Here is a 104,508-nt window from a genome sequence, read left to right on the forward strand (position 1 = left end):
TGCTTCTTGATGTAAAATAATTTCTATGATGGGATCAGATTAGATGAGACTGAAAAAGTGTCCAGATGAGAACTCCTTAGATGCAAAACCAGGCTGTGCTCAGTTTTCATATCTCGAATCTCCTAGTTTTTCCTTCTATGCAAGTTAAACACACAGCTGCTAGGGCTAAGAAATCACCAGATAGAATCATGAGGGGGCAAAGGAGAAAGGACTTTCCATCTAATCGGAGGCATGTGGAAAGACCCTGAAGCTCAAAGGAATTTGGTGCATTCTAGGAACTGAGAGTCCCTTGGACTGCAAGGAGATCCAACCAGTCCATCCTAAAGAAAATCAGTCCTGAATATTCATTGGAAGGACCGATGCTGAAGATGAAATTCCCAATACTTTAGCTACCTGATGTGAAGAGCTGACTCATTTGAAAAGACCCTGATGCTGGGAAAGATTGAAGGCAGGAGGAGAAGGGGACGACAGAGGATAAGATGGTTGGATGGCATCACCGACTCAATGGAGATGAATTTGAGTAAACTCCAGGAGCTGGTGATGGACAGGGAGGCCTGGTGTGCTATAGTGCATGGGGTCGCAAAGAGTTGGACACAACTGAGCAACTGAAATGAACTGAACTGAATTGAGGAATTGAAATAAGAAGGAAGCTTAGAGATTAAGGAGAACCATGGGGCAAGAAGAAACTGCAGGGAGGGGAAGAGGGCAAATCATGATGGGGGTGGGAGCCTTTGAGTCCCTGCTAAGTTTTGGAACTTTATTCTACAAGGAACTGGAATCCATCCTGATAATTCAATTTTAAGAATAGACATGAGATGGTCGAACTTGTCTCCTAAGCAATAACTCTGATCATGAAAGATGAACCACTGGAGGGCAGCAGGAGTGGTTGTAGGAGATCCACGCAGCGGCCCCAGTTCAGGCAACAGATCATAGTGAGTGGAACATGGGCATTGGTGGAAAGTAGGTAAAAGCAAACAGTTTTGAGAAAGCTGAGAAATTGAAATCAACATTCGATGCACGATACTGGATGCTTGGGGCTGGTGCACTGGGATGATCCAGAGGGATGGTATGGGGAGGGAGGAGGGAGGAGGGTTCAGGATGGGGAACACATGTATACCTGTGGCGGATTCATTTTGATATTTGGCAAAACTAATACAATTATGTAAAGTTTAAAAATAAAATAAAATTTAAAAAATAAAAAGAAATTGAAATCAACAGGACTTGGTGATGGACTGACCAAGGCGTGAGAGGAGAAAAGTGCCGAGGATGACTCCCGGGTTTCCAGCATGAGACACTGGAGAGTATGAGTGCCATGTCCTGAGCTGTGGAACCCTGGGAAGTGGGTTCAGAGAGTGAGATCCTGAGATCAGTTTTGGATGCATTGGATTTAAAGTGCCCATGTGTCTTCCAGGTTGAGTTGGCACTTATTAATAGATACATATCCTCTGGCACATGACTGAGGGGAAGTAGCATGGAAGACCCAGTTGGGGCTCACACCAACAATTTTTAGTGGTGTGCTACTAAGTCTGCCTGGCTGAATGATTTTTCTGCAGTAACACTTTGTTTCTCAGGTTCTGATGCAGAGATGGTTAATGGTTAGGTTAATGTAGTTGTTGTTCAGTCACTCAGTCATGTCTGACTCTTTGCAACCCCATGGCCTGCAGCATGCCAGGCTTCCTTCTCCTTCACTATCTCCCAGAGCTTGCTCAAACTCATGTCCATTGAGTCGGTGATGCCATCCAACCATCTCATCCTCTGTTGTCTCCTTCTCCTCCTGCCTTCAATCTTTCGCAGAATCAGGGTCTTTTCTAATGAGTCAGTTCTTTGAATCAGGTGGCCAAAGTATTGGAGTTTCAGCTTCAGCACCAGTCCTTCCAATGAATATTCAGGATTGATTTCCTTTAGGATTGACTGGTTTGATCTTGCAATCCAAGGGACTTCCAGGAGTCTTCTCCAGCACCACAGTTCAAAAGCATCAAATCTTTGGTGCTCAGCTTTCTTTATGGTCCAACTTTCATATCCATACATGAAGGAAGTGAAAGTGTTAGCCACTCAGTCGTGTCCAACTCTTTGCAACCTCATGGACTATAGCCTGTCAGGCTCCTCTGTCCATGGAATTCTCCAGGCAAGAATACTGGACTGGATTGCCATGCCCTTCTCCAGGGGGTCTTCCCAACTCAAGAATTGAACTCTGGTCTCCTGCATTGCAGGAAGCCACTAGGGAAGTCCATAGGAAAAACCATAGCTTTGACTAGACAGACCTTGGCAAAGTAATGTTTCTGATTTTTAATGTGCTGTCTAGGTTTATCATAGCTTTTCTTCCAAGGAGCAAGTGTCTTTTAATTTCATGGCTGCAGTCACCATGTACAGTGATTTTGGAGCCCAAGAAAATAAAGTCTGTCAACTGTTTCCATTGTTTTCCTATCTACTTGCCATGAAGTGATGGGACTGGATGCCATGATCTTTTTTTTTTTTTTTTTGAATGTTGAGTTTTAAGCCAGTTTTTCACTCTCCTCTTTCACTTTCATCAAGAGGCTCTTTAGTTCCTCTTCACTTTCTGCCATAATGGTGATATCATCTGCATATCTGATGTTATTGATATTTCTCTCCCAGCAATCTTGATTCCAGGTTGTGCTTCATCCATAATTTAGGGTGAAGAGTAAGTCAGCTGTCTCTGGACAGAGAGAAAAGCAAGGGGATTTTGGGTATGTGCAATATCATACTGATGGAAAATGGAATTTAGAGTGGATAGGGAAGGACGAGAAGACAAAAAGGAAAGTGGAGAGGGAACAGGGAAAGCCAGTGAGCTGAGAATCTGGTGGTCCCATAAGACTAATGTAGCATCAGGTGACAAATAGTGGTAACAAACATAATAAGATGATGTTTACAGGTTCCAGGGCTTAGAACCTGTTACCTTTGGGGGCATTATTCAGCCTACTAGAGTACTTCCACAAGGAATTAGGAAGAATGGGAAGCTGTGGTCACAGAGTTGGTTATTTACATATTTTCATGACTTCATCTCCAGAATTACAGAGTTGTCATTTTTGGAAGCAATACAGGTTCAGGTGATGTGAAAGGCAAGAACAGGACCATGAAGGTGGTGGCTAAGCTAGAGAAAAGGAGGAGTTTATAGGAGATGAGGTTGAGGAGATTGGAGCCTGGATACCAGGTGGATGTTCATACAGACCTTGAAGTCACTTTGGACGATGGCTGGAAAAGCAGTGGTCAGTTTCCAGGTCCACAGAGAATTAGGAAATGCAATTGTAAGTCAGAAAAGTATAGAACAAGAAGAGATATTGGAGTGTGGAATAAAACTCAAAGAGCACAAGAGAAATTGTCTGGAAGCTATTTCCAACATATATCATTCTCTTCAATCCCCTATTTCACACTTATTCTCTTGTGATTTTGCAAATGATCACATTTTGGGCAGAAACATTAGAAGCCACATAATTAGTATGCCTTGACATTTATTTGCCACAGTTAATCTTTGTATAAACTTTGTTTTTTAGCACATACTTTTGATATTGGTTTATTTTGTCTTTCTTTGAATGATCTCATAAATCGGTTGGTATCAACATGGATTGCTTTTATAGAAGTATTCTTTTGAAAAGATTTTTTGTTTTCCCCATTGCAAATGACACCAGCCATGAAATCTTGGGCACAAAGAAGCATTGCTTAGTTCCCTTTGCTTGAATCATGTGCTTTTCATCAGGCATATTTCTCTTCTGGGGGCAGTTATGGGAGGGTTCAAATTTAATGTGGAAAACAGTCGACTCAGTTTGTACCTCAAGCCCAGTTCTGTCAGTTTCCCTCTCCACCCACCCACACGCGACCACCATCTCTTTCTCCTTTGGGCTAATCTGGGCTCACAGTACCTGCCAAGGACACTAAATCAGCACATCCCTTTCCATACATCAGATCAGATCAGATCAGTCGCTCAGTCGTGTCTGACTCTTTGCGACCCCATGAATCGCAGGCCTGGTTAATAGGAGGCTTGGGAGCTGCTGGAACCAATGGAATCTGGTCTCCAAGTCCTGGTCTGAGAGATGAGGGTGTTCGCATGGTTACAGTGGGTGGCCAGCATCCAGGAACTCAGGTCGCTGTGTGTGTGTTAGTTGCTCTGTCGTGTCTGACTTTTTGTGATCCCATGGCCTGTCTATGGAATTCTCCAGGCAAGAATACTGGAGTGGGTTGCCATTGCCTTCTCCAGGGGATCTTCCCAACCCAGGGATCGAATCTGGGTCTCCTGCATTGCAGGCAGATTCTTTACCATCTGAGCTACCAGGGAAGCCCTGGCTTGCTGCAAATCACTGCCTTATTTCCAAGCCACCGTGGATGGGACCCTCCTCTTTCTCATTTCCCTCTCTACAGTGTCTCTCAGGAAAGTCATTGTTTCAGGCCGATGACTCTCACATCTGTCCTTTAGCTCAGAGCTCCGTCTTGTGGTCTGGATGCATAGGCCAAACATCCCACCAGGAGGTCACACAGCACACCTTGACTCAGCTTTCCTTCCCCAGCCAGTTTTCCAGGCGAGCACGGGTTACCATGCTGTCTATGTAGCTGCAGGCCACTTCTCAGGCACCCCCTGCAGGCTGAGCCCAGGCATTCCTGAAGTTCTTGAGAATCAAAGTAGCTTCTCTTCTGGGTAGCAGCTCTAGAGCTTCCTAGCATCACTGTTAGCCATTCTTGAGACTTCATAAGCCTCTAGTTCCTTGTATTCAGGGCTTCCCTGGTGGCTCAATGGTAAAGAATTCGCTTGCCAATACCGGAGATGCAAGACTCCAGTTCTATCCCTGGGCCAGAAAGATCCCCTGCAAGAGGAAATGGCAACTCCCTCTAGTATTCTTGCCTCAGAAATCTCATGAACAGAGGAGCCTGGCGGACTACAGTCCATGGGGCTGCAAAGAGTTGGACACGAGTTAGCGACTAAACAACAACAACAACTATAGATTAGGGAGGACCTGGGGAGACTGTTAGGAGCCTATTAAAAGAGGACAAAGACAGCGATGCATGGAAATGGAACAGTGGGAGTTTCGAGAGACACTGAAGAAGTAGAAGGGATAGGGGTTGGTCCATAGGGTTTGGGGAGGATGTGAGGGTGGGAGGAGTAAGGGAGGAGCTACAGGCTGCTGGTCTGCTTTGCCAATAAAGGTTGATGCTACACAGGCAGCCCCGTGAAGAGCAAGAACCGCTTTTGTGAAGAAGACGTGTTTGCGCTGGACATGTGAAGCTCAAGTTTGAAAAAGAAACAGATACACATGGAGAAACCTATTTGAGCATCGTCAGTGTAAGGCAGTAAAAATCAGAATCAGAAAAAAAATTTTTTTAATTAAAAATAAATAAATGAATAAAATCCAAAAAATAAGAATCATCTATCTAGTGCCCAGAGCAGCTCTATCTAGTAGGAATATAGTGTAGGTCACATATGTAATTAAGATTTTTCTAGTAGCTGCAATGAAAAGTAAAAATAAATGGGCCACATTAATTTCAATAATGCTTTATTTAACTCATTATCCAAAATATCATCATTTCAATGTGCGCTCAATAGAAAAATTATTAACGAGTTTCTTCACTTGCTTTTCTTTTTACCTGCATGTGAGTGCTTAGTCGCTCAGTCGTGTTCAATTCTTTGTGACCTTTTGGACTATAGCCCGCCAAGCTCCTCTGTCACGGGATTTTTAAGGCAAGAATACCCGAGTGGGTTGCCATTTCCTTCTCCAGAGGATCTTTCAGACTCAAGGGTCCAACGCACATCTCTTGTGTCTCCTGGATCTCCTGCATTGCAGGTGGATTCTTAACCCGCTGAGCCATCAGGGAATCCACTTTATACCTATAGTACATCCCATTTTGGACTCATCATGTTTTAAGTGCTTAGCAGTCCTTTGTGGCAGATGACCACTGTATTGGACAGGGCAGGTGGAGAGCATGACTCCATTTTGGCTACATAATATAATCACTTGACAGACTTTTAAATATCCTGATGCCCAGATGCACCCAATCCAATTACATCAGGATATTTGAAGTGGGATCCAGTCATTAGTACATTTTTAAAAGCTACCTATTAATTCCAATATGAAGAGGGTCAAAGACATAACCCTGGAGGATGGTACAGAGAGTAAGGGAGTAGTGGAAAGGTGAAAGGGAAAAGAAACTGTAGAGAGGCCAGAAAAGAGGAGGGAATCAGTGAAGAGTGTTATTTTAGAAAGCAAAGTGGGGGAGTTCAAGGAGGAAGTCATGAGTAATGTTCAGTGGATTAGCACCAGCTCAGATTGCATCACTGATGTCCTTGTCAAGAACAACTTTAATTTACTTTTTCAACAGATTTGTATTGAGTGCCTGCAATGTGCCAGGCCATGTGGTTCCTGACTCAGTGGAGCGTACAGTGTAATGATGACAGTAGAAGATATTTTTAAGCACTTATTTAGAAACTTGGCACTGCTTAAGAACTTCCTGTGAATTTACCCACTCACGTGATTCCAATAGCAACCTGCATGAGGTGGGTGCTGCTATTCTTCCCTTGTACAGATGGGTTAGGGTTAGTTGGCCAGATATTATGAGCAAATGTATGATTGCTGCCTCATCTGTGTCAACTCATTGGGCTATTGAAGGATTAAAGGCATAATCCATTAAGTAGTCTGCTCAGTGCCTGATATGTCTTAAGAACAAAATGTTAGTTGTTACCAGTAATTAGGATAATATTAGCTTCTCAGGAGCCACAGGAGACCCGTGTTTGATCCCTGGGTCAGGAAAATCCCTGGAGAAGGAAATGGCCACCCACTCCAGTATTCTTGCCTGGAGAATTCCATGGAGAGAGGAGCCTGGTGGGCTATGGTCCATGGGCTCATGAAGAGTCGGACATGACTTAGCAATTAAACAACAGAGACAGCTTCTACCACCAGCATGATACATAACAACTGCTGCTACTGCTGAGTCACTTCAGTCGTGTCTGACTCTGTGCAACCCCATAGACGGCAGCCCACCAGGCTCCCCCGCCCCTGGGATTCTCCAGGCAAAAATACTGGAGTGGGTTGCCATTTCCTTCCCCAATGTGTGAAAGTGAAAAGTGAAAGTGAAGTCGCTCAGTTGTATCTGACTCTTAGCGACCCCATGGACTGCCACCTACCAGGCTCCTCCATCCACAGGATTTTCCAGGCAAGAGTACTGCAGTGGGGTGCCATCTCCTTCTCCGACATAACAACTAGTAGTCATTATTTTTTCCTCATGTCATTATGAAATGTAGCATGCTGTGTACATTCTGGACACTCACTGAGATTTGACTATGTAAGTTACGTGAAAAACATGTAAAATGACTGAAGAGTAGAATATAGGAACCTTGATGTGCACACTTTTTCTTTTGTTAGTTCCTTCAATCATGAATGATGACAAAGACAGAGACTAAAACCTGTAGACTCTTGACTGTAAAATTAGAAGAGGCAAATTAAAACTGAACTAATATGTTCTAAGGGTTTGAATAAAAATAGTCAATATAGCAGAAATATGCAAACTCCATCTGCTGTTCAAAAGCATGCTGTCCTTGGTATGGGAGGAGACATAACAACTGAGAAGAGACTCTTTTATAGCTTAGATCAAAAGTCCTGCACATGTTAAATTGTTCGTGGGAGGTTGAAAGACCATGAGATCCAATCTTAGAATGCCAAGTAAGGTTTTTTATTTTTAAACTTTTGATTTTGAAATAACTTTTTAAATTTTTGGCTTCACTGGGTCTTCATTGCTGTACCAGGGCTTGCTTTAGTTGCGGTGAGTGGTGGCTACTCTTCCTTGTGGTTCTTGGGCGTCTCATTTTGGTGGTGTCTCTTGTTGTGGAGCACAGGCTCTAGGCCCTTGGGCTTCGGTAAGTTGTGGCACACGGGCCCAATTATTCTCTGATGTGCGGGATCTTGCTGGGCCAGGGATCGAACATATGTCCCCTGTATTGGCAGGTGGATTATCAACTACTGGACCAGCGAGGAAGTCCTTTGAAATAACTTTAGATTTGTATAAAAGTTGCAAAAAAGAGTAGAAAGACTTCTGGAGTGGCTTACCCTTATGTGATTATCTTATATAGCCATAGGAGAATGATCAAAACTAGGGAATTTACATTGATACAATATTAACAAATCTAGAGACCTTATGTGAAATTTACCAGTATTCCCTCTACTGACTGATCCCACAGGACATTTAGTTGTCTTGTCTCTTTAGTCTCATCTGTGACAATCCTCAGTCTGTCTTTGTCCTTCATGATTTTGAAATTTTGGAAGAATGTTTATTTTCCAGATAAAGAATCCAAGACTCAGAGAGCACCATAAAGTAAGGTAATAGTAAAAACTCTCAATGTGTATCTGTCTTATTTTCTTTTTTATAAAGAGATTAAAGTTAGGTAAGAATTTTTGGCAAGAGTACCATCTGAGTAATCCTATAGCCTTCTCAGTGCATGATATCAGGAGGTTCAAGACATTGGTATGTTTTATTCTTATCACTGGTGAAGCTATTTAATGAATTTGATCACTTAATTAATTCAGTAGCTTATGTGTATCTCAAGTTTGTTTTCTCCTTTACAATAAATAAATACCTTCTAGGAAGCTACTTTGAGTTTATGCAAATATACTACCTTTCATCACGCAACAACTGCTATCAGTTCAGTTCAGTTCAGTCATTCAGTCGTGTCCGACTCCTTGTGACCCCATGAACTGAAGCACGCCAGGCCTCCCTGTCCATCACCAACTCCCGGAGTCCACCCAAACCCATGTCCATTGAGTCAGTGATGCCATCCAACCATCTCATCCTCTGTCGTCCCCTTCTCCTCCTGCCATCAATCTTTCCCAGCATCAGGGTCTTTTCCCATGAGTCAGCTCTTCGTATCAGGTGGCCAAAGTATTGGAGTTTCAGCTTCAACATCAGTCCTTCCAATGAACACCCAGGACTGATCTCCTTTAGGATGGACTGTTTGGATCTCCTTGCAGTCCAAGGGACTCTCAAGAGTCTTCTCCAACACCATAGTTCAAAAGCATCAATGCTTTGGCGCTCAGCTTTCCTCACAGTCCAACTCTCACATCCATACTTGACCAGTGGAAAAACTATAGCCTTGACTAGACGGGACTTTGTTGGCAAAGTAATGTCTCTGCTTTTGAATATGCTATCTAGGTTGGTCATAACTTTCCTTCCAAGGAGTAAGCGTCTTTTAATTTCATGGCTGCAATCACTATCTGCAGTGATTTTGGAGCCCAGAAATATAAAGTCTGCCACTGTTTCCACTGTTTCCCCATTTATTTGCCATGAAGTGATGGGACCAGATGCCATGATCTTAGTTTGATGAATGTTGAGCTTTAAGCCAACTTTTTCACTCTCGTTTTTCACTTTCATCAAGAGGCTCTTTAGTTCTTCTTCACTTTCTGCCATAAGGGTGGTGTCATCTGCATATCTGAGGTTATTGATATTTCTCCCAGCAATCTTGATTCCAGCTTGTGCTTCTTCCAGCCCAGCGTTTCTCATGATGTACTCCTCATATAAGTTAAATAAGCAGGGTGACAATATACAGCCTTGACGTACTCCTTTTCCTATTTGGAACCAGTTGTTGTTCCATGTCCAGTTCTAACTGTTGCTTCCTGATCTGCATATAGGTCTCTAGAGGCTTGTCAGGTGGTCTGGTGTTCCCATCTCTTTCAGAATTTTCCACAGTTTATTGTGATCTGCACAATCAAAGGCTTTGGCATAGTCAATAAAGCAGAAACAGATGTTTTTCTGGAACTCTCTTGCTTTTTTGATGATCCAGCGGATGTTGGCAATTTGATCTTTGGTTCCTCTGCGTTTTCTAAAACCATCTTGAACATCTGGAAGTCCACAGTTCACATATTGCTGAAGCCTGACTTGGAGAATGTTAAGCCTCACTTTACTAGCGTGTGAGATGAGTGCAATTGTGAGATAGTGTGAGCATTCTTTGACATTGCCTTTCTTTGGGATTGGAATGAAAACTGACCTTTTCCAGTCCTGTGGCCACTGCTGAGTTTTCCAAATTTGCTGGCATACTTAGTGCAGCATTTTCACAGCATCATCTTTCAGGATTTGAAATAGCTCAACTGGAATTTCATCACCTCCCCTAGCTTTGTTCGTAGTGATGCTTCCTAAGGCTCACTTGACTTCACATTCCAGGATGTCTGGCTCTAGGTCAGTGATCCCACCATCGTGATTATCTGGGTCATGAAGACCTTTTTTGTACAGTTCTATGTATTCTTGCCACCTATTCTTAATATCTTCTGCTTCTGTTAGGTCCCTACCATTTCTGTCCTTTATCGAGCCCATCTTTGCATGAAACGTTCCCTTGGTATCTCTAATTTTCTTGAAGAGATCTCTAGTCTTTCCCATTCTATTGTTTTTCTCTATTTCTTTGCATTGATCACTGAGGAAGGCTTTCTTATCTCTTTGCTATTCTTTGGAACTCTGCATTCAGATGCTATGGAATTTGTCTAATAGTTACTTTCTATTTACAACATTCTTTGTACATTTATGAATCAAACTCTATGGTCTCTCTCATGCTATTTATTTATTTGGACTCATGAATATTTATTTACTCTGTGGGTTATAGTGATAGTGAAGTCGCTCAGTCGTGTCTGACTCTTTGTGACCCCATGGACTGTAGCCTACCAGGCTTCTCCGTCCATGGGATTTTCCAGGCAAGAGTACTGGAGTGGGTTGCCATTTCCTTCTCCAGAGGATCTTCCCGACCCAGGGATTGAACCCGGGTCTCCTGCATTCTAGGCAGATGCTTTACCGTCTGAGCCACTAGGGAAGTCCTGTGGGTTATAATGCATTACTATTATAATGTCTTGTGTTACTTAACTTGTTCTGATTTTGACCCCTAGGGGCTTCTTTTATCTGTTTCTTATGTCCTTTTGACATACCACGTCATTTTTTGAGCACTTTCTCACTTTCTGGCACCACAAAATGTTTCAGGCTCTGCTTTTGTTTTTTTTTTTCCTGCCCCAACCCTGGAATCCACTATTTTCCTAAGAACCCTAGTTGGGTGCCTACCTGCAGTAAAGCTTCTAAGCTCACTCTGAGAAGTGAACAGAAATAGAATAGTGCTTTCCAAACAGTCTGAAGCATTGACAATAGAGTGTGAAACTAGAACAGATGATTTTGGCTGACCATTACATTAGCCAAACACAAGTGTCATTTTCTATGAAAGTAGCAAAGATCACACCATTTTACAGTAGCATCTTTTGATTCTGCAGCTTGTAAATTGGGCTTGGATTAGGATAGCCTAATGTTTTATTTTTCACTTTCACTCTGATAAATGAGCTCATCAATAAAGACCACACAAACAAGATGGAAAGAAAATATTTATGTCACTTATGCATAATCAACAGCACTCATTTTACAGATAAGAGACAAATGTGTAGTTCATCACTCTAGTGGTTATGAAAACCAGGGTCACCAATCTACAATTGTGCAAACAATTAAAAAAAAGAGAAAACATGGATATGTACCTGTATTTGTTTCTTAGGGCTGCCGTAACAAATGATCACAAACTGGGTGGCTTGTAGCAACAGAAATCTATTTTCTTATAGTTGTGGAGGCTAACAGTCTGAAATCAAAGCGTAGGCAGACTGCAGTCCTTCTAGAGGCTTCAGGGGCGAGTCCCTCCTCATCTCCTTCAGCTTCTGGTAGCTGCAGCTTCGTCATCACAAACTGTTTCCTTCTGGAGCTAAGTGCATCAGCTGCCTTCTGACAGTTTGTCTCAGAGCTTTTATAATGCTGTTGGGAATGCTTGGGCTTCTCTGGTGGCTTAGATGGTAAAGAATCCACCTGCAATGCAGGAGACCCAAGTTCAATCCCTGGGTTGGGGAGATCCCCTGGAGAAGGGAATGGCCACCCCACCCAGTATTCTTGCATGGAAAATCTCATGTGGTGGGCTACAGTCCATGGGGTCTCAGAGCCAGACACGACTAAGTGACAGAGCGACTGACACTTTCGCTTTTCGCTTCCCTATGGTTGGCACACTCTTCTTCCCTCTTTACCCTCCTCTTTGGTTGGTTTATAGCCCCCAGTCTTGCCTTTTCTCTGTCTCAATGTGCGCATGTGCGGTGAGCACAGGCGCTGTGACTCTTCTCTTGCTCATTACTGTGATGCTCTGCCGCCAGTACCCTGTGCAGTGCCTGGCACTTAGCTGGTGCTTAGCAAACAAGTTTTTCAATGAATAAATCAATAAGGAAGGAAAGAAGCAAGGAAGGGCAGATGGAAGGTAGGAAGGTCAACTAGGTGTGCTAACTTATTTAATTTTTCCAACAACCCCATCAGCTAGGTCTTATGAACAGCATCTCCCTTCTATAGATGGTGAAAATAGAGGTTCAGAGAGATGTATGTGCTCAACTACTTTAAAATCTTTCTGGAACAATTACTTAGAAAGAAAGAAGCTAAAAATACCTTGTGTGAGGATGGCTGCGGTAGAAAAGTTGGGAAAGATAGCCACCGCATGTTACTGGGGTTATTTATGAGTGGTGGATTGTGCTCTTCTGTTTTGTTCTTCTTGTTTATCTGAATGGCTTTTAAAACAAAAATATATTAAAAAAGTGAAGACTGGCTGTGTTTTGGACTGGGGCACAGAAGGGTCTAATCATCCCCTATGGAAAGAGTGAGCGTCTGAAACACAGGATGGGTCAGAGTCATAGGGGAGATTAGTTTAATATTCTGCGTGTCTTGGAGCTGGGAGTTAGATCCCAGAATCAAATGATTTCTAACTTCATTTTTTGTTTACAGTGTAAAATTGAAATGGTGTTTAGCCACTGATGATACATTTTGCTTATTTATCCAAGAAGAATCAGAGATGTTCTGTTAGGCACTCTGATTCATGCAGCCAATTTTGCTTTGGAACATCCTGAAGAGAACAGTATTCTCTCTCTTATATTGCCATCAACAGCCGATGTTTTGTACTTCAGAGGGAAAAAAAATCCTTTCTCAATCCTCTTATTTGCTTCTGGAATAAGAACAAATGTCTTTAGGCTTTTAGTGTTCTTTATGCTAAATTTTATTGTGAAGAATAAAGGTACAGCCCTCAAAGCTTTTTCTGTTCGGCTCTGATTTCTTTATTTGTGTCTCTTTGTGTTTCACTGTCTGAAGGAAGCAGCATTTGCCTCAAGTTTCTGCAGGGAAGCCAAGTCACAGTCTCACAAAATTGAAGGAAGTGAAGACACAGAAGCTGGTCCTCAGTCCCAGGGTTAAATATTTTCCTGGGATAGCCCAAAGATTGCTTGTGAGTATATGCTTAGTCGCTCAGTCATGTCCAAGTCTTTGCAACCCCATGGACTGCAGCCTGCCAGTCTCCTCTGTCCATGGGGGATTCTCCAGGCAAGAATACTGGAGTGGGTTGCCATGACTCTTCCAGGGGATCTTCCTGACCCAGGGATCAAATCCAGGTCTCCCACATTTCAGGTGAGTTCTTTACCAGCTGAGCTACTTAGGGAAGCCCCTCTCTCACTATGGATAATCTCAGTATCATAAAATCAGAGACTAAAAATGCCACCTCAGCCTGCTCTGAGAAAACAGTGTGTCTGTAATAACTGAATGCCTAATGTATGGGGGAGATAAATGTATCCCGGGAAAGAGATATACATTGTTTATTGAGGGCTAGATGCATCACAAGACTGGGAGATTATCCGCAAAACTACTGGTGTATTATCTGATCTTATTAGAAATATGCCACGCAATGTGCAACAAAAGCTAAGTCCATAGTCTTTTGCCGAAGAACACATTGTACTTCATAAGGGTAGAGCTCAATGGATTCCACCAACTGGGCTTGGAAAGGCAAACTACAGGCATAGCTCAGAGATACTACTGCAGGTTTGGTTCCAGACCATGGCAATACAGTGAATGCAGTAAAGCCAGTCACACGAATTTTTTGGTTTCCCAGGACATGGAAAACTTTTTCTACATAGCATTATGTCTCTAAAAACCATGTAACATCTTAATTAAAATACTTTATTGCCTTTGCACAGCACAGGAAACCACTGACAAAATGAAAAGAATGGGAGAAAATGTTTGCAAATGACATGACCTGTAAGGGGTTAATATCCAAAATCTATAAACAGTTCAAACAACTCAGTATCAAGAAAACAACAATAATTGAAAAAGAAAACAAAAAAGTTTTTTAAAAAATGGGCAGAAGACATGAATAGATATTTTGCCAAAGAGAATATACAGATGGCCAGCAGGCTCCTGAAAATATGCTGAACATTGATAATCATCAGAAAAATGCAAATCAAAACCGCAACGAGGTATCACCTTACACCTGTCAGAATGGCTATTGTCAAAAGACCACAAATAAGAAATGTTGAGGATTCAGAGAAAAGGGAAACTTCGTACACTATCGGTGGGAATGTAAATTGATTAAGCCACTGTAGAAAACAGTATGAAGCTTCTTCAGAAAACAGAAAATAGAGTTACTATGAAAAATTAAAGTGCTAGTCGCTCAGTCATATCTGACTCTTTGTGACCCCATGGATTGTAGCTCACCAGGCTCCTCTGTCCTTGGAATTTTCCAGGCAAGAACTGGAATAAGTAGCCATTCCCTTCTCTAGGGGATCTTCCAGACCTAGGGATCAAACCTGGATCTCCTGAATTGCAGATAGATTCTTTATCATCTGAGCCACCAGGGAAGCCCATAGAGCTACCATATGATCCAGTAATTCCTGGATATATATATATATTTTTTTTCTTCAGAAGAAAACAACAACACTAATTTGAAATGATACACGCACCCAATATTCATGACAAAGCACTGTATGTTTTCACTTATATATGAAATCTAAAAATTAAAACAAATGAATATAGCAATCAGAAGCAGACTTATAAGGACAAGCTAGTGGTTACCAATGGGAAGAGGGAAGAGGTGAGGGGCAAGACAGGAATAGGGGATTAAGAGGACCAAACTACTCTGTGTATAGTAAATAAGCTACAGGGATATACTATACAGCTAATGAATATAGCTAACAGTTTTTTAATAAAAACACTTTATTGCTAAAAAATGTCACCCATCATCTGACAAGCAGGGTTGCCACAAACCTTCACTTTGTAGAACACAATACTTGTGAAATGCACTAAAACAAAGTGTGCCTGGGAAGAACCTTGTACATGGTGGTTTAATTCTAAAGTTAGCCTAAGATGTCTGCTTGCCATGGGGGTAAATAAGCATTTCCCCCTGAATTTTCCTGATTCAGTATTCATTTCTGACTGGCTGTTTCAAGCGAAACGTAATGGCACTAATCGGAGGTAGAGATGGATGGGGGTTGGGGGGAAATAGCAAAACATGGGGGGTTGTTCCCTCTTCCCTTGGGCTCCCATAGCCCTCCCCAGGTCCTTCAACTTTAGGATCTTGCTGTCTCACTTTGTACCGTCACGTGCTTTTCTCTCTCATCAGACCCATCATGGTACCTGGCACATACCAAACTCTCTGTATGTGTTAGCTGACAGAATGAGTGAAGAGCTAAAAATAAAGTGTGACCAAGATATAGGATGAAGTTCTGTTGGTCTTTAAGAAAGGAGATAGGTATTCCTTGCCTTTCTCTGGCTTATGCATTTAGGTTGTTTTGATGTCCTGTGACAGGCTGTAATGAACTTCAGCTTTAGTTATGTTTGGATCTGCCATTTCTCTTCACACATCACCAAGGGAGAAGAGGGGTATAGAAAGGAGAAAATTACTTAGGAAGCATTTTGTTAGAAGGGTATTCAGAAGGAAACATGTGACTGAAAGAAAAATGCAGGCAATGTGAAAGCCCAGTTGGTTCCTTTCTTGAGATCTTTCTCATGCAGGATGATTTTCCGGGGGGGCTGGCCTATCTTTGGTTTTTTTCTTCTTTCTTAATCAGATCTTCTAACACCTATGCAAGTTGGAATTCTTCCCAGGCAGCTTGGGAATTTTTATTTGTAAAATTTGGGAATCCAGCCCTGACTATAATCTGAAGGGTCCACCTGAGTTTTGGCAAAACAGCATGCCAACATTTGGCACGGGGGTTTTGAAGTCTGGCTGGCTGTCCCAGGACTCTCGGTATCATGGTGATCTGGGATTGTTGGGAAACCATCCTGAGATGGTTTGGCTGGTGTACAGTCAGTCATTCCACTGAATTGATGACCTTTGGCACCCCACTCCAGTACTCTGAGCAACTTCACTTTCACTTTTCACTTTTCACTTTTATGCACTGGAGAAGGAAATGGCAACCCACTCCAGTGTTCTTGCCTGGAGAATCCCAGGGACAGGGGAGTCTGGTGGGCTGCCATCTATGGGGTCGCACAGAGCCGGACACAACTGAAGCGACTTAGCAGCAGCAGCAGCAGCAGAAATCTCTTAGCAATCATAGGGAGCAGTAGGTCTTTGGTTCTGTTTGGATTTCACACAGTATTTAATCTTAGTGCTTTGGCAGGTAAAAGGGATGCTCAGCATACCAAGTCCAAAACATAACACACATAAATATCTTCTCTCCTTCACTTCTATGCCTTAGCGCATCCCAGTCCTGTACCTTTAGACCAGTCCATACTTGAAGAAGATCGACAAGGTCTGTACCTGCCATTGTAAGATCTCTGAGATGGGTGGGAATGTTGAGGACATGCCAGAATCCGTTCCAAAGACAACTTGTATAGAACACACCTCTTAAGCTCCAAGTTGATTCATCTGGATTGCACTTAAGGGAGTTCAGAAGAAGATCAAAAGATAGAGTTGGGAAACAGCAACATGTCATTGAAGATAAAGTGAATGCTGAAACGGAGTGAATAGGGGATGATAGAGGCATGGAGACACGTCAGTTGGCAGTGCTCTGAAGCGTGCAGTATACTGTTCCTATCTGAGAAGAGCTGGTTATCTAACTTCTTTTCTACAATAGATTCTCTTTGCCTTGCAGAGTAATCATTGCATGAATTTTGAAGAGATGCCATAGTAAATTATGTATTCATGCTAAGTCCATTCAGTCATGTCCAACTCTTTGCGATCCCATGGATTGCAGCCCACCAGGCTCCTCTGTCCATAGGATTCTCCAGTCAAGAATACTTGAGTGAGCTGCCATGCCATCCTCCAGGGGATCTTCCTGATCCAGGGATTGAATCCACCTCTCTTACCTTACGTCCCCTGCATTGGCAGGCAGGTTCTTTACCACTGGCGCCACCCGAGAAGCCCAAATTATGTATAACCAGATTTAAAAGAAATTTCTCATAATTGAAATGTGGAATCAAACATGATTAAATCAAATAAAACTTCTTATTACTCTGGAAAGGTTTATACAGTTAAACCATGTTTCCCTCTCCTCTGAGATACTTTTATATTCTCTCTCCTTTACAACTGTGGTGTGATTAATATAATTATTTTAATTACAATAGCTAACAATGAACGTTTAACAGAAATCTTACGATATTAGTGTTATGAGATATTTCATGACATAAAATATCTCATGTGATATTCTTATTTTTGCTTCAAACTTTTGCATCTTGCATCCTGACATGCAATTTCCAGCCCACTAAGATTTAAATTCTGATGATAATGTGTAATACATTTTTTTCTTTAAGTTTTGGCCTTCATGATGAGTTTATTTCTTGGACACTTTGCATGCTATGCTTTTTGGAAGTGCAAAAGAGTCTCCACTCTCTCTGGTCCACACATGAATGGTTTTTCCAATCAGATGCACGAACATTCCAAGCACAGTGCCCTTCCCCCGCCCCCTCCCTAACCATCGCTCTCTATGACTGCTGTGTTTTTAGTATGACTGATGTGGTTTTGATGGAGTGAAGCTTTCAGCTTTCCTTTCAGCTCTCTGTTTTGACAGTTGCAAATTACGGAAAAGTGTTTTTCAGCATATAATGAAATGTAGGATAGAAGTAGATTATAAAAATGTGTATTCTATAATTCCAGTTTAAGAAAAGACTGTTGAAGGAATGAATAATTACATTCATCTGGAATGATAAACAGCAAAAGAACAATCAGAATCATTTCTGGATGGTGAAATTATGAGTCATTTTAATTTTCTTCTCTGTACTTTTCTGTGTTTGTCAAATTTTCTGGAGTGAATGTGTATATTGTTATCAGAAATAGTGTAAAAAAATTTATATTAAACCCCCAACTGGAGTTTTGATTTGCAAGAAATTGCCAAGTTATTTGGAATAACTTCCTACCCCCAGCTAACTAGAACACTAAGGCAACAATAGTCACCGTTCATCATTCATTATTCAATCATTCACTTAGTCCTTCAGCAACACTTACTATTCAGTTGTTACCTGTTAGGCTCTATGTTAGATGCTGGATACAAAGATGAACACAATACCAGTCCCCCTCCCTTGGAAAGATTTGTCTTCAGCCCATCAGTTATTCAGGTTAGTTTACTGATTTGAAGAAGTCATTCAAGGTGAGGGGCAAGGCTGGGTGGTGGTAGTAGTTAAGAATTCAACTAGGAAGCTGGTTTTGATAGTAAAGGAGAAGCGTACTGCTCTTGGTACCCAAGAGTATGGAATCCATTCTAGTGACAAATGTCATTCAACATGATTGTATTGGTGACTCCATCAGTGAACTGGAAGGGTCATTAAGTACTTGAAGGCAGTAGCAACTATGCTTCAACCAATGTGTTTGCTGATTCCATTATTCTAGAGATTTTTGACAGTTAACTTCTTATTTTGCAATGATTTTATTCATTTGAAATTTTTAAATTTGTATTTTATTGGAGGATAATTGCTTTACAATGTTGTATTGATTTCTGCCATGCAGCAACATGAATCAGCCACAGGTATACATATATCCCCTCCCTCTTTGCAGTGATTTGATTTGATTATTGTTATTTTTTTTTTTGCAGCGATTTTAGATTCATATGCAGTAGCAAGAAATAGCAGAGAGGTTCCATGTGCCCTTTACACAATTTTCCCCAATGGTAACATCCTGCAAAACTATAGTATAATATCGTACATTCTAGAGATATTAATACCTAGGAAAATGAAGAAGAGGGAAGTACAGCCTCACAACTTTGTATGTAGCAGGTTTGTTGTTGTTTAGTTGCTAAGTTGTGTCTGACTTTTTTGGGACCTCATGGGATGGCAGCCTGCCAGGCTCCTCTGTCCATGTGATTTCCCAGTCAAGAATACTGGAGTGGGTTGCCATTTTCTTCTCCAGGGGCTCTTCTGGACCCAGGAATTGAACCTGCACCTTCTGCATTGGTAGGCAGATTCTTCACCACTGAGCCACTAACGAAGCCCGTATAGCATTTACTCCTAACTTTCTTGGTGGGATTCTGCAACATTGACTTTTTCTCTCACATTTTAATAAAGGCCTCCCTTATGGTAGATTTTTCTTTATATCTTAAAAATATTCGTTCCTTTAAGGGTTACCTGGCAATCACCTTAAATTCAGATTATTTTCTTGACTGAAGTTAGTATACAAATGTGAAGGGACCAGCTTCTAGTCATCAGGTTTTGGGAACTCTGTGAGCAAAAAACTTAGCCTATGATCATTAAGGATGTTTGTAGTGGTGGGAGGAAGACTGATGGAAGGATTATTCCCGAAGAAGACTGCTGAGCAGTGTGCAGTCTCACAGAGGCCTCGACAGGGGCATCTGGAAGTGAATGTAACCTTGGAGCCATGGAGCCATATACAGAGAAGCTTCTATTTCTTCTACAACAAGACAAACAGCCATATTTGATCTACAGACTTAAAATCAAGGGAAAAATCTGAGAGGGGAAGAGATGGAGAGTTTTCCCAGAAGGAGCCCAACCTACCTCCCAACTCAGAAGGAAGAAAAGGAGCTTCTTGGATCTTTCCTTAGAGATGGAGAGGTCGGTAAGTCAAGAGACCACCTGGGTATTCAGCTGATTTATCCTTAAAGGCACAGTGCTTCCCTGTTCTCATTCATAGACTCATTTAATAAATATTATCAGACACTATTTATCTGTCCATCCCTAACTGTTGAGTTGGCAGAAAGATGAGAATTAAAAGTTACTTTTAGGGACTTCCCTGGTGGTCCAGGGGCTAAGACTTCATACTTTCAGTGCAGGGGGCCCAGGTTTGGTCCCTGGTTAGGGAACTAGATCCTACTTGCCTCAACTAAGACCCAGGGCAGCCAAATAAATAAATAAATGAACAAACAAGCAGGTTTTTTTTTTGTTTTTTTTTTTTTTGTAAAGAGTGACTTTTAAATATAAGACACTTGAGACAAAGATAAGAGGGAAAAAAGTATCCATATCAGGAAAAAGATATCTCATATTTTACTCACCCTGGTTGCCTAGCGTCAGAAAAAAGCACTTTAACTGTAAGTCACGAGACGAGACTCTGTTGTGAACTAGCTCTGTGGTCTTGGGCAAGTTATTTTTGACTCTGGGTGAGCATTGTGTCTGACTCAGTCTTGTCTGACTCTTTGGGACCCCACGAACTGTAGCCCACAGGGCTCCTCTGCTATGGAATTTTCCAGGCAAGAATACTGGCATGGGTTGCTATTTTCTCCTCCAGGGGATCTTCCTGACCTAGGGATCAAACCCACGTCTCTTGCATTGCCTACACTGGCAGGCAGATTTTTTTTGACCACTAGTGCCACCTGGGAAGCCCGTGGGCAGGCATGGTTTTCTCAAATGACGGATCCAAATAACTTTTGAAATTCTCATCAGATGAATAATTTATGAGATAATGTGGCTCAAAGAGGCCATGTGTAGGACTAATTGTAGAATAATAGGAGCTCCTGGTACTGCCTGAAAATGCAAAGCTTTGCAGAAGTAGGCTGCCTTCACCCAATTTGGAATTCCCCATGAGAGGAGACAGAATTGTTCATGTCTGTAGAAAGCAGCTAAATCCTATGGTGTGTCTCCTCAACACCTCCTCAGTGTCTCTCCCCCAACCACATGACCCACACCGATGGTCCTCCTAAAACCAAAAGTTTGAGGATGTGTTGAGGGTGACCTGCTTGTGAAAAGAGATTGAATTTATGAGTTTTGATGTCTAGTTTCACCATTTACCATCTGTTTTGAGTTGAAGTGTGTTTCCCAACAAAACATACATGTTGAAGTGCTAATCCTAGTACTTCTGAATGTAAGCCTATTTGGAAATAGGATTGTTGCAAATTTAATCAAATGTAAGATGAGCTCATGGACTTCCCTGGTAGCTCAGATGGTAAAAGAGTCCTTCTGCAATCCAGGAGACCTAGGTTCAATCCCTGGGTCAGGAAGATTTCCTGGAGAAGGAAAGGGCTACCCACTCCAGTATTCTTGCTGGAGAATACCATGGACAGAGGAGCCTGGTGGGTTACAGTCCATGGGGTCGCAAAGAGTCGGTCATGACTGAATAACTAACACTTCACTGGAAAGATGAGGTCATGCTGGAGTAGGGTAGACCCCTAGCCCAATATACCTGTGACCTTATAGAAAGGGACATTTGCACACAGAGGCACACAGACACGGAAGTAAGTAATTAGAGCCATGTGAGGACTGGAGTTAGGTTGCCACAAGTCAAGGAACATGCCGAAGCTGGGAGAGAGTCTGAAAAATGTCCTTCCCTCTTGCTTACAGAGGGAGCATGGCCCTGCTGACACCCTGATCGTCACTTCAAGAACTGTGAGACAATACATTTCTGCCTCTCAGTTTGTGGTACTTCATGTGAAAGTACCAAACAAGGAGGCCATTGGTCTGAAGTGGTCTAATGCTTTGGTCATCTGTGTAAGCAAATCAGAACCCATGCCAGGGTGAATTCCTGTAAAAGCCTCAAGGTTAAGGAACAACCAATCACAAAACAGCCAACTAGGCTTCCCCCCCACCGCCAAACAAAACCACTTAAGCTCTAACCAATCAAATAATTTCCTTGCTTTGCTTCCACAACGTCTCTATAAAAACCTTGCTCCCAGCTCCTATTCGTGGAGTACTCCTAATCACTTTTGGTTTGGGACTACTCAATTCAAATTAATTTTTGCTTAAATAAACTTTTAAAAGTGTAATATGCTGGGACTTCCCTGCCTGTCCAGTGGTTAAGACTCAGCGCTTTCAATGCAGGAGGTGCAGTTTCGATCCCTGGTTGGAGAATAAGATCTCACACATGGCGTGGCCAAAAAAGGAAAAAAATTATTGTGCTTTAGTTTATCTTTTAACAGTTTCTTATGATAACAATAGCAAGCTAATATACCATTTGTGTGATGTTGAGCAACTCAGACAAATTCTATGAGCTCAAATTTCCACAGTGGAAATTGAAGGCATAGAGGGTGGTGTATTTTTTTTTAATGTAGATATATATTTGTAAAGTGTGTTTTACTCCCTAACGCTTCACCTTCTCTAGTTCCCAGGCCCTATGTCACTATGACTTTGCGTGTTCACTTACAGTTTTGTATTTCTTCACGTCTTCGGTGAGGACAAACACATTTCCACCGAGAAAATCATTCACTCCTCTATCATTTCTGCATCTTCTGCTGAGTTCTGACTTGGGCTTCAACTCATCCTACTCAAGATGAAATTCATTTCTGTGACATAAATAGACAGTTGGTGTTCATAAATTTCAGTTTATATTTGTTAGTATAAAAATATTATGCTATCATAAGCACCTCTTATAATTGAAGTAAACCAAAATCTCCAAGAAATGATCTTGTTTTGCATAGTTTTCAGTCTGTTCATCTTATGCCAGAATACTTTTAAGAAATGAAGAATTCACACCAGCAAAATTTACATTTAGTAGGTAGCTGTCTGCCATGATTTGTAAGAACATATTTCTTTTTTATAGCTTATAAAATGAATTGGAAGCTTAGAGTTATTCTTTGGGGCTATGTGTGTGTCTGCACACACTTGGCCTATTAAAAGTAACTGAATTAATTTAGATGAGATTAAACGAGAAGGAATCATTTCCAAAGACAGTGTTAGGTATCATGGTTAGATGCTTTTTGACAGCGGTGATAAAATAATGAGCTTGGTATAAAGCATCAGATTCAGGTCAATTATTTTTTTTGAAGAAGATTTACTTTTTATTTTATGTTTCTTATTTTTAATGATAGAATTCATCTTTGTCAGCTCTTGAAATTAATGAGTTGCCTCAAATCTGGTTTACCCACAGTCTCTCGGGCTTATTTAACTTTTTGTCCACAATTCTCTTATAATTAAGGATGGAGATTCCTAAGTTCTAAGGCTAAGAGAGAATAGCGTACCTGAAAATACCATATCATCATTTAATTAATTCAACAGAATCCAGATAAGAACAGTTAACCTCCATTTCTGGGTAGTAATGTTACATAAAGGTTAAAAATATTTTCCATATACTGAAGTTAGAAGTACTGATTTGGTTTCCAGAAAGAAAACTATTTTGAAAAGTACTTCTAATTAGATTGTTGGATTAGAAGTGTGTATGCGTGTGTGAAAAGGATACCACATTGTTCAAGGCTATTGAACTAGTAAGTAGCAGGACCAAGATCAAGAAAATAAATTTGAGTTGTGCCAAAATCATATTCTTTTTAGTACTTATAGGAAGTTTCTTTATATAATGTCAGTCTCATAAGTACCCATCATTCTGAGTTTTTAACTTAAATTTTTAAGTTTATGAATAAAAATAAATATGTTCTTGGCTCATTGTTCAAGATGTGCAAAAATATAGAATAAAATAGATCTTCTTTTTTCTCTAGTTCCCCAGATCTTTATGCCCCCTTCCCAGAGCAGCCACTCCACCAGTTTCCTGTAAATATTCTATATGTTTACACATCCAGACAGGCAGGTGTGCACACGTGTGCACACACTCCTTCACTATGTTAGCACAGGGAATTCACTGTAATGTATCTTATGTTTTTCTCTTGACATTATATTTTGGTGATCTTTCTAGACCCCAATGGAGAAGGCAATGGCACCCCACTCCAGTACTCTTGCCTGGAAAATCCCATGGACAGATGAGCCTGGTAGGCTGCAGTCCATGTGGTCGCTAAGAGTCGGACACGACTGAGCGACTTCACTTTCACTTTTCACTTTCATGCATTGGAGAAGGAAATGGCAACCCACTCCAGTGTTCTTGCCTGGAGAATCCCAGGGATGGAGGAGCCTGGTGGGCTTCCGTCTATGGGGTTGCACAGAGTCGGACACGACTGAAGCAACTTAGCAGCAGCAGCAGCTAGACCCCAAACTTCCTTAAGTTTATAAATTGCACATTTATAAACTCTGGTGGATCTCTGTTAGCATAGTGAATTCAGTTATGTATCTTGTTTTTCTCCTGACATTGTATTTTGGTGATCTTTCTAGGTTCGAAATTTTCTTTTGTACTTATTTATTTTTTAAAATATTTATTTATTTTTTATTTTTGGCTGTGCCGGGTCTTTGTTGCTGGGAGGGCTTTTCTCTAGTTGTGACAAGCAGAGGCTACTCTCGAATTGCAGTTCACGGGCTTCTCATTGTGGTGGCTTCTCTTGTTGCGGAGCACAGGCTCTAGGTACACGGGCTTCGGTGGTTGTGGCTTGCAGGCTCTGGAGCGCAGGCTCAGAAATTGTGGCACACGGGCTGTCACTCTGTCGCACGTGGGATCTTCCTGGATCAGGGATCAAACCTGTGTCTCCTGCATTGGCAGGTGGACTCTTTACCATTGAGCCACCAGGGAAGCCCCCAAACTTTCTTAATTGCACAATTTATAAACTCCAGTGGACTAAAATAGTCTAAAAATTACATTTTCAGGCCACGCAATCTCTTTGTAAATGTATAGGTGGTATTTGCTAGGCTTGATCAGAAGTGGGTGGAGAGGGGAGTGAATTCCCCTCTTCCACAGATCTGTATTTTGACGTAGGAGTAATTATATTGTTTATCCAAGTCAGTCATTAAATTAGAGGGGTATGTATAAAAATTTCAAATTGAATACTCATGATCAGGATGAAGGATAAAAGCCAAAATGATAAAAATAAGAATTAGAAGGCTCAGGTGTGCATAACAAGGAATGGAGTTGGATATAAAGCTCGGTGATGAAAAATCTGAACTTAAAATGGCTGTTTGATGTATAAACAAGCCTTAAGAATAGACTATCAAAAAACGCATGCAAGATGGAAAAAAATGCATCCAATTGAAATACGAGAAACCACACAACCCGTTCCTAACCCTTGATTCCTCTGAAGAACAATTCACAGCAACAAGAAGAGTAAAGCTCTTAGATGGAGAAAGCAAAACCCTTATCAGGACACATGCCCAGCATTTAGGAAACAATTTGGACACAAGGAAAAAGAATACTCTCTTTTCCCTATGATGTGACTGCAGAGAATAGATCAAAAAGCATTGGACAGAGGAGTCCAGCAGGGCTAGAAACCAGGAGGGTTTTCACATTCAGAGGGATAGAGAAAAGAGCAGGAATTTGCTGAAAAGCAGAAGCAAGATGCAGATGATTGATTTCTTTATATTACTTTTAGCAAGGGCTTTAAAATATTTACCACATCACTGGATTGCTTACCAGGCTCTGAGCCATCGTTTCCTCCTATGAATGTAGGGTAGGCACGGCTGGCATCCTGCCTCCAAAGTTTTCCACGTCCACCCAGCATGGTCCCCTCACAGATTCTCCAAAGAATTGCACACTGAATCCTTCTTGAAAGCAAGATGGTACAAGATGCTGAGATGCAAAATCAAACTATACAGAACATCTCTTTTCATTCAGAATCTTTCCTTAAAGGTAAAAGGACAGGGTAAGATATATTGTTTTCTGATAAGACACTTTTCTACTCCAGATCATTCTGCTCTGTAATACACAGGTGCCTCTCTTTACTGGCTTTCAGAACATTCCTTAGAATAATAATCTTTGATCTTATGACTTCCATTGACAATGGTGGGCTTCCCTGGTGGCTCAGTGGTAAAGAACCCGCATGCTAAAGAAGGAGACTCAAGAGACACAGGCTCGATCCCCTGGGTTGAGAAGATCCACTGGAGGAGGAAATGGCAACACACTCCAGTATTCTTGCCTGGAAAATTCCATGAACAGAGAAGCCTGGTTGGATATAGTACAGGGGGTCTCAAAGAGTCAGACATGATGGAGCACGCACGTGCACACATACACCCACATCCACACACACACACTGACAACAAATGGTATTTCCTCCTGGATTCTGCTATTGGGTTTTTAGCAAAGATTTTCCCTTTCATAAACAAGCCAGTGTTTAATTATAGCCATACTCATGATCTGAGGTCCTCTAGGCTTATGTCTTTAGATTTCTGATTACATACATCAGCTTCTCAGAAATTCTTTTTGAATTCTTCTCTAAGCCCCAGCTTGCTTACAAACAATTTGGCTAGGAGTTTATTACTGCTGTACTTATGCAGAAATATATGTGAGCATGTATATATCTCTTTGCCTCCTTTTTCAAAGAATTTGAGATACATAAATACATAAATTCACAAAAGGATAAACTAAGAATTCCCATATATAGGAACATGTGCTTAGATGCTCAGTCATGCCTGATTCTTTGTGACCCTATGGACAGTAACCAGCCAGGCTCCTCTGTCCATGGATTCTCCAGGCAAGAATACTGGAGTGGGTTCCTGTTTCCTCCTCCAGGGAATCTTCCTGAACCAGGGACTGAACCTGTTTCTACTACGTTGGCAGGCAAATTCTTTACCGCTAGCGCCACCTGGGAAGCCCATCTAGGAACATATGTAAGGCAAATATCAAACAAAACAATGTGTGAATCAGTTGCTGAACATGGGGCTGTGAATTTGGTTCCAAATGTCATAAACGGCCAAGGCCAAGAAAGAAATGCTATCCCAAGATTCATAAGATCTAGATGCTACGGGGGAGCACAGCTTTAATGGATATTGAACTCTGAAAGAAATCTCTCCCCTGATTCCTCATAAAAATGACATTGTGATATATATTAGATGATATAAAAATGTCTAACAAGTTTCACATGATATTTCTCCATGACATGCCTTAATGGAGGCTGATGGCTTGATACTAAAAGATAATTCCGTTAGTGTAAGGGGAGGAGGGACCCCAAATTATTACTTTAGCCAGCCTCCTATATCAAGATGGGGATTTCTTAACTCTATTCTGACCTGCTTAGGGCTTCTAGGGTAGCAGTGTTAAAGCACAGAGAGAAGGCGGCCACACACTGTGGCAGAGATTGGAATGATGTGGGCTCAAAGAGAGGAAGCTGAGAAATGGCTGCAGCCACTGGAAGCTAGAAGAGGCAAGAAGGTTCTCCCCTAGAACCCTCAGAGGGGGCCCGGCCCTACGGATGACACACCGAGCTTGGACTTCTGGCCTTCAGAATACTGAGAGAATACAAACCGCCCAGTTAGCAGAAATTTGTTAAGGCAGCCTGAGGAAAGTGTTAAGTCTCTTTAGCCACGTCACACTCTTTGAGACCTTATGGACTGTAGCCCACTGGACTCCTCTGTCCATGGGATTCTTCAAGCAAGAGTACTGCAGTGGGTTGCCATGCCCTCCTCCAGGGGATCTTCCCAACCCAGGGACTGAACCCTCGTCTCTTGTGTCTCTGCCTTGGCCAGGTGGGTTCTTTACCACTAGCTGTACCTGGGAAGCCTAAGGAAATGAATACATGTGGATTATTTCAGTTGACTTGATGCCAACATTTCCTCTGGATCCATGCTTTATCCTGACCCAGTGATTCTCACCTCAGACTGCCCATTAGAATGGCTTAGAGAGCTTAGAAAAAAGGCTGAAATCTGGGTCACATCCACAGAGATTCCACTTCAAAAGGCTTGGGCTGTAGGCTGGCAACGGTGTATAGTCAGAGTTAAGTGTTGCCATTTACTTAGTCACAGCAATTTAATGTCATGAGGGTGACACAGAAGTACATGGGGCTGGAACAGCGGTATAAAGAAATTTTTAACTTAGGAATTTGCTTTGGAGCATAACATTCTATACCTTTATGCTGAAATAGAAAGCATTCTTAGACACTGCCTGAAGCATTTATGCATAAGCTATCTGCACTTACCTTCTGACACCAAGAGAATCCTGTTTCCATCATGAGAAAATATGGATGCTCTGACAGGTGAACCACTGTTGCTCATCTGGATGTTTCCCAGAAGGACTGGGGAGGCATTGCCCTCTAGATTGAAGCTGGACAATGCTTAACTTTAACATAAATCAAAAGATGTCATGTGTGGGCCCTCACTCCAAATTGTCCACTGCCTCTTGACAATTAGATATTTACAACTTTGAATTCCTGGTGGCATGGTTTGTTGTTGTTGTTCAGTCACTAAGTCGTGTCCAACTCTTTGTGACCTCATGAACTGTAGCATGCCAGGCTCCTCTGTCCTCCACTGTTTCTTGGAGTTTGCTCAAATTCATGTCCATTGAGTTGGTGGTGCTCTCTAACCATCTAATCCTCTACTTTCCCCTTCTCCTTTTGACTTCAATATTTCCCAACATCAGGGTCTTTTCCAATGTGTTGGCCCTTCGCATCAGGAGGCCAAAGTATCGGAGCTTCAGCTTTAGCATCAGGCCTTCCAATGAATTGGGAAAGGAATATATCAAAGTTCCAAATTGGGAAAGGAGTATGTCAAGGCTGTATGTTGTCACCCTGCTTACTTAACTTATATGCAGAGTACATCATGCAAAATGCCTGGCTGGATGAAGCACAAGCTGAAATCAAAATTGCTGGGAGAAATATCAATAACCTCGGACAGGCAGATGACACCACCCTTATGGTAGAAAGTGAAGAACAACTAAAGAGCCTATTGATGAAAGTGAAAGAGGTAAGAGAAAAAGCTGGCTTAAAACTCAACATTCAGAAAATGAAGATCATGGCATCTGGTCCCATCACTTCATGGCAAATATATGGGGAAACAGTGGAAACAGTGACAGACTTTATTTTTGGTGGCTCCAGAATCACTGCAGATGGTGACTGCAGCCATGAAATTAAAAGACACTTGCTCCTTGGAAGAAAAGCTGAGACAAACCTAGACAGGGTATTAAAAAGCAGAGACATCACTTTGCTGACAAAGGTCCATCTAGTCACAGCTATGGCTTTTCCAGTAGTCATGTATGGATGTGAGAGTTGGACCATAAAGAAAGCTGAGCACCAAAGAACTGATGCTTTTGAACTGTGGTGTTGGAGAAGACTCTTGAGAGTCACTTGGACTGCAAGGATATCAAACCAGTCAATCCTAAAGAAAATCAACATTGAATATTCATTGGAAGAAATGATGCTGAAGCTGAAGCTCCTATACTTTGGCCACTTGATATGAAGAACTGACTCATGGGAAGAGACCCTGATGCTGTGAAAAGTTGAGGGCAGGAGGAGAAGGGGATAACAGAGGACGAGATGGTTAGATGGCATCACCGACTCAATGGACATGAGTTTGAGCAGGCTCTGGGAGTTGGTAATGGATAAGGAAGCCTGGTGTGCTGCAGTCCATGGAGTTGCAAAGAGTCATACATGACTGAGAGACTGAACTGAACTTCCAGTGAATATTCAGGGTGGATTTCCTTTAGGATTGACTGGTTTTGTATCTATTTGCAGTCCAAGGGACTCTCAGAAGTCTTCTCCAGTATCTTAATTGGAAAGCATCAATTCTTTGGCACTCAACCTTCCTTATATATAGTCTATCTCACATCCTCTGAACACTACTGATGGAAAAACCATAGCTTTGATTATATGGACCTTTGTTGGCAAAGTAATGTCTCTGCTTTTTAGTACGCTGTCTAGGTTTGTCATAGCTTTCTTTCCAAGAAGCATGCGTGACATGGTACTTTATGTATTTAAGAAGAAAAACCTGCTGCAGAGATGTGCTGAATAGAATGGGTGCTAAGTCATTTCAGTTGTGTCCAACTCTTTGTGACCCCATGGACTGTAGCCCACGAGTCTCTTCTGTCCACGGGGTTCTCTAGGCAAGAATACTGAAGTGGGTTGCCAATTCCTTCTCCAGGGGATCTTCCCAACCCAGGAATAGAGCCCACTTAAGTCTCCTGCATTACTGGGTGGTTCTTTACCACCAGCACCACCTTGGAAGCCCTGAATAGAATAGGACTTATTATTTGGAGAGAAGAGGATCCCTCATTGTGAATTGTGAAACAAAGCAATTCCTTGTATGTCAGCCCTCAATAAGTGTTTCTTTATTTGTGAAGTTGTGTGACAGCCTGTAGTGGTCTTTGGAAGCATGTCAGGGAGCAGTCAGGAGTGAACGGCTGTTAGCAGTGGGGTTGATCTCTGAAGGGCTTTTGACAACAAGCTCACTGCATCTATTGACTCCTTAGGAAGTCTGAGGTCACAAGCTTGGCCAGAACACATGAGCCCAGATAATGAAGATGGTTTTGCCCTCTTGAAACAAAGCCAGAAATTTTATCTACTTCATTGTGCACTCTGGGTCATGTGCTAACGATGGGGATTTGTCTAATACTAATCCCGCTAATGACAGTTTCTCCCAGCCCTTACACAAACCCCACCAGGCCCCGTGATTTGGCAAGCCAGACAGAATAAAGGCAGCACGGCATTTGGCTTTTGAACTGAGTTCAAGGCAATTAAAGTCATGGACTAAGGAGGGAAGGAGGGGGTTCAGAAATACCAGTATAATAAGTAGTATGACTGGAGCGCTCCGTCAATTAACTCAATTAGACAAAGCCTGTTTTAACCGGGGAAGGCGGTGAGAAGCGCTCCCCTCATTAATCTGGCTGTTAGAGGAGCTTCTGATGCAATGAAATTTGTTTTAGCGGTTTGCATCACATAAAGTCGTCTGTGTGTGTGCATGTACACACGAGCACACATGTGGGTTCTGTAATTTTTGTGGGTCTTTTTTTCGAGAGGAATAGAAGGCAGATCCAAAATATACCCCCTAAAACGTAAATTTCCCCCAAATCAAAAAGCGGGTGAATGCTCAAGAGTCCAAGAGTGGAAGGAAGAACAGGAGAAAGCTGGAGAGAAGCAAGGAGTGGAAGGCGAGAGAGTTCTCCCGGTTCTAAAGCCATGAGCCCCCTTGGGTGGGGGCTTCTGCTCGGCTGTCTGGGCTGTGCGCTCCCGTCGGGGGCCCGGGCGCAGTTCCCCAGGGTCTGCATGACGGTGGGCAGCCTGCAGGCCAAGGAATGCTGCCCGCCGCTGGGCGCCGACCCCGCCAACATCTGCGGCTCCCGGGAGGGTCGGGGCCAGTGCGCGGAGGTGCAGACCGACACCAGGCCCTGGAGCGGTCCCTACGTCCTGCGCAACCAGGACGACCGAGAGCGATGGCCCCGGAAGTTCTTCGACCGGACCTGCAGGTGCACAGGTGAGCAGGCAGGCGGATGTGCGCATGCGCCCAGCTGGGTGGGGCTGAGGGAGGAACCCCTTCCAAGGCAGAGATGCTCGGCCTAGGCTTTGAAAGGCAAACCAAGTTGGTCCATTGGCATTGAGTAAGGCTGATGTCTGGGTATATTCTGCACACCCTTTAGTAGATCTAGTTATGAGAACTAAATAAATATTCTGTGGGCCACGCTGGTTCTATGAACAAGTGCCAGCACACCATGGGCTTGTCTGTTGGGGAGGGAAGCTAAAGAGCCCCAGAGTCAGCTTTGAAACTCAGAGCAAGTCCTTTCAAGATGGATTCAGTGCCCTCTCCTTCTGAGATGGGTTTGCACTTGTTGCAGAGGGAGGGTGGGTGATTCTTGGCATCGGTAAGACAGACGTCGGGGGAGGGTAGGTGTTCTGAAGTTCGAGTCTCAGCATTTCTGACGATCTGAACAGGTCTTAAGCAGGATATATCTTGCTCCTGAAGGTTATGACTGGCTTGTAACTTTGCCATCCTTGGGGAGACAGACGGACAGAGCTGAAGAAGGGAGGGTGGTTTTTAGATAACAATGGTTTTTTTCACTCCTGTCTGGGTGTGATGTGAGCATTTCAGAATTTATGCAGTATCCCTCTTTCAGACCTTGGTCTCTCTTATTACCTGTTTTTTTGAAATCTCTGTGCACTTCTTACTTCTCCTGCTCTTCTGAGCCTTCTCAAATCCTCTTTAGTGGGGGTCCCCTCCAGTGTTCAGCAAACATGCACAGCAGTGATAAACACTCAAAGGCTGGCAGGGTGTGTGAAACACACACACAAAAACATAAGCAGCAACTTTAGCAAAGCCCTTGGAAACTGTTCCACAGTGTCCAGCTGCCTAAGAGGTTTTCCTTTTTAATTATGTTTTTATTGATATTTTATGATGCTAAAACATAGTAGAATATAGATAATTGAGCTATGTAAGGACGTAAAAAGGTAAACTAAGAGAATGTACAAAAGGCTGTGATGTTGATGTAAGAATGAGATCAGATTTCTAACTGAAAATTCTGAAGCTATTTTATATAGAATGGATAAGCAAGGCCCTTTGTATAGCACAGGGAACTATATTCAATATTGTATAATAAACCATAATGGAAAAGGAAAAATTCTGGCTTTATAATCATTATATTGTAGTCATATTGTTAATTCTGTAATTCAAAGGATTTGTTAGTTTTGTCTTGGGGTATTAATTGTGACAATGTTTGTAATAGCATGTTGAATGTATACTATTCATTTTTTTCTAATCTAATTGACCACTTGCTTCTGTAGACATTATCTCATAGATTCTCATGGTTTTTCAATCTAATGAGATGCAGCAGGTTTCATATTACTTGTGGGATTGGAAACCACACTACACAGTGACTTCTTTGTTGGTGACTCAAAAATTCTTCTAGAAAGCTTATTTCCAGGTCAGTCAATGATAGAGTGCTACAAATTAGAAGCTTTGGGAATCTCCGTTTCATGGAATCCAGGCAGCAGAAGACATTAGGAACTCAGGTATAATTGTTAACTCTCCTTATTGCTACCCATACCTGGGCTTCCCAGGTGGTGCAGTGGTGAAGAATCCACCTGCCAATGCAGGAGGCCCAGGTTTAATTCCTGGGTCAGGAAGATCCCCTGGGGAAGGAAATGGCAACCCACTCCAGTATTCTTGCCTGAGAAAACCATAGACAGAGGAGCCTGGTAGGCTACAGTCCATGGGGTCCCAAAGGGTCGGTCAGAACTGAGCAACTGAGCACATGCACCCACTTCACTATCTATTCTATCTTTATGATCTGACAAGGAAGTTTTTTTTTTTTTTTTTTTTTTTTTTTTTTTTAATTAAGTGAGATGGAAGCAATCAGGGATGGCAGAGTAGAAGAGATAATTGCAGTCTCCCTGTCCTGAGGGAGTACTTACAAATATTCCCTCTAGAACTGGCAGTAACTTAGGGTCACAGTGACCTACTTTCAAAATGTTCTCAGGAGGATATGTGTGCTCAAGCGCTCATTTGTGTCCAACACTTTGCTACCCCATGGACTGTAGGAGCCACCAGGCTCCTCTGTCCATGGAATTTTCCAGGCAAGAATACTAGAGTGGGTTGCCATTTCCTACTTCAGGGGATCTTCTTGACTCAGGGATTGAACCCGTGTCTCCTGTGTCTCCTGCATTGACAGGCAGATTCTTTACCACTGCGCAACCTGAGCTTCTTAGGTAAACATACCTAAGAAGGCAGTGGGCCAGAAACAGGGCCTGACTTGTAAGTCCAGAAGGACATCGCATATCTGTAGACCAATCAAAGGAAGCAGGGTGTATGGTCTCCATCTCCAGCCATTGTCAAGACCAGGACTGTCTCTTAGAACCCCTTGTCTCCCTCCTCCAGGATTTGATCTGTCTAGATGTCTGCCATCTATGGGGTCACACAGAGTCGGACATGACTGAAGCGACTTAGCAGCCGCGGCAGCAGCAGCAGCAGACTCATTCAGGACCATAGCTCTTTCCATCCCAGCTTTGGATTGACTCCACTTATGTTGGCTTGATGGTCTTTTTCTTTGAGCCTCAGGAAACCAGACTAAGTCCTTAGTGATTGGGCTGGACAGGTATTTCGTATATCCAATAATCACTGTGATGTGTCATATGCCCCAAAGCAAGACACATGTTTTTCAGTTTATTCTCCCTAAAGAGTGAATTGCTTGCTTTCTCAGGCTAATTTCTTCATGATTTAGGAGGCAGTCTTCAGAAGTTAAAACCTGATCTTCAGTGCCCAAAGTACCACCCCCCCTACCGCTGTAACCTCAAAATTCTTTGGCAAGTAGATTCTTCTAGTGTCATCTCAAATTTATTAATGAAATGTAGATTAGCAACAAGACTGTTGGTGACCTTAGAATTTTGTTAATTCCGTGGAAAGATAAACACACCATTCATCTTTAATGGACATTGAGATTGTTTCTTCATCTTGGTCATTGGGAATAACGCTGAAATGAACATGGGAATCTCAATATCTTTGTGAGAACCTAATTTATGTTCTTTTGGATAAATACTTAGAAATTGGATTGCTGGATTGTATGGTAGTTTTATTTTTAATTTTTTGAAGAACCTTCATACTATTTTCCACAGCAGCTGCATCATTTTGCATTTCCATCAATTTCTTTGCATCCTAGTCAGATGGTATGTATTTGCAATTTAATGCTATTCAGCCCTAGAAAAGAAGGAAATTCAGCAGTATGCAACAACATGAATGAACCTTGAGGACATTGTGCTAAGAAGATAAGTCAGCCACAGAAAGACAAATACTGGATAATTCTATGTACGTGAGGCATCTGAAATAGTCAAATTCATATAATCAAAGAACAGAATGGTAGTTACCAGGAGCTGGGAGGGAGGGGAAATAAAGATTTAGTAATCAGAGGCCATAAAGTTTCAGTTAATCAAGACAAATAAGATCTAGAGTTCTGTACCACGCTGTACCTAGAGTCAACAGTAATGTTTTAAACAATTAAATGTGAGTTAAGAGGGTAGATCTCATGTAAAGTATTCTTAGCTAAAAAAAATAAAAATTAAAAAAAAAAACCCACCCAAAGTCTCCACGATCTTGAAGTTGGTAAAGGATTTTAGCTCAATAAAAATAAATAAATGCAAGCTCTGATGGGGAAAAAACCCCTAAATTATGTACTCAAATTCTCTAGAGAGAACTTTTGTATTCTCTGTGGGGATAATTTCAAACTGAAAAATTATTGAACTTAATTTTCAAGAAGAGCTTAATTTCAGGAGATCTTGGCATCAGCGATTCACCTTCCAAATCTCACCTGCCAATTGGCATTCCTGAGAAAAGACCAGTTGCAGCTGTGTCTTTGGACTTTTGAAAAGCTATGAACAATTGTCTGAGAACTTCTTGTCGTACAACTAAGTGCCTCCATCTTCCAATCTCTAAAATGGGGATAATGATGAAACCACATTTCTAAAATCCTTTTGAGCTCTGTAGATGAAAGGCCTCATGTGAGTGTAAAGTATTGTTATTAATATAATAGAATCTCTAATTAAAAGGAATAGGCTATTTAGAGCTCCTTGTAAATTCACTAATCGGTGGTCTTTAAACTTATTTAGTCTAATAGCCTTTGGAGGTTGAGCTGATGTGGTTCATGTGGGAACATGCACTGTTTCGTTGTTCTCATTCTCTTTCCATTTTTATCCTGGTCCTAAGTAGGTATAAGACTTTGTCTTTTTAAATTTCATTTTTGCTCAAGGACATACTAAATAACAGATAGACTGATATCTAGGGACCTTTTACTTTTTCTCTCTCCATTCCCCAGTGAGATAATGCAATCCTTCCTAAAGGGTCTCCTTTTTTTTTTTTTTTTTTTTTTTTTTAAACTGTTGCTATTGGTGGATTAGTGGAGAAACTCAACTCATTAAATTAATGTAAGGGACTGCTAGGAAATCTAAGTTAAAGAAATAAACATTTTGTGTGGTAAGGTTTTATGTTACCGCATTTTTCAGTTGTCTTCAATATTTTAACAAATTCTTTAGACCAGGTTTAGAAGCACAAATATGAAAGGCAGCTGACTGCAGAGCTGTGGGGCGTGTTTTCTCTGAGACATGCTGGGAAAGGGATTTTTAAAAAGTCAAATACATTTCTAGGTAATAGGTGAGCTCAAATCCACACAACACTTTCTTATTAGCATTTCTGCACTGCTTTTCGGGGGCAACTTTGGCTTTGTGAGAAGAGATGGCTTTGTTCAACACAGTTGTGAACCATCTCTGATCTTCTGAGTCAGAATGAGTCATTTCATCTTCTGTCATCCATGGAGCTCAGTTAATTCTTGTTTTCACTTTTCCCATAGTGAGGCTGGTGTTGATATTTCATCGCACTCATGTTCCTCATACCACTAGATGAAGGCACCGAGCCTGATTTATATTTATATCCTCTAGCACTTAATGCCTTTTATTCAGTTATTCATGACTCCTTCATCAACCACCTAACCAATGTTTATTTAGCACCAATTATGTTAGGTCCTTCAGATACTAAGGGGAAAACCCCAACGCAATTTTTGATATGTCCAAATGTGCTAGTTGAATAAGACAGGTATGAAAACAAATATTTAAAGACTATGAGATTTGATCAGTGGTAACTTGTAAAACCAGTAATGGTAACGCTTCATATAGAACATACTATGTACCAGAACTGCTCTATGTTACATGACTGCTTCCTGTAAGAACCCTTTATTCCAATAGGACAGGTTTTGAGAGGTCAAGTCCATAGTAATTAAGTGTGGCAGTTATATGGATGTACATAAATATGTGGGTGTGCAGAGAAGGGCATGTTTAATTTTGACCTTTCTTTAGGTAATAAGTGCTAAAAACTTATTTGTTGAGTCAATGAATGAGGGAGATGGTTATTGGTAATTTTGTTTCTAGCAACCAAAAAGAATATTAGTAGAGAAAATGTAGAGATCTTAAAACTCATGGCCTAGGTCATGAATTACTCAGTTTTAATAATGAGACACCAAAATTCAAAGACAAATTTCATTCCAAATCTAAAAGTGTATTGAATTTATTATTTCAAAATTTGTGCATGCTATTTCTTAGCATTTAGAAGGAAGCAGGAGAAGGCAATGGCACCCCACTCCAGTACTCTTGCCTGGAAAATCCCATGGATGGAGGAGCCTGGAGGGCTGCAGTCCATGGGGTCGCTGAGGGTCGGACACGACTGAGCGACTTCACTTTCACTTTTTACTTTCATGCATTGGAGAAGGAAATGGCAACCCACTCCAGTGTTCTTGCCTGGAGAATCCCAGGGATGGGGGAGCCTGGTGAGCTGCTGTCTATGGGGTCGCACAGAGTCAGACACAACTGAAGCGACTTAGCAGCAGCAGCAGCAGCAGCAAGGGTAGGTAAGGGGCTTCCCAGGTGGCGCCAGTGTTAAAGGACCTGCCTGCCAATGCAGGAGACATAAGAACTGTGGGTTCTATACCTGGGTTGGGAAGATCCCCTGGAGGAGGGCATGGCAACCCACTCCAGTATTCTTGCCTGAAGAATCCCATGGACAGAGGAGCCTGGTGGGCTACAGTCCATAGGGTCGCAAAGAGTTGAACACAACTGAAGCGACTTAGCACGCGCGCACACACAGGTAGGTAAAATATTTTGTATATTACAAACAGCATAGGACTGCCCCCTCTCAAATTCTTCCTACTTACGATATTTTTAAGGACATTTCTTTTAATCATCAAAAAATAGCAGACTGTATTTTCTTTATACAGGACACATGCTCATTTTGTTTTCATGCTGTTGGAAAATTTTCTTTTCCTTTAGAGATCCAAATAACCCTCTTTTTTATATTTTTATTTATTTATTTGGCTGTGTTGGGTCTTAGTTGTGACTCTTCACAGTGTCATATGGGATCTTTCTTTGTGGTAGCATGGACTCTCTAGTTACGCTACACAGGCTTAGTTGCTCCTCAGCATGTGGGATCCTAGTTCCCCAAATAGGGATTGGACCTGTGTCCCCTGCATAGCAAGGAGGGTTCTGGGCCACCAGGGAAGTCCCTAACCCTTTCTTTAGGGTCATAGTATATTTTACTTACATCTATTTTGGTACTTGCTGATTATCAAAATTACTTGCAGGGCCTGCTTTTCCTTCTGATTCACAAGGACAGGGAGAGGAAGGAAGGAAAAAATTGAGAATTATTGAATCCTTCTGCTACATGCTTTTTATATCCCTTTTTTAACTTAAAAATTTTAAATTTCAACTTTATTGATGTATAAATGGCAAATAAAATTGTAAGATATTTAAAGCATCCATTGTGATGATTTGGCTTTATGCTCCTTTCATTCATTAAGTGAAGGTTCATTCATACAAGGCCCAGCACAGACCTAGGCAGCAGGATAATTGCCTTCTAGGTGCCTGTAGCTGAGCCAGTAGATGTATACAATTGCCACAATTAATTCAATGAAAAAAGAAATAGGAGGTGTCCTGGGAACACAGCTTGGGGGTCATCTGACCCTAATGTGTGGGATCAGGAATGACCTTGTAGAGAGCCCATGGTGCAGCTTAAAGGAGGAATAGGCAAACCAGGTGAAGAGGAAGGTAGGAAGACTGTGAGGGAAAAGTGTTCAAAACAGAAGGAAGAGCAAGTGAAAAGATCTGGGAGGAAGAGGAGGAGAAGACAGGGAGCTGATATATTAAATGTTTCCTACAACCCCTAGGAGATAAGTTATTGCCCTTTTTTGTTTCAACACACAAATAATATTTAAGTGTCTACTCTCTAACTTTTCACTACCTAAGGAATGAGGTGCTGGTCATACCAAATGCAATGAAAGTGAAAGTCAAAGTATAGTCACTTAGTCATGTCTGACTCTGTGGCCTCATGGACTGTAGCCCACCATGCTCCTTTGTCCACGGGGGATTCTCCAGGCAAGAATACTGGAGTGGGTAGCCATTCCCTTCTCCAGGGGATCTTCCCGACCCAGGGATTGAACTGTGGTCTCCGGCATTGCAGGCAGATTCTTTCCTGTCTGAGCCACCACAGAAGCCCAAAGACAAATAAAATAATCAAGGCTAAACGGGGAAAAGTCAACCTAAAATAATTTCAATTTTAGACGCTAAACAGAAAAAGGCCCGGAGCTTGGTATGGCTAGTACTCGGTCCCTGAGATGATAAAATGGAAGAGCAGTTTGTGCAGAGATGGGCAACCCTGCAGTGATTTGCACTTTCTGACACTAGGGCCACTAATTCACCTTTATGACCTGCCAGCCTCCATTGATTTTGTCTTAACTCTGTCTCCTTTGTAACATAAACCAGCTTTTTGAACGTTGGATTTCACCTAAATTCTTGGAAATCAGTTTATTTATTTTTGCTCCCCCTTTAGCTTGGTGTATATTCTCTTCCTTCTGTAGATCAATAACCTTCTGCATGTGCTTCAGGGCAGAGGGACCCAGCAGTGATGACATTTGAGGCTGCAGCTCCGCCCCAGGAAGGGACACCTGACATGATCCATGAGTGGAACGGATGGCAGCACTTGTCTTAGTTTCCCAGGGCTTCCATAACAAAGGACCACAGACTGCGCGGCTCACACAGAAACTCATTCTCTCACAGTTCTGGAGGCCTGACATCCCAGATCAAGGTGTCAGCAGGGTGTGCGTCTTGAGGTCTCTCTTGTTGGCTTGTTGTGTCCTGACACCCCTCTCTGTGTCCAAATTTCCTTTTCTTATGAGGACACCAGTCATGTTGGATCAACCACAACCCCCTCCCTGCCCCACCACAGTGCCTTCATTCTAATTTACTTTTTAAAAAGACCCTATCTCCAAAAATAGCCACCAAAATGCTAGGAGTTAGGACTTCAGCATATGAATTTGGTGGGGATTCAATTCAGTTCGTAACACCATGGAATTCATTTCATGTCCTGTTTCTTTGCTGGGAATATTTCTAGAAACTCTCTGGTGTTCAGTCCCCTTGGAGAGACAAACATTTCAAGCAGAGTGCAAGGAAAGGCAACTGACCTTCTCTTCCATTCTACTCCAGAAATTCCTTCCAAGCTACATAAGCTGACTTCTTCCATCTTTCCCTTAATTTCTCAAACGCACTAGGAAACTTCGCCGGCTATAACTGTGGAGACTGCAGGTTTGGCTGGACCGGCCCCACATGCGATCAGAAGAAACCATTGGTTGTCCGGCGAGATGTCCATTCCTTGACCCCTCAAGAGAGGGAGCAATTCTTGGACGCCTTAGACCTCGCAAAGTACACTCCGCACCCCGACTACGTGATCACCACGCAACACTGGCTGGGCCTCCTGGGGCCCAATGGGACCCAACCACAGATCGCCAACTGCAGCATTTATGATTTCTTTGTGTGGCTCCATTATTATTCCGTCAGAGATACATTATTAGGTGAGCTTTTCCCCCTTTACCTTAAGGTATCCTAGGGGCGTCCTAGGTGGTTCGGTGGTAAAGAATCTGCCTGCCAGTGCAGGAGCCTCAGGAGACTCAGGCGTTCTGAAATCATGCTCTATTTGCAATTATCCTCACTTTTGAGGCTCCTCGTTGGGGTTAGGGTGAGTGAAGACAGCTCACTTTGAATAGTAAGATTCTCATTTGGAATCTGTCCTTGTGTTTGGGCTTCCCTGGTGGCTCAGCAGTAAAGAATCCGCCTGCAATGCAGGGGTCCATCCCTGGGTTGGGAAGATCCCCTGGGGAAAGGATAGCAACCCACTCTACAGAAGGAAAAGAATCCCATGGACAAAGGAGCCTGGCGGCTTACAGTCCATAGCGTCACAAAGAGTCAGATGCGACTGAGCACAGCACAGCCCTTGTGTTTACTGCTCCTTCCCCCTCCTCATTTCGTTTTGAGAACTTTAAACTTTGTTCTGCATTAAAACATTTACAAAGGGCTGCCTAGCCAACAGCAGCGACAGCAGTTTTCCCCCCTCAGTGTGGGTCTTTTTAAAACTTGCCTCACAGGTAAGCATCTGTCTTTCTGTATCGATAAATACGGAGGCTCTTCTGGCTATAAACCTTTATAGTTTTCTTGTCATCACTCTGAAGAATTTCTGCTTTATGAGAGGGTAGTCTCTCAAGAGGAAAAGAAAACTATAGTTTCTGGTCGCATCTAGGAATTAAATTTATATTCATGTCTGTTCATCTCTCTGAAGTTATTATGGGGACTTTGAAAAAGAACTAAAGTTAGCTCAAGTTTCTACATAACCATCAAAAGCTGTTATGAGACGGAGAAGAAGGATTGGAAAGGCAGTAAGGAGGTCATTAAATCGCCCAGAGCTTTTCACTAAAATTGGCAGTTCCAGAGGCCAGCCAAATTGGTTTGAATGTATTTTTCCTCTCTTCTGGTCTCGGCAACCATGCTTGTCAGCTAATAGTTGTAACTGATTGATGGCTGAGGCAAAACCCGTGAAAGTCCCTTTTGGTTCCAAATGCTGAATTCAGACTAAGTGTAGTTGAAGTTGCTTTGTTATTCATTAATCCCTCCCTATAAATGCAGGCATTTGTAAGGAATAGGTTAGAAAAAGTCTTTAAAAATATATTTCATTTAGATCTTAATGATCTGTTCTTTGGGATACTCTTATTTTATCTTCCTGAAGCACTGCTTCTAAATTAAATTTATAACAGGAGCTCTTAAGATGACCTGAGTTTCTCCAAATCTCTGCTGACCATCAGACTTTTGAAAGATGAAGGAGAATTTATCCTGAAAGTGCTATTTGCCTCTGAGATTGTTTTGTTGTGGTTGTTGTTTTCAGAGGAATAAATGACAAAAACAGCTGTTTTCCCTTAGGGTTGAAGAGGAAAGGTGGATGGGGAGATAAATTAGGAATTTGGAATTAACAGACGCACACTGCTGTATATAAAATATTAATAGATAAACAATAAGATCCTATTGTATAGCCCAGGGAACTATATTCAATATCTTATAATAAACCACAATGAAAAATAAGAAAAAAATATATATGTGCTTCCCAGGCGGTGCAGTGGTAAAGAATCTGCCAGTGTAAGAGACGTAGGTGCATTCCCTGAGTCAGGAAGATCCCCTGGAGAAGGTGATTCTTGCTTCTGCTTGCCTGGAGAATCTCATGAACAGAGGAGCCTGGAGGGCTGCAGTCCATGGGGTCCCAAAGAGTTGATGATTGAACGTGTGCATGCGTGTGCACATGTGCACACACACACACACACACACACACACACACATGCGTTCAGCAAACTGAATCACTTTGCTTTCCCTGAAACATAAATCAACTATTGCTTTAATAAAAATTTATTAATTAAAAAAAATCCAGTTGTTTTCCGACTAAAACATCATGGACTTACTGGCTCTCCAGCACATCCCAGGTAAGGTTCACGTTAAAAAATTATATTCTGTGACCTCCAACATGTTTCCCAATTGTTTTAGGACCAGGGCGCCCATACAAGGCTATAGATTTCTCACACCAAGGACCTGCCTTTGTTACCTGGCACCGGTACCACTTGTTATGGCTGGAAAGGGATCTCCAGGTTGGTCAAAAGTTTCTTTTAATTTTGCTTTGTATTTGGGCAAGACCCGTCTAAGTCTTTGCTTCCTTCATTTTCTTGTTGTTTCTGATGACATGAATTGAATGTCTGGTCATGCCCTTTGCTTTTAGCGCCTTACTGGCAACGAGTCCTTCGCTTTGCCCTACTGGAACTTTGCCACCGGCAGGAACGAGTGTGATGTGTGCACAGACCAGCTGCTCGGGGCAGCAAGGCAAGATGATCCGACTCTGATTAGTCAGAACTCCCGATTCTCCAGCTGGGAGATTGTCTGTGATAGGTAATAACACGGGTACCTGCTGTGGAAATCCAAGAGACCATATCTCCTCATGTCTGAGAGATGGACAGTCACTTCACAATTCTGTTTCTAATGCGTGTTGAATTCTGTTTGCATGTTTCTGAAAGTTATTTTCCTGCAGAAGGTAGGATTTTTTAAAATCCTGAGTCCTTTAGTAAAAAAAAAAAAAATAGAGGTATGGAAATCACACTTATAACACTGAGTATGCTTGGCCATCACTTTGAGATCCACTGTTTTAAAATGAGAAGTAGTTCCTGTATTCAGCCATGTCTTAAGCTCCGATCATATTCTAAGCAGTTTAATAGTGCTGGGAATACATGGATGGATAAAATACAGCCTTCCTTTGGAATATCGTTTTATACTTACAAAGGTAGATGGCTGGTAAACAAATTACAGTAAAACGTGAGAAGTTATTTTAATAGGTGTGTCTGCAAAGCCAAGAAGAACATCAGGGAAAGTCTTTAAGAGGTGGAGATGATTATCCTGAGACTTCAAGGAGGCACAAACCTCTCAACCGCAAGTTGGGGGAGGGTGGAGTGTTCTTGGTGGGGGGAACACTATGTATGAAGCTAGAAAAGCCTCTAGAAGCTGTCTGGTATGGCTGGACCACAGGGTTCTGGGGAATTGAGGAGAACAGAAAATGGGGTAGGGAGACAGATCTCTAAAGTACTAAAATTGGGTCATGTGCAGCTGGTGTAGGAACTTTTTTCTACCTTAAGTTATACCAACAAATGTTGGTTATTAAAAAAATACAGTACTCAAATACACACAAGTAGCCAGTAGCTCATGAAGAATTCTGTCCTCAGTGATTCCTTGAATATGTCTCTGAGCACACATCTCAGGAACAGATTCCCCAAGCAGCTCTTCTGTCTCTCTGTATTTGTTTGTTTTCTCCACAACCCTCATGTGTTGAACCCTGCTGTGCTCACGCCATTGTCCTGTGTCTTTGGACTGCTCCATGGCACAGAGCATTGTGTCCACACCCCAGGCTGGGCATGCGTGTGTTTTCGGGGGTCCAGCTCACAGGGACCCCATCTTCTCCAACCTGAGCTTTTCCTACAGCCTTCCAGACAGTGCCCATGGGGATGTAGTAAGTACTGTGTATGTGACTCTGAGTCATTCCAGAAGGCTCCATTTCTCATAGTGTCCTGGGCTATTAGTCGGTGGTATGTGAAAAGAGACTTTTCTGATCAGATAAATTTAGAGAATTCTGAACTTAAAAAGTCTTTAGAAGTTTTAGAATGTCTCAGAGCCTTTAAGTAACCAAATTCTTATTTTTCAAGAGGGGCTTAAACTTAGCTGACCCTGACACCCTTAATTTCACAGGCCGTCTCACTGGAATGCTCTGGGAAAGGCAGCTTTTAGAGGCTGTTTCTGCCTAGTTTTTAGGCACCAGCCTATTTCATCTTCCTGTGTGTCCTGATTCTATTCTCACACACTCAGTAAGATCCCTTCATCCATTAAAATCCACACAGAAACGTCTTTAAAAATTAATCTCTACTGAATGAAATACTGCTCTGATGGTGGAATTCCAGGCCACAGCAGGCACGTGAGATATAATATTATGGGCAGGGGTCCCCAGCTTCTGGGATCTAATGCCTGATGGTCTGAGGTGGAGTTGATGTAATAATAATAGGAATAAAGTGCACAAAAATATAATGTGCTTGAATCATTCTGAAACCATCCCCCCACCCCCACCCCCCACCCCAGTCTGTGGAAACATTGTCTTCCCCGAAATCGGTCCCTGGTGCCAGAAAGGTTGGGGCCCACCTTCTCAGCCTCCATGTTTGCCAAGTAACCATCCCGACCTTAGAACATTTTCTAACACGGCATTTCTCCTAATTCCTCTCCTCCATATAGTATCATCTGTTTTGACTCTGACCACCTCCATTTGTCTTCAGTTTGCCTGGAATGCTTTCCTAGCTTCATTTCTGCCAAACTGGCTTAGTCAAAGTCTCTCAGTCTTGTCTAACTCTTTGCGACCCCAAGGACTATACAGACCATGGAATTCTCCAGGCCAGAATACTGGAGTGGGTAGCCTTTCCTTTCTCCAGGGAATCTTTCCAACCCAGGGACCGAACCCAGGTCTCCCACATTGCAGGCAGATTCTTTACCAGCTGAGCCACCAGGGAAGCGCATGTGTGCTGGATGCTTGAATTTATCAGATCAAACTGGCTTAGCTCAGCGTTAATACAGTCTACCCTGGTCTCTCTTCAGTTACTCCAGATTCAAATGCACGTACGATAGGAGTCACCATCTTGCTTAGTAAGCCATCTTACTGTCTTTCCAATGGAATGGTAATTTTCCTCGTTATTTATGTGTTGATTCATATTTCATGCATCTATGTTTTCAAAATTCCTTCATCCATAATTGCTTTTGGAAGCAGTTCTTTTACCACATATGTTTGACCCTTGTAAGGTAACTATAGTAAAGTTTTACCCCAACTATGACCTTGATTGGTTTGTTGGGCTCAAAGTTATGATACTATCCATGAACTAACAGGTAATATTTCTAACCTCCTTACACATTTTAGCTTGAATGACTACAACCGCCGAGTCACCTTGTGTAATGGAACCTATGAAGGTTTGTTGAAAAGAAATCAAGTGGGAAGAAACAGTGAGAAATTGCCAACTTTAAAAGACATACAAAATTGCCTGTCTCTCAAGAAGTTTGACAGTCCTCCTTTCTTCCAGAACTCTACCCTCAGCTTCAGGTTGGTGCTCTGATGTCTATATTTTACTGTCCTTTTTAGATTTCCATGCTTGTAGTTGTAATGAATGGGAAAGAAAGCTAGATGTTGGGAGACATCAAAGCTCAGTAATAGGGAAGCACTTTGTAAGAGGGTAGCAAGGCATAGTGTTACCTATCATTAATTGTTATTTAGTGGCTTAGTTGTGTCTGACTCTTTTTGACCCCATGAACTGCAGCATGCCAGGCTCCCCTGTCCCTCACTATCATTAAGAGCTTAGTTTTTATATCTTCTAGCTCAGCTATTCAAAACCACCTTTTTGCATTTCTAATTTCTATACACATATAAGTACAGTCTTCAGAACCACAGTACCTCACCAATTACATAGAGTATTTTAAAAATATTTTCTTGTGTTCTTTCTTATTCTTTTCTGCGTTAATGAAATATCAGCCATAGACCTTAATGTTTGGTTCTGAGATCTTAGAGGAGTAAAGAATCTGCCTGCCAATCCACGAGACAAGAGATTCAGGTTTGGTACCTGAGTTGGGGAGATCCCCTGGAGAAGGAAATGGCAATCCACTCCAGTATTCTTGCCTGGGGAGTCCCCACGGACAGAGGAGCCTGGTAGATGATAGTCCGTGGGGTCACAAAGAGTTGGACACGACTGAATGAATGAGCACATGCATACAGACCAAATGCTACTCAGATTTCAGCACAGCAACGACATTAGGATACTTGAAATTTAAAGGCCAACTAATAATTTTCTCCCTCTAAAAAGATTGTAAGAATTATGAGAAATAATTATGTAAGAATAAATAATTATGTAAAAATTGTGAGAAATGGCTATGGGCTTCCCTTATAGCTCAGTTGGTAAAGAATCTGCCTTCACGGCAGGAGACCAGGTTTGATTCCTGGGCTGGGAAGATACCCTGGAAACAGAAATGGCAACCCACTCCAGTATTCTTGCCTGGAGAATCCCATGGACAGAGGAGCCTGGCAGGTTACAGCCTATGGGATCGCAAGAATCAGACACGATTTAGTGACTAAACCACTATGTGTGGCTGTAAGTAAGATTTTTAAAAAATTTTGTTTATGGTTTATTTGGTTGCACTGGGTCTTAGTTTCAGCATGTGGGATCTAGCTCCATGATCAGGAATTGAACCCAGGCCCCCCTGCATTGGGAGCATGAAGTCTTAGCCATTGGACCATCAGGAAAGTCCCTATAAATAAGATTTTAACAAGCATCTTTGAAGATCCAGAAAGGAATGCAGATAGATTCAGGGTTTTCATGACTAAACCTTACAGTAACTGTTCAACTCTGAGCCCCTTGTGTTGCTCAGTTGTGTCCAACTCTTTGTCACCCCATGGACTGTAGCCCGCCAGGCTCCTCTGTCCATGGAATTTCCCAGGCAAGTAATACTAGAGTGGGTTGCAATTTCCTTCTCCAGGGGATCTTCCTGACCCAGAAATCAAACCCCTGTCTCAGTGTCTCCTGCATTGGTCCCATTTCCCTACACAATCTGAAATTAAAAGACTATTACCTAGGCTGGAAACAAAAAGAGAGCTTTCTTTGTCAGATCATGACTCTAGTTGCTGAAATACTGATTTCTCTTAGGAATGCCCTGGAAGGGTTTGGCAAAGCAGATGGGACCCTGGACTCTCAAGTGATAAGTTTTCATAATCTGGTTCATTCCTTCCTGAATGGGACAAGCGCTTTGCCACATTCTGCTGCCAATGATCCTGTTTTTGTGGTATGTTCAAAGACTCAGATCGGATGAAAAATTTTCTAGATAATGGATTGGATTTATTTGCTTTTCAACAAGATTAAGGTTTGGTGTGTGTTTTATTTTCTGTGTGAACAATAGGATGTATGCATATGTCAATTAATTTTAGTCTATACCATACGGGTGGTTAGAAAGTGTTTGAAGTCCCCTCAGCTGTGCTTTAGAGATGGTTGGTTAGCTTTGGGATGACCCTGGATGGGAGTATGGGTGGCTGCGACCGGCACACGAAGCGCAGGTGGCCGAGAGGAGCTACCCCACGTCCGAGGTCAGGGGCAGAAGCCGGGAGGACCCCATGCCCGAAGGGCAGTGGCCAAGAGGAGTTACCCCATGTCTGAGGTCAGGGGCAGCGGCCGAGAGTGCCAGACTGCGATGGCGCAGGAACGGCTGAGAGGAGCTACCCTGTGTCTGAGGTCAGGGGCTGCAGCAGGGAGGAACTACCCCACGCCCGGGGCGGCAGGCAGGAGGAGCTACCCCACACCCCCACGCCAGAGGCCAGGGGCGGTGGCTGGGAGGACCAACCCCATGTCCAAGGAGCCGTGGCTGCACTGGTGCAGGAGGGCCTAGAGGAGCTATCCCACATTGAAGGTCAGGAAGGGTGGCGGTGAGGAGATACCCCTCGTCCAAGGTAAGGATCAGTGGCTGCCCTTTGCTGGAGCAGCCATGAAGAGATACCCCACGCCCAAGGTAAGAGAAACCCAAGTAAGACTAGGTGTTGCAAGAGGGCATCAGAGGGCAGACACACTGAAACCATACTCACAGAAAACTAGTCAATCTAATCACACTAGGACCACAGCCTTGTCTAACTCAATGAAACTAAGCCATGCCTGTGGGGCAACCCATGATGGGTGGGTCATGGTGGAGAGATCTGACAGAATGTGGTCCACTGGAGAAGGGAATGGCAAACCACTTCAGTATTCTTGCCTTGAGAACCCTATGAATAGTATGAAAAGGCAAAATGATAGGATACTGAAAGAGGAATTCCCCAGGTCAGTAGGTGCCCAATATGCTACTGGAGATCAGTGGAGAAATAACTCCAGAAGGAATGAAGGGGCGGAGCCAAAGCAAAAAGAGTACCCAGCTATGGATATGACTGGTGATAGAAGCAAGGTCTGATGCTCTAAAGAGCAATATTGCATAGGAACCTGGAATGTCAGGTCCATGAATCAAGGCAAATTGGAAGTGGTCAAACAAGAGATGGCAAGAGTGAATGTCGACATTCTAGGAATCAGCGAACTCAAATGGACTGGAATGGGTGAATTTAACTCAGATGTCCATTATATCTACTACTGCGGGCAGGAATCCCTCAGAAGAAATGGAGTAGCCATCATGGTCAACAAAAGTCGGAAATGTAGCACTTGGATGCAGTCTCAAAAACGACAGAATGATCTTTGTTCATTTCCAAGGCAAACCATTCAATATCACAGTAATCCAAGCCTATGCCCCAACCAGTAAGGCTGAAGAAGCTGAAGTTGAATGGTTCTATGAAGACCTACAAGACCTTTTAGAACTAACACCCAAAAAAGATGTCCTTTTCATTATAGGGGACTGGAATGCAAAAGTAGGAAGTCAAGAAACACCTGGAGTAACAGGCAAATTTGGCCTTGGAATACGGAATGAAGCAGCACAAAGACTTAATAGAGTTTTGCCAAGGAAATGCACTGGTTATAACAAACACCCTCTTCCAACAACACAAGAGAAGACGCTACACATGAACATCACCAGATGGTCAACACCAAAATCAGATTGATTATATTCTTTGCAGCCAAAGATGGAGAAGCTCTATACAGTCAGCAAAAACAAGACCAGGAGCTGACTGTGGCTCAGATCATGAACTCCTTATTGCCAAATTAAGACTTAAATTGAAGAAAGTAGGGAAAACCACTAGACCATTCAGGTATGACCTAAATCAAATTCCTTATGATCATACAGTGGGAGTGAGAAATAGATTTAAGGGCCTAGATCTGATAGATAGAGTGCCTGATGAACTATGGAATGAGGTTCGTGACATTGTATAGGAGACAGGGATCAAGACCATCCCCATGGAAAAGAAATGCAAAAAAGCAAAATGGCTGTGTGGGGAGGCCTTACAAATAGCTGTGAAAAGAAGAGAAGCAAAAAGCAAAGGAGAAATGGAAAGATATAAGCATCTGAATGCAGAGTTCCAAAGAATAGCAAGAAGAGATAAGAAAGCCTTCCTCAGCAATCAATGCAAAGAAATAGAGGAAAACAACAGAATGAGAAAGACTAGAGATCTCTTCAAGAAAATTAGAGATACCAAGGGAACATTTCATGCAAAGATGGGCTCGATAAAGGACAGAAATGGTAGGGACCTAACAGAAGCAGAAGATATTAAGAAGAGGTGGCAAGAATACATAGAACTGAACAAAAAAGGTCTTCATGACCCAGAAAATCACGATGGTGTGATCACTGACCTAGAGCCAGACATCCTGGAATGTGAAGTCAAGTGGGCCTTAGAAAGCATCACTATAAACAAAGCTAGTGGAGGTGATGGAATTCCAGGTGAGCTATTTCCAATCCTGAAAGATGATGCTGTGAAAGTGCTGCACTCAATATGCCAGCAAATTTGGAAAACTCAGCAGTGGCCACAGGACTGGAAAAGGTCAGTTTTCATTCCAATCCCAAAGAAAGGCAATGCCAAAGAATGCTCAAACTACCACACAATTGCACTCATCTCACACGCTAGTTAAGTAATGCTCAAAATTCTCCAAGCCAGGCTTCAGCAAGATGTGAACCGTGAACTTCCTGATGTTCAAGCTGGTTTTAGAAAAGGCAGAGGAACCAGAGATCAAATTGCCAACATCCGCTGGATCATAGAAAAAGCAAGAGAGTTCCAGAAAAACATCTATTTCTGCTTTATTGAGTATGCCAAAGCCTTTGATTGTGTGGATCACAATAAACTGTGGAAAATTCTGAAAGAGATGGGAATACCAGACCACCTGATCTGCCTCTTGAGAAATCTGTACGCAGGCCAGGAAGCAACAGTTAGAACTGGACATGGAACAACATACTGGTTCCAAATAGGAAAAGGAGTACATCAAGGCTGTATATTGTCACCCTGTTTATTTAACTTCTATGCAGAGTACATCATGAGAAACGCTGGACTGGAAGAAACACAAGCTGGAATCAAAATTGCCGGGAGAAATATCAATAACCTCAGATATGCAGATGACACCACCCTTATGGCAGAAAGTGAAGAGGAACTCAAAAGCCTCTTGTTGAAAGTGAAAGTGGAGAGTGAAAAAGTTGGCTTAAAATTCAACATTCAGAAAACGAAGATCATGGCATCTGGTCCCATCACTTCATGGGAAATAGATGGGGAAACAGTGGGAACAGTGTCAGACTTTATTTTGGGGGGCTCCAAAATCACTGCAGATGGTGACTGCAGCCATGAAATTAAAAGACGCTTACTCCTTGGAAGGAAAGTTATGACCAACCTAGATAGCACATTCAAAAGCAGAAACATTACTTTGCCAAAAAACGTTCGTCTAGTCAAGGCTATGGATTTTCCTGTGGTCATGTATGGATGTGAGAGTTGGACTGTGAAGAAGGCTGAGCGCCGAAGAATTGATGCTTTTGAACTGCGGTATTGGAGAAGACTCTTGAGAGTCCCTTGGACTGCAAGGAGATCCAACCAGTCCATTCTGAAGGAGATCAGCCCTGGGATTTCTTTGGAAGGAATGATGCTAAAGCTGAAACTCCAGTACTTTGGCCACCTCATGTGAAGAGTTGACTCATTGGAAAAGACTGTGATGCTGGGAGGGATTGGGGGCAGGAGGAGAAGGGGGTGACAGAGGATGAGATGGCTGAATGGCATCACTGACTCGATGGACGTGAGTCTGGGTGAACTCCGGGAGTTGGTGATGGACACGGAGGCCTGGCGTGCTCCGATTCATGGGGTCGCAAAGAGTCGGATACGACTGAGCGACTGAACTGAACTGAACTGTATGGGAGTTTACAGTTCAGAGGTGGATTCATAAATTAACATAATAAGATTATTTGTGCACGTGTGCTAAGCCACTTTAGTCGTGTCCAACTCTTTGCAACCCAGTGGACTATAGCCTGCTGGTTTCCTCTGTCCATGGGATTCTCCAGGCAAGATTACTGGAGTGGTTTGCCAGGCCCTCCTCCAGGGGATTTTCCCAATCCAGAGATCAAACCCACATCTCTTACATCTCCTGCATTGACAGGTTGGTTCTTTACCATAGTGCCACCTGGGAAACCCTAATAAGGTTATAAATTATATCATAACTTAACATGAGCATGAAGAGGAAGGATTTTTCATTGGTAGAATGAGCAGTGTTGAAGGTACGTGATGGACTAGAAGGACTGTGCATATGCCATGACCCTGGCATGATGCCTACCTACCTGACGTCCAAAATTCTGTTTAGTGTTTGGTCCTGGCCCCCTTCACTTCGCAAAGGACTGACTGAAAATGAGCTGCTGTTCTTGCCATCAGAGGATCAGAAATGTGGACTATTGGTCCCCACTTCTAATAAGGTGAGGGGTTATCTGTAAATCCTCCATTGTCATCTTTGCTCTTCTGTAAGATGCCCGCCTTGTTCATTGGTTCTAATTTGATATCTCACATCACTTTCAGGCTATCATTTCAGCCATCAGCAATGCCAAATATTTCCATGTCTACCTTCTTTGCTATCTAGCTATTTATCAATACAATACATCTCTAAATTTTTATTAAAACATACATTTTTAATTTGTACATAACAACCCTTATTAATAAGGGAGAATATTACAGTACTCTTTACACAGTACTCCAAAATATTATGTGAATAGCAGTCCTTTGACAAATTGAAGGTTAAACCCAAACCTTTCACTCCTACCAAAGGTAAGAGTGGTGATGGCTAGTAATTTGATTTTTGGTCCTAAGTTTCAAGGATTGCCAAATCTTATCTCCTTATTTTGAGGAAACCCACTAAGTGGGCTTCTCTGGTGGCTCAGTCAGTAAAGAATCCATCTGTAATGCAGGAGACATGGATTTGATCCCTGGATTGGAAAGATCCCCTAGGGGAGGAAATGGCAACCAATTCCAATATTCTTGCCTGGAGAATCCCATGGTCAGAGGAGCCTGATGGGCCACAGTCCCGCCTCAGCGGGGTCTCAGACAGTGGGACATGACTCAGCAGCAGTATTTTGAGGAAACCCTACTAAATCTGCAGGGCTTGACAACATTTTTCTGTCAATGACCAGATAGCACATGTTTTAGGCTTTGCAGACAAGATGGTCTCTGTTGTAGGTGTGCAGCCTTGCCGCTGTAGCAGGAAAGGAGCCATAGACGATCATGAACAAGTGAGTGTGTTACCCAAAACTGGGATCATCTCTTGGTGGATGTTTAGCCAGAAAACACAGCCAAGCCAAAGATCAATTGGGAGAAGGAAGGATTTATTACTTATAGCAAGTAAGGAGAACATTTTGGGGTCTTTCCCAAAGCAGCGTCTCCTGGAGGAATAGCAAAACTGGGGACGTTTTAAGCTAAGGGTACATGAATATTCATGAAGGGACTTGTGCATAGGAGAATTCAGCATAAAGTGAACTGAAGTGAAAGTCGCTCAGTCGAGTCTGACTCTTTGCGACCCCATGGACTATACAAGCCAGAATACTGGAGTGGGTAGCCTTTACCTTCTCCAGGGGATCTTCCCAACCAACCTAGGGATCAAACCCAGGTTTCCCACATTGCAGGCAGATTCTTTACCAGCTGAACCACCCGGGATTCAGCATAGAATTGGAGCAAAGATTGACAGAGTCCAAGCTTTAGTTGGACTTGGCTTTAGTCCCAGCTTAAGTTTCAAGTGAGAAAAGGTTAACATCATCATCTCCTAGGCTCCACTCATCTAGTGGATGAGGGCTTTCAGAAGAGGGTTTAGATTCTTCAGAACAGCTCAAGAAAGTGCTTGAGGCTAATCTTTAATATTAAAACAGAACGGAGAGTCTTTACAACTGATTTGTTACCTTTGCTATTGTTACTTATCTTGTCTGGTAACAGTCAATTTGGTTTTTTGTTCATTTAAAATCCTCATTACTGAGGCTTGTTCAAGGGCAAACACTGTGGCCAGGCCTAGATGGCAAAATGGCATAGGCTTAAAATGGTGTTTTTTATGTCAAAAAGCTATATTTGGTTCTTTCCTTTCAGACCATCTGTCTCCTATCTGCCTACAAGTGTGGTGTTCTAATAAAACTTTATTTACAAGAATAGTGAGCCCTGTTTACCCAGCAGGTTTTAGTTTGTCAACCCTGGCTGGAAGGGATCAGCGTCTTCTGTGTAGTACAGATATCTCTTTAGTCATCTTTCTCTTCCTGCTCTAGCTGGAAGCCCACATTATGATTTTGTGGATGTGGGATTCCGTGACTTACATTAGTTGAAAGACACAAGCTGTTTTATCATCCTTGTCTTCATTACTTTTAATACCTTTAATATTTAAAAATTTGTTTTCCTTGGTATAAGTTGTGTGCATATAAATAGACAAAAAGCCACAGCCTTTCTTTGAAGGCACAGAAGGAGTAATGTTTTGGCACCAGTTCCAGAACTCACAATTACTTTAGGCTATTGACAAAGAGTTTCATGTTGAAGCCAATTCAGCTTCAACAATATTGAGAGCCAGGTGAAAGCATTTAAGTTTACAGAGTTATGGCTTCTGGAATTCAAATTTATGCAAACATATTGCATATGACATTTATTAAATTTGTTTTTTGTGAAATCTCTTCAAGCAAGAGAAACACACATTTGTATTTGATCGAAATGAGTATGAGAAGGTGTGATGTTAAAATGCAGGAAATACTCTGAACCAATCTCTGAAATTCTAATTTTAAGGTAATTGAAGGAAATGCACACATTTATCATGGAAAGTAAGATTAGGTCACAAGAATGCTAAATAGTTCTGTTTTCAATATCAAATTTGGGTATAACCTAGAAAAGAAAAAAAGGAGGGAAACCAATAGACTGCAAAGTTAAATAGTTAACTGCCATGAAAGAAACTATGTTAGAGGATTAGTGACTTTGTGCCCAATTCCTAAAGAAAATATTCTTAATGATGTATTTGGATGTTATCCTCTTAGAAAAGGTACATTTGGCAAGTTTTAATTCTTGGTGGGGAGATTAATAGGTTGCACAGTTAATAATTGGAGAAGGCAATGGCAACCCACTCCAGTACTCTTGCCTGGAAAATCCCATGGATGGAGGAGCCTGGTAGGCTGCAGTCCATGGGGTCGCAAAGAGTTGGACACGACTGAGCGACTTCCCTTTCACTTTTCACTTTCATGCATTGGAGAAGGAAATGGCAACCCACTCGAGTGTTCTTGCCTGGAGAATCCCAGGGACGGGGGAGCCTGGTGGGCTACCGTCTATGGGGTTGCACAGAGTCAGACACGACTGAGGTGACTTAGCAGCAGCACAGTTAATAATTACTGAATAGCTCATGTGTCTGTTCTTCACCTTTTATGTTAAAATTCTAAATGGAATTAAGACATACCAGCAGCCTTATTACCATTCATATTTATTTCTTTTTTTATTGAGCTGCTGTTGCTGCTGCTAAGTCGCCTCAGTCGTGTTGATTTATTTACATATATTATTGTATATATTACTTGTGGTTCAGCTGGTAAAGAATTCACCTGCAATGCGGGAGACCTGGGTTCAATCTATGGGCTGGGAAGATCTCCTGGAGAAGGGAAAGGCTGCCCACTTCAGTATTCTTGCCTGGAAAATTCCATGGACTGTATAGTCCACGGGGTCGCAAAGAGTCAGACACGACTGAGAGACTTTCATTTTCACTTTGTGTATATTATATATGTAACTGAATCACTTTACACCTGAAACTAATACAATATGTGTGTATATGTATATATATATATTCTTTTTAAGATTCTTTCCATTATAGGTTATTAGATTATTACAAGATGTTGAAAATAGTTCCCTATGCTATACAGTAAATCCTTACTATTTATTTATATTTCTTAATAATGACAATCATTTGGATAAGAGACAAATTTAAGAATATAAAGCAAGAAAAGAGAAAATGAGTTTTTTCTGTTGTATTTCGGCCATGCTGTGCATCTTGCAGGATCTTAGTTCCCCAGCCAGAGATCCAACTTGTGCCCCCTGCAGTGGAATTTCAGAGTCCTACCCACTGGACCACCAGGGAATTCCCAAAAATGAGTTTCTAAAAACGAAGATCTAATGGACTACACCAAGTTAAGCCTGTAAGATCTTGTCTGACTCTATTTTCCTAAACTGCAATAAAATTAATAGGTCACAATAGCGAGTATAAATATTTCTGAATTATTATGAGTTAGTTGAAAATTTTTTAAAAAGTATATAGGGCCTTGCTTTTCTCCCCTCAAGAACACTTAAAAATGGATCTACTTTATTTATCTTTTTTAAAAAGAAAAGTTGTAATTAGACAAATACCTTGAGCATTGAAAATAATGTTGTATTATGTCAATTACTATGGAGAACAGTGTGGAGATTCCTTAAAAAACTGGAAATAGAACTGCCTTATGATCCAGCAATCCCACTGCTGGGCATACACACTGAGGAAACCAGAAGGGAAAGAGACACATGTACCCCAATGTTCATCACAGCACTGTTTATAATAGCCAGGACATGGAAGCAACCTAGATGTCCATCAGCAGATGAATGGATAAGAAAGCAGTGGTACATATACACAATGGAGTATTACTCCGCCATTAAAAAGAATACATTTGAATCAGTTCTAATGAGGTGGATGAAACTGGAGCCTATTATACAGAGTGAAGTAAGCCAGAAAGAAAAACACCAATACACTATACTAATGCATATATATGGAATTTAGAAAGATGGTAACAATAACCCTGTGTACGAGACAGCAAAAGAGACACTGATGTATAAAACAGTCTTATGGACTCTGTGAGAGAGGGAGAGGGTGGGAAGATTTGGGAGAATGGCATTGAAACATGTAAAATATCATGTATGAAACGAGTTGCCAGTCCAGGTTCGATGCACGATACTGGATGCTTGGGGCTGGTGCAATGGGACGACCCAGAGGGATGGAATGGGGAGGGAGGAGGGAGGAGGGTTCAGGATGGGGAACACATGTATACCTGTGGCGGATTCATTTTGATATTTGGCAAAACTAATACAATTATGTAAAGTTAAAAAATAAAATTAAATTAAAAAAAATAAAATTTTTTAACCATTTAATGATTTTTAATAATTTATAATTGCAGATATATTGGCAAAAATATTTTAAAGTGCCTATAATTCCATTTTAATATTCTTGCTTATTTCCTTTCATATTCATATATATATTTGACAGTGGCCAATATAATGCACATATTTTCTGAATGTTATGTAGTTTCCTAAATTTTTTAATTTAAAAACTTTATAACATATAATGCACATAACAGGTTCAAATGAAAAAGGCATAAAATGAAATCCCTTTATCAATACCAGCTCCCAGCTATCCATTCTCATTTTTCTTTATTCTTCCAGATATAATTTATAAATATACAAGAACATTATATATTTCTTTATATATTTCTTTATCCAAATGAAGGCATACTATAGACACTTCTGTGACTTTTACTCTTTATTTGTTTTACTTATTTTAAACACTTTTCTTTTAAAAGGTTGCATGGTATTCTGTGGGCTTTCCAAGTGGCTCAGTGATAAAGAATTTGCCTGTAATGCAGGAGACAGGGGTTCCATTCTTAGGTCGGGAAGATCCCCTGGAGGAGGAAAAGGCAACCCATTCTAGTATTCTTGCCAAGAAAATTCCATGGACAGTGGAGCCTGGCAAACTACAGTCCATAGGTTCACAAATAACTTGGGCATGACTGAGCACACACGTATGGTATTCTCTAGCATGAAGTGAAAGTGAAAGTGAAGTCGCTCAGTCGCGTCCGACTCTTTGCGACACAGTGGACTGTAGCCTACCAGGCTCCTCCGTCCATGGGATTCTCCAGGCAAGAATACTGGAGTGGGTTGCCATTTCCTTCTCCATCTCTAGCATGAACTCACTGCCAAATTGGTCTCCTACTGATGGATGTTTAGGTGGTTTCTCATCTTTTGGTTTATGAACAATTCAGCAATAAATGAACATATAGGATAAGCGAGAGAATTACTGGCTGAAAAGTGAAATAAATGCATTTGAAATTTGGTAGATATTGCCAAATTGCCCTGTGGAAGGTTGAATGATTTTTTCCCTCTACCCAGCTATGTAGCAGAGGGACAGCTCCTCCACTCTCTCTCATTAGTCTGGTATATTATCACCTTTTCCATTTTTGCCAATTGATAGGTGAAAATATTTCAGTGAGTTTCATTTTCATTTCTTTTCTTCTAAATGAAGTTCAGCATCTTTTCACATATTTAAGGAATCTTTTGCATTTTCTTTTCTGTGGTCTGTCTATTCACATAGGATAATGAGTTCTGGGAAGAGAAAAAAAAATGAAAGGTTCTTAAGAGAATTAGGACTTCCCTGGTGGCTCAGGTGGTAAAGAATCCACCTGTAGTATGGGAGACCTGGGTTCTATCCCTGAGTTGGGAAGATCGCTTGGAGAAGGGAACAGCTACCCACTCCAGTATTCTGGCCTGGAGAATTCCATGGACAGAGGAGCCTGGCAAGCTGCAGTCCATGGGGTTGCAAAGAGTCAGACACAACTGAGCGACTTTCACTTTCACTTTCAAGAGAAATAGTGAAATGCTTTGTTCTCTATGTAGTGAAGTGAAAGTGGCTCAGCCGTGTCTAACTCTTTGCAAACCCATGGACTATACAGTCCATGGAATTCTCCAGGCCAGAATACTGGAGTGGGTAGCCTTTCCCCTCTCCAAGGGATCTTCCCAACCCAGGGATCACACCCAGATTTCCCACATTGCAGGAGGCTTCTTTACCAGCTGAGCCACAAGGGAAGCCCAAGAATACTGGAGTGGGTAGCCTATCCCTTCTCCAGGGGCTCTTCCTGACCCAGGAATCGAACTGGGGTCTCCTGCATTGCAGGCGGATTCTTTACCAACTGACCTATGAGGGAAGCCCCCAAAGTTAGCAACAAATAAAACATCCTCTTTAAATATTTTATTTTTCTTGGAAACCTAATACTCTGTTCATATAAAAATGTGTTCTTAGGGGACTTCCCTGGCAGTCCAGTGGTTAAGACTTGGCCTTCCAATGCAGGGGGTATGGGTTCCATCCCTGTTGGGGAGCTAAGATCTCACATGCCTCAGGCCCAAAAATCCAGAACATAAAACAGAATATTGTAACAAACTCAATGAAGATTTTAAAAATGGTCGATATAAAAAGAATCTTAAAATTTTACTGTGTTTTCTAGGGTTCACTAGCTTAAGGGAAGCTCACATTATAACTAATACCACATCCAACCTCTGCATCAGTGGTTAGGTATGTAGGTTAGTTAGTGGTTAGTACTCGGTTGATATGCAGTAAACTCTTGTGAGGAGAATATCAGATTATTGAGCACTTATTACTGTGTCACTAGATGCCATGTAAACATAATTTTTTAACTTCACAAAACTGTGTGTGGTAAATATGGGGACAATAAAGTTCAGAGAGGCTAAGGGGAGTACAACACCCTATGTAAGTGGCTGAGAAGAGATTATAAGAAAAGTTTTCTACTCAAAAATTTCCCCATGTTGAGTATTCCAGCTGCAATTTTGCCTTTTGTCTGTTTAGACAGTTCTTCCCTTGATCCCTTCACAATTGCTTTCATGACCACTGAGGACATTTTGTCCTGTCAGATCATGTTGATGGGAAAGAAAGTGAAAGTGAAGTCGCTCAGTCGTGTCCAACTCTTTGTGACCCCATGGACTGTAGCCTACCGGGCTCCTCCGCCCATGGGATTTTCTGGGCAAAGGTACTGGAGTGGGGTGCCATTTCCTTCTCCAGAGGATCTTCCCGACCCAGGGATGGAACCCAGGTCTACCTGCATTGCAGGCAGACGCTTTACCCTCTGAGCCACCAGGGAATTAACACTAATTGGTGAAGAGGCAGGTCTAAATGATTTTGCTTGACTTTTGGAAAGATAGGGCATTGGTTTTATCATGAGTAAGGATTCATGTTTTTAAAATGTCACATTTATTTTATTGAATCTATGTGTTTTTAAATACCTGAAATAGACAGCTGCTAATTCCTACCATCTTGGTGAATTTTGCAAGAGCTGAGGTACCAGCAAGGGTGGCTGGCCACCTCCTTGGGGCAGGATCTTCCAGGATGTCAGGGTTTCCATAGGCTCAGTTCTGAGCAGGGGGTGATTTTATTTTTCTTAACAATTGAAAAGCTATAATAATATTTAATTAAGTACAAGAAATACTCTTGACTGAAGTGTATATCACACATTCTATCATGATATATTCTTATTTATTTTCTTTATTGAAGTATACTTGATGTACAATATTGTATGTTACAAGTATACAATTTGGTGATTCCTAATTAAATTTTTAAAAATTATACAGAAGTGGGTTTCTTTTTAATATCATTTTACTTTATTTTAATAATTATTTATTTATTTTGGGGGGGCTGCACCATGTGGCTTGTAGGATCTTAGTTCCCTGACCAGGGATCAAACCTGTGCCCCCTGCATTGGAAGCTCAGAGTTGTAACCACTGTACCATCAGGGAAGCCCTGATTCACAATTTTTAAGGATTATACTACACTTAGAGTTATTTAAAAACATTAGGTATAGTCCCTGTGTTTTACAGTATATCCTTGTAGCTTATTTTATAAATAATAGTTTGTAGGGATGTTTTGATCTTTAACTTGCACATGCTAAATGGTTAAATGAAGCTGAAAGGGTTCTTTTCAAGTCTAAATTTTATAAGGATAAACACATAGTCTATGCAGAAGAATTAAACCTAAGAGATGAACTGTATACACTTCATTATTGATGAATTGTGAAGAAGGAAATGGCAACCCACTCCAATATTCTTGCCTGGAGAATCCCATGGATGGAGGAGGCTGGTGGGCTATAGTCCATGGGGTTGCAAAGAGTTGGACATAACTGAGCAACTCAGCACATTGATGAATTAAGTAATATAATGGCAAACCATAATATATGTACATATCTAAGATGGTTCTAGCATTGATTGGAGTTCCTCTCTTAGAGCTTTGGAGGCTCCTTAACCTCAAATGGCCTGGGAGTATCTCAGTTCCTATCTAGAATCTCTTCTAACATCACCCTGGTCTTCTCTTTTCAATCCGTATTGTTTGCCTATGATGTATCCTGAACTGGTCACATCTTTTAAAGCTGACATATTAACAGCAGAACTCTCCTGTAGTCCTCTGTTTGCATCTGTTCAAAATTTAATGTTTAAACTACAAGCCTTCTTTCTCAGGGATATCGCAGTTGAATTCCTAATGCTCTTGCTATTTCTTTTATATGCATATTATTATATCTTGTATACAATGTATATGGTATAATTATATGTATACATATGTGTATTTTGTATACAATGCTATCATACAAAGCTATGCAGAAAGGGTGCTTTCCTTCGGTAACTCTTCCAAACTGCCTGAAAAAATACCTTCCATTCTGTCTGCTCAGGATGCAATGAGAGAGCGGGTAGAAAAGGAGAGGGAAAGAAAATTATAGTAAAAGGAGAAACACCATCTGGGCTTAGCACTGCCCGGGAGACTCTATTGTTATTCAAATGCCCATTTTCTCTGGTGGTTTCTTGTCTCTCACTAAATGTGCTGCCTATGGAGTACTCATCTCCCTGTGGGAGAGCTTAAGCTAAGCTAAGTCACTTCAGTTGTGTCCGACTCTGTGCGACCCCATAGATGGCAGCCCACCAGGCTCCCCCATCCCTGGGATTCTCCAGGCAAGAACACTCGAGTGGGTTGCCATTTCCTTCTCCAATGCATGAAAGTGAAAAGTGAAAGGGAAGTCACTCAGCCGTGTCTGACTCTTAGCGACCCCATGGACTGCAGTCTACCAGGCTCCTCCGCCCATGGGATTTTCCAGGCAAGAGTACTGGAGTGGGGTGCCATTGCCTTCTCCAGTGGGAGAGCTTAGTAGTCAGCTAAGTAGAAATTGAGTGTTATGTAACTATTTCAAGCCTATTACATATGGCTTCTTTAGGTATATAAAACCAACATCTTGGCTATACCATGCTTCAAATCCTTGATAGAAGAAAGCAAGAATAAATAAATATTCCATAGCAATCTTGCTGTAGGCACAAATACTCTTCTTATGTCAGAGATTCCACGTGGCAACAATCTGAATTTTCAGTCCCCTAAGTGAAGGTTGGATTCCTAGGTGGCTCAGTGGTAAAGAATCTGCCTGCCAATACAGGAAACACAAGTTCGATCCCTGAGTTGGCAAGATCTCCTGGAGAAATGGCAACCCTCTCCAGTATTCTTGCCTGTGGAATCCCACGGACAGAGGAGGCTGATAGGGTACAACCTATGGAGTCGCAAAAGAGTTGGACACAACTTAGCGACTAAATGACAACAATGACAAGAGAAGGTTGTTAGTAACTTTATCCTCCAGTGATCTTGAGAAAGATATGCATGTTTTCCCAGTACTTTATTAAGTTTCTTTATGCCTCTAAGCACAGTATTTGTTGATCAATTGCTTTCTTCTGCAAGGTTGCATTAAAATTTTTTTACCTTGAAAGCCCATGTAATCACATTTTCTTCAATACTGCTTTGCAAGTTGAAATTTAGCATTATTTTTTCCTTCCTATACCTATGTTTACTTTGTTGGAATAAGATAGGCTAAGTTTGTGTACCAAAATTTGTAACCTCATTTCTGAGGCACTCAATTATTAATGCTAAAATATAAGTATAAATCTCTATAGCAGATATAAGGCAACAGCAGTTTACTTTTACTTTGCTTTTGCTTTTATTTATGCCCTCGAATTATGTTTACAGAGATAGTAGCTTATTTTCAACCTGTGTTCAACAAAGATGGGGCTTCCCTGTTGGCTCAGATGGTAAAGAATCCACCTGCAGTGTAGAAGACCTGGGTTCGATCCCTGGGTTGGAAAGATCCCCTAGAAAAGGGAATGGCTGGGAAATCCCACAGACAGAGGACCCTGGCAGTCTGTAGCTCTTTGGGTCACAAGAGTCAGAGATGACTGAGCGACCAACACTTTTCAACAAAAATACCACTGGTTTATCAAAAGCAATTCAGGTTATTTCATTTAGGAACAGTGTTCACAACTTTATCAAAAATACCTAGTCTCCCTGTTGCCCTGCTTCTCTTTCTAGCCTCTGGATACATTGTTGCTCACAGCACTTTGTCTCTTGCCTATTTTGCATCTCCTTGGCATATGCTGGCCTTTTTTTTTTTTAACTACATTCTATAAATTGGTTCATCTGTATGTAGTTCCTATTAGAGCTTTTATTGGATAATGTTTAACGGCTCATCTGAGACCTATAATCTTCTCCTTATTACTCTTCCCCTGTTCTTTCCCTCCAAATTATGAATTTCTTTAGAGTCTCATCCCGTCCCTAATGGTTTACCCTTCCACACCTGGTGAATTCTGGTGTTTTCACCCAGTTATTTGCCTCTTAGAGCATTGACTATACATCTTTCTCTGCCCTGAGATTCTCTTATCTCTTTTTTTTTAAAAATCACAGTTTGATCTCTGACTTCAACTCAGATGGTTTCTAAAAGTTTAAGAGATATTGTGCGGCCTTTCTTAGAAAGTACATTCTGATACATGCCTTTTTCTGTGTATCAGTTAGCACTTGGTTCAACTGCTTAAAATAGAAAACCAAAATTACAGAAGTCTAAGCAACAAATAGAGAGGTTTATTTTTCTCTTTATGTAAAAGAACTCCGGTGGCAGGTGGTTCAGCCTTGGTATAGTATCTCCATAGTCATCATCAACTCCTTCTGTCTTTCTGCTTAACCATCCTTGGTGCGTGGCTTCTTTTCTTAGCTTTGCTTGCGGGCTGCTAAGATAGCTGCTGCAGCTTCAGCCATCACACCCATGTTCCAGGAAGCAGTGAGGAGGAATGGAGAGGGGAAAGGGGCCCCTTTTAAGCTGAGACAACCATCTTTAACAAGATTTTCTAGAAGTCCTATCCAGTGATTTCCAGCTAAATCTCATGGATAACTTGGCACATTGCTTCACCACAAACACCAAAGAAGTTACCGAGAAAGAAGAGGAGAAACGCTATTGGGCAAGCAATCAATAGTGCTTGCTACTCATAGACATTGAACATCTATTGCTCAGGCTCCACACTTGAGGCAGGCTCCTGAGGCCAGACCTGGAACATGGAGCTCTCTCTGGGAAACTTCTAACCTTATGTGGAGCTCCCAGGATTTTACCACACGTGATATTGTTTTCAGAGACCTACACCAACAGCTAATGCTCAGCTCCTTTTCCAGGGTTAATGCCCCTTCTCAAAGAGGAACTTCTCTTGAACTACTTGTGAGAGACATGATCTCTCGAATTATCATGTGTTCCTTCAAAGCTGTTGCTCATTTGATAAGCTTGATGCCTTTTATTCCCTCGGGGCTTAAATTCTGTGACTCAAAGACAAGATTTCAGAACTCAAAAAATATTTTCTCTCTGTGAAAGCCCAGGTCTTACAATTTGATGTTTTGGTTTTTAACATGTATCTTGCATTGACCAAAAAATACAGTCACAACCTAAAAGTAGAGAGTTACTTTATTTGGCGGGAATGTTTAGGACTCCGAGTCCGGGAGACAGCATCTCAGTGGCTTGAGAAAACCGCTCTAAGAAGGCAGGAGGGGAAGTCCTGCTATATACAAGTTTGCAACAAAGGGAACAGGCAGTCTTAACATCAAAGATCAGGTATCAAGTTAAGGAATTTAGCATTCTGTGCATGGGAAGGTGTAAGCCTCTGGGCTCATTGAATTCATTCCTTTCATATGTGCCTCAACTATCTGGGGCCAATCTTGTTTCCTTGTTCATATTGCTTCCTGGATTCTCCCAGCTCCTCAGCAATCACCACGGGGCTGGTGTGTGGCAGCAGTTTCAGGAGCCCTCATGCCCATTCGGAGGCCAGAAATCGCTGATGGTTGTGACATGTCTTGTTTATTAATATGGCAGGAGATATTTTCATTTCATACTTGCCATGAACTTTAAAAATCCATTCAGGAAAAAAAATCCTTTCAGTAAATCACTTGATTCTTTTCACTATCGTGAATGTAGACACGTGAGACAATTCAGGTAGAAAGCTACAAGGAACCTCGGGTAAAATCTGAAACTATTATCTACTAAAAAGCAGCAGTAGTACAAACCAGAAAGTGAAATTGTTAACTGCTCAGTCGTGCCCGACTCTGTGTGAGCCCATGGACTCTAGCACGCCAGGCTTCCCTCTCCTTCACTCTCTCCTGGAGTTTGCTCAAACTCGTGTCCATTGAGTCGACGATGCCATCCAACCATCTCACCCTCTGTCACCCTCTTCTCCTCCTGCCCTCAATCTTTTCCAACTTCAGAGTCTTTTCCAGTGAGTCGGCTCTTCACACCAGGTGGCTGAAGGATTGGAGCTTCAGCTTCAGCATCAGTCGTTTCAGTGAATATTCAGGGTTGGTTTCCTTAAGATTGATTGGTTTGACCTCTTGTTGTCCAAGAGACTCTCAAAAGGCTTCTCCAGCACCACCATTTGAAAGCATCAGTTCTTCAATGATCAGACTTCTTTATGGCAAGAATACTGGAGTGGGTTGCCAAGCCCTGCTCCAGGGGATCTTCCCAACCCAGGGATTGAACCCCGGTCTCCTGCGTTGCAGATGGATTTGTTGCCATCTGAGTCACTAGGGAAGCCCTTGGACGAGTTGTACAAAATAAAAAAGTACTTTGCATGGCACTGTCGTCAGCCAACAGAAACTTATTAAACATCAACTCTGTCCAAGTTTTAGACTAAGCCTAAAACTCCAAAGGTGAAAAGACCTTATCTCTGACTTTTAGGGGTTAGGAGTCTCATTATGGAAAATTGATGAACAAATAAGTGGTAGTATAACTTTACCAGTACTATACTGGTGGGCGGATAAATGAATTCATTTAACCTGCGTTTACTGAAGTAAGTATCTCCTTTCCCCTGTGTGACAAGCCCTGGAGTGACTGACAGACACTGCAGACAAAGAGGGAAGGAAAATCAGACGGAGTCCCTGGGCTCCCTGAACTTCTAGGAGTGAAAGAGGACCTCTAACGGCCTGGGCTGAACGCTCATGTTTGTGTCCTATTGCAAAATCAGGACTATAAATGTGAAATTTTGCTGTTAATATTTTAAAACACGTAATAACCGCTGTCTTTGAAAAGGACTGTGACAGCTTTCTTGAGAAAATAAAACAGCACTATGCACAACGTTTTTAGACTTTTCTTTTGCTGGCCTAACACTGAGAATTCAAATAAGACGCTTATATAGTGAGCACATAGAAGGGTGGGAGAAATTTCAAGACCCGTTTTGGATGTTTTCTTTCTTTTAATTATCCATTTGTATTATACTCTTGGTAAACACAATGTCTCCTTTCTTCCTTGTTAAAAGCAAAGCATCTGAATATTGGCTGCACTATATCATACTTGCCTTTTTTTCTGAATGTAATAATTAACATGAATTTGTTGAAGGCCTCAAATATTCTTAAACCACTGCTGCATCTGCAACATGAACCTTACTTTGTTCACTTAACAAAGGGGTTTATGGAGTGATATGCCATACAGCCTTGAAAGTGAAAAGCAAAGTGTTAGTCCTGAGTCATGTCCAACTCTGCCCCCATGGACTATAGTCTGCCAGGCTCCTCTGTCCATGGAATTTTCCAGACAAGAATACTGGAGTGGGTTGCCATTCCCTTCTCCAGGGGAACTTGCCAGTGGGTATGTCACCAAGAAGTTCCTGATGTCAAGAAAAACCAACTTCATTTCATTTTAGAGAAAGTTCCAATTAGATTGGTCTGATTAGAACAGACCCATCAATATTGACAGGGCTTCCCAAGTGACTCAGTGGTGAAAAATACGTCTGCTATGGCAGGAGACACTGGTTGTATTCCTGGGTCAGGAAGATCCCCTGGAGAAGGAAATGGCAACCCACTCCAGTATTGTTGCCTGGGAAATCCCATGGACAGAGGAGCCTGGCAGGCTACAGGCCATGGGGTCACAAAAGAGTCAGACATGACTTAGTGACTGAACACACATCCATCAGTGTTAACACTGTGTTCAACTGTCTTGCAGGTCCTTCATTCCTTCACTGATGCCATTTTTGACGAGTGGATGAAAAGATTCAATCCGCCTGTGGATGCCTGGCCTCGGGAGCTGGCACCTATTGGTCACAATCGGATGTATAACATGGTTCCTTTCTTCCCTCCGGTGACTAATGAGGAACTCTTTTTAACCGCAGACCAACTTGGCTACAGTTATGCCATTGATCTGCCAGGTAACTAATGCAACTTCTAAATGACTGATTCATTAATCTTCTAAAGAGGCTTTCTTTTCTTTTTTTCCTTTCTTTTTCTTCTAAATCAAGACCTTAAATTGAAGTGCTCAGATCTAGATAAGTTTATTGGCAATTTTTTAGAGTATGTATAGTTACAAAATGAGCCTTTAAACTACCAATTAAACATCAGAAAAGGGACTGTTGGATGACTCTTGTTTTAGAAAATTGAAAGTTGTTAAGAGAACTTGTTTTAGGGCAAGTATCTACAACTGCACCTGATCTGACAATTGAAAACCAGCCATGGTTTGAAATGCCTAACCAATAAAATCAAAATGCAGTAGCCACAGATGGATGGCGACTAGCAGGACCTCTTAGAGATCTTTACTTAAAGACAAAGCTGGGTTTAAGGTGAGGCAAATGCAGCACTTGCCTCAGGCACAAAGTTCAAAGGGAAGCCAAAAATTCAGTAATTGAGCTAAGTAATTATATAATGCAATATTATCAAAAACCCAAATTAATGCCAAAAAAAAAATCCATGTTGAATACAGTATCAAAATTTTAAAGCCAGGCTGTTGTTTGTTTTATACCTCTGTGTTAGTTTGTAAGTAGGCCATGTATTTTTTTTCCCAGTTAACCCACACCACCCCTGCCTGGTGGGTTTCTAAAGATGACAATGACCTGCCAGTAGACTGGGCTGTGTGGGACTTCATGGGTACACTTTTTTAAATGAATTTTTTGAAATCATGTTTTTATTCTTTAAAAAAAATAATTTTACTGATTTATTTTTGGCTGTGCTGGGTCTTTGTTGCTGTGTGAAGGCTTCTCTAGTTGCAGTGAGCGATGACCGCTCTTGGATGCGGTGTTCAGGCTTCTCACTGCGGTGGCTTCTCTTGTTGTAGAGCACAGTCTCTCGGTACGTGAGCTTTGGTAGTTGTAGCACTCTGGAGATATGGCATGTTGCGTCCAGAGTACGGGCTCAGTAATCGTGGTGCATGGGCGTAGTTGCACAGGCATGTGGAATCTTCCCAGACCAGGTATCGAACCCATGTCCCCTGCGTTAGCAGGTGGATTCCTAATCACTGTACCACCAGGGAAGTCCTGAAGTCTTGTTTTTAAGTTGTAGATTTTTTATTAGCTTTTCTACTTGGTTCAAAATACAGAAAGATATTTTGATAAATGTAGGGGCATACTTTTTTTTTTTTCAAATTTGTCCAGACCCCAGTATAGCTCCATGTGCCATTTAAAGAACCTTCGGACAGGTTGATAAAGGAAAGGTAAAACAGTCAAAAAAAATATCTCTTAATTTGTCAAGAAGCTGAAAAACACACAGCCTATGTGCTGGTGGCATTTTCCCATTAATGGCTATTTCATCTTCTCTAAATCTCAGCCTGCAAAGTAATCAAGACCATTTCTGAGGTCACATCTCTCTCTCTCCCTCTGTGTCTTACTCCCTCCCCGCCCCCTTCTCTCTCAACTTTCAAAACCTTTCAGACCCTGGACTCTGCCCTCTGTTTTCCCTTCCAGTTCTACATCTACTGCAGCTTGTTCTCTTTACTGATTTGAAGTTTCTCTTCTTTAGGCAGCTGAGGTAAGAAGGTCTCTTTGAAACTTTTCTCATTTCTCTGGGATTGAACATAATAATAGTCAGAAAGTTTGGCATGTGCTTCTGACCATGCTTCCACGGCCTCTGACATCAGTCAATTAACAGATATAACCCGAGAGTCTAAATATGCCCAGAATGCACTAACTCATTAGAAGATACAAATCACATTCTTTTATTGGTTTGACAAAAATTTACATCCTCTCTGAGGCGACATAACTATAACCCAAGATTGAAGAAGGGAGAGAGGGATTTGGGAAAGGAGCTGGGTCCTGAACTGGATTAAAGAGATGGAGGGACTTCCCTGGGTGTCCAGTGGTTGAGTCCACGTCTTCCAATGCAGGGGACTCAGATTCAATCTCTGGACGGGGAACTAAGATCCCACATGCTGTGCTATGTGGTCAAAAAAAGAAAAAAGGTTTTTTAAAAAAGAGATGGTAGTTTTAGGTAGGTTGGGGGAAAGAAAGGGGCATTTTAGATTGAAGACAGGCAGGGAACAGGACTATGACAGACACATGTAGTCCATATAGAGGACCATGAGAAGAAAACCTGGCTGCAGTGAAAGGCTTGAGTAATTAACTGTGAATTAAGGCTGGATCTGAGAGAATGCCTGGTTATCAGGAACTGTAAAAGTTGGGCAGAAACCATAATAAGATCCCACTTTATACCCATTAGGATGGCTGCTACCAAGAAAGCAGAAAATAACAAGTGTTGATGGGAATGTGGAGAAAATGGAATCCTCATGCATTGCTGGTGGGAATGTTAGCATAGGCTCTGTGAAAAACAATACGGTAGCTCCTCAAAAAATTAAACACAGAATTACCATGCAATCTAACAATTCTGCTTCTGGGCATAGCCCCAGAGAATTGTAAGCAAGTACTCCAGCAGATATTTGTACACCTCTATTCATAGCAGCATTATTCACAAAAGGCAAAAGGTGGAAGCAATAAGAGGGAGATATAAGAGGGAGGGGACATATGTGTGCCTATGGCTTATTCATATTGATGTGTGGCAGAAATCAACACACTATTGTAAAGCAGTTATCCTCCAATTAAAAATAAATACTTTTTTTTAAAAGATGGGAGCAACCCAAGTACCTACTGATAGATAAGCAAAATAACAACAGATAAAATATGGTCCATACACACAATGGAATATTATTCAGCCTTAAAAAGGAAGGAAGTCCTGACACATGCTGTAACATGGGTGAATCTTGAAGACATGCTAAGTTAAATAAACCAATCACAAAAGGATAAAACCTATATGATTCCACTATATGGGGCACCTATAGTAGTCAGATTCATAGAGACAGAAAGAGTGGTTGCTTGTTGCTAGAGAGTGGGAAGGGATGGAAGACTAGAGAATTATTTATTTCAGTTTTGCAGGGAAAAAAGTTCTATGGATGAATAGTGGTGATGAATGTCAACAATGTGAATGTATTTAATGTCACAGAACTTAAAAATGGTTAAGGTGATAAAATATATGTCATATATGTTTTCCCGCAATTTAAAAAAAAAGAAGTAATTTTTTAAAAAAGCTAGGCAGAAGAGTTTGGACAATAACAAAAGGCAATCATTTTTGGCTCCTGAACAAAGAAATGACGGAATAAAAACCTGTGTTTTAAGAAGATGAGGATGGCAATTGTTGCAGGAAAAGACAAATTAAAATCCTTTTGGAGAAACCCCATCAGGATGAGTCAGGGTCCTCTGTGGGACTGGAGAGAAAGGACTAGAAGGACAGACTTACATTTAGAGAAGTGTAGAGTACAGAACAAGAACCCACTTCAGAAAAACTGATTTTAAGAACAACTGCCCAAGGATAATTTTTAAGAAAATGACAAATAGGCATAAATACATTGGAAGTGAAATCCATTAATATTTTGGAAAAGTGCTTATAAAAATATGTTTGAATAGAGGATTGCATTTATCATGTAATGATCCTGATTTTATTCACAACTATTTAAATGGGTCCAAATTTCTTCTACTCTCTCTCTTGAATGACCCCTGTTATAATCTCCAGTCTCATCCGTCTTACTCACTGATCACTCCATAAAAAAGGTAGAAACAACAGCAGAATTTCTAGACCTGGCTGTTGTATATTTTGCAGTTCTCCAGATACCATTTTAGCATGCACTTTTACAAATGAGTTTCTAACTCACAAAAGTAGTTATATACTTCCTTGGAGGTTTTATTCTGTATAAGTATTTATCGTAAGGAATTTTTAAAATACAATAAGCTATATTCAAACAATGGAATGTCATTTTCCACTTCCACAAAAAAAAAGTTATGGATATGATAAATAGTTCGTAAGGAAGGAGAAAAATTTTATTCCAGTCAGTGTAGTTTTGCTTTATCAACAAAAGCACACGTAAAAGACACACTGGTTTATTCTTCCCTTTTCTAAGAGTGTTCAGCTGATGAAAACCCCAGTTGTAAGACTCTTTTCTTCTGCTTTAATTTCAGTTGAAGAAACTCCAGATTGGACCACAGTGCTCTCAGTGGTTACGGGGATGCTCGTGGTTTTGGTTGTCCTTTTTGCATTGCTTCTTTTCCTTCAATATAGACGACTTCGAAAAGGGTATACACCCTTAGTGGAGACACAGCTAAGCAACAGAAGATACACCGAAGAAGCCTAGATGCTCACACCTTGCTCTAGAGAAGAGGCTGCCTGAGCCGTAGGTCTGACTGACAACCTGCAAATGAATCCTCACTGTTCTTCCTTTCGTTGAAGGGCTTTGGTATAGCCCCTCCTGTTACAGTGATGATCCCAAGTATGGAAGATGTGTAGAAACTCTAGTTTCTGGTTTGCTTGTTTGTTTAACAAACAAGCTAAAGTGCTTGAGGGTATCTCTACCATCAAACAAAGGTACAGCTGAGGACAACTGGTGGTATCTGATAATAATTCCCCATACTGATTGATTAAGCCTCCTCGTGTTCTGATCCCCCCCCCCCAAATCAATACAGTGGACTCACTGAAATATGCAGGTCAGTGTAATTTGAGAACTGGACCAGGTCATGGTTACATCTTTCTTAACTCACGTTTCTTCCTTTGTAAAGGAGGGCAGGAATGTGGCAGGTGCTGCATGAGTCTCCAAGGTCTCTTTTAGGCATAAACATCTATGCTTTTAGGTGGATTCCTGATCATCTTCCCGAGGCTTCATTTTTCTTTTTCTTTCCAGTCTTTAAAATGGCCTTGAAGATGAAAATAGGCCTTATTTTCCATATGGGAATAAGAATGGATGAATGAATGATCAGTTTGGTTCTCTTTTATAAATTAGATGTTACAGAGTTTATAAAGGGTCTGCAGTTCTTAATAGCAGAGCTCTCACAAGAATCAATAGCTGAATAAACATTGATCCTATAGTGGTAAGTGAACAGACAAGGATTAAATTGGTTTAAATTAATCTAGTTGATTAATATACTGTTTTGAACTTATTAACGAGTACAGCATCACTCTTTCTGGGAAAGTCTGACTGGAGAAGTCTGGTGAGCTTCTAAGCCTGAACAGGAGACAATTTGATTAACATTCCATTGCCCTGATCATTTGGCTGAAAGTGAAAGTCCCTCAGTCATGTCTGACTTTATGCGACCCTACGGAGAAGGCAATGGCACCCCACTCCAGTACTCTTGCCTGGAAAATCAATGGATGGAGGAGCCTGATAGACTGCAGTCCATGGGGTCTGAGAGTCGGACACGACTGAGTGACTTCGATTTCACCTTTTATTTTCATGCATTGGAGAAGGAAATGGCAACCCACTCCAGTGTTCTTGCCTGGAGAATCCCAGGGATGGGGGAGCCTGGTAAGCTGCCGTCTATGGGGTCGCACAGAGTCGGACATGACTGAAGTGACTTAGCAGCAGCATGGACTATATAGTCCATGGAATCCTCCAGGCCAGAATAGAGTGGGTAGCCTTTCCCTTCTCCAGGGGATCTTCCCAACCCAGGGATCAAACCCAGGTCTCCCGCATTGCAGGCAGATTCTTTACCAGCTAAGCCACAACCCTGAACCAGTTCCTTTGCTGGGTAACCTCAGATGAAAAATTTTTCAAGCATTTGACTTATTTTAAAGAGTTGAATTTAAATTCATTAATGCTGCACTGTACTAATGGTTACTTACAAATGCCAATTGGTTAAGTCTTAGCATTTAAAAGCGAACCATCCGTACAAAATATAATAATTTAGAATTAAATGGTTATGATTCACTAAGTAATCATCAGATTATGAGAGATAAGAATGAGGCAATCTTTACAAAGATGTTTAGACTCACCAAGATGATCCCCACCTCTGAGATGTTAATGGCTTTTGAGATTTTTAAGGCAATTTCATCTGTTTCTATCTGATACCCATGCAGTAGGAGTGAAGCCATAGGAGTGGCCCTTCTGTCCACTCATTTCAGCTCCTCTCTACTGGAATGGATGTATGTGAATGGGATTAAGAGGTCTCTGTAGCCTTCTCCACATGGGAGTGCTAGAAGGTGCAAGGTTACCAAGACCCTGTGTTATCCCCTGGAATAAGACTTCAGACGCGAGAGAAAAGGACAAAGCTCAATCTGAACTAAGTGAATTTGAGTGGGTCTCATTAAGTATATCTAAGAGTAGGCTCAGCAGGTGAGAATTAAAACAGCCCAGGCTCCTGAACGGGGTGAAACCTTGCCTGGACCTCTAACCAGTGCCGCATGCATAGATCTCAATGCCTCCCTTTAACAGAGTTCATGGAAAACTCATCAATGAGTTATTAACATGGCCCACTCTGGAAAGTTTATGCTCTGACCTCAGAGTTGTTGGAGGACTAATTTTTACATCCAATTTGTAAACCAAAAGAGAAATATGTTAAGATGAAGATATAAATGTGCATGGTAGGTACGTTCCTGAAAAGTTGTGTATAAATCAATTATACATTAAAAGCACCAGGGGAAATTACTTTTTATGGATGAACTATTATGAATAATTCTATAAAGCACATAACCACCTCTAGCTTATCTTTCCAGTATATCAGAATTTTCATATATCGTATTCTCATAAGATTTGTTTAAAAGCAAGATCTGTCTGCAGTAGAAATAAAGACTAACCACTTATACTTAGCTCCTTTTAAGTACAGTGTGTGCAACTTCTCATAAATATTATGCTTTATGATGACTTCCTAAGAGAAATAATTTCCTAATTTTGTAGTTCATATTACAAGAGTAAAATTTTCTAGCATTTTCTAACATTACAATAAATCAATGATGACTGCCTTTCAGCAAATCTAAAGGTAGAATAAACCTGTAGAGTAAAAAGTTGCTATTTACTTGCAGTGAATACTATGCAAATGAACTTAGAAAATATCATTAAGCATTTTATGGCAATACATCTCAATGATGGGGGGAAAAATTCAACCTTGAAGAAAATGAATAGATTGGTTTATATGCTTCTCTCTGCAGTATAAGAAAACTTGTATGTATATGAATTATGATTTTAAAAGAAATGCTTTTTTGAAGCTAACATTCAAAAGTGAAATCCAATAACATCTTTCCTTTGTGAATTAAATTCTCTTCTAATTCTAAAATTCATTGACATAAATTTGTGATTTGCTTAGGATTTAACATTATTAATTATAATAATCCTAGTGAAAAATTCTAATCTCACATTAAGAAGAAGTAGAAAGCTATTATAAAGGAAAATAAAAATAAATGTTTTGCAGATTATTGTTTGTTGGTGGCTATTGTTTTTTAATTTGTGAACATCAACTCACATCTTTTTGGCACTCAATATATACATAAGATTTATGTATATGCATAAAATACATGAGTAACTACTTCACTTTGGAAAATAAGTCCTTAAACTTGGAGGATATTATGCTAAGTGAAATAAATCAGGCAGAGAAAGACAAATACTGTATGATTTCACTTACATGTGGAAATATACATATTCATTTATAGTGAAAGTAACAAAAAGAAACAGACTCACAGATATCAAGAACAAACTAGTTACCAGCGGGAGAGGGAAGGAGGGAGGGGTAGTCTGGGAATGGGGATTAAGAGGTACAAACTATCAGGTATAAAATAAGCTACCAAGCTGTATTGTACAGCACAAGGAATATAGCCAGTATTTTATAATATCTATAAATGAGTATAATAATCCAGTATAATTCTGAGTCACTATATTGTACACTTGTAACTTATATGATATTATACATCAATTATACTTCAGTTTAGAAACAAAGAAGTCTTAAAATAAACTGATGTTTCTACTTTCTATTGAGTTTCTATTGAGCTCCTACTTCCTAGCTCTCTATTTTACAAGCAGGAAAATGAGCTACTACCCTTTTCCCCAGGTAAAGAGTTACCTCTGATGTCCCTATAGTCTAAAGAGTGATATTGGAGAGGGAGGTGAGTAGGGAGGCCACTTGCAGTCATTGCCTAGGGAGGCAGGCTCCTTCTAGAGAGGCTATTAGCTCAGTCAACTTGTTGGAGACGCCAAAAAGAAGGAAAGTAGAGCCAATGAGGTCACGGTGACATGGTGTTCACTTCTACTAGAAGACCTGAAGCTTCTAGAGGTCAGCTTGTACAGCTCTCCATACTGCTCCAATGCTATTGTATCAAAGCACTTTAAGTACTTAGGAAATGTGTGTGTGCATCTGTGCTAAGTCACTTCAGTCATGTCCTACTCTTTGCGACCCCACTGACTGCGACCTGCCTGGCTCCTCTGTCCATGGACTTCTCCAGGCAAGTATTCTGGCGTGGGTTGCCATGCCCTCCTCCTGGGGGGATCTTCCCAACCCAGGGATCGAACCCAGGTCTCCTGAATTGCAGGCAAATTCTTTACTGAGCCACCAGGGAAACCCATGCTCATCACTCTATAAATATTTTTTGAATGAATAAACTACTCTCAAAGTAAAACTTTTCATTTAGGGCCCCTGGCCTGTGTTTGAACATTTACTGGATAAAACGTAAGATAATAGGGTTGTGTATCCCTGTCGTGAAATGAATAGCAGCCTATCTTTCAGATTGTGAGTTGTACATCTGCCAGATAGAATTTCACTCCACACAGTCTAGTACAGGGGGATACTCTTCAGCTACATTTTCTTCTTGGGTGTGCTTTTTCTCCACCATTTGTTGTTGTTGTTTAGACGCATAGTTGTGTCCAATTCTTTTGCAACCCCATGGGCTGTGTAGCCCACCAGGGTCCTCTGTCCATGGAATTCTCTAGGCAAGAATACTGGAGTGGGTAGCCATTTCCTTCCCAAGGGATCTTCCTGACCCAGGGATCAAACTTGGGTCTCCTGCATTGCAGGAAGATTCTTTACCACCTGAGCCTCCAGGGAAGCCCTCCCCACTACTGGTAGGCCTTAATTCTACCATTTATACAGACAAGGGTGGAAAGTGTAGACCTCACCATATCATTATTCCATCATCTGATTTCTTAAAAGCCTTGTTTCTGCAGAAGGAGTTAGTGGGCAAAATACTTAGCCAGGCAAAATCAGTGCCTTTCTTACATGGGTGGACCCATTGGTGAAATTAAAGACCCTCTCAAAGATGACATGATACTTTACTTATAATGGCAGTTCAAGATGAAAATAACTCCTGTGAATTTAATTATCCTTTGGCAGGTAGTTTAATGAAATCTTGAAAAAAAAAAACAAGAGAATTGTGAGAAGTAGAATAAAATCTTTGAAAACTAAACAAAACAAACAAAAATACAAGCTTCCCATTCAAGGATTGAATACTTGGTATCTTATCACTAACACTATTTTTATTAGGCAGAAACCATTAACTATTTGGCAACTTCCCAGGTGGCGCTAGTGGTAAAGAATCCACCTGTCAGTGCAGGAGACACAGAAGACACGGGTTCGACCCCTAGGTCAAGAAGATCCTCTGGAGTAGGAAATGGCACCACACTCCAATATTCTTGCTTGGAAAATTCCAAGGATAGAGGAGCCTGATGGGTTACAGCCCTGGGGTTGCAAAGAGTCAGACAAGACTGGGTTAGTGCGTGCGTGTGTTGGTGTGTGTGAATGCGTGCGTGCACACACTCACACACACACATATTAACCTACTTGTGTTATTAGCCACATTAATTCAAGCCATAGTTCTTGGATGTGATATGACTAAATTTGATCATTTCTTCTTCAAGCCATTCTCTGCTCCTTTGGTGATTCATAACAAAGCTTAAATTATTACAGTGTCTCCCAAACATAACTGTGTTCTCTGTGTTTTAAATAATGCCACATAGAGAGGATTAAGCTTGTCCTTCTTTATTAAAATACTAGAGATTTCACTGCCATGGTAGACATTCTGATTGCTCATTCACTTTGTATGTTATTGAATGTTCCTGAATTTGTAATGAGCACAGCAACCAGCCTGATTAATAACAGAGTGGAATTAGGCTCACAATAAAGCAAAACCTGCCCTCTTGTGTTTTAATAGAAAATTGCACAATTTTGGTAAAGTTTTCCTCTACTGTGGTTAAGTGCCTGGGGTCAGAGAAAAACAAATGCTGGAAGATTTGCCACGAATTCAGAAGTCAGAACAGTTAAAGTACGATATTTAGAAGAAAATGACTTCCTGTGCAGGCAAGCTTATCATATAATTAAAAGTCTTAGACTCCTTTCTAATATGCTTTGCAATGTTAAATGTTCCCCAGCAAGTCATAAAAATCTAGGGGACTATTTCAGGCCACTGGGCAAAACTCTTTTATATGCTTGTCAAATACACAGAGGATATAATTTAAACAGATTTATATCATCATACTGCAGTTGGAGATTGGGGAGATTTCTTTTTCAATTAAAAACTTATTGATGAGGGGACAGGAGGGAGGTTCAAGAGAGACGGCATATATGTATATATATATATATATATGCAGAAACTAACACAACATTGTAATTATACTTCAATTTTTTAAAATAACTTATTGAGAAGCTGATAAATTCCAGAAAAGCTTTTTTCTTTTTAGACAAAATATTGGATCAGTGAATTGTAACCAGATATAAATATCTGAATTTGGGTTTGGGTATGAGCAGTGTCAGAAAATGTCCATTACTGTGGAAAATTCACTTTTTAAGACTGGATTATTGGTATGATGGAGCCAAACAGAAATGTTTACCTGGGTGCCTGCAGTGACTTCTCTTACATTGCATGTGTGCATGCTAAGTCGCTTCAGTAATGTCTGACTCCTTGCGACCCCATGGACTATAGTCTGTCAGGCTCCTCTGTCTATGGGATTTTCCAGGCAAGAATACTGGAGTGGGTTGCCATGCCCTCCTCCAGGGGACCGTCCCGACTCAGGGATCAAACCTGCATCTCTTAGGTCTCCTGCATTGGCAGGCAGTTCTTTACCACTGGGCCACCTGGGAAGTCCTCTGTTATATTAGGTAACTGAAAAGATACTCAAATAGAAAAGAAAACATGGTCTCTATCAAGTTTGTGTGAAGCTTTTTCTTCTAGAGTGTGTACCCAGGGCAAGATTAGAGCGGGGGAAATGGGCAGGGCATTTGTTTACTTATTCTGAGAAGGTCCATTTTATTTTAATTTTTTGGCATGGTGTGCAGCATGTAGGATCTTAGTTCCCTGACCAGGGATCGAACCTGTGCACCTTGCAGAGGAAGCATGGAGTCTTAACCACTGGACTGCCATGGAAGTCCCCTTATTCTGAGAAGGTTTGTTTAAGTGAAAAAATTCAAATTTTCCAGCTGGCCTTATCTATTACGTATTCCCCTTCTTTGGTAGTTCTCTCTGAATGGAGTTTCAGACCCATTGACAGGGGCTGTTTTTAGAGACAATAGGGAAAAGGAAAAAAAAAATAAACACACACCTCAAAGCAGAAATGGGGAGATCAGATTCAAGACACTTAGATTGCCACAGTCTTCCCCAGAGGAAAATCATTTATTTACTCCCTACTATTAAATATATTTTATGTGGCACACTTTTCCTAAAACTTAATTTCCAATGCAGCAAATTTATTATTAACATTTCTACTTAAAGTCTCATTTCCAATATTTTTATTTGCTTCTTTGTCTTGACTGTTGCCACTAATTAGCTTCAGTTCAGTTCAGTTGCTCAGTCGTGTCTGACTCTTTGAAACCCCATAGACTGCAGCACGCCAGGCCTCCCTGTCCATCACCAACTCCTGGAGCCTACTCAAACTCACTTTCATTGAGTCAGCGATGCCCTCCAACCATCTCATCCTCTGTCATCCCCTTTTCCTCCTGCCTTCAATCTTTCCCAGCATCAGGGTCTTTTCTAACGTATCAGTTCTTTGTATCAGGTGGCCAAAGTATTGGAGTTGCAGCTTCAGCATCAGTCCTTCCAATGAATGTTCAGGACTGATTTCCTTTAGGATGGACTGGTTTGATCTCCTTGCAGTCGAAGGGACTCTCAAGAGTCTTCTCCAACACCACAGTTCAAAAGCATCAATTCTTCTGTGCTCAGATTTCTTTATAGTCCAACTCTCACATCCACACATGACTACTGGAAAAACCATAACTTTGACTAGACGGACCTTTGTTGGCAAAGTAATGTCTCTGCTTTTTAACACTCTGACTAGTTTGGTCATAGCTTTTCTTTCAAGGAGTAAGCGTCTTTTAATTTCATGGCTGCAGTCACCATCTGCAGTGATTTTGGAGCCACCAAAAATAAAGTCAGCCACTGTTTCCACTGTTTCCCCATCTATTTGCCATGAAGTGATGGGACCAGATGCCATGATCTTAGTTTTCTGAATGTTGAATTTTAAGCCAACTTGTTCACTGTCCTCTTTCACTTTCATCAAGAGGCTCTTTAGTTCTTCACTTACTGCTATAAGGGTGGTGTCATCTGCATGTCTGAGGTTATTGATACTTCTCCCAGCAATCTTGATTCCAGCTTGTGCTTAGTCCTTCTTAAAAGAATATTTGTCTTTCAAAAATCTTGCAGTTCAGTGCTGGGCCCAGAAGGGTGATATGGCTGGGGCTTGGCCTGCCTCACAATGTCTGCCATTTTCAATTTTCATTCTGTTGACTGTAATCTTGCTGCTTATATATACTGGTATTTATATCCAATCCTTGGCATCCAGCCTCCTGGACAGAAATAAAACTGGGTTGTTGGATATATTTTGGAAGTGTGCCAGAACTGGTGAACGGAAGAGTCCTTATGTTGCTGTGTGCCGTATTGTGATGGCCTCCAGCATCCTTTTCATACAGTAGCTTGGAAAAAGGCCAGAATTCAGTTGCCATCATATTTAAATATGACAAAAAAGGACTTATCTGCAGAAAATAATACAAAGAACAGTTAACCCTTTTATCTCTGAACATCGAATGAGCTACAGTTTCAGCTGCTGTTCTCTATTTTTGTTATTGGACCAATGTTCTATATAAACAATTAGGATGCAACATTTAATACTCAGAGTTTAAATAAGTCTGTAACAGTCAACCTCATTACTGTCACTACAATATTACAGTCTGCATATGTCATTCTGTTGTGCCAGATACCAGTTTTACTAGTGAGGTATCTTTAAGGCACATAGTAGAAAACAAAATTGGTGAATTATTCAAGTTCCTTTCACTGTGATTTGGAAATGGTAAATCTTTATCGAACGGAAAAAAAAAAATCTTGCAGTTTACAGCAAGGAGAAATGCTCAGTTAAACCGCAGGTGTTGATGCTTTGTCTCAGATCTGCTTATTCAAACCAATGATCAGCCTTGGAAACAGAAATGTAATCTGAATCGCAGACCACGCAGTTCTCTCTGTACTGTTTTTTGTTCTTCAGTTGTGGCCAACACATCGCTTTCAGCCTTCTCAGCTCTGAAACTTTGATTTGAGCTTCACACTTTCTTTTCCTTTCAGGCAGAATTTTACGATTCTGAGGCTCATAAACATTTTATAAACTCAAGGTTTCCTCCCTTTCTGTGCCTTTCTCTCCTCAGCCACTTCCTCTTATCAGAACGCAGGCTCCTTTGTGTTTTTAACACTCTTTCTTGAGATAGTCCCAACTCTTTGATCCTGGGCTGACTTGAAATTGTTCGCTGTCAGCGACCCAGAGCAGACATCTGGTGCGTCCCGGTGTTGTCTGCCGGCTCCTGACAGCATTGTCGAGCCTCCCTGACAATCAAAGAGCTCTTCCAACCCAGTGACATGCAAACTTGTCCCTTCTCTGCTCCAGTTTGTCACAGCCCACATTTCTCAACTTAGCTGCACAAAGGCAGGCAGGGATAAAATCATTCTGAGGTTGACGCTGGCCGCAATGGATACAAATTCATTGTTTTTGAAACAACAGCTACTCAGAACATCAAATTACTGTGAACCTGCCTTGCAGCTAGATGGCAGGAAACAACCTGTTTTTCAGGGCTTTCCAGGTTGCGCTAGTGGTAAAGGACCAATGCAGACCGATGTAAGAGGCAATGCCTAAGAGTCCCTGGAGGAGGGCATGGCAATTCACTCCAGTGTTCTTGTCTGGAGAAGCGCATGGACAGAGGAGCCTGGTGGGCTACAATCTATGGGGCCGAAAAGAGTCGGACATGACTGGAGCGACTTAGCACGCACACACATGCTTTTTTGCTTGCTGGAGAAAGGATGCTGCCTAGTGGCTTTTATCACATGTGCTCATTTGTGTTGGAGGTCTCAGAGGGTAAGCGCTGCGCGCTCTGGAAGTTTTGCTGAGACTTCTGGGCATGGACCTAACTACACAGAGTCAAAGGAGAAAAGACAGACTCTACAGCTCATTTCTTGTTTTATCTGTCATCTTCCCCCCAGTAAAACATGTTCCCTTCACACAAAAATATGCTACTTAAAAAGCCCACTACAGTATTTTTTCCCCCATTCAAACCACCAGTAAGTGATCTGACCTTAATTATGTCCCTGCATGAAATCTCTGGCAGTTGAAGGTAAGGGTTCTTAGCTCCCATGAACAGTACTGTGTTTCCTGAGCCCGATCACAAGTCAGCATTCAGTATAATCTGAACATAATTCTGCTCTTGACCCTTGGCAGGTACTTTTTCATGCTGGTTGGCCTTGACACTGGCTCAGTGGTTAGAGAGGGCTCCCAAGGGCTATTTTCAATTGGCAAAAGGGCACTTTGGGGATGAAATGCAAACTGGCCTCAGCTGGCGTGGAAGTGAAATGCATTAAAAAAGTTACTTTATTTTTTTTAAAACTACTTTTTGTGGAAATATATATATATATAACATAAAATTTGCCATTTAACCATTTTGAAGTGCACAATGGGCTTCCCGAGTGACTCGACAGTAAAGAAGCCCTCTGCCAATGTAAGGAGATGTAAGAAACGTAGGTTTGATCCCTGGAGAAGGAAATGGCATCCCACCCCAGTATTCTTTCCTGGAGAAGCCCATGGACAGAGGTGCTTGGCTGGCTACAGTCCATAGGGTCACAAAGAGTTGGACATGACTGAGCATGACAAATGCACACGTGTAAAATACAGTGGCATAAATACATTCACAATGGTGTTCAACCATCACCCCTGCTATTTCCAGAATTTTTCATCATCCCAAACAGAAACCCATACCCACAAAATAATAACTCCCCAAACCTTCCTTTTCCCACCCCCTAGAAAATTTAACAAGACTTTGGGAAGTCTCCACTATCTCTCTCCTAAGAACCTCAGCTCTCTTATTTGGGTGGAAACCTAATTACCTTAAACCAATTACTCTGTTCCATGTCTTTGGCTTCAGTGTTTCAGCCATGAATGAAAACTGAAAGTGGAAACATCAGAAAGGGATCTTTACTGAGGATTTTAGGAAATAAAGCCAAAAGTTATGGTCTCATCCCTAAGTGGCTTAGTGTACAGATGTGAGGTCTGAAATTGAGCAGCCATTTTATCTCCTTGAGGGAGAATTTGAAGCAGTCAGGGAGTACCCCAATTTTTTCCTTAATTTGGGCCACTTTGAGTTGGGTTTTCTTACAATATGAGAAATCTTAACTGATAAACTCACCTTCAAGGAATTTAAAAATAAAGTGAGGAAATAAAGAAGTTCATTTATTTTATTTTTGGACACCATAATCCATGCTTCCAATTGAGTAAAAAGGAATTCTTTGTTCTTTTAAGACTCTAAGAGAAACATCAGATCAGATCAGATCAGATCAGTCGTTCAGTCATGTCCGACTCTTTGCGACCCCATGAATCATAGCACGCCAGGCCTCCCTGTCCATCACCAACTACTGGAGTTCACTCAGACTCGCGTCCATCGAGTCAGTGATGCCATCCAGCCATCTCGTCCTCTGTCGTCCCCTTCTCCTCTTGCCCCCAATCCCTCCCAGCATCACAGTCTTTTCCAATGAGTCAACTCTTCACATGAGGTGGCCAAAGTACTGGAGTTTCAGCTTCAGCATCATTCCTTCCAAAGAAATCCCAGGGCTGATCTCCTTCAGAATGGACTGGTTGGATCTCCTTGCAGTCCAAAGGACTCTCAAGAGTCTTCTCCAACACCACAGTTCAAAAGCATCAATTCTTCGGCGCTCAGCCTTCTTCACAGTCCAACTCTCACATCCATACATGACCACTGGAAAAACCATGGCCTTGACTAGACGAACCTTTGTTGGCAAAGTAATGTCTCTGCTTTTCAATATGCTATCTAGGTTGGTCATAACTTTCCTTCCAAGCAGTAAGTGTCTTTTAATTTCATGGCTGCAGTCACCATCTGCAGTGATTTTGTAGCCCAGAAAAATAAAGTCTGACACTGTTTCCACTGTTTCCCCATCTATTTCCCATGAAGTGCTGGGACCGGATGCCATGATCTTCGTTTTCTGAATGTTGAGCTTTAAGCCAACTTTTTCACTCTCCACTTTCACTTTCATCAAGAGGCTTTTTAGTTCCTCTTCACTTTCTGCCATAAGAGTGGTGTCATCTGCATATCTGAGGTTATTGATATTTCTCCCGGCAATCTTGATTCCAGCTTGTGTTTCTTCCAGTCCAGCGTTTCTCATGATGTACTCTGCATAGAATTTAAATAAACAGGGTGACAATATACAGCCTTGATGAACTCCTAGAAGAGAAGCGAAAAGCAAAGGAGAAAAGGAAAGATATAAACATCTGAATGCAGAGTTCCAAAGAATAGCAAGAAGAGACAAGAAAGCCTTCTTCAGCGATCAGTGCAAAGAAATAGAGGAAAACAATAGAATGCGAAAGACTAGAGATCTCTTCAAGAAAATTAGAGATACCAAAGGAACATTTCATGCAAAGATGGGTTCGATAAAGGACAGAAATGGTATGGACCTAACAGAAGCAGAAGATATTAAGAAGAGATGGCAAGAATACACAGAAGAACTGTACAAAAAGATCTTCACGACCTAGATAATCACGATGGTGTGATCACTCACCTAGAGCCAGACATCCTGGAATGTGAAGTCAAGTGGGCCTTAGAAAGCATCACTATGAACAAAGCTAGTGGAGGTGATGGAATTCCAGTTGAGCTATTCCAAATCCTGAAAGATGATGCTGTGAAAGTGCTGCACTCAATATGCCAGCACATTTGGAAAACTCAGCAGTGGCCACAGGACTGGAAAAGGTCAGTTTTCATTCCAATCCCAAAGAAAGGCAATGCCAAAGAATGCTCAAACTATCGCACAATTGCACTCATCTCACACACTAGTAAAGTAATGCTCAAAATTCTCCAAGCCAGGCTTCAGCAAGATGTGAACCGTGAACTTCCTGATGTTCAAGCTGGTTTTAGAAAAGGCAGAGGAACCAGAGATCAAATTGCCAACATTCTCTGGATCATGGAAAAAGCAAGAGAGTTCCAGAAAAACATCTATTTCTGCTTTATTGACTATGCCAAAGCCTTTGACTGTGTGGATCACAATACACTGTGGAAAATTCTGAAAGAGATGGGAATACCAGACCACCTGATCTGCCTCTTGAGAAATTTGTATGGAGGTCAGGAAGCAACAGTTAGAACTGGACATGGAACAACAGACTGCTTCCAAATAGGAAAAGAGAAACATACCAATGCATAAAGAAGGGCTCCTCTGAGGGTAAAGGAACAGTAGAATGTAGTCACTTAAATTATATATGGCATTTAAATTCCAGCTCAATCACTTGTCACCTAATCTTTTTTAACATTTATTTTTTCAACTTGTCTGGGCTCTAGTTTCCTCATCTGCAAAAGGACATCAATAACACTCCTCCTGCTCTGTACACATAGAGCTTGTTGTAAGACTGAATTGAGTTCATTTATGTAACTTAGTCAGAATACTGCCTGTGAATTAGACTAGGTGGTCAAACAACAGAAGTTTATTTTTTCGGTTGTGGAGGCTGGAAGGCCAAGATCAAGGTGCTGGCAGAGTTGGTTTCCTCTAAGAAAAGGTCTCTCTCCTTGGCTTGCAGACGGCCACCTTCTTGATGCCTCTTCAAGCAGTCTTTCCTCTGTGTACATGCAGTCTTTCCTCTGTGTACATGCACTCCTAGTGTCTCTGGTGTCTAAATTTCCTCTTCTTATAAGAACATCAATCAGATTGGATTGGGGGCCACCGTACTAGCCCCACTTTAACTCACCACTTGAAAGACCTCATCTCCAAGGCTGTCACATTCTGAGGTGCATGCATGCACGAGTGCTTAGTTGCTCAGTCATGTCCAACTCTTTGCAATCCCATGGACTGTAGCCTGCCAGGTTCATCTGTATCTGGGATTTTCCAGGCAAGAATATTGGAGTAGGTTGCCATTTCCTACTCCAGAGGATCTTCCTCACCCAGGGATCTAACCTGTGTCTCCTGAATTGCAGGCAGATTCTTTACCCACTGAGCCATCAGGGAAGCTCCTAAGGTTCTGGGGGTTGAAATTTCAACATATGAATCTAGGGGACATAATCCAACCTAAAACAGCCTGGAGCGAAGAAGTCACTGAATAAATGTTGATGTTATTTGTCAAATCTGTTCAGAACCCCGGAAGCGTGAAAGCAGTGCTGCAGAGTTCAGTTTCATTGATCAGAGAGGAAATTGTAGCTCCCAGCTCAAAAGTAGGCTCTGCAGAGTATGCAAAGATAGCTGAAAACCAAGCAGTGCTCCGCAGGAGGATGGCTGCTCTTTCATTCATGATGGAAGGACTCCTGTGATTTCTTGGTGGTCAGGTGGGGGTGGGAGTGTCACTGAGCCACAGATGGTTTCCTTGGGCATGAAGACCTCTCCGCTCTGGAGAGGAAGAAGTGGAAGGAGGGACGCACACAGATAGAGGAGCACTTCAAGGAGAGCCAGCCTGCCTGCTAAGCCCCAGAGGACACCACTGCCTTTTTCACTTGGTGGAGAGAGAACGGGACTGTAAATGGGGTGTGAAATGTTAAATGTGAGTGAACGTTAAGCAATTGACATGGCGTTTCTGCTTCATTACCAATTTCATTTTTTTCTGCTGTGAAGCCGGAGAAAACGGTCCTGGTTTCCAGGTTTTTCTAAGAGCTGAAGAACTTTAAGAATGGACTCAGGTTGGATTTACCACAGTTATTCCTTGGATCCTGTCCTGTCTTTGGTTTTCAGCCCCTGGTTTGGCTTTGAAGTGCATGAGAATTGGAGAGTCAGGAGGGGAAGCGCCGACTCCCCGTCTTTGGCTGGAGCTTGAGCTGTTCCCTGACTCACAGAACAAACAGGAGAAAAGAAGAGATTCTGCACCTGCTCAGCCACATGCGCCCCTCCCCGCCTGCTTAGCACATGCCTGGAAACTTGAAGGTTTCTATTTGTCATTTTAACCATCCAGAGGTCATTTCTTTCATCTTTGCATATTTTGCTGGTCTTTTCCATATTTGGGCATTGTAGGACATATTCTTCCAAAAATTATGCATTGATAATCTTAGTCTGATTTAGGAATTGCACGTTGGAGTTGCATATCTCAGCAAACCAATGAGAACTGTGAGCCACTCTCACAGGGGACTACCTGCCAGGCCACAGCTCAATTTCAAGGGTTGTTAGGTTTTTCCTCCCTGCAGAGTTTGTGCACTTTTCTGAGTATTTAATCTCATGCTTACTCCTTAATATTTTAGAAAAATGAGTAAAAAAAAATGAAGCAAAAAATGGCAGGGTGGTTCAAGAAGGAGGGTACATATGTATACCTATGGCTGATTCATGTTGAGGTTTGACAGAAAGCAACAAAATTCTGTAAAGCAATTATCCTTCAATTAAAAAATAAATTAATCAGTAAAAAAGGCAAAAAACCTTGCAGATTAGTGCCATGATAAGTTTCACAAATTTAATACATTGAGGACAAAAATGGAAATTTGTTGAGGGTTGATGTAGCCTCGATGGAATGTAAGTGGCTCATCTCTGGGGTTAATTGTGAAGGAAAAGACCAGAAAAAATAATAAAATTTCTGGAAATCATATCATCAAAGATTGTGTGGGAATGGTGAGGTGTCATTAAAAATTTGAGAGTGTTTCACTGTCTGGGAATCTGTATCCGCTGTTGGATCTTTAACGTCTTTGGAGATTGATTATCATTGGAATTCAAGTCAGCTGCTGTCAGGTGGACGGCAAGAGGCTAATTTTAATTGCAGTCCCAGACAGACTATTCTTTTTCATCAAGCCATTAACCAGATCCAAATAAGGTCTATTTATCTAAACTGTGGTGTTGGAGAAGACTCTTGAGAGTCCCTTGGACTGCAAGGAGATCCAACCAGTCCATCCTAAAGATCATTCCTGGGTGTTCATTGGAGGGACTGGTGTTGAAGCTGAAACTCCAGTACTTTGCCCACCTGATGTGGAGAGCTGACTCATTTGAAAAGAACCTGATGCTGGGAAAGATTGAGGGCAGGAGGAGAAGGGGACGACAGAGGATGAGATGGTTGGATGGCATCACCAACACAATGGACATGGGTTTGGGTGGACTCCGGGAGTTGGTGATGGACAGGGAGGCCTGGAGTGCTGCAGTTCATAGGGTCGAAAAGAGTCGGACATGACTGACTGAACTGAACTGATCTAAACTGTTAAACCTAAGGAAGACAACTGCTACATCCCCTACCCCTACCCCTACCCTGGAGATTGTATATTTACTGAACAAAATTTAAGGAAATAAAGGCAAACATAATAGGCCTTTTTATCACTCATCAATATTCCCAATTCAACTGACAGAAATTTGCATCCTTCAGTTCAGTTCAGTTGTTCAGTCATGTCTGACTCTTTGTGACCCCATGAATTGCAGCATACCAGGCCTCCCTGTCCATCACCAGCTCCCAGAGTTTACCCAAACTCATGTCCGTCGAGTCGGTGACGCCATCCAGCCATCTCATCCTCTGTCATCCCTTCTCCTCCTGCCCCCAATCCCTCCCAGCATCAAAAAGTCCATTTCTAAAAGTAACAGGCAGGTCTGAGATCACAATCTCGGGGTCCAGCTACCACCATGTCTCTTTCATGTTGGGTTAAATGACCGATGACCCACTAGTGAGAAACGTGGACTTCCCATCAGGGCATCGCCTTCTTGAATGACTCAGCACTGCTGGGACTTAGGCAGTCTTCAGTCTGACTTTATCTGGGAGGAAAAAGGCACCGGTAATTCATCAGTTATTTTTACTGCTACTTCTCATGACACCTCCCTACCACCCATTCCCCCGCTCTCCACCCCTCCTCTCCCGCCTCCCTGGCTCCTGGATGGATTTTGAAAATGGGTTGTAAACAGTTCACAGATTGCCCTGGTCGCCTCTGAGCTAAAGGATCTGTGCCCTGCTGTCCCTTTCCCTTTAAGACGGGACCTCCTTGGGATGCTGAGGTTGGCCCAGTTCTTCCAGTGCCACACACAGGCATCTCCTGGGTACCAGTTGCCCCAGGAACATGGGGTTTGGCATCCGGCTAGTCTTGTTTTTGAACTCACTGTCCCCTTTCTTTGCAAAGGGAAAGGATTATCTCCCTTCCAAACCTGGCAGCTTTTCCTTTGCAAACCTTAGAATTCTGCATCAGGAAGACCGGGAGGATTAAACCGCAGGAGGGCAGTAAAGAAAGAACATGGGGAAACCTCTTCCCAGCTCATCAGAAACTCAGAACAGAGCCTCCTTGCCACTCCTGCACTAAAAATGATTAGTATGTGAGAAGAGGGAAACAAGGCAAATCAGAAGCACTTCACATCAGTGGGCAAAACATATTTGTGATTAATCCCCATACTATAGAGGGCAGGCCATTTTTAAGTTTAAGGGCATAAGTTTTTGAACAGTTGCTCTAACTATGTGTATTTATGTGAACACTTTCATAATATTCTGTTGTATGTCAAGAAAGGGCCACATTTTATAAAACAGTTCAGTATTATCACAAATAATCTTTGGTTGCAAATGACTCTAGCAAGTACAAATGCTTCTTTTAGGAATCAACATGATCCTGGAAAAAAAAGAGAGAGGGGGCATGGGGAGAGAGCCACAGTTGTGGGTGGGGAGACAAGAGACTGAAATCCAGCCCCAAGTCTTCCATTTGCTGGCAGAGTGATTTGGGGCAACCAACCTGACCTCTCCTAGGTTCATTCTGCCAGGTTGGCATGGGAGGAGGGGATTAAATGATCTTCAAGACTCCACTAAACTAAAGAGGAGAAGCTACATGATATAATCAAAAGAACACTAAACTAAGAGGCAGAAAGTTAGGTCTAAATTCTCTTTCTAACATTTATTGGTTCTAGATGTTGGCCAAACTATATATAAATATATTCTCTGACACTCGAGTTTCTTTCACAAAGCAATGTAGTGCACTATTCATAGGTTGGTTGCAAGGACTGAGTTGGGTAACTTGTGTGAAAACGCTCAAAGTGGTGCTGGCATGTAGATGTTCAGCACTCATTCGCTGAATCTTCACTGGTGACTCTGAGGTTATGGTTTGTGATTATAAAAGGGAATGGAGGACTATTTCATATCCATGGGATTTTTGCCTTACTTACCTTCAGAAACTTTGGCTGACAAAGGCAAATAAAATGTAAAACAGAGGATAAAATATCAAAAGGTTAAAATGAAACAAAAGGAGAGAAGAATTGATAATATCTTTTTTTTCTGAACATAATTTAATTATAGAGCAGGACATCAAATCTAGCTTGGAGTTTCTTGATAGCTAAATAAAATGTAGGAATAATACATCAGCATTTACAGTTTTGGAGGGAATGATGCTGAAGCTGAAACTCCAGTACTTTGGCCACCTCATGCGAAGAGTTGACTCATTGGAAAAGATTCTGATGCTGGGAGGGATTGGGGGTAGGAGGAGAAGGGGACGACAGAGGATGAGATGGTTTGATGGTGTCACTGACTCGATGGACATGAGTCTGAGTGAACTCCGGGAGATGGTGATGGACAGGGAGGCCTGACGCACTGCAATTCATGGGGTCGCAGAGTCGGACACAACTGAGCGACTGAACTGAACTGAACTGATTTACAGTTAGCCATTGAACCTTTAAGAAAACATGCAACTCATGTAGAATTTGGTTTGTAGCATATAGTTTATCATGCCAGTCCTTACATCATTACAAAGGAAATGCTGATAACCTCAGGCAGTGTCTCCATCTGCAGTTTGAAAATTTATTGTGAACTGAAAAACTCAAAGATGGAGTAAAGATTTTTATTCATTTGTTTTGTTTTGAGGTTCAGAGAGTGGGAAAATAAGATTGGTTTCAAAATAAAATGATAATAAACCAACATTGGTGTTAGAAATAAAGAGAAAAGAATGGATACAGATTGTGTAATGTGAATGACTTCTGCGGGAGTCAAATACACTTATATTTCCATTTAAAACTTTCAATGTGCAATATAAAGCTTATCTAGCATATGCATTTTGTTTGTAAGACACGTCATAGACTCCTTGAGTTTAGGTATGTTAGACAGTGTTTCAGCTCTATGCTTAGGGACCATTAAACAGCAAAATCACCAACAAAAAACCACAAAAATGTGAACAGCATGACACTAAATAGACTGCAAAAAGGACTGCTCTTCTTGTTGTTTAGTTGCTAAGTCATGTCCAATTCTTTTATGACAGCATGAACTGTAGCCCACCAGACTCCTCTCTCTGTGGGGTTTTCCCGGCAAGAATACTGGAGTGGGTTGCCATTCCCTTCTCCAGGGGATCTTCCTGACTCAGGGATCGAACCCGTGTCTTCTGCACTGCAGGCAGATTACACTGAGCCACCAGTGAAGACCTGCAAAATGATCTCATTTATAATCGAGGAACTGAAATGAGAGACCAGGGCATTGTCTTGTTTGACCTCAGCTGGGATGTGTGCTCAAGGGACTCTTATTTTTCACTGCTCCATGCCTATGTGTGTCTGTGGGTAACTGTAGAAGTGCCTGAGTATTGGTTTGGGACTAACAAATTTTAGCAAGTATACAAGTTTGCAGATATGGAATCTGCAAATCATGAAGATTGACCATGCTGAGGAGAAAGTACAAAAACATCAGCTAGGTACTTAATTCTAGTATTTAATGTAGATTTTGCAAACACCAGAGTTTGGTCTATTTGGGGCATAAAACAGCAAATGAAAGTGAAAAGATAACACAATACAAAGTGAGTGCCTGGCATGTTGCATCCAATTCATATGAGAATGAAAATCACAGTTATGTTGGCAGAGCCAACAGAGGTTTCTGTTGTTTGTGTTGCTATTGTAGCTGTCGTTAACAAGACATTCCATAAAGTTAGGTCATCTAAGCATAAGTCAATTTTTCACAGAGGTGAGAAGTGTGTACAACAGTGTCAAAGACTGTTCCAGAGTGAATTCCTGGTGTTAAACTCAGAATTGAATAAGCATAGCAGGAACAACTCCTGGGTCATTGGCTGGAAGAGATAGTAAGTTTGAGCTGTGATGCTTTTCTGGAGCGTTCTAGATTCTCTGGAAAGGAGAGTATCAGGGGCTCTGAGTCCTAGTTTGAAAATGTTGCTGGTGAATTTGAGGTTCTTGCTTCATGACAAAGAATTCAGAGATGAGGTAATAGGTAAGAAGTGGATTTGTTTAGAGAGAAAATTCTGCAGAGGGGCCTGGCAGGTCTATGGGGTCACAAAGAGTCAAACGCAACTGAGCCATTGAACACACACACACACATATTCCACAGATGAAGTGTGGACCATCTCAGGAGAGAGAGAGAGAGAGAACTTTGAAATATGATTGGTTCGTTTTTATGGGCTGGGTAATTTCACAGGCTGATGAGTGGGAGAATATTTTAATTATTTTTGGAAAGGAGTAGAGATTTCCAGAAATTGAGCCGACACCCGCTTTTTGGGCTTTATGGTTAGGCTCAGAACGGTCATGGCTCTGCTGGGTATATCATTTAGCATGCTAATATATTACAGTCAGCATATAACAATGCATTACAATAAGCATATAATGAGGTTCAAGGTCTATTGGAAGTCAACTCTTCCACCATCTTGGACCTAAGTTGGTTCTGACCAGTTTTTGTCATGTCCTATGGCTATATGCAGAGTACATCATGAGAAACGCTGGTCTGGAAGAAGCACAAGCTGGAATCAAGATTGCTGGGAGAAATATCAATAACCTTAGATATGCAGATGACACCACCCTTGTGGCAGAAAGTGAAGAGGAACTAAAAAGCCTCTTGATGAAAGTGAAAGAGGAGAGTGAAAAAGTTGGCTTAAAGCTCAACATTCAGAAAACAAAGATCATGGCATCTGGTCCCTTCACTTCATGGGAAATAGATGGGGAAACAGTGGAAACAGTGTCAGACTTTATCTTTTTGAGCTCCAAAATCAGTGCAGATGGTGACTGCAGCCATGAAATTAAAAGACGCTTACTCCTTGGAAGAAAAGTTATGACCAACCTAGATAGCACATTGAAAAGCAGAGACATTACTTTACCAACAAAGGTCTGTTTAGTCAAGGCTATGGTTTTTCCTGTGGTCATGTATGGATGTGAGAGTTGGACTGTGAAGAAAGCTAAGCACCGAAGAATTGGTGCTTTTGAACTGTGGTGTTGGAGAAGACTCTTGAGAGTCCCTTGGACTGCAAGGAGATCCAACCAGTCTATTCTAAAGGAGATCAGTCCTGGGTGTTCTTTGGAAGCAATGATGCTAAAGCTGACACTCCAGTACTTTGGCCACCTCATACAAAGAGTTGACTCATTGGAAAAGTCTCTGATGCTGGGAGGGATTGGGGGCAGGAGGAAAAGGGGACGACAGAGGATGAGATGGCTGGATGGCATCACTGACTCGATGGACGTGAGTCTGAGTGAACTCCGGGAGTTGGTGATGGACAGGGAGGCCTGGTGTGCTGCGATTCATGGGGTTGCGAAGAGTCGGACACGACTGAGCGACTGAACTGAACTGAACTGATGGCTATGCCATTCCTTTAAAGGTTGTGCCCTGCCCCATTTCCCTCTATTCCAAAAAAAGGGACTAGAAAGTAGGTTTAAGGATTTAGGTGATCACCTTTTTAATGATTATAAAGAGGGAGATTACAAGCTGATTTGGGGGAGAAAGATTTCTGCTCCCAGATCTGTCTTTACCAGCTGTATATTGAATGAATGGTGTGTTAATCTCTCAGTCATGTCTGACTGTTTGTGACCCCATGGACTGTAGCCTGCCAGGCTCCTCTGTCCATGGAATTCTCTAGGCAAGAATACTGGAGTGGGTAGCCATTCCCTTCTCCAGGGATCTTCCTGACCCAGAGATCGAACCCAGGTCTCCCACATTGCAGACAGATTCTTAACTGTCTGAGCCACTAGGGAAGCCCCACTGAATGAATACATACCTCAGAATCACACTAGGAATTTCTTTAGGTTAAGAGGGCTTGTGCTTCTTGGGGTGGTTTAGTCACTAAGTTGTGTCTGACTCTTGCAATGCCATGGACCTGCTAGGCTCCTCTGTCCATGGAATTCTCCAGGCAAGAATACTGGAATGGGTTGCCATTCTCTTCTCCAGGGGAGCTTCCCAACCCAGGAATCAAACTTGCATCTCCTGTGCTGCAGTCAGATTCTTTACCAACTGAGCTACGAGGAATTAGGGCCACTACCGCCCTACATCTAGCAGTTCTTAGAACTGTATTCTCTTCCAGTTAAGGAGGCAGTTCTAAAGGCCACTCCCCAAACCACTAGTCTGAATGATAACTGTGCAGGAACAAGAGCCCCCTTGCCTTCACAATTCCCTGCATCCCTCTTCTCATCCCTCTCCAGGGCTAAGGGAGAAATTTGCTGGTTTTTTTTTTTTTTTTCCCTGCCTCACTCATAGCCTTGACCCTTTCCCTTGCACACAAGCTTTTCCATATTTGGATCATCCCATTTTGAAATAAGAAAAGACTTCTTAATAATAAGAATAAGGCACATTCTGTTGGAAATTAGACAACTAGGGATCTAGAGGTACTTAACTCTTTTCTTTTTTTCATGCTTTACAACAGTGATTAACTCAGCACAGACCACCCTCCACCATTTCTTATTGCTTAATTAAGAAACATCTCAGAATTTTCTCCTTATTCGTTTCAGGCAGATTAGAAGGAAAAAAAAATATTTTAACAGATGCTAAAGAGTCTTTCCAACGATTTGAAGATTAGGAGAATGCCTTTTATAGAGCTTCCAAAGTGTTCCCTGGCTGCTTCTGCCAGAGTTGAAAAGAATTTAGTGGCTGAGTACTTAATGAAAAAGCCAAGAATGCTCTGACAAAGAACTCCTGGGCAACTATTACTCTTGCTCCAAAGATTTATTGCAAATTAAATTTTATCCTTGTCCTTTATGATCTATCTCAGGCAGGAGGTGTAACAACATGATGAAATATTCTTGTCTTACATTGTTAATAAAAGCACACGTTCATTAGTATATGTGTACTGGCAGGAAATATGAAAAGGTGTGCTCCAGTTGGAAAGCTGGGATATCACATTGGCAACCTGGTAGGCAAAAGACAAGGTAAATACAATTCGAGTTTGGGGACAGGGTAATTACTGTCACCATCTGGTAACACATTCTTTATCTGAACTCAAACCTCTTATGTGTTTTAAACGCTTATGAGGCATCTTGCTAGGCAACCAACTACAGGATTAGTTTTTAAATGTTACCGGGAAAGCTTTTCAAGATTGCCTTTGTCTAGAAGCACAATATCACATCTGGCATGATCGTGATCACTGTAAAACAGAATCTTTTAATAGTATTTATTAAGCACTTTCCAAAGATGCGTAATCACCACCATGAGTTTGGTGTTCGTAGAGTCATTAGTCAGCTCTAGCGTCAATATTTGTGGAAAAGTCAGACTCAGCGAGAAACACATAATGAATGGAGAGCAAATACAAAACACAGCGTCCCTGCAGCCTACTTCTTTCCCTGATGGATGGGGACTCGGTATTTCAGTCGAGCTGCCTGGCGATTTCTGAGCACTGTCTCTCAAATACTTGGCAGGAAATATCATGAGCTAAACAAGCGCAGGGCACACAGCAGCGAAGGGGGGCCTTATTGGGGGAAATGGTATTTACTGTAATGACCGCGGCTTACGAAATTGCCACATTCCACACTGGGTTAATAAAGGCTTAGGGCGAAGTGGAGAGTGAAGGGCAGTCACGCTGACAGGGAGCGTGGAGGAAATGTCAAGCACCTTCTTCTAGCCGTTGCCAAACTCTCCTCTCCCAGCCCCTCCCCATCCCCACAGCCAGAGCAGGGCTGGGGTAGAAAAGTACTGTGATTAGGCTAATTCAGCAGCTGGGATGGGATTTTCTGATAGCCTCTAGACGATGGGGTGCTGCACACACAGTAATAAATGGAAAAATTTATTGATAAAGCCGTAATTCCATCAAGAGGTTAGATGATCTTTTATGTGGGGCAAAGCCAATCTGGTTTATCTTGATGTCTTCAAGACCCCTGTGAGCTTGAATGCAAACTTTGGAGTCAATATCTTGCCTCATTCATTTCTTTAGAGTACATGGAGTTGGGGGGAGAAAAAAAACTCAGATCTCCTTTTGCTCAATTATTCTAGCCTGTATATATGTGCGTATGTGTGCTGTGCTCAGTCACTCAGTCGTGTCTGTTTGCGGCCCTATGGAGCCCGCCAGGCTCCTCTGTCCTAGGGATTCTCCAGGCAAGAATACTGGGGTGGGTTGCCATTTGCTACTCTAGGGGATCTTCCTGACCCAGGGATTGAAGCTGGGTCTCTTGCATCTCCTGCTGTGGATTTTTTTTACCGCTGTGCCACCTTATTTGATTATATATGTGCGTATACATATGGCTTAACGTATATCCTCCCAGAGCTATGCATTCTCCCCATAACCCAGGGTATGTACAGGAAATATCATCTGGAAAATCTCGGCAGAGTAGAAGCATACGTGGAAATGAGATGATCACTGACTATTTTTCATGGACTGTGCCCACAGTAAAGTCCATGCTAGGTCATTATTTCAAAGGTAGGCCCCACCCCCTTCACACCACTGCATGGCAGGCAGAACCTGGCCTCTGTTCAATCAGAGCTGTGTACCTCCTCAAGTAACCACACTGGGTTTCCATCTCTGAGATTTCAACATTTTTCCTTTTTCTTTCCTGCTTTCATTGACGTATAATCGACATATAACACTGCGTAAGTTTAAGGAGTACAAGGTGTTGATCTGACACACTTAAATGTTGCAAAGTGATTACTACTCTGGGGTGGTGGAGGTTCAGTCACTAACTCATGTCTGACTCTTGTGACCCCGTAGACTGTAGCCCACCACCAGGTTCCTCTGTCCATTGGATTTCCCAGGCAAGAATACTGAAGTGGGTTGCCATTTCCTTCTTCAGGGGATCTTCCTGACCCAGGGATTGAACCCCTGTCTCCTGCATTGCAGGCAGATTCTTTACTACCACCAGGATTACCACTATAGCCTTGGCTAATACCTCCATTGTCACATAATGACCATTTTTTTGTATAATGAGAATATTTAAGACCTGTCTTTGTGAATTTCTAGTTTAAATACAGTATTATAAACTATAATCACCATGCCATATACTGCTGCTGCTGCTGCTAAGTTACTTCAGTCATGTCTGACTCTGTGCGACCCCATAGATGGCAGCCCACCAGGCTCTCCTGTCCCTGGGATTCTCCAGGCAAGAAGAACACTGGAGTGGGTTGCCATTTCCTTCTCCAATGCATGAAAGTGAAAAGTGAAAGTGAAGTTGCTCAGTCATGTCCGACTCTTCGTGACCCCATGGACTGCAGCCTACCAGGCTCCTCCGTCCATGGGATTTTCCAGACAAGAGTACTGGAGTGGGGTGCCATTGCCTTCTCTGATGCTATATACTAGATATCCAGAAATTATTCATCTTTATAACTAGAAGTTTGATCAACATCTTTGACCTACATCTCCTCATTTGCCCCATCCTCAGCCTTTGCCAACCCCATTCTATTTTCTGATTTTATGAGTTCAGTTTTTTAAATTCCATGTATGTGATATGATACAGTGTTTTTCTTTTTCTGTCTGACTTACTTCACTTAGCATAATGTCCTCAAGGTCATGAGGACATCCATCCATGTTATTGGGAATGGCAGGCTTGCCTTCTTTCTCGTGGCAAGCTTTCTCTTACTTCTCATGAGTAAGAGAATGGCAGGCTCGCCTTCTTTCTCATGGCGAGCTTTCTCTTACTTCTCTTGAGTAATATTCTGTTGCATGCATACACCATGCTTTATCCATTCATCCATTGCTGGATACTTAGGATGTTTCCAAACGTTAACTACTGTAATGACTTCAGCATTTTTCTGTGTCTTCTCAATTCTACATGTACGTGACCTTGGAAGACACATTTAGCTTGTCTGTACTAAGTTTCCTCATTTGTCTAATTAGGACAATAATAGTACTTACTCTTTTAAAAGATATCTTAGTTTTAGAATAAAATGAATTAATATATGGGAAAGGATTTGACCAATTTCCTATTGTTACTATTGACATTGGTTTCATTATTCTTTTTTAAGTAGGTATTATTATTTTCTCCTTGAGGAGAGGAATATATCTTAATCAATTATAAGCCTTCCCAAACATATATCACAGTATAAATATATTAATTGAATTTAACTCATTGGCTTTATCTTGCAAGTTTTGCATCAATTTTTGTATCATATTTTTAATTTTAGTAGACACTTTCATCTTTATTTTATAGACAATGCAAACCTACACATTTTTGCCCAGCTGATTTTTGAAGAATATCTTTAGGAACACATGCTCCTACAAAACAGAGCCTAAAGAAGACTTTGAAGGGCTGACTGATTTAATCAAAGTAAGTTCTTTTCTGACAGAGGCCTTCAGTCGAAGAGGTACCTTTCATATGTTAGGCATCAGCAGGTGGCACTTTTTATATCACACTTTGTTCTCTCTGGAACACAGCCTCCCAGATGTTAAGGGAAAGGCACACGGTTTTATAAGTCCAAGGTAGCAATCTACTAGAGAGTGTTGCAAGTAGTTTGTTAGAAATAATAATTAAATGAATAACATGTGTGAATGACTATGATTTGGAGTGAATTCCTCATTATCTTTGTGATAACTTTATATCCATTGTGTGTGTTGGTCACTCAGTCGTGCCTGACTCTGCCATCCCATGGACTGTAGCCCACCAGGCGCCTCTGTCCATGGACTTCTCCAGGCAAGAATAATGGAGTGGGTAGCCATTCCCTTCTCCAGGGGATCTTCCCAGGTCCAGGGATTGAACCTGGGTCTCCCACATTACAGGCAGGTTTTTTTTTTACCATCTGAGCCACCTAGGAAGCCCATTGCTTCCTTGCATTCTTATACGCTCTTTTGAGCAGGAGAGAAAAGTGAGGGGTACAGTTAATGCACAGGAAATTATTGACACCACTTGAGTGAACATCATGTGTCCTGTGTGCTAGGGCAGGAGAAACACTGAGAGCTATGGGTTGAGAGTTATTCATCAAGAAATTGACCATGCACGTGAGTGAAGAAACAGAAGGAAATGATTGTGCTTGTTTTGGGACTACTAAGATTGCAAACAGAGAAAACATGCCTCCAACTACATCCTTCCAGGAGCAGCAAATGGAATCAGAATGCAACTTCTAGGGCAGCCCCAACTGTCAGTGGTTCTGTTCACTGGCATATCCAGCAAAATAACTGAAGAACAGTGATTCACCTGGGATCAAGTTCCAAATATGGTCCATTCTGAGGTGATTAGAGGTGGGCATTTGTAAAGCTGAGACTATATAGTGTAATTGATGATGTCAGAGTTATTTTTGGATTCTTGATTCTGATTCCAGATGTTTTTCAATAGAAGTAGGCAGGGTGAATTTAAATGGGAAGCTTAGTTGTCAGTAATATTACCTAGTACATCTTTAGTTGGGTGGGTATTTTGAAAAATTGTAAGGTGTCATGTACCTTTGAGTGCAAATTGGTCTTGTGAATAACCATTATTCATACCCAGGATGACCATGTAATTTATCATTCAGACCAGGGACACTCTCCAGAGAGGGAAAGGGGTGCTATTAATAATTACATTGGAACAACAGGTATAACTGGGACTGTCTCAAACAATTTGGGACTTTGAGACTTCTTATTTATACCTTGTGAGTGGAGAAGAGTACTCAATCATTCAATGTACACAGTCCCTCTGAGGTTTCGTGTCTTGTCTTTTTTTTAAACCAGTTCTCTTTCCACAAACCCCATTGCCTCTCTACTCCATAGCGCATGGTGAAAGCCTTTATCACATTTATCACAGCAGTTACACATTGAGCTGTTTATGAGTTTGCTCTGTATTCCCACACTTACGTTAGACCCTGCACTTCCTGGAAACAGGGCACATGCATTTGTATCCATCTCTCTACTTATTTATTTATATTGTGGTGAAGACAACATAACATAAAATTTACCATCTTAATAATTTGTAAGTGTATATAGTACAGTACATGTGCCTTTTTGTGCAACAGGTCTTTGGAGATTTTTCATCTTGCAAAACTGAGCTCTTTGAACAGCGACTCCCCTTCCCACTAGACCCCACAGTCCCTGGAAATCACCACTCATATGTCTTTTTGTGGCTGCTTTGTTTCACTCAGCATAAGCTCCTCCAGTTTCATCCACTTGGTAGCATATGAAAGTAGTCTCTTTTTTTAAGGCTGACTAGTATTCCATTGTATGTGTATACCACATTTTCTTATCCATTCATTCACTGATGAGTGTGTAGGCTGCTTCTATCTCTGGGCTATTATGAGTAATACTGCAGTGGAAGTGCAAGTGCTAATCTCCCTTCAAGGTCCCGTTTTTAATTTTCTTGGGTATATACCTGAAAGTGTGCTAATGCTGAATCATGTGGTAATTCTGTATTTAGTTTTTAAAGGCATCTTTATACTCTTTTCCACAACAGTTGCACAATTTTACATTCCCACCAATAGTGCCCATGGGTTCCAATTTCTCTGCATCCTCGCTAACACTTATGATTTCTATTTTCCTTTTCTTTTTTTTTTGATAGTGGTCATCTTGAATAAGTCGCTGCTGGCTCAGATGGTAAGGAATCTGCCTGCAATGCTGGAAACCTGGGTTGGATCCCTGGGTCAGGAAGATCCCCCGGAGGAGGAAATGGCAATCCACTCTAGTATTCTTGCCTGGAGAATCCCATGGACAAAGGAGCCTGGTGGGCTACAGTCCATGGGTTTGCAAAGAGTCAGACACGACTAAACAAGTAACACTTTTCACTTTCATCTTACCTGTTGTGAAGTATTAGCTCATAGTTATTTTGACTTGCGTTTCCTTGATGATTAATGAGGTTGAACATCTTTTCATATGCTTGTTGGCATTTCTCTGTGACTTAAGTTTTTCCTTAAATGCCATTATTTTATGTTGTCTGTAAGGTATCTTTCATTTGAGAGGAAAGAGGCTTTCACAGTGAAGGTTCAGAATTGATCAAAATAATGTAGAAAACATCATGTGTTGCAAATGGGAATGCCACTGGATCTCTATTCTTTCTCTTGCTTCATTTTATCTCTTTCATTCCATCTTACCTCACTCTCCCTGCTTGTGGGCACAAGGAGGGGAAAGATTACAGGATTCCTCCAGTACAAGAAAGACTTTGGATGTAGGGGAAGTCTTTTTTTATGTCTTTCCTAGAGAAATACATTTTGCTTTCATGTTTCTCATGGCTCATGCTCTCTGTCTACTAAGACACTATTCAATGTAAAATTTTCTCTTTTCAGTTAAAAATAAAAGACCCCCAGGCTTAAAAACAAACACATGCACAGAATCTGGGCTTATCTTTGGTTATAGAAATACAGCCTGAACATGCCAATTCATATGTGATATTTCAAACAAACAAAAATCAATGAAATCATTATGGTGTTACCAACAAGCTTTTTAATAAAGGTGTTTGGGTGAAACTTCTTTGGTGGTTTAGTTGCTCAGTCATATCTGACTCTCATGGCTGCACGGACTGTAGCCCACCAGGCACCTCTGTCCATGGAATTTCCCAGGCAAGAATACTGGAGTGGATCTTCCCAACCCAGGAATCAAACCCACTTCTCCTGTGTTACAGTCGGTCTCCTGCATTGCAGGTGTATTCTTTACCAACTGAGCCACCAGGGGAGCCCTGAAACTGATTTGGCTTGATATAATTTGGGGACATCTAAGTTTTCACATGCAAGAGTTCAGTACATGCTGATCCCCAGTATGTGATTCAGAACAAGAGATGAATTAGAAGACTCTTGGAGTATCAGTCTACTGAGATCTAGCTTGGAGGATTTGCTCCTGTGTTCCTGTGGCTGAGCTACTGACGGCTGGTTCTATAAATGAATGAGAGGTTGATAGGAGCCAGAATGACTCACAGGGAAGTCCTTAAGATTTTGTTGGATTGGGAGTGAGGGAGAGAAAAAGCAGCAGCAAGTGGGTGAATAAACACACCGAGAGGACTTTGGCTCCACTAGGCAGTGTCTCTGATCTGTAAAATAAGGATGACTAATTTTTACCTACTTCGTGGAGGTGTGGTGGAGATTATGAAGGAAAAAAAATTCGAAAGCACCCTTGAGGGTGAAATGCTTTTTGTAAATAGAAGGCATTTTATGTCATGAAAGAAAAGGAAACAGAGTTTTGTAGACCAACCTTTCCCTAACTTGATATTCACCTATCTTTATGAAATGTCCAAAGAGTATCTTTGAAAGAGAAATAAAACCTGTGATCAGTAACCTCAATTCTCTCAGGTAAGGAAGGCGATGACCTGAGGAGGACTCCAACAATAGAAGGAGCTCTAACTCCGTGAAGAAGAGAGGCACGTGGGATCCACCATCTGGTCTTTATTTTAACTGAGAGGACTATCACGAGAACTTTGATTCAGCTGGGTCTCAGTGTCATACTTTCAAGATGCAGTCAAGTCAGTCAACAAAGCAGCCAGACTACTTGTCTGTTTGATCTAACTATTGCATTGTCTTGATTCATATTTTCCATTCACTTCACTGCCTGAATGGACAACAAATTGTAGACAAGGCTAATGCATAGGAGGGCTTCCCTGGTGGCTCAGTCCTAAAGAATTTAATGCAGGAGACATGGGTTTGATGGGTAGGTAAGATCCCCTGGAGAAGGAAAGGGCAACCCACTCCAGTATTTTTGCCTGGGAAATCCCATAGAGAGAGGAACCTAGCGGGCTACAGTCCATGGGGTCTCAAAAGAGTCAGACACAACTTGGCGGCTAAACAACAACAATGATGAATAGGAAGAAGCCCTGTGAGTCAGGTTAAGCCCTGTGGATGACTTGTTTTCTGTAAATATGATGTTCAAGCCAACTTGACAAATAGAGGGGGAAAGCAGATTTAGTTTTGAAAGCAGATTTAGATTTAGGACATGTTTTCCTGTCCTAGACATCAAACTTTGGTTCACAATGGCTTATAAGTTCAATACTATGCATGAAACCCAGAGTCAGTCATTTGTCTACATAGGATTTTAATTTTGCAAAAAAGGAAACAGAAAGCAAGTAAATGGTACTACATGCGTGCGAATGCATGCTTAGTCAATTCACTCGTGTCTGACGCTTTGCGGTGCTATGGACAATAGCCTGCCAGACTCCACTGTCCGTGGGATACTCCAGGCAGGAATACTGGAGTGGGTTGCCATACCCTCCTCTAGGAGATCTTCCCGAACTAGGGATCAAATCTATGTGTCCTGTGGTTCCTGCAGCTCCTGCCTTGCAGGAGGATTCTTTACTGCTGAGCCACCGGGGAAGCCCAAATGGTACTACATGTCAGGATAAAGTTTTAATATATATCCTCTGTGTAAATAAACATCTATGAATGCCTGCTCACACACTTGCTGCCAATTCTCAGAAAACCCTCAGATAATTCAATTGCATGTATAATAAAAAACTGCAGTTTACCCTTACATATGGCCACTTTTCTGCCTACTTGTTACAGATCTCAGTTTCTATCGTGGCCTCACCTGTGTCATTGGGCAAGTTAATTCATCTCACTGTGTTTAATTTTATTCAATATAAAATGAACATTTTTATTTCTATGTCATAGAGATGCTTTGAAGATCAAGTACATAAAGACCTTAGCATAGTTCTTTGTTAAAATGTGCTTTAAAATACTACTAAGTGCCACCAGCAGGGCTGCAGTGTGGAGAGGGGTCCTTCTGAGGTTCTGGGTTCACCAGAAGGTAAAAAACCAGGGTTTTGGCTGTTAAGCTTAGCGTGGCTTCTTCTGTGTAACTCTTCAACCATCTCCCACCATCCAACAGCTCACCGACTGGTCCTCAGCCACACTCATTTCTGGGCTAAGATCCTGACATTTGCTTTTACTCTGCCAGGCAGTCCCCGTCCCCAGGTCTGCACATGGCACCTTCTTCCCATCATTAGATCACAGCCTGAGTATCACCTGGGGCTCCCCTGGACCACTGGTCTCAAGGGGCATCTCCTCCTTAGTCATTAGCCAGTTTCTTCTCAGTTATTTTATTTTGGGCAAACTTTTTAAAAATTGTATATATATATATTTTTTTTTTGGCTGCTCTGGGTCTTCATTGCTTCACATAGGCTTTCTCTAGTTGCAGCAAGAGGGGCCACTCTCTAGCTACAGTGTACAGGCTTCTTATTGTCGTGGCTTCTCGTGTTGGTGGAGCATGGGTTCTTGGGTTTTAGTAGTTGTGGCTCATGGGCTCAGTTGCTCCTTGGCATGTGGAATCTTCCCGAACCAGGGATTGAACCCTTGTCCTCTGCATTGGCAGGTGGATTCTTAACCACTGGTCCACCAGGGAAGCCCTCTGTCTCAGTCCTTTCTGGCCTCTTGCTCTGTACCCAGAACTGTATCTGGCATGTGATTTAGTGTTTCTCACATTCTGTTTTGGAAGAATAGATGACTATTGTTGCCTAAGTCAATTTTTTTTTCTTTTATTTTAAAACTCCACAGACAGTTCCTATTGAAGAGCAGATGGCTTTATTTGAGGTAAATACTCTTCCACTCGCCTCAAATCCAATTTATTTGTCTCCTTTCTGCTTCTCTCCAAACTTGAACACTTGCTGGGTAAAATTTTCATTTACTTACTCTGCTATTTCAAGGTGTGCAAACTACAAAAGCAGATGTCTAGTTCATCCTAGCTTTGCTGTGTCCTCCGTGAGCTGACAAAATACACTTGGCACATGTTTATATCTGCAAATAAATGTGTCTGTGAAATGGAGATGTATCTGTACTAAATGAATTGGGAATGTCTGTTTGAACATAAAGAATTATGGCCACATCTTTCTAGCTATTTCACAAGTTAGTATTTGAAAAATCAATGTCCTCTTTCATATTTGTGTGTATATTCTGACTATATCTTAGTCCCTTTATCCAAAGAGCAAGTTAAAATAAATATTGTTGATAAACCTGGCTGTGGTTTTATTATTTTTTTCAAAACCTTTTGAAAGCTTTTTTTCTTTCCATGAAATTGGTTTCAGTTTATTTCCAAATAGAATTGTTATATTCTGGTTTTTAGATGGAATTATCCTGCAGTCCATTCTAAAGGAGATCAGTCCTGGGATTTCTTTGGAAGGACTGATGCTAAAGCTGAAACTCCAGTACTTTGGCCACCTCAGGCGAAGAGTTGACTCATTGGAAAAGACTCTGATGCTGGGAGGGATTGGGGGCAAGAGGAGAAGGGGACAACAGAGGATGAGATGGCTGGATGGCATCACTGACTCGATGGACGTGAGTCTGAGTGAACTCCGGGAGCTGGTGATGGACAGGGAGGCCTGGCGTGCTGCGATTCGTGGGGTCGCAAAGAGTCGGACACGACTGAGGGACTGATCTGATCTGATCTGATCCTGAAGTTAGGGGCTTACCAGGTGGTTCAATCTTAAAGAACCCTGCCTGCCAATTCAGGAGACTCTGGCTTGATTCCTGGGTCAGGAAGATCCCCTGGAGAAGGAAATGGCAATCCACTCCAGTATTCTTGCCTGGGAAATCCCATGGACAGAGGAGCCTGGTAGCCTGCAGTCCATGGGGTCACAAAGGAGTCAGATAGGACTTGGTGACTAAACACTACCACCACCCTAAAGTTAACTGTTTTATAGGAATCCCTTTCCTTAAAAGAAGTCAACATAGCAATAATGTGAGCTAAATTGTAATGTTTAAAAATTATAATGTTGCTTACCGTGTTATATTTGTGATAACTTTATTTACATAGATTTCTTTATTTAAAAGAACATTTTTAAAATCAGTGATGTATTTGTAATAATTATGAGTAACTATAGTAAAGAATGAATTCTTCCCAGATGGCTGTTTTGATAACCAGTGACTGGCACCTAGACCAGGTTTAGTGTCAAGTAAGAGTTTAATAAAAGTCTGCTAAATGAATCTTTAGCATGTTATACAGTATTTAGCATCCCTGGGA

General features: G+C 41.6%; 1 protein-coding gene and 1 pseudogene across 1 annotated transcript; both read left to right on the forward strand.

Moving 5' to 3' along the window:
• The first annotated feature begins 30,291 nt into the window (after positions 1-30,291).
• Positions 30,292-71,552, forward strand: DCT (dopachrome tautomerase). The gene is made up of 8 exons (XM_025263246.3): positions 30,292-31,143; positions 39,737-40,036; positions 42,045-42,145; positions 42,274-42,440; positions 44,992-45,171; positions 46,763-46,898; positions 66,090-66,291; positions 70,354-71,552. Exons 1-8 carry the CDS (start codon positions 30,756-30,758, stop codon positions 70,524-70,526), a joined length of 1,647 nt encoding a protein of 548 aa, XP_025119031.3. The 5' UTR covers positions 30,292-30,755; the 3' UTR covers positions 70,527-71,552.
• A 7,155-nt stretch (positions 71,553-78,707) lies between these two features.
• Positions 78,708-79,044, forward strand: LOC123464835 (annotated as a pseudogene).
• The last annotated feature ends 25,464 nt before the right edge of the window (positions 79,045-104,508 follow it).

The sequence above is a fragment of the Bubalus bubalis genome, chromosome 13 (assembly GCF_019923935.1).
Source record: "Bubalus bubalis isolate 160015118507 breed Murrah chromosome 13, NDDB_SH_1, whole genome shotgun sequence".
Lineage (NCBI taxonomy): Eukaryota > Metazoa > Chordata > Mammalia > Artiodactyla > Bovidae > Bubalus > Bubalus bubalis.

What these genes read in the sequence shown, in the direction of transcription:
- DCT (XM_025263246.3), top strand. Translation starts at nt 30,756, where the DNA reads ATGCTCAAGAGTCCAAGAGTGGAAGGAAGAACAGGAGAAAGCTGGAGA. An exon ending in GGCTGGAAAGGGATCTCCAG is followed by an intron (nt 42,146 to 42,273) that starts GTTGGTCAAAAG and finishes CTTTGCTTTTAG; the next exon opens with CGCCTTACTGGCAACGAGTC. An exon ending in AACTCTACCCTCAGCTTCAG is followed by an intron (nt 45,172 to 46,762) that starts GTTGGTGCTCTG and finishes GATTTCTCTTAG; the next exon opens with GAATGCCCTGGAAGGGTTTG.